Here is a 144,179-nt window from a genome sequence, read left to right as displayed (position 1 = left end):
GAATAGGAGTGGTGAGAGAGGGTATCCTTGTCTTGTGCTGGTTTTCAAAGGGAATGCTTCCAGTTTTTGCCCACTCAGTATGATATTGGCTGTGGGTTTGTCATAAATAACTCTTATTATTTTGAGATACATTCCATTGATACCTAGTTGATTGAGAGTTTTTAGCATGAAGGGGTGTCAAATTTTGTCAAAGGCCTTTTCTATGTCTATTGAGATAATCATGTGGTTTTTGTCATTGGTTCTGTTTATATGATGGATTGCGTTTATTGATTTGCATATGTTGAACCAGCCTTGCATCCCAGGAATGAAGCCAGCTTGATCATGGTGGATAAGCTTTTTGATGTGCTGCTGGATTCGGTTTGCCAGTATTTTATTGAGAATTTTTGCATCGATGTTCATCAGGGATATTGGGCTGAAAATGTCTTTTTCTGTTGTGTCTCTGCCAGGTTTTGGTATCAGAATAATGCTGGCCTCATAAAATGGGTTAGGGAGGATTCCCTCTTTTTGTATTGTTTGGAATAGTTTCAGAAGGAATGGTACCAGCTCCTCTTTGTACCCCTGGTAGAATTCGGCTGTGAATCCATCTGGTCCTGAGCTTTTCTTGGTTGGTAGGCTATTAATTAATGACTCGATTTCAGAATTTGTCATTGGTTTATTTAGGGATTTGACTTCTTTCTGGTTTAGACTTGGGAGGGTGTATGTGTCGAGGAATTTATCCATTTCTTCTAGATTTTCTAGTTTATTTGCATAGAGGAGTTTACAGTATTCTCTGATGGTAGTTTGTATTTCTGTGGGATCAGTGGTAATATCCCCTATATCATTTTTTATTGCATCTATTTGATTCATCTCTCTTTTCTTCTTTATTAGTGTGGATAGTTGTCTATCTATTTTGTTGATCTTTTCAAAAAACCAGCTCCTGGATTCATTGATTTTTTGAAGGGTTTTTCATGCCTCTAGCTCCTTCAGTTCTGCTCTGATCTTAGTTATTTCTTGTCTTTGGCTAGATTTTGAATGTGTTTGCTGTTGCTTCTCTAGTTCTTCTAATTTTGATGTTAGGGTGTCAATTTTAGATCTTTCCTGCTTTCTCTTGTGGGCATTTAGTGCTATAAATTTCCCTCTACACACTGGTTTAAACGTGTCCCAGAAATTCTGGTACATTTTATCTTCATTCTCATTGGTTTCAAAGAACTTATTTATGTCTGCCTTAATTTCGCTATTTACCCAGTAGTCATTCAGGAGCAGGTTGTTCAGTTTCCATGTAGTTGAGAGGTTTTGAGTGAGTTTCTTAATCCTGAGTTTTCATTTGATTGCACTGTGCTCTGAGAGACTGTTTGTTATGATTTCCATTAATCTTCATTTGCTGAGGAGTGTTTTACTTCCAATTATGTGGTCAATTTTAGAATAAGTGTGATGAGGTGCTGAGAAGAACTTGTATATTCTGTTGATTTGGCGTGGAGAGTTCTATAGATGTCTATTAGATCTGCTTGGTCCAGAGCTGAGTTCAAGTCCTGAATATCCTTGTGAATTTTCTGTCTCGTTGATCTAATATTGACAGCGGGGTGGTAAAGTCTCCCGCTATTATTGTGTGGGAGTCTAAGTCTCTTTGTAGTTCTCTAAGAACTTACTTTATGAATCTGGGTGCTCCTGTATTGGGTGCATATGTATTTAGGATAGTTAGCTCTTCTTGCTGTATTGATCTCTTTACCATTATGTAATGCCCTTCCTTGTCTAGTAAGGTACTTTTGCTGTACCTTTTATATGTTTAGATACAGAACTACCTACCATTGTGTTGCAATTACCTACAGTATTCAGTGCAGTATCACGTTGTACAGGTTTGTAGCCTAGGAGCAAGAGACTCTACCATACAGCCTAGGTTTGTAGTAGGCTATACCATCTAGGTTTGTATAAGCACACTCTATGTCTTTTGCACAGTGAGAAAATTGTCTGACAAAGTTAATGACAGGAACATATCCCTGTCTTTAAGTGATACATGAATGCATGTGTAGAATGATTCTTCAGACATCTTGAAGCACTTTATATGATTTAAAAATACTTTCACTTCAAATATGAGGCATGAAAATACTAATGATATTCTAAGTATTATTATCATCTCTATGAGAGAGTCTCAGAGACATGATGAGACTTGCAGAGCTGAAAGCAGAATCCAGCTATATAGACCCCTTTCTAGTGCAACACGAAATCAGAATGTTGGTTTTCAGTGTGAGGCTGACAGACATGAATAATACACATGCAATTAAGTCATGTCAAAACCCAATCAAAGGATTCAGGCAGTCACCTAGGTAATAAAGACAGAAACACAAGATTTGAGCTGAATTAGCCAGATTATCATCAAACTGATTCATTTTGACCTAAGATAATATACCAGCATGAGAACTTCTCTACAGACATTATTTATGATGTCTACATGGAAGCCCTGAAGCTATTGCAAAAATCTGCAGTAGCCACGTATAGATATCATTTCCTAGCTATATATAGGAGACTCTTCCTTCTATAATGCTCAAATAGGGGATGTCGCTATGTCTCAGAGATCAATGAAGCTTAGGGGAACACTTCTCAGTCTAGCGAGTGTACCCAGTTTGAGAGGATTAGGCATTTCCAAGTAATTTTCTGATCATAACTCTATTGTAGAAAAATAAGCTATTCTAATTTTATACTCCCAAATACTTACTAAATACTTACTACGTGTTGCAGTGTGTTATAAATGGTGCTTATATTGGAAGTCTGCAGTGGGCGGGGGGGGGTTGTTGGCATGGGGAGGATGATAAACAAAACACAATCTCTATACTCCAGGAGGTTACAAAGCAGTAGGGGGACTGAGAGTAATAGTGTGATTTGGATTTACACAGATATTAAGAGCGTACATGTTAGTCCTTTCATCTGGAACACTCTTCCCTCCCGTCTCTCCTAGCAATTATCACTTCTACTAATAAAACTTCTGTATCTGGATTTCTCCAGCAGACTTCTTGTCCTTCCACTGTGTGTGCTTACATGGTCCAGTCAGCATCCTTCTGCCACAATAGTATTAATATCACAATGTATAGTCTCCACCCTCAACAAAATATGAGTTTTAAAGAAAAGGGACTTTGTATTTCTGTATCCTCAGGGCCTAGCACAGTGCCCGGAACATGGAAAGTGCTCATTATATGATTGTTTAATTCCTAAATGAGTGAATGAAGGAATTCATAAATGTGCCCTGGAGAGCAAAGGAAAGAGAGATTGTTTCTGGCAGGGGTATATTAAACATTGCATCAAGGAGACAGCATACGCTGGGTCTTGAAGAGTGAATATGATTTGGACATGAGCAAAGGCACAGAGACCAGAAAGAGCCAGGTCAGAAATGTGCCTTAAAATTTTTTTAAAAGTAATGCTTTGAGAGGCTTTGGATTCTATCATGGTGGAGTACTTAGTACCAAACTTGTTGCCCTATTATACACATTTAGAAAACTGGACAAAATATGTGAAACAACTATTTTCAGGCACAGAATGTGATCCATCATGGAATATAACAGTTGAGGTGAGCCCTACTTCCTTGTCCATACTGCAAGAAGAGGAAACTTGAGCAGAGCACAGCAGACACTGAATTCAGGAGACAGAGACTAGAGTTTACAGAAGCTGAGGTGAGTGGAATTTCTTGACAAGAGCACAGGAGAGGAAGACGATATGCAGGAAAAGACCTTCAGAAATCTCTATAGGCATAACCCTGAGTTCTGCTTATGAATCATCCACATAAATACATATGGCGAAATGCCATGTTTCAAGACAAAGGCAACTACCAGGATGCTGTGAGCTGACAAATTTACAGAGTTTACACAAGAATAGGAGACATTTAAGTTCCAGCCAGACAAAGGAGAGAGAACTTGTTGAATACCCAGGGAATCAGGTAGAGGCTTATGAAGGAACATGTTTTTTTATTAGGGATAAGCAAGCAGTGGGTAAAGTATGCAATAGATCTGCTATAACAAAACTTCAAAATGAGACTCAAAAGTATCATAATGAACTGGCTACAGTAACATAACTGCCTACTAGGCAAAGTCCAACATTTTCTTAAGGAAGACAACCAAGTGCAGACACTCAGCAACATACTATTCTCAATTAAAAATTATTAGACACACAAGAAAAAGGAAAATGTTACCCACGACTAGGAGAGAAGTCAGTCAATAGAAATAAAACAAAAAAAATGAGAGAGCTGATGAAATTAGTAGACAATAACATTAAAATGGCTATTTTAAGAATGCTCAAAAAAATAAAGGAAAACTTATAAACATAATGAGGGAAGATATAAAAAAGAAACAAATGCAACTTCTAAACCTGAAAAATACAATATGTAATATGAAAAGCAATCATAAATTGAAGTGTGCTGTTGAAAGGTTTGTACTTTAATAGCAAATTAGACACTTCAGAAGAAAATACCAGTGCCTTGATGACATAGCAAGAGAATCTAACTACAATGAAACATAGAAAGAAAAAAAGTGCCAAACAGGAACAACTAAGAATAGAGATTTGTGGCACAATATTAAGCAATCTAATCTACGTGTAACTGAAGTCCCGAAAAGAAGCAACAGGAGAAGGTGGAAAATGTATTTGACAAAATAACAGCACATTTTTTCTAAATTTCATGAAAAGCATAAACCCACAGATCCAAGAATCCCAGTGAACTCATGAAGGATAAACACCAAGCAAACAACACAAAGACACATCATAATAAAATTGCCAAAAAGTCATGATTAAGGAAAATATCTCAATAGTAGCCAGAGGAAAAAAAGACACATAAGATACCAGAGAAAAAAGATAAGAATGACTACAGGCTTCTCAGCACAAACAATGCAAGCCAGATAGGAACTAATCTTTAAGTTTCAAATATACTTCAATAATATGTTCTTCAAGAATAAAAGCAAAACGAATACTATTTCTTTTTTTTTCTTTTTTTAAATTATACTTTAAGTTTTAGGGTACATGTGCACAATGTGCAGGTTAGTTACATATATATACATGTGCCATGTTGGTGTGCTGCACCCATTAACTCATCATTTAACATTAGGAGTATCTCCTAATGCTATCCCCCCTCCCCCCACTCCACAACAGGCCCCGGTGTGTCATGTTCCCCTTTCTGTGTCCATGTGTTCTCATTGTTCAATTCCCACCTATGAGTGAGAACATGCGGTGTTTGGTTTTTTGTCCTTGCGATAGTTTGCTGAGAATGATGGTTTCCAGCTTCATCCATGTCCCTACAAAGGACATGAGCTCATCATTTTTTATGGCTGCATAGTATTTCATGGTGTATATGTGCCACATTTTCTTAATCCAGTCTATCATTGTTGGACATTTGGGTTGGTTCCAAGTCTTTGCTATTGTGAATAGTGCCACAATAAACATACATGTGCATGTGTCTTTATAGCAGCATGGTTTATAATCCTTTGGGTATATACCCAGTAATGGGATGGCTGTGTCAAATGGTATTTCTAGTTCCAGATCCTTGAGGAATTGCCACACTGACTTCCACAATGGTTGAACTAGTTTACAGTCCCACCAACAGTGTAAAAGTGTTCTTATTTCTCCACATCCTCTCCAGCACCTGTTGCGTCCTGACTTTTTAATGATCGCCACTCTAATTGGTGTGAGATGGTATCTCATTGTGGTTTTGATTTGCATTTCTCTGATGGCCAGTGATTATGAACATTTTTTCATGTGTCTTTTGGCTGCATAAATGTCTTCTTTTCAGAAGTGTCTGTTCATATCCTTCATCCACTTTTTGATGGGGTTGTTTGTTTTTTTCTTGTAAATTTGTTTGAGTTCATTGTAGATTCTGGATATTAGTCCTCTGTCAGATGAGTAGATTGCAAAAATTTTCTCCCATTCTGTAGGCTGCCTTTTCACTCTGATGGTAGTTTCTTTTGCTGTGCAGAAGCTCTTTAGTTTAATTAGATCCCATTTGTCAATTTTGGCTTTTGTTGCCATTGCTTTTGGTGTTTTAGACATGAAGTCCTTGCCCATGCTTGTGTCCTGAATGGTATTGCCTAGGTTTTCTTCTAGGGTATTTATGGTTTTAGGTCTAACAATTAAATCTTTAATCCATCCTGAATTAATTTTAGTATAAGGTGTAAGAAAGGGATCCAGTTTCAGCTTTCTACATATGGCTAGCCGGTTTTCCCAGCACCATTTGTTAAATAGGGAATCCTTTCCCCATTTCTTGTTTTTGTCAGGTTTGTCAAAGACCAGATGGTTGTAGATACGTGGCATTATTTCTGAGGGCTCTGTTATGTTCCATTGGTCTATATCTCTGTTTTGGTACCAGTACCATGCTGTTTGGGTACCAGTACCATGCTGTTTTGGTTACTGTAGCCTTGTAGTATAGTTTGAAGTCAGGTAGCGTGATGCCTCCAGCTTTGTTCTTTTGGCTTAGGATTGACTTGCCAATGCGGGCTATTTTTTGGTTCCATATGAACTTCAAAGTAGTTTTTTCCAATTCTGTGAAGAAAGTCATTGTAGCTTGATGGGGATGGCATTGAATCTATAAATTACCTTGGGCAGTATGGCCATTTTCACGATATTGATTCTTCCTACCCATGAGCATGGAATGTTCTTCCATTTGTTTATATGCTCTTTTATTTCATTGAGCAATGGTTTGTAGTTCTTGAAGAGGTCCTTCACATCCCTTGTAAGTTGGATTCCTAGGTATTTTATTCTCTTTGAAGCAATTGTGAATGGGAGTTCACTCATGATTTGGCTCTCTGTTTATCTGTTATTGGTGTATAAGAATGCTTGTGATTTTTGTACATTGATTTTGTATCCTGAGACTTTGCTGAATTCGCTCATCAGCTTAAGGAGATTTTGGGCTGAGACGATGGGGTTTTCTAGATATACAATCATGTCATCTGCAAACAGGGACAATTTGACTTCTTCTTTTCCTAATTGAATACCCTTTATTTCCTTCTCCTGCCTGATTGTCCTGGCCAGAACTTCCAACACTATGTTGAATAGGAGTGGAGAGAGAGGGCATCCCTCTCTTGTGCCAGTTTTCAAAGGGAATGCTTCCAGTTTTTGCCTGTTCATTATGATATTGGCTGTGGGTTTGTCATAAATAGCTCTTATTATTTTCAGATATGTCCCATCAATATCTAATTTATTGAGAGTTTTTAGCCGGAAGGGCTGTTGAATTTTGTCAAATGCATTTTCTGCATCTATTGAGATACTCATGTGTTTTTTGTCGTTGGTTGTTTATATGCTGGATTACATTTATTATTTTCATATGTTGAACCAGCCTTGCATCCCAGGGATGAAGCCCACTTGATCATGGTGGATAAGCTTTTTGATGTGCTGCTAGATTCGGTTTGCCAGTATTTTACTGAGGATTTTTGCATTGATGTTCATCTAAGCTTCATAAGTGAAGGAGAAAGAAAATACTTTACAGACAAGCAAATGCTGAGAGATTTTGTCACCACCAGGCCTGCCCTACAAGAGCTCCTGAAGGAAGCACTAAACATGGAAAAGGAATAACCAGTACCAGCCGCTGCAAAAACATGCCAAATTGTAAAGACCATCGAGGCTAGGAAGAAACTGCATCAACTAACAAGCAAAATAACCAGCTAACATCATAATGACAGGATCAAATTCACACATAACAATATTAACCTTAAATGTAAATGGGGTAAATGCCCCAATTAAAAGACACAGACTGGCAAATTGGATAAAGAGTCAAGACCCATCAGTGTGCTGTATTCAGGAAACCCATCTCATGTGCAGAGACACACATAGGCTCAAAATAAAGGGATGCAGGAAGATCTACCAAGCAAATGGAAAACAAAAAAAGGCAGGGGTTGCAATCCTAGTCTCTGACAAAACAGACTTTAAACCAACAAAGATCAAAGGAGACAAAGAAGGCCATTACATAATGGTAAAGGGATCAATTCAACAAGAAGAGCTAACTATCCTAAATATATATGCATCCAACACAGGAGCACCCAGATTCATAAAGCAAGTCCTTAGAGACCTACAAAGAGACTTAGACTCCCACTCAATAATAATGGGAGACTTTAGCACCCCACTGTCAACATTAGACAGATCAACGAGACAGAATGTTAACAAGGATATCCAGGAATTGAACTTAGTCTGCACAAAGCAGACCTAATAGACATCTACAGAACTCTCCACCCCAAATCAACAGAATATACATTCTTTTCGGCACCACACCACACTTATTCCAAAATTGACCACATAGTTGGAAGTAAAGCACTCCTCAGCAAATGTAAAAGAACAGAAATTATAACAAACTGTCTCTCAGACCACAGTGCAATCAAACTAGAACTCAGGATTAAGAAACTCACTCAAAACCGCTCAACTACATGGAAACTGAACAACCTGCTCCTGAATGACTACTGGGTACATAACGAAATGAAGGCAGAAATAAAGATGTTCTTGGAAACCAACGAGAACAAAGACACAACATACCAGAATCTCTGGGACACATTCAAAGCAGTGTGTAGAGGGAAATTTATAGCACTAAATGCCCACAAGAGAAAGCAGGAAACATCTAAAATTGACACCCTAACATCACAATTAAAAGAACTAGGGAAGCAAGAGCAAACACATTCAAAAGCTAGCAGAAGGCAAGAAATAACAAAGATCAGAGCAGAACTGAAGGAGATAAGAGACACAAAAAACCCTCCAAAAAATCAACGAATCCAGGAGCTGGTTTTTTGAAAGGATCAACAAAATTGATAGATCGCTAGCAAGACTAATAAAGAAGAAAAGAGAGAAGAATCAAATAGACACAATAAAAAATGATGAAGGGGATATCACCACCGATCTCACAGAAATACAAACTACCATCAGAGAATACTATAAACACCTCTATGCAAATAAACTAGAATACTGGAAGAAATGGATAAATTCCTCGACACATACACCCTCCCTAGACTAAACCAGGAAGAAGTTGAATCTCTGAATAGACCAATAACAGGGTCTGAAATTAAGGCAATAATTAATAGCTTACCAACCAAAAAAAGCCCAGGAGCAGATGGATTCACAACCTAATTCTACCAGAGGTACAAGGAGGAGCTGGTACCATTCCTTCTGAAACTATTCCAATCAATACAAAAAGAGGGAATCCTCCCTAACTCATTTTATGAGGCCAGCATCATCCTGATACCAAAGCCTGGCAGAGACACAACAAAAAAAGAGAATTTTAGACCAATATCCCTGATGAATACTATTTCTTAACAAGCAAAAGCTAAGAGACCCCATGCCAACAGACCTGTAATACAGGGATATTAAAGGAAGTTCTTCAGCCTAAAGGTAAGTTATGCCAGATGGAAATTGGGACCTAAACAAAGGAATAAAGTGCTCCAGAATGGAAAATATGTGGGCAGACTTTTTTTAGCTAAGTTCAGGGGTACAAGTGTAGGTTTGTTACATAGGTAAACTTGTGCCATGGGTTTCTGTTGTACAGATGATTTCATCACCCAGATATTAAGCATAGTACTTATTAGTTATTTTTCCTGATCCTCTCCCTCCTCCCACCCTCTATCCTCTGAAAGGGGCCAATGTGTGTTGTTCCCGTCTATGTGGCCATGTGTTCTCATCATTTAGCACACACTTATAAACATGAACGTGTAGTATTTTCTTTTCCTGTGTTAGTTTGCTAAGGATAATGGATTAAACTAAAGAGCTTCTGTGGGCAGATATTTTTAAACTGTTTTCTCATTTTAAATTTCTCTAAAAGATAATTAACTTTAGTGGCTCATGCCTGTAATCCCAGAACTTTGGGAGGCCAAGGCAGGCGGATCACAAGGTCAGGCGTTGGAGACCAGCCTGGCCAACATGGTGAAACCTTGTGTCTACTAAAAATACAAAAATCAGCTGGGCGTGGTGGTGGGCACCTGTAATCCCACCTACTTGGGAGGCTGAGGCAGGATAATGGCTTGAAACTAGAAGGCAGAGGTTGCAGTGAGCTAAGATCATGCCACTTTACTCCAGCCTGGGGGAAAGAGTGAAATTCCATCTCAAAAAAAAAAAAAAAAAAAAAGTAACTAAAGCAAAAATAATAATAATGTGTATGGTGTAGCTCAGAAACATGTAGATGTAAAATTTATGTCAACAATATTGCAAAGGGCAGAGAAGTGGAAAATATATTGCTCTAAGGTTCTTTTATGTGAACTGATACAGCATTATTTGAAAAGAAAATCTAATAAGTTAAAGATGCAGATGGTAAATCTTACAGCAATCCCTAAAATAAAAACAAAGAGGTATATGAAACAGGCCCATAATGGAACTTATGAATAGAATCCTAGGAAACAATTAGTAAATGTCAGGGCTGAGAAATCATCATTCTTGTAGAATTATGGTAGATCCTTCCATTCAATGGCTCTTTAGAGGCCTCCTTGATGTCTTTTGGAGCCTTCAGCATGAATTACTCTTAAGACCTTTCTTCTTGCCAATACTGAGTTCTTAATAGCAAGTTATTGGCACATCATTACACTAAAAGCTCCATCTTCACTAGGAATGAGGGAGAAGAAATAGAGTTTAAAGAGATGAAAAACACCCTCCTATATTTATTTCCCCAGCCTGGATCTCCCCTCTGAATTCTTAGACTCATGTATACAATGACCTACCCAATATTTAAGGACCTACTTGTTCCTCAAACTTAACACGTCCCAAACCCAGTCCTTTATTTTAACAATTTTATTGTTAAACAAAATATACCATATACACAGTTTATTTCTGAAGTGATGAAAGTGTTCTAAAATTGATTGTGGTGATGGTTACCAAACTCTGTGAATATACTAAAAACCACTGAATTACACATTTTAAATGTGCGAATTGTATAGTATGTGCCTGGTTTCTTTCACTTAGTATGTTTTCAAGGTTTATTCATGTTGTAGCATCTATCAGTACTTTGTTCCTTTTTATAGCTGTATAATATTCCATTGTATAGATATACCACATTTTATCCATTCAATTGTTGATGGACATTTCAGTCATTTCCACCATTTGGCTATTATTAATAATGCTGATATGAATAGTACTTAAAATAAAATACAAACTTTATGCCCTGGACTTCAGGCCCAATCCTGGTTACTGCTTAATTATCCTACCTCTTCTCCTATGATCACAGTTGCTGACTGCCCTTCAGTCACATTGACTTTCTTTTTGTTCTCACCTCAGGACCTTTATATTTGTTGTTTACTCTGTCTGGAATGTTCTTCCCAAGACCTGCATATAGCTGGATCCTTTTTATGATTCAGACCTCTGCTCAAATGTTTCCTCATTGGGAAGGTCTTCAGTAAGCACCCTAGCTATAACATCCTCCCTTTTCAGTCACTGTCCTTTATAGTAGCAGGTCTCATTCTCTTCATATAATTTATTATGATTACTATTATTGGTTGTACCATGTACTTATTTATTATCTGTATTTCCCCATTAGAATATAAAATCCACAAGAGTAGTGACTTTATGTGTGTTATTTTTGCTGCACCCACATGGATTTGAACAGTATCTGGACTCATAGTAAGTCCTCAGTAAATAACTGGTAAATGAAGACTTCCAGTGGACAGTTAGTTACATAACTTCAGGAGAAGGGTCAGAGGTGCAGATAAAAGTTCAGGAATGTCAGCAGAAAGATGGTAGCATACTTCCTTGATATTAAGCAATTTCTAAAATAAAATGCAGTGAACTTTTATAAAGCTATTATTAAATTAATGTCTTAAAATACATGATTTCCTAAAATCATGGAAAGATGGTACTTGAAGTACAAAGCAGGAGAAGATATGGTGGCCAGAGGTAAAATCTTGGTGAACATATATTCAAGGATTAAGATGGAAGGTTACCTGGGGAATTGAGGCATGCTTCTTAAGACCCCAAACTTTTCTTTTTTAATTGAAATGAACCTAATGAGGATTTCTTAGATGAATTATACAGTTGTCTGTCTTCTTTAAACATCACTGAACTTTTTCTGGATGAGTGAAGGAACTAAAAATGAAAATTTGGAGAGAGGGTAGCAGGGCTAGAAGGCAGAAGTGGCTACTGACCACTGGACACTAAATTTCTTGACTTTCAGGCGTAGCTGTAGGCCTCCTCTGCTGGGGAATAGTATTGCTTTTCTTATCCTTCTTGAAGAAAAAGATAACAAAATGTCAATAAAATGGGGTGGGGTGGTGGGGGGAGGTTGTCCAGATGGTCCTGAAGGTTGAGGTTTGGATGGTGACAGGATTTTGTTTTGCTCTCAGAACTCCTCTGCCATTAACGACTTCCCTACAACAAGCCCCAGCCTCACTTTCATGTGTCTGTTCCCTCTGGACCTCCATTTTCAGAGCAGAAGGTGAGCCCACAATGTTACTTGGGAAGCAAGACAAGCCTGAATAACTTACTGTTTATCTCCTATTAAGTCTCTTCAGGCTGACTTAGAGGGAAGTTTGAGGCTGAGAGTTGGAAAAACAAGTCAGCAGTTAAATACTTGGTGAACTCAAGGAAAACATTTTGCACATCACCTGAAAGAGTTCTCCTCACTTCAGGGAAAACTTTACTTTACTCCAGGAAAAGCTTTACCTTTGGGTCTGAAAGCCATTCCCAGAGGCTTTTTTCAAGCCCTGGAAAATTAAAGAGAATTTTAAATAATATAAAACATAAAACAATTATTCAGTGTACTTTTTTATGTGGAGAGGGACAGAGTCTCGCTCTGTCACCCAGGCTAAAGTGCAGTGGTGCATTCTTGGCTCACTGCAACCTCTGCCTCCCAAGCTAAAGTGATTCTCATGCCTCAGCCCCCTGAGTAGCTGGGATTACAGGTGTGCGCTACCATGCCCGACTAATTTTTGTATTTTTAGTAGAGATGGGGTCTCACCATGTTGCCCAGGCTGGTCTCGAACTCCTGACCTCAAGTGATCTGTCTGCCTCAGCCTCCCAAAGTGCTGGGATTACAGGCCACCATGCCTGGCCGCAGTGTTCTTTTTCATCTTCTTCTCTCTCAAGCCAAAGTCCAGTTGTAGGAAGTGCTTCTGAGACCAGGGTCCATTGTTAGCTGTTGTTCTCATCCCCAGCAATGACTAGGTTTGGGAGAAACTGTTTTAGCCTCTGTGCCAGAGCTAGCAGTCACCCACACTGGGGAACTCCACATTTGGACCCCAGAGGGTAAAGATTAGAACCCTTTGGATGGGTAAGGTAACCAGGTTATCTCGGGATTTAAAATCCTCGTTGGAATTCAGGCAGGTATTAGAACACATCAAATCTCCTTAAACCTTAAGCTACCACCTAGTGCCCGCTTCCGAGGCTGGAAGAAGATCAGCTTCCAGAGTATCTAACTTCCAACTGAGGAGGAGCTACAAAGTAGTGAGCCAAAACCTGACTCCACATAAATCACTGGCATTCAAGTATCCTGGGGCACAATAAAAAAGGAGGCTATAATACAAAAAGGAATAGTGATTACTATGGCTCACAGGAGACACTGCTCTCTCTAAAAGTATTCAAATCCAAATCTTTAAAACTGTGCTGCCCAAGTAAGCTCTGTGGACAGACACTGGTTAGCCCCTGGGCCACTAGTTTGCAACCTCTGACTGAAATCTGCAATATTGCAATGAATGCCTTTTAAATGGGAAAATTAGAGGCATAATGATGAGCACTGGAAGAAGCATGCTTTACAGTGATGGTCTCCCTATTATTCCTCAATGCACACCATGTAGGTCATCACCTCCTCACAATGCTGATCCTCACATTAGGCACTCACCAGCTCCTGGTAGGCATCCTCTGGGACCTAGCTCCCAATGCAAATGTATTTCCTCCTTTGGAGAGAACTAGAATCTCTAACTCTTGAGAAGTGAAGGGTGCTCTTCTCAGCTGCTTTAATTATATTCACCGAATGGATTGCACACTTGTCTTGACAAGAAATCAAGCAAAAAAAATGCAACTGTTGGCAAATTGGACCCACCCCATGAGTTATGCCAGACACTCGAGCACATGCACCAGGAAGCAAGAGACAACTTTCTTCTCCCAAAATGCTTCATGATTTTCTTTGTCATAGGTAGTCAGCACCTGGTCTGGTTTCAGGAAATGTTGCATAGAATGTCAGGATTGGCAGGGCTATTAGTAACAATGTAATTCAGCCTCCCGTATTCTAGATAGAGAAACTTAGATACATAGAGGGCAAGTGATTTGTCTAAGGTCGGATACAAACACAGAGCCAAGGTGTATGCTCTCTTTTTACTTTTTGAATATCAGAACTTTCAAGATCCTTAGCAATGCAGCCTACCTTTCTTCTCATTTACTGAGGCCCAGGAATCGAAAGAGATTTGTCCAAGGTCACATAACTAAATAATGGCTCAACTAGGCCTCCTAAACCCCAGGAACTCATTCTTTCCTCTATATTTTGTTAAATTGTTTTGGAGACAAAGCCTTGTTCTGTCACCCAGGTTGGAGTGCAGTGGCGTGATCATAGCTCATTGCAGCCTTGACCTCCTGGGCCCAAGTGATCCTCCTACCTCAGCCTCATAACTAGTTGGGTCTACAGGCCAGCACCACCATGCCTGGCTAATTTTTTAAAAAATATTGTAGATACAGGGTCTTATTCTGTTGGCCAGGCTGGTTTTGAACTCCTGGCCTCAAATAATCCTCCTGCTTCAGCCTCCCAAAGTGCTGGGATTAAAGGCATGAGCCACTGTGCCTGGCCAATGATGTCTGTTTTAATGATGTAACTCAACTCTGTGTCCCTTATATTGACAAGCATACATCAGGAGATTCAGAATGGAAGGAGGAAGAGGCTTGGGGTATGTAGGGAGTGAGGGGAAGGTACCCGAGAGTCACTTGCTGCTCTCTGATTCTTTGGGTGATAGGCCCTACTTTTTCAAGTGGTGCAAGATTTTCATTTTGTGTACTTAAAGGAACAGATCTCAGAATAAAACTAGCTACGCAAGAACAGTGTGGCCACAACATGCACAAAATGAATACATGGCCATTTTATTACAACTTTTGAGCTACTCCCTACACTCCCTGCTATGTTTCCTCTGCCCATAGATAGCAGAGAGGCATTCAGGCATTGAACATATCAGGGAAGCCACCAGGAAGAGAAGGAGGAAAACAGAACCGCATATGTGGGACTAGATAAACATTAACATTCTAGGGAAGTCTGATGGGGATATCTGAATAGAGCTTATTCTGGAAGCATCAAAAGCAGCCCCCACTGATAGCGTCTAGCCCACTATTCTTGGCTGATACTGAACACTACTCCTGGCCATGTATCCATTTTGTGCATGTCACGGCCACATTGTTTCTGAGTAGCTGGTTTTATTTTCAGATCTGTTTCTTTAGGTACACAAAATGAAAATCTTGCACCACTTAAAAAGGCAGGGCCTATCACCCAAAGAATAAGATTTACTTCCAACAGAGCCAAAGCCTGAGCAGCAATCTCTCCCTTGTCTAGAATCTAACACAGAGCAATTCAGTTGCACTCCATTTTCATGTGCATTCTGCTTCATATTCAGGGAGTTCTGTGGAACAAAGACCAGATTAGCAGTATTAGTGAGATCCCTAAAAATGATTAAAAACAGAGCCTTTGCAAATGAGAATGAAGAGGTACATCTTCCATCTTACAGCCAGTCCCACCCCTCATCCCACCAACTCTTTAAGACTAAGGTGGCTTGCTCGCTCAAATAAACAATGTGGAAAGAAAGTAATGTTTAAGACAAATGTGTTAGACATCAATGATAACATTTCAGGTTCTAAGCTCTTTATGGAGAGATATTTAGGGGGTTGGAAATCATGCTTGATACTTCTCTGATCATACCAGTGTGGAACACCCATGTCACTTCGTCACTCTTATAACACAGTACATTTTGATTTAGGTAACACCACGATTATTTTGCAAAACACCTTGAAATGATATGCAAGAATAGCCCATTTCTAACCAGTAGTCCATCATAAACACACTCAGATTTCAGAGGGTAGTACAAAAGTGTTATTCACTTTACCTATTGGTTTTCCTTTCAGTCCAATCAAAACTCATGTCTGTTGACAGCCCCTAGTCTCCCTCCTCTCCCTTCTACCATGTTCCAGCCCCTTCCTGTAGGTTTTCCAAATGGTCTGGAATCTTGATTGTGACAAAGGCCGGAGATTCTCCATTCTGGCAGATGGGAGGTGATGATGATGGATCTTTCCATCCAATGGCTTCTTACAGTCTCTTTTAGCATAGAGAAACCATATGACCTTTCTTCTTGTTTATATTAAACATCATTAACAGTAAAACTTTGATGTCATTATGTGAAAAACATAATGGAAAACAAAGCAAGACCCTGTCTCAAAAAAACAAACAAAAAACAAACAAACAAAAAATCTTGACACCCCCCCACCCCCCTGCCCCAGAAATAAGGAGAAGAAATGAAAAGAGTTAAAGGAATGAAGAATCCTATCCTGCTATACTTATATTAAAGTTATTCGTCTTTCCTGCTGTATTAGGCCATTCATGCATTGCTATAAAGAAATACATGAGACTGGGCAATTTATAAAGAAAAAAGGTTTAACTGGCTTATGATTCTGCAGGCTTTACAGGAAGCATGGTCCTGTTATCTGCTCAGCTTTTGATGAGGCCTAAGGGAGTGTTCAATCATGGCAAAAGGTATAACAGGAGCAGGCATTTCACATGGTGAAAGCAGGAGCAAGAGAGAAAGAGAAAGCAGTAGGGTCAGGGGAGTAGGTGCCGCACACTTTTAAATGACCCCATGTCATGTGAACTCAGAGTGAGAGCTCACTTATCACCAAGGAGAAGGCCCAAGCCATTTGTGAGGGATCCGCCCCCATAATCCAAACACCTCCCACAAGGTCCCACCTCCAACATTGGAGATTATATTTCAACATGAGATTTGGATAGGAACAAATATCCAAACTATATTACCTACATACATAGGTTCCTAGAGGGCAAGGATCATGTATACAGTAGTGAGAGCATTAGTAGCTCAACAATATTTGGGCAGAGAACAAATAAGTAAATGAATGAATATTCCATGAGCCCCCTTCTTTGTTAAGGCTGCCTATAAGGAAATTCATTTGTGCAAATGGGTTGAGAAGATTTCCCTCAAACATAGAATGGAGTTAAGGTTTGCCCTCCATGAAATCTTTGGATATGGAAATCGTGGTTTTTCAGGGCCTGCATTTTAAGTCCATCCAAGCCCATATCTGACTTCTGAATGACTTTTTTTTTTTTTTTTTAAGACGGAGTCTCGATCTGTCGCCCAGGCTAGAGTGCAGTGGCACGATCTCGGCTCACTGCAAGCTCCACCTCCCGGGTTCACGCCATTCTCCTGCCTCAGCCTCCGGAGTAACTGGGACTCAATAGATGCAGAAAAGGCCTTTGACAAAATTCAACAACCCTTCATGCTAAAAACTCTCAATAAATTAGGTATTGATGGGACTTATCTCAAAATAATAAGAGCTATCTATGACAAACCCACAGCCAATATCATACTGAATGGGCAAAAACTGGAAGCATTCCCTTTGAAAACTGGCACAAGACAGGGATGCCCTCTCTCACCACTCCTATTCAACATAGTGTTGGAAGTTTTGGCCAGGACAATCAGGCAGGAGAAGGAAATAAAGGGTATTCAATTAGGAAAAGAAGAAGTCAAATTGTCCCTGTTTGCAGATGACATGATTGTATATCTAGAAAACCCCATCGTCTCAGCCCAAAATCTCCTTAAGCTGATAGGCAACTTCAACAAAGTCTCAGGATACAAAATCAATGTGCAAAAATCACAAGCATTCTTATACACCAATAACAGATAAACAGAGAGCCAAATCATGAGTGAACTCCGATTCACAATTGCTTCAAAGAGAATAAAATACCTAGGAATCCAACTTACAAGGGATGTGAAGGACCTCTTCAAGGAGAACTACAAACCATTGCTCAATGAAATAAAAGAGGACACAAACAAATGGAAGAACATTCCATGCTCATGGGTAGGAAGAATCAATATCGTGAAAATGGCCATACTGCCCAAGGTAATTTATAGATTCAATGCCATCCCCATCAAGCTACCAATGACTTTCTTCACAGAATTGGAAAAAACTACTTTGAAGTTCATATGGAACCAAAAAAGAGCCTGCAATGCCAAGTCAATCCTAAGCCAAAAAAATAAAGCTGGAGGCATCACGCTACCTGACTTCAAACTATACTACAAGGCTACAGTAACCAAAACAGCATGGTACTGGTACCAAAACAGAGATATAGACCAATGGAACAGAACAGAGCCCTCAGAAATAATGCCACATATCTACAACCATCTGATCTTTGACAAACCTGACAAAAACAAGAAATGGGGAAAGGATTCCCTATTTAATAAATGGTGCTGGGAAAACCGGCTAGCCATATGTAGAAAGCTGAAACTGGATTCCTTCCTTACACCTTATACAAAAATTAATTCAAGATGGATTAAAGACTTAAATGTTAGACCTAAAACCATAAAATCCCTAAAAGAAAACCTAGGCAATACCATTCAGGACACAAGCATGGGCAAGGACTTCATGTCTAAAACACCAAAAGCAATGGCAACAAAAGCCAAAATTGACAAATGGGATCTAATTAAACTAAAGAGCTTCTGCACAGCAAAAGAAACCACCATCAGAGTGAACAGGCAACCTACAGAATGGGAGAAAATTTTTGCAATCTACTCATCTGACAAAGGGCTAATATCCAGAATCTACAATGAACTCAAACAAATTTACAAGAAAAAAACAAACAACCCCATCAAAAAGTGGGTAAAGGATATGAACGGACACTTCTCAAAAGAAGACATTTATGCAGCCAAAAGACACATGAAAAAATGTTCATCATCACTGGCCATCAGAGAAATGCAAATCAAAACCATAATGAGATACCATCTCACACCAGTTAGAATGGCAATGATTAAAAAGTCAGGACGCAACAGGTGCTGGAGAGGATGTGGAGAAATAAGAACACTTTTACACTGTTGGTGGGACTGTAAACTAGCTCAACCATTGTGGGAGTCAGTGTGGCGATTCCTCAGGGATCTAGAACTAGAAATAGCATTTGACCCAGCCATCCCAGTACTGGGTATATACCCAAAGAATTATAAATCATGCTGCTATAAAGACACATGCACACGTATGTTTATTGCAGCACTATTCACAATAGCAAAGACTTGGAACCAACCCAGATGTCCAACAATGATAGACTAGATTAAGAAAATGTGGCACATATACACCATGGAATACTGTGCAGCCATAAAAAATGATGAGCTCATGTCCTTTGTAGGGACATGGATGAAGCTGGAAACCATCATTCTCAGCAAACTATCGCAAGGACAAAAATCCAAAGACCACATGTTCTCACTCATAGGTGGAAATTGAACAATGAGAACACATGGACACAGGAAGGGGAACATCACACACCGGGGCCTGTTGTGGGGTGGGGGGAGGGGGGAGGAATAGCATTAGGAGATATACGTAATGTTAAATGACGAGCTACTGGGTGCAGCACACCAACATGGCACATGTATATATATGTAACTAACCTGCATGTTGTGCACATGTACCCTAAAACTTAAAGTATAATAAACAAAAAAAAGAAATACCATTAAAGAACTCTTGTGATTATATTGTGCACCCCCTGACAATCCAAATTATCTCCCCATCTTAAGGTCATTAACTTAATCACATTTGCAAAGTCCCTTTTGCCTCCAAGGTAACATGTTCACTGATTCTAGGCATTAGGACATGGACATTTTTTTGGGGGGGGGCATTATTCTGCCTATCACACCAAATCAATATCACTGCCTTTCCTGATTGTCCCAAAGCTCCATAATCTCTTTATTTGAAAAAAATTATTGCATAAGAGTGGGTACCACTCCCTTTCGCACCTGTTATTCTTTAATTAGCTAATATCTGCATACTTACTCATCCATTCCTTCATTTTACTAGTATTTATTGCCTTGGATATCTTCTCTGTGCTAGTGATTGTGCTGGGTACTGGGAAAAAAGTCATGACATTTGTCTTACAGAAGCTCACTGTTTAGTGAGGAAGAGTAATATATAAACAGAGAAACACAAGAAGATGTTTAGTGAGCACTGACAGAAATATGTGCACGACATTGTCATGTTCAAAGGAGAGCATAGTTAGTTCCATTCAAATTATGGCCTCATACACAAAGTAGTCTAAGCTAGATGAGCAATTTTTGGCTAAGCAGAAAGGCAAACTGGAGAGAATATTCCAATTAAAGGGAACAGTGAGTTAGTACCTATTTATCTTTCCCATTAGCTGTTTGTATGCCCCTTAGGGTCAGAGGTTCTGTGTTATTTCTCTTCTGTATATCATCTGAGATTGAGTACACACTGGGAATATAGAAGACATTGAATAAAAATTTATGAGTCAATGAATTCTGAAGGTGACAGCAGTCCTTCTGACCATGACAGAGTAAATGGCAGCCAATTTGACCTTCTGCATAAATAACTATAAAAGTAGACAAAATATATAAAACAACTCTTGTCAAACATTGGGCAACAAAAAGTGGAGAAATTTGATCCCTTAGAGAGGGAAAATAAATAAGGTAGGTCTTGTGATTACCTCAGCCTTCTGACTGAATGTACTTCCCACACCATTTGCACAGGGAGGGTAAACACAAGCGGAACATGGCACTCTTGATGAGTTAAGAAGGCAAAAATTAGGGTTCATTGAGGCTGACAAAGCTGGAATTTGTGAGGCAGAGTACCTGAGGAAAGGGTGCTATGCAGAGACAAAGCCCAAGAAAACTTCTTGGGGTCCCCTTGAGTCCTTTGCTGAATATTAAGCTGCATATGCATATGGTGAAACTCCACAAGGCCAGGCAAGGAACAACTACTAGGGAACTGTAATTGGAATAATTCCTAAACTGACATTTACCAGGAGGCATGTGAATTCTGACGTGCCAAAGTGAAGAAGCCACAGTGAACACTGGAACATTCAGTAAATAACGGAAGGGTCATGCATTCATAGTGGGTTAAATCTGCGCGTATCCAGAGGTTATACTAGACCCACCTGAACGAAACTTAAAAATAAGACTTGAAAGAATCAAAGTGATCCACAAGTAACTTAGCTTCCTCTCAGAACAAACGTCAACCTTCTTTGCAGAAACATAGCAAAATCTAGACTCTGAACAATGTAATATTCATGATGTCTAGCACTCAATTACTAACATGAAGAAGGCAGGAAAATGTGATCCAGAGCCAGGAGAAAATTCAATCCATATAAACACACTCATAAATTACAGGAATGATAGAATTAGCAGACAAATACTTTTAGAAAGCTATTATAAATATAACTATTGAAATATTGGAAGGAAAAGATGAGCATAAAGAGAAGAGAAATGGAAGATATGAGGAAAAACATATAAAACAAAGAGTGATAACAGCAAGATGTCAGAATAGGAATCCCTGGACCCTTCTTCCCCTTACAGACACATTGATTCAGCAATAATTCACAGAAAATTACCTTTATGAAAAATCCAGAAATTTAATGACAGTATCTTGCAACCTGGGCAAATGTGAAACCAGACTCACAGAAGCCAGTAGAGAGATTCAGGACACCCTCTCATTGAAATCCCTACCTCTGGCACAGCAACACATGAGAGGGAAGAGACCTTCAAAATCCCAGCTTCTCCCAAGGGAGGTTAAAGAGTTGGTTTGCATGTCAAGTACCACAACTTTTCTGAGGGGGCTCACTAGAGAACTGTTTTCCTACTTGCCAGTCTTAGAGCTCTGACAGGCCCAGCCTAATCTGTCACCTGTGGGAGAACAGAGATGGTGGCTTGGGCTGGTAGATGCCATAGCTTCTTTCCCTCTATCAGCACAGAACAAGGGAATTTTAAAAAAACAGGTCTCAGCTTTCCCCTGAGAAGAAAAAGAGTTGAATGGACTGGAAAACAGAATTGAATGGAGCATCCAACAATCCAGCTTTCTGGGAGCTTTCCAAGGAACCAACTGCATTTACACTTGTTGCACTACACTGATAGGATTCAACATACCCTACATGCTTGGGGACTACAAAGCACAAAAAGCAGGTTGGACTAGCGCGAAGGTTTGAGGGACCCACAGAATCTCTGGCAATACTGATTGGTGGAGGTCTTCTTTTGTATAAGGCTAGTCTGTGAAGACTAAGAGCAGTGGCTGCTTTGCATAATGTGCAGACACAACACAGAGAGTCATGGAAAATAAAGAATTAGGCAAAGAAGTTCCAAACAAAGGAACAAGATAACTTTTCAGAAACTGCAGAGTTATATAATTTACCTGACCAAGAATTCAAAACATTATCATAAAGATGCTCTTGAGGCCAAAAGAACAATATATGAACAAAGTGAGAATTTCAACAAACAGATAGAAAATATTAGAGCTACCAAACCAAAATCATAGAGCTAAAGAACACAATAACTGAACTGAAAAATTCACTCATGAAGTTCAACAGCAGACTAGATCAAAGGAAAAGATCAGGGCCAGGCTGGGTGGCTCACGCCTGTATTCCCAGCAGTATGGGAGGCCGAGACAGGCAGATCACTTAAGGTCAGGAGTTCAAGACCAGCCTGGTCAACATGGTGAAACCTTGTCTTTACTACAAATACAAAAATTAGCGGGGCGTGGTGGCAAGTGCCTGTAAATCCTGGCTACTCAGGAGGCTGAAGCAGGCGAACTTTGGGGGGAAACTGGATATCCACATGCAAAATGATGAAATTAGACCCTTAACTTATACCATACAAAATAATCAATTCAAAATGGTTAAATACTTAAATGTAAGACCAAAAACTGTAAAACTCTTAGAAAAAAAACAGGAGAAGATCTTCATGACATAGATCTTTGCAGTGATTTCATGGATATGACACTAAAAGCACAGGTAACCAAAGCAAAAATAGACAAATAGTACTATAGCAAACCAAAAAGTTTCCAAACAGCAAGGGAAACAATCATTAGAGTGAAAAGCAACCTATGGAATGGGAGAAAATACTTGCAAACCATCCATCTGATAAGGGGTTAATCTCCAAAATATCCAAGAAACTCTTACAACTCAATAGCAAAAAAGAGAAAACAAACAAACAAAAAACTAATAACTTGACTTAAAAATGGGCAAAGCACCTGAATAGACATTTATCCAAAGGAGGCATACAAATGACCAACAGGTATATGAAAAAAAATGGTCATCATCACTAATCATCAGGGAAATGTAAATCAAAACCATATTACCTCACACCTGTTAGGATGGCTATTACCCAAAAAATACACCACTGATGGGAATGAAAATGGTGCATCCACTATGGAAAGTGGTATGGAAGTTCCTTAAAAAAATTAAAAATAGAACTACCATATGATCCAGCAATCCCACTTCTGGGTATTTATCTATTGAAATCAGGATCTCAGCACTCCTATGTTCATTGCAGCATTATTCACAATAACCAAGATGTGGAAACAATCTAAATGTCCGTTCATAAATGAATGAATAGAGAAAATGTGGTAAATATATGCATGCATACACACACACACACCCGTGAATATTATTTGGCCTTAAAAATCCCCTTTTAGAAGGAAATTATGATATGGAACAGAGTTGATAAAACTTGATGGCATTATGGTAAGTGAAATAAGTCAGTCACAGAAAGACAAATATTGCATGATTCCACATATATGTGGTAACTAAAATAGTTTAATAGAATCAAAGAACAGAATAATGGTTGTGAAGGGATGGGGAAGTGAAAAACTGGGAGTTACTAATCAATTGGCATAAAGCTTCAGTTGAGCAAGATGAACAAGCTCTAGAGATCGGCTATACCTTTAATGTTGTGCCTATAAGTCAACGAAAATGTTTCTACACTTCAAAATTTAAGAAAGTAGATCTCATGTTAAGTCTTATTGCCACAGTAAAATAAAAACAAATTTAAAAAATAAATCTAGAGGAGAAAAGAAACTCTATAACAAATATCTTTGGTTTATGTACATTTTACTTAATCTCAAGTAGAATGACATATCCAACTTTTGATCAGTTTGGAAGTCTAATACTGACTACATAAACTATTACAGGAGTATTTTGCTTGCTTTGCTGATTTTAAAGTAAATGGTAAAATACTGCAGATTTACAGTATAAAATATTGATTAAAAAAAGCATGTTGTATTTACTATGCTCAATAACTGATTTAAGGTTTGAAAACCAATAAGTTATCAACTCCTATCGTATAATAAATAATCAACACCTTCTGAAAGATAAAAAAAAGTCATTTTAAACTAAAAATAATTGAGTGTTTAGAGTTGCAAAGTACAATGCCTAAAGTGAAAATGTACTGAATAGGCTTAACATCAGACTAGAGGGTATAAAAGAAAAGGTCCGTGTACTTCAAGGTGACAGCAGCTAAGAATGGTATGGTCTCCGTTACCTTTTGGCCACCTGTGCTATGGTGGGAAGGCACACCTGGAATTCTGATTCTGGTCATTCCGTTCTCCCTCCTATAATTTAAATCAGTTCTAACTCTGTCCTTCTCAAGATGTGGAGGGAATCTTCTTAGATTCTTGGGTAAGTGTTAAACGCTGCCACCAGTGTCACCCTGATGTGATTCACAAAGCAACGCGTCACACTTCCAAGGTTTTCCATTCATCTGGAAACCACTTATCAATAATGCACAAAGTCCCAGACATAGTGCTAGACACTGAGGGTAGGAAAATACATAAGAATTGTCACTTTTTCATGGCAGAGATGGGGTACACAGATTGGTAAAATACAGAGTAGCAAATTTGTTCAACATATGTTCACTGAACTCTTACTCTGTGCCAGTCATTGCTAGTTGGAGATGAAACAACAGTTTCTGTCTTCAATTTGCATTGAGTTCAGGTTTTCTATAGATGTGGTTAAAAGCTTCAGTCAAAGAATAATAATGTTTACCTTTTACAGAGAGAGGGAGATTTGGCATATGTGGGGGTTTGTTTACATGAATGGACTAATTCTTGAATTAACATACTTATTAACTTGATGAGGGCGCCACACATCTATTGGTCCATGAAAATGAACTGTGGACATCCACTGATGTCCAAGAAAATTTGCTTGTTCCTGGTATGCTTCTACTGAGACACAGTTTCATCCTATTCTGTGAATCTTGATTGTATCCTTTGTTTATCACCCCTCTCCTGCTATTGCAACTAGTCTATCCTGTTCTTTAATTTTGTATTCACCCCAAGACTTTTAGTTTGAATTTATCCTACCAGTCCCTAAAGATCCAAGCTCTGTAGTTGTCCATCACATCCACTGTGAGGACTGGTGGGTAGGAACAAAAATTTTCATAGACATATATCATTGTCTGTTTGGAAATTGTCTAGGTCATCTCACATTTGTACATATTGCTTCTCAAAACTTTATAAAAGGCAGGTGACTTTATATCTCCTAGTAAGTTTGATGACATGTGTCACTATAATCTATACCCATTCAGTTTTGTCTCTTACTAAATGGCTTGTCTAGATACATTTGAGAAGTTGGTCAGAGTTTAGCCCATGTGGAAGCATGAAGGTTGAGCACGAACTGGTGCTAGTGTTTACACTAGCATACTATGTGAAGAATGAGCCAGGATGAGATAATTGAGATAATGGGAAAGTTATGCATTTTGGAAAGCAGGACGTTGAGTGACCAAAACCAATTATTAAGACAAAGTTCGAAACTAGAGATTGGTTGCTCAGCTGGGAGTTATGAAAGAGACAGAGATGGACTCAAAAAGGAAGATTCTAGCATATGGAGTAAGGTAGAACATCAAAATGGTACATGCACCGGGGTAGATTTACCACATAGCTAATTAACCTTAAAGCTTCTGGGCCCTTTTCAAGCAACCTTTCCAAGGCCCTGGGAATTACTATAGCACTAGTCATGTTTTCTTAAAATTTGCAAAAGTAAAATAGTTTAACTTGAATTAGTTAAGACTACAGTTTTCCATTTCAACTTCCCCTTCCATCATACTTCCCCTAGTGTTGGGTGGTGATGGAATAGCCATGGGAAATCTTAGGATCCTTATGACCTACTTAGATCCAGTGAAACCCCCTGGTAATTTTCTAAGGATGTCCTGTTAAAAGGAAGGAAATTAGGGAAATCTAGGGGAAAATGTCAAACTCTGAACTACTATGATGAAGTTCTTTGGGGAGAAGACACCAAACTATACTCTGGGGAAGCTGTCAAGGGCCTCCAGTCAAGTGAGACATGAGTTTGCCAATATGAAGGGACAAAGACAGTGGCCATTAGGGAGAAGACTAAGAGGGAAAACAGATCCTGGATAGAGACAGAGAATACCCCTGTTCTGTATGTGTCCTTGCTGGAGCCCATGGATGCAGAGGGTTTGCAGCTAAATGAACTATATGGGACAAACTCGAGAGGAAGCATAATGAAGAAGCTGAGATGTTGTTAGAAGAGCTTTCCTGAAGATGGACCTCTGCTTCTGATTAAGATGAGTATCAGGGACCAGATTTCATTTCCCACTTGAAATAACCAAAAAGTTAGAAAAAATATATGATACAACACTTTTCATGAGTGTATATCAGGCAATGAAGAGCACTAATCCCCGGGGTATGAAAAACGAATGCGGTAAACCTAGGAAGGGGAAACCCAGGTAGAATCTGACAGACTTCTTAAGCTGAAGAGATGGAGCTGATAATCTGGGGTGACTAAGGAGGCTGGAGTTCTCAGAACAGAATACCAGTAGAGGGCTGCGTAGAGAGGGAACTTGAGAAATCTACAGAGGGTTCCTTGCAAGCATTCAGCTGAGTACTAAACTGCACATGTGAGAAAACTACCTGATATTGAGGGAAGAACCACCCAAAAGGATCAGAAGTAACTGCGCTTAGCATTCATACAAGGCTAGGAATAGTGCCTGTTCCCAACCAGCCAGATTGGAAAACCTCATAATTCTAGGGCGTTGGATAGAGTACTCAGGAAGGCCTTGCCTCAGTTATAAAGACTATTTAGCCATAGACTGAACATTCTTTCAGACCTGCCTGCCTAATAGATTATAAAAGCTAGCCTTGAAAGGATCAAAATGTTTTTGAATAACTTAACTGCATCCCAGAACGAAGGTCTATAATATTTATTAGAAATACAAAAACATCTAGCATACAATGAGGTAAAAGTCACAATGTCTGGCATCCAATAAAAGATTATCAGTATGCAAAGAAGAAGGAAAGAATGATCCATAATGAGGAGAACAACTATATTAGAATTAGCAGAGAAAAGGACATTGCAATAGTTACTGTAATTGTATTTCATATATTCAAAAAGTTGAGTGAAGATATGAGTGGTATAAAAAAGACCAAATTGATTATAAACCAGGGGTTGTGTGTTTTTACAATTTTAAAAAATAAAATAGGCCAGGTGCAGTGGTTCACACCTGTAATCCCAGCACTTTAGGAGGCCGAGGCAGGCAGATCACTTGAGGTCAGGAGTTTGAGACCAGCCTGGCCAACATGGTGAAACGCTGTCTCTACTAAAAATACAAAAATAAGCCAGGTGTGTTGGTGCACACCTGTAATCCCAGCTACTCAGGAGGCTGAGGCAGGAGAACAGCTTGAACCCCGGAGGCAGAGGTTGCAGTGAGCCAAGATTGTGCCACTGCACTCCAGCCTGGGTGACAGAGTAAGACTCTGTCTCTAAATATATAAATAAATAAATTTTTAAAAGACCAAATTGAACTTCTAGAGATGAAAAATACAATGTCTAATATGAAAAATACACTGGATAGAATGGCAGACTACACATTGCAGAAGAGATTAGTGAACATGAAGATATATTAATAGAAACTATCCCAAGTGAAACAGAAAGAAAAAAACTAAATAAATAGAACATCAATGAGCTTAGGAAAACAACAAGTGGCTTAATACACGTGTAATCAGATCCCCTGAGGTGGGGGAAGGAGGGGCAGAAAAAATATTTTAAGTAATAATAGCTGAGAATTTTCCAAATTTGATGAAAACTATAAGCCCACAGATCCAAGAAGCTCAATTAATCCCAAGCCCAGGAAATATGAAGAATAGTAGAATCGGGCACATCATAGTCAAGTTGTCCAAAACCAGTGACAAAGAAAAACTCTTTAAAGTAGCCAGATAAAAAGATATGTTATGTTCAGAAGAACATATATATATAGGTGAAAGCAGATTGGAAGCTATGCAAATAGTAAGACAGTGGAATAACACCTTGCTAGAGGTTTGGAAATAAATCTATCAAAAATTCAGGGGGCTTCTACCTCAGTGAAGTGTTTAGGGGCTAAGCGGAGTAGGGCATGTGGAGGAATCCCTGCGAAGGTGAAAAACAGATTGTTGCATCTTTCTCCTCCAAAAAGGAGGCACATCGCCTGGTGGGCCTCTTTGGATTTCAACATATTCCTTATTTGAGTGTATTACTCCAGCCCATTTACTGAGTGACCCAAAAAGCTGCTAGTTTTGAGTAGGGCCCAGAACAAGGTCCAGGCTGGTATGTAAGCTGCTCTGCCAATTGGGCTACATGATCCAGCAGATCCAATGGTGGCTGAAGGGTCAGTGGCAGATAGGAATGTAGTTTGGAACCCGTGTCAGGCCCCATAGGTGAACTGCTACACAAGGCTCTTAGGATTTTGGAGCAAAATCTTACCACCCTCAGCAAATAACCACTCTTTGGAGAAAGAGCTGTTTGTCTGCTACTGGGCCTTAGTAAAGACTGAATGCTTAACCACAGGCCACCACATTACCATGTGACCTGAACTGACCATTATCTGACCCACCAAGCCATAAAATTGGGCATGCACCAAAATACTTCGTAATTAAATGAAAGTGATATTATTCTTGATTGGTCTGAGCAGGACCTGAGAGCACAAATAAGTTACACGAAGAAGTGGCCTAAATGCCCATGATCCTCATTCCTGCTACACTATCTTCTGTCTGTAAGCTTGCAGCTATGGCCTCATGGGAGAGTTTCCTATGATCAGGTCATGGAGGAAGAGAGGACCCAGACCTGCTTTATAGATGATTCTGCATGATATACAGGCACTACCCAAAAGTGGACAGCTGCAGGACTACAGCCCCTCTCTGAAACATCCCTAAAGGACATTGATGAAAGGAAATATTCCCAGTAGGCAGAACCTGAAAAAGTGCACTTGTCATTCACTTTGTTTGGAAGAAAAAATGGCTAGACATTATTATATACTAATTCATGGTCTGTGGCCAATAGTTTAGCTAGATGGTCAGAGACTTGAAGGGAACATAATTGGAACATTGATGAGAAAGAAATTTGGGGAAGAGGTATGGGATAGATCTCTATGAATGGGTAAAAAAAATGAAGATATTTGTGAATGCTCATCAAAAGGTGACTTCAGCAGAGGATTTTAATAATCAAGTGGATAGAATCACCCATTTATGGAATACTAGTCTCTTTCCCAGCCACCTCTGTCATTGCTCAATGGGCTAATAAACAAAGTGACCATGGTGGCAGGAATGGAGGTTATGCATGGAATCAGCAACATGAACTTCTACTCAATAAGGCCAACTTGGCTATGGCCGTGGCGGGCTGTCCAATCTGCCAGCAGCAGAGACCAACACTGAATCCCTGATACAGTGGCAGGCTGATTACATTGGGCCACTTCCATCGTAGAAGTTTTGTCCGTACTGGAATAGACACTTACTACGGATAAGGATTTGCCTTCCCTGAACACAATTATTCTTTCAAAACTACCCTCTGTGGACTTACAGAATGCCCTATTTACCATTATAGTATTCCACACAGCATTGCTTCTGATAAAGGAACTCACTTCACTGCAAACTGGCTTTTTTAAAACTCTGTTACAGCATCAGCAAGCTGGAAATACCTTGTAGGGCAAGGGGAAAGTTCTCCAGAAGGCTGTATATGCTCTGAATCAGCATCTTCAGATGGGGCTGTTTCTCCCATAGCCAGGATTCATAGGTCCAGCAATTAAGGGGTGGCAATGGGAGTGGTACCACTCACCGTCACCCCTAGTGATCCACTAGCAAAATTTCTACTGCCTCTTTTCATGAATTTATGGTCTAATGGCCAAGAAGTCTTAGTTCCAAAGGGAGGAATGCTTCTGCCAGAAGACACGACAACGATTCCATTGAATTGAAAGTTAAGGCTGCTGCCTGGCCACTTTGGGCTCCTCATGCCTCTGAATCAACAGGAGGCAAGGAAGGGAGTTACTGTGATGGCTGAGTTGATTGATCCTGAATACCAAGGAGAAATTGAACTATAACTCCACAATGTAGGTAAGAAAGAATATGTCTGGAATACAGAGGATCCCTTAAGATGCATCTTAGTATTTCCACGCCCTGTGATTAAGGTAAATGGAAAAGACAACAAACCAATCCAGGCAAGACTACTAATGGCCCAGACCCTTCAGGAATGAAGGTTTGGGTCATGCCTCCAGGTAAAGAACCACAACCAGCTGAGGTGTTTGCTGAAGACAAAGAAGATGCAGAATGGGTAGTAGAAGAAGGTAGTTATAAATTTCAACTACAACCATGTGACCAGTTGCAGAAATGAAGACTGTAATTGTCAGAGTATTTCCTTATTTCCCAATGACCCCTACCCCCAGTGGCCCATTAGGTGGCTCCATAATATTCAGGCCTAGATAATCTCTAAGTTCCTTGTGAAGGACAAGAACACCGTGTATTGAGTACCTACTGTGTCAGGTTGTATACTAAGCAGAGGCTAAGAGGAAAGATATAGCATCCTGTGGGGACGAGAAGACAGCAAATGGCGGGAAGAAAGCCATATGGAAGGTGCTGAGGCAGAGGTATCCACTGTATCCTGGTAGAAAGACCTCAAGCCATTTGGGAGTATAAAGGGAGAGTTGAGAAGGGGAGAGGGTGGCATTGCTTGGCTTTGAAATGTGGCTGGCCAAGATGCTTGGGCACTGATGTGCTCTTGACAATCTAAAGGGCTCTTGGATTGTTCCTACGTTCAGACTGCTTTTAAAGAGCTGTTTTGTATGGAGGCCTCTTTCGTTTGCAAGAAGTCATGCTCACCTCCTATAGGTGTTTCTCAGCTGTCAAGAGCTCTCCAAACTTTCTGGAAGGCCCTTGTGACAAAGGAAGTTGTGGGATGCAGAGGCCAGGTGCTCAGACTCCCATGAGTGGGTGGAGAATGGAAATAAAGTGAACGAAACGGGTTTAGGATTGGAGAATGTTCAGGTCATTCTTTGTTGAATCACTAGGGAAAAGCTGTAGTGGAAATAAGCCCCAGACTGATTTTTCAGCTCTACTTCATCTCCCTTCTGCGGGGTCGGCAAGGTGAGACTAATGGGGAAAAGCACGGCAGAGCAAAGAGGCTACTTCTTGGGGAATCAAACATAGCGGAAAGTTACCACCGTAAATAGAAAATAGATTGAAAGCATTTGAAAGTTTCTGTTCAGCATTACCAGGAATTAGCCTGGCATTTAAGAGCCTGTACAGTACAGTCCCAGCCTATCACTGAGTCTTATCTTTTACTTCTTATTGACCCCTACCCTCTACTTGTCAGGCCTACTTATTAGGCCTTGATCCCTGAATAATAATAATCCTTGAATTTCTCATCTCCTAGCTTCGCCTCCACCTCCACCCCTCCACCCCCACCCACTGCCTTGTTTTCCCTTAGAGCTGTTGTTCCTCTGAATCCCTGTACCACTTGCCTACATTAGCATTTTTTCTTAGACTACCTTATCACACAATGCATTTATTCTTTTTCATTGTGTAAAAGCCTATATTCCCACCTAGATTCTAAGTACCTTGAGAACAGGCACCATGTCCTATACCTCCTGTCTCCCTCCCCTTCCTCTGTTGTGCTAGATCCACAATTAAAGGATCAAAAATAATCTTCTGGCTGTTTTGTTGATTATTACAAGTATGTCATGAGATTATCTCATAGGATTCTGCCTTGAATTTTTATATGGCCTTGAACAAGTTTCTGCGCCTGTCTTTGCCTCAGTTTCCCTATCTGTAAATGATTGGGTTGGACTCAACAACATCTAAGAGTTCTTCAAGCTTTGATAGCAGATGATTCTATAAGCCCATCCTCAAAAAGAGGAAAGAGAATCGATCCAACTTACTAACAAATCTGGGAAAGGAGGAAATACATTTGCATAAAAAATGAAACCAAACAACAAACAACAGCTGAAGGGGGAACAAAAGGGAATCTAACGAATCTAAGGGCTAGGAACTTGTGTGAGAATTGAGGTAGAGGGAAAGGCTAACCCTCTTAAAGAACAGGCTTTTCCAGCCCTGGGTGTTTTACAAACATGAATTTTGTTCTATCATGGAGAAAGAGATCCAGCTAAGTCTAGCGCTTGTGTTAGCAACTGGTTGCAACAGCCTAAAAGCAGAATAATCAAATGAAACTCCCTACCACTCAGCAGTCAGGCACTCATTAATACCTAGACCGAGTTAACAAAGTTCCCAGACACTGCCATCTAGTGGCCGTTCAGAAACATATTTGTGGCAACTCATTCTTGCATTCTCTGATGGAGCTGTCAGCATTTTGAAGAAACATGAACCAACTCAAGGATGAAATATTGGGCTGGTGAAGAATGAAAAAGTCCCCCGAGGGAAAGCTCGATAAGGAAACTAGGAGAGACAAAGACAGAGAAAGACAAAGACAAGGCTAAAGCAAGTGAGACAGAGCAAGACACAGATATTCATGAAGCTAGGTGAAACTTTCACTGAAAATGGGGTAGGGAGGGGGAATTAACACAATCACTCACCCTGGCCCAGCATCTCAATCATAGCTTTAGAGAGATGGTGGTGGGAGCAGCTTTTGATATGTTTTATTTGCTTTTCTCCTGTCTTGTTCTCAATTTCTCCCCCATCCCACATTCTTTCACCTTGTCCATATGTTCCTTCCCACATGATCTCTCCATACCCAACTCCCTAAAAACAAAAACAAAAATAAAACAACAATAATGAAAGACCTTCTTGGGGTTGTAGATAAGTATTAGAGACTATGGATGATCACACGTTTGTTTTTAAAAAGAGTAATACCAAAGATGTCTACAGGTCTCTGGATACATCTCTATCTAAATACAAATGTGAAACATCTTTTGTCCCATTACGTTTGCAGGGTTTTCTTGCTCCTGAGCTCCAGACCTACATTTCCAATTGCTTATGGGGCATGTTCATTTGGATATCCCCTGACGTTTCAACATTAAAATTTTCCCAAAACTGTCCCCCTCCTCACTTCTCCCCACACCCTGTCTCCATCCTTTGCTCCTCATTTCTTTGTCTGGTCCTTCACTCTCCCTAATGATTGAGACCACAAATCAGTCTCCCTCACCCTCAATATGCTCTAATTCTCCCTGGCATTAAGTCTTTGAGACTTCCTTCAAAGTTATATCTCTAAGATATCTCTTATTTTCTGTTTCTACATACACTGTGCTGGATCTGACCTCGTAACCTCTCAACTGGAAAAGTGAAATGGTCTGTGGTTTCAGCATTTGTTATAGATGCCCAATTCATCCACTTTTCTTCATCTGCATTAGCAACAACCCAGTCACAGCCTCCATCATCTCTCTCACCTGTGCTACGTCAATCATCTTTTGATGGGTCTCTCCACCTTCAAACTTGTCCAACAAAGGATGTCCTCCATAAATAAGCATACCTTGAAGATACTGTGTATTTGCTTTCAGACCACTGCCATAAAGCAAATATTGCAATAAAGTGAGCAACATAATGTTTTTGGTTGCTGAGTGCATATAAAAGTTACATTTTGAAGTTCTAGCCACAGCAATCAGGCAAGAGAAAGAAATAAAGGGCATCCCAATTGGAAAAGAGGAAATCGAACTATCTCTGTTTTCTGATTATATGATCTTATATCTAGAATACCCTAAAGACTCCTCCAAAAGACTTTTAGATCTGATAAATGAACTCAGTAAAGTCCCAGGCTACAACATCAATATAGACAAGTGAGTAGTACTGCTATGTACCAACAATGACCAAACTGAATGCCAAATCAAGACTCAATTCCTTTTACAGTAGCTGCAAAAAATAAAATACCCAGGAATATACCTAACCAAGGAGGTGAAACATCTCTCTAAGGAGTATTACAAAACACAGTTGCAAGAAATTGTAGATGACACAAACAAATGGAAATACATCCCACGCTCATGTAGTGGAAGAATCAATATGATGAAAATGACCATACTGCTCAAAGCAACCTACAGATTCAATGCAATTCCTATCAAAATACCAACATCATTTTTTCACAGAATTAGAAAAAAGCCCCTAAAATTCATATGGAGCCAGAAAAGAGTCCAAATAGCCAAAGCAATCCTAAGCAGAAAAACAAATCTTGAGGCATCACATTACCTGACTTCAAATTATACTACAAGGCTATAGTAACCAAAACAGCATGGTACTGGTAAAAAGGTAGACATGTAACTGATGGAACAGAATAGAGGTCTCAGGAATAAAGCCACATCTTACAACCAACTGATCTTTGACAAAGCATACAAAAGCATAAATTGGGGAAAAGATATCCTATTCAACAAATGGTGCTGGGAAAATTGGATAGCTACATGTACAAGAATAAAACTGGATCCCTATCTCTTACCATGTACGAAATTTAACTCAACATGGATCTAAGAACTGATACCATTAAAAATCTAGACGAAAACCTAGGAAAAACTCTTCTGAACATTGGCCTAGGCAAACAATTTGTGACTAAGACCCCAAAAGCAAATGCAACAAAAACAAAAATGAATAAATGGGACCTAATTAAACTAAAAAGCTTCTGCACAGCAAAAGAAACAATTATCAGATAGAAGCGGTTCCAAGATGGCCGAATAGGAATAGCTCCAGTCTACAGCTCCCAGCGTGAGTGATGCAGAAGACGGATGATTTCTGCATTTCCAACTGAGGTACTGGGTTCATCTCACTGGGGACTTTTGGACAGTGGGTGCAGGACAGTGGGTGCAGTACACCAAGCATGAGCTGAAGCAGGGCGAGGCATCGCCTCACCCGGAAAAGGCAAGGGGTCAGGGAATTCCCTTTCCTAGCCAAAGAAAGGGGTGACAGACAGCACCTGGAAAATAAGGTCATTCCCACCCTAATACTGCGCTTTTCCGACGGTCTTAGCAAATGGCACACCAGGAGATTATATCCCACGCCTGGCTCAGAGGGTCCTACGCCCACAGAGCCTGGCTCATTGCAAGCACAGCAGTCTGAGATCAAACTGCAAGGCGACAGCGAGGCTGGGGGAGGGGCGCCCACCATTGCCCAGGCTTGAGTAGGTAAACAAAGCGGCCGGCAAGTTCAGACTGGGTGGAGCCCCCCACAGCTCAAGGAGGCCTGCCTGCCTCTGTAGGCTCCACCTTTGGGGGCAGGGCATAGCCAAACAAAAGGCAGCAGAAACCTCTGCAGACTTAAATGTCCCTGTCTGACAGATTGGAAGACAGTAGTGGTTCTCCCATCACGCAGCTTGAGATCTGAGAATGGACAGACTGCCTCCTCAAGTGGGTCCCTGACCCCCGAGTAGCCTAACTGGGAGGCACGCCCCAGTAGGGGCAGACTGATACCTCACATGGCCGGGTACTCCTCTGAGACAAAACTTCCAGAGGAACGATCAGGCAGCAACATTTGCAGTTCAGCAATATTCGCTGTTCTGCAGCCTCTACTGCTGATACCCAGGCAAACAGGGTCTGGAGTAGACCTCCGACAAACACCAACAGACCTGCAGCTGAGGGTCCTGACTGTTAGAAGGAAAACTAACAAACAGAAAGGACATCCACACCAAACCCCATCTGTACATCACCATTATCAAAGACCAAAGGTAGACAAAACTACAAAGATGGGGAAAAAAACAGAGCAGAAAAATTGAAAATTCTAAAAATCAGAGCACCTCTCCTCCTCCAAAGGAACGCAGCTCCTCATCAGCAACGGAACAAGGCTGGATGGAGAATGACTTTGACGAGCTGAGAGAAGAAGGCTTCAGATGATCAAACTTCTCTGAGCTAAAGGAGGAAGTTCGAACTCATGGCAAAGAAGTTAAAAAGCTTGAAAAAAGATTAGACGAATGGTTAACTAGAATAACCAATGCAGAGAAGTCCTTAAAGGACCTGATGGAGCTGAAAACCATGGCACAAGAACTATGTGACGAATGCACAAGCCTCAGTAGCCAATTCAATCAACTGGAAGAAAGGGTATCAGTGATGGAAGATCAAATGAAAGAAATGAAGTGAAAAGAGAAGCTTAGAGAAAAAAGAATAAAACGAAATGAAAAAAGCCTCCAAGAAATATGGGACTATGTGAAAACACCAAATCTACATCTGACTGGTGTACCTGAAAGTGATGGGGGGGAATGGAACCAAGCTGAAAAACACTCTGCAGGATATTATCCAGGAGAACTTCCCCAATCTAGCAAGGCAGGCCAACATTCAAATTCAGGAAATACAGAGAATGCCACAAAGATATTCCTGAAGAGGAATTCCAAGACACATAACTGTCAGATTCACCAAAGTTGAAATGAAGGAAAAAATGTTAAGGGCAGCCAGAGAGAAAGGTCGGGTTAACCACAAAGGGAAGCCCATCAGACTAACAGCGGATCTCTCAGCAGAAACTCTACAAGCCAGAAGAGAGTGGGGACAATATTCAACATTCTTAAGGAAAAGAATTTTCAACCCAGAATTTCATATCCAGCCAAACTAAGCTTCATAAGTGAAGGAGAAATAAAATACTTTACAGACGAGCAAATCCTGAGAGATTTTGTCACCACCAGGCCTGCCCTAAAAGAGCTCCTGAAGGAAGCACTAAACATGGAAAGGAACAACTGGTACCAGCTGCTGCAAAAACATGCCAAATTGTAAAGACCATCGAGGCTAGGAAGAAACTGCATCAACTAATGAACAAAATAACCAGCTAACATCATAATGACAGGATCAAATTCACACATAACAATATTAACCTTAAATGTAAATGGGCTAAATGCCCCAATTAAAAGACACAGACTGGCAAATTGGATAAAGAGTCAAGACCCATCAGTGTGCTGTATTCAGGAGACCCATCTCACATGTGGAGACACACATAGGCTCAAAATAAAGGGATGGAGGAAGATCTACCAAGCAAACGGAAAACAAAAAAAGGCAGGGGTTGCAATCCTAGTCTCTGACAAAACAGACTTTAAACCAACAAAGATCAAAAGAGACAAAGAAGGCCATTACATAATAGGAAAGGGATCAATTCAACAAGAAGAGCTAACTATCCTAAATACATATGCACCCAATACAGGACCACCCAGATTCATAAAGCAAGTCCCTAGAGACCTATAAGGAGACTTAGACTCCCACACAATAATAATGGAAGACTTTAACACCCCACTGTCAACATTAGACAGATCAACGAGACAGAATGTTAACAAGGATATCCAGGAATTGAACTCAGCTCTGCACCAAACAGACCTAATAGACATCTACAGAACTCTCCACCCCAAATCAACAGAATATACATTCTTCTCAGCACCACACCGCACTTATTCCAAAATAGAACACACAGTTGGAAGTAAAGCACTCCTCAGCAAATGTAAAAGAACAGAAATTATAACAAACTGTCTCTCAGACCACAGTGCAATCAAACTAGAACTCAGGATTAAGAAACTCACTCAAAACCGCTCAACTACATGGAAACTGAACAACCTGCTCATGAGTGACTACTGGGTACATAATGAAATGAAGGCAAAAATAAAGATGTTCCTTGAAACCAACGAGAACAAAGACACAACATACCAGGATCTCTGGGACACATTTAAAGCAGTGTGTAGAGGGAAATTTATAGCACTGAATGCCCACAAGAGAAAGCAGGAAAGATCTAAAATTGACACCCTAACATCACAATTAAAAGAACTAGGGAAGCAAGAGCAAACACATTCAAAAGCTGGCAGAAGGCAAGAAATAACTAAGATCAGAGCAGAACTGAAGGAGATAAGAGACACAAAAAACCCTTCAAAAAATCAGTGAATCGAGGAGCTGGTTTTTTGAAAAGATTAACAAAATTGATAGACCGCTAGCAAGACTAATAAAGAATAAAAGAGAGAAGAATCAAATAGACACAATGAAAAATGAAAAAGGGGATATCACTGCCAATCCCACAGAAATACAAACAACCATCAGAGAATACTATAAACACCTCTATGCAAATAAACTAGAAAATCTAGAAGAAATGGATAAATTCCTCAACACATACACCGTCCTAAGACTAAACCAGGAAGAAGTTGAATCTCTGAATAGACCAATAACAGGCTCTGAAATTGAGGCAATAATTAATAGCTTACCAACCGAAAAAAGTCCAGGACCAGACGGATTCACAGCCGAATTCTACCAGAGGTACAAGGAGGAGCTGGTACCATTCCTTCTGAAACTATTCCAATCAATACAAAAAGAGGGAATCCTCCCTAACTCATTTTATGAGGCCAGCATCATCCTGATACCAAAGCCTGGCAGAGACACAACAAAAAAAGAGAGTTTTAGACCAATATCCCTGATGAACATTGATGCAAAAATCCTCAATAAAATACTGGCAAACTGAATCCAGCAGCACATCAAAAAGCTTATCCACCATGATCAAGTGGGCTTCATCCTTGGGATGCAAGGCTGGTTCAACATACAAAAATCAATAAATGTAATCCAGCATATAAACAGAACCAACAACAAAAACCACATGATTATCTCAATACATGCAGAAAAGGCCTTTGACAAAATTCAACAACCCTTCATGCTAAAAACTCTCAATAAATTAGGTATTGATGGGACATATCTCAAAATAATAAGAGCTATCTATGACAAACCCACAGCCAATATCATACTGAATGGGCAAAAACTGGAAGCATTCCCTTTGAAAACTGGCACAAGACAGGGATGCCCTCTCTCACCACTTCTATTCAACATAGTGTTGGAAGTTCTGGCCAGGACAATCAGGCAGGAGAAGGAAATAAAGGGTATTCAATTAGGAAAAGAGGAAGTCAAATTGTCCCTGTTTGCAGATGACATGATTGTATATCTAGAAAACCCCATCGTCTCAGCCCAAAATCGCCTTAAGCTGATAGGCAACTTCAGCAAAGTCTCAGGATACAAAATCAATGTGCGAAAATCACAAGCATTCTTATATACCAATAACAGACAAACAGAGAGCCAAATCATGAGTGAACTCCGATTCACAATTGCTTCAAAGAGAATAAAATACCTAGGAATCCAACTTACAAGGGATGTGAAGGACCTCTTCAAGGAGAACTACAAACCACTGCTCAATGAAATAAAAGAGGACACAAACGGAAGAAGATTCCATGCTCATGGGTAGAAAGAATCAATATTCTGAAAATGGCCATACTGCCCTCGGTAATTTGTAGATTCAATGCCATCCCCATCAAGCTACCAATGACTTTCTTCACAGAATTGGAAAAAACTACTTTAAAGTTCATATGGAACCAAAAAAGAGCCTGCATTGCCAAGTCAATCCTAAGCCAAAAGAACAAAGCTGGAGGCATCACGCTACCTGACTTCAAACTATACTACAAGGCTACAGTAGCCAAAACAGCATGGTACTGGTACCAAAACAGAGACATAGATCAATGGAACAGAACAGAGCCCTCAGAAATGATACCACACATCTACAACTATCTGATCTTTGACAAACCTGACAAAAACAAGAAATGTGGAAATGATTCCCTATTTAATAAATGGTGTTGGGAAAACTGGCTAGCCATATGTAGAAAGCTGAAACTGGATCTCTTCCTTATGCCTTATACAAAAATTAATTCAAGATGGATTAATGACTTAAAGGTAAGATCTAAAACCATAAAAACCCTAGAAGAAAACCTAGGCAATACCAGTCAGGCCATAGGCATGGGCAAGGACTTCATGTCTAAAACATCTAAAGCAATGGCAACAAAAGCCAAAATTGACAAATGGGATTTAATTAAACTAAAGAGCTTCAGCTCGGCCAAAGAAACTTCCATCAGAGTGAACAGGCAACCTACAGAATGGGAGAAAATTTTTGCAATCTACTCATCTGACAAAGGGCTAATATCCAGAATCTACAAGGAACTTAAACAAATTTACAAGAAAAAAAGAAACAACCCCATCAAAAACTGGGAAAAGGATATGAACAGGCACTTCTCAGAAGAAGACATCTATGCAGCCAACAGACACATGAAAAAATGCTCATCATCACTGGTCATCAGAGAAATGCAAATCAAAACCACAATGAGATACCATCTCACACCAGTTAGAATGGCAATCATTACAAAGTCAGGAAACAACGGATGCTGGAGAGGATGTGGAGAAATAGGAACACTTTTACACTGTTGGTGGGAGTGTAAATTAGTTCAACCATTGTGGAAGTCAGTGTGGCAATTCCTCAAGGATCTAGAACTAGAAATACCATTTGACCCAGCAATCCCATTATTGGGTATATACCCAAAGGATTATAAATCATGCTACTATAAAGACACATGCACATGTATGTTTATTGTGGCACTATTCACAATAGCAAAGACTTGGAACCAACCCAAATGTCCAACAATGATAGACTGGATTAAGAAAATGTGGCATATATACACCATGGAATACTATGCAGCCATAAAAAAGGATGAGTTCATGTCCTTTGCAGGGACTTGGATGAAGCTGGAAACCATCATTCTCAGCAAACTATCGCAAGGACAAATAACCAAACACCACATCTTCTCACTCATAGATGGGAATTGAACAATGAGAACACTTGGACACAGGAAAGGGAACATCACACACTGGGGACTGTTGTGGGGTGGGGGAGGGAGGAGGGATAGCATTAGGAGATATACCTAATGTAAATGACGAGTTAATGGGTGCAGCACATCAACACGGCACATGTATACATATGTAACAAACCTGCACCTTGTGCACATGTACTCTAAAACTTAAAGTATAATAAAAATAAATAAATAAATAAAAATTATCAGATAACCCACAGAGTGGGAGAAAATATTTGCAAACTATGCATCCAACAAAGAATTAATATCCAGAAATTACAAAAAAGAAAACCTCAAAAAAAAAAGTCCCATTAAAAAGTCAGCAAAGGACATGAATAGACATTTCTCAAAAGAAAAATATACAAATGGCCAACAAACATACGAAAACAATGCCGAACATCACTAATCTTCAGGGAAATGAAATTAAAACCACAATGAGAGACCACCTTACTCCAGCCAGAACGGCCATTATTAAAAAGTTAAAAAAAAAAAAAAAAAAGTTTGGTGTGGATGTGGTAAAAAAGGATCACTTATACACTGCTAATCAGAATGTAAGTTAGTACAACCTCTATGGATAACAGTATGGAGATTTCTCAAAGAACTAAAAGTAGATCTACCATTCAATCCAGCAATCCCACTACTGGGTATTTACCCAAAGGAAAAGAAGTCACTATATCAAAAAGACACCAGCACACATGTGTTTATTGTAGCACAATTCACAATTGCAAAGATATGGAATCAACCTAAGTCCCCATCAACCAATGAGTTGATAAAGAAAATGCTGTATATATACACCATGGAATAATACTCAGCCATTTGAAAAGCACAAAATAATGCCCTTTGCAGCAACTTGAATAGAACTGGAGGCCATTATTCTAACTCAGGAATTGAAAATCAAATACCACATGTTCTCATTTAAAAATGGGAGCTAAGCAACGTGTAAGCAAAGGCATACAGAGTGGTATACTGGACATTGGTGTCTCAGAAGGGGGAAGGGTGAGAGTGGAGTGAGGGAGAAAAAACTACCTATTGAGTACAATGTATACTATTCAAATACTCAGATGACAGGTACACTAAAATTCTAGACTTCACCACTATATAATTCATCCATGTAACCAAAACTCATGTGTATTCCTAAAGCTATTGAAATAAAAAAATTAAAAACAAAATCTTCAAAATTCAGCTGGACTTCCAAATTGGACCTTACTATACTTGCCAAGTACCATCTACTAATTTCCTTCCTTAACTGTTGTTCCTTTGAATGCTTTCCTTTTACTAAGTACAGGAAGTACATGCAAGTACAGTTCCCTGGGCTCAAGATGGATTACCAGGAAAATCAAACAAAATAGAAGCAGAGGAATCATACACAATGTATTTATCTTTACAATTATGTACAAATACTGAAATAGTGCAAGTATTTAAGAATTATTGAGTTGTCTCCTGTCCGTGTGGCACTCTTGAAATAAATGGCAATTGGATCCCAGATTATCCTTAAAAATAAAAGTTATGTTAACACCACACTGTAGTCTATTAAGTATGCAATAGCATTATGTCTACAAAAAAATGTACATACCTTGATTTAAAAATACTTTATTGCCCAAAATGGTAGTGATCATCTGAGCCTTCAGCAAGCAGTCATCTTTTTGCTGGAGGAAGATCTGGCCTCAATGTCGATGGCTGCTGACTGATTAGGGAGGTGGTTTTTGAAGGCTGGGTGGCTGTGGCAATTTCTTCAGAGAAGACAACAATGGAAGTTTGCGGCATTGATGGACGCTTCCTTTCATGAAAGATTTCTCTGTAGCATGCAAAGCTATTTGATAGCATTTTACTCAGAGTAGAACTTCTTTCAAAATTGGAGTCAGTCTTTTCAAACCCTGCTACTGCTTTATCAACTAAGTTTATGGAATATTCTAAAACCTTTGTTGTCATTTCAACAGTGTTTACAGCATCTTCACTAGGAATAGGTACCATCTCAAGAAACAACTTTCTTTGCTCATTCATAAGAAGCAACTCCTATTTGTTGCATTTTTATCATGAGATTGCAGCAATGCAGTCACATGTTCAGGCTCCACGTCTAATTCTAGTTCTCTTGCTATTTCTACCACATCTATAGTTACTTCCTCTACTGAAATCTTGAGCTCCTTAAAATCATCCCTGAAGGTTGGACTCAACTTCTTCCAAAATCTTGTTAATGTTAATTTCGACCTCCTCACATGAATCACAAATGTTCTTAATGGCATCTAGAATGGTGAATCCTTTCCAGAGGTTGTTGATTTACTTTGCCCAGATCCGTCAGATGAATAAGTATCTATGGCAGCTATAGCCTTATGAAATGTATTTTTTAAATAATAAGACTTGAAAGTTGCTATTACTCTTTGATCCATGTGCTGCCGAGTGGATGTTATAATAGCAGTCATGAAAACAACATTAACCTCCCTGTATATCTCCATCAGGGCTCTTAGGTGAAAAGGTACATTGTGAATGAGTAGCAATATTTTGAAGTAATCTTTTTTCTGAGCAACAAGTCTCAAACAGTGGGCTTAAAATAGTCAGTAATCCATGCTGTAAACAGATGTGCTTTCATCCAAGCTTTGTTGTTTCATTTATAGAGCACAGGTAGATTTAGGTGATTTTTAAGGGCCACAGGATTTTTAGAATGTTAAATGAGTACTGGCTTCAAATTTAAGTCATCAGCTGCATTAGCCCCTAATAAGAGAGTCAGCCTGTTCTTTGAAGCTTTGAAGCCATGCATTGACTTCTCCACTCTAGTTATGAAACTCCTAGATGGTATCTTCTTCCAATAGAAAGCTGTTTCATCTACACTGATATTCTGTTGTTTAGTATAGCCACCCTCATCAATTATCTTAGGTAGATCTTCTGGATAACTTGCTGCAACTTCCATCAGAACTTGCTGCTTCACCTTGCACTTTTATGTTATGGAAATGACTTCTCTCCTTAAACCTCATGAATCAGCCTCTGCTAGCTTCCAACTTTTCTTGTGCAGCTTCCTTACCTCTCACAGCCTTCATGGAACTGAATTTAGTTAGGGCCTTACCCTGGACTGGGTTTTGGCTGAAGATAATGTTGTGGCTATATTGATCTATCCAGATCACTAAAACTTTCTCCATATCAACAATAAGACTGTTTCTTGTTTTTCATGTATTCACTGGAATAGCACTTCTAATGTCCTTCAAGAACATTTAATTGGAAGTTCTTGCTAGCGTAGTAAGTATGTAAATAAGTAAAATGCATCCAGATTGAAAAGAAAAAAGTAAAAATGTGTTTATTTGCAGATTGCATGACCCTGTATGTAGAAAATTCCAAGGAATCCATAAAAAAAGAACAAATAAGTAGTTTAGAAAAGTCAAAGGATGCTGCATAGTATTCCATGGTGTATATGTGCCACAATTTCTTAATCCAGTCTATCATTGTTGGACATTTGGCTTGGTTCCAAGTCCTTGCTATTGTGAATAGTGCTGCAATAAACCTGCACGTTGTGCACATGTACCCTAAAACTTAAAGTATAACAAAAAAAGTCAAAGGGTGCAAGACCAGTATACAAAATTCAATTGTGTCTATTTACTAGCGACAAACACTCAGAAATTAAAGTTTTGAAATGCCATTTACAATACCATCAAAAATGTGAAATACTTAGGGATAAATCTAACAAAAGATATGTACACTGAAAATTATAATCATTACTGAGAGAAAATAAAGATCTAAATAAAGGAGACAGAATCCATGATCATGGATTGGAAGTCTCAATATTGTCAGGATGGCAATTATCCAAAAATGATGTATAATGTCAATTCAAGTCCTGTCAAAGCCACAGTAAGCTTTTGTGTAGAAATTGACAAGCTGATCCCAAAATTTACGTAGAAATACAAAGGATATAGAATAGCCAAAACAACTTTGAAAAGGCAAAACTTCTTGGTTTTCAAACTTAGAAATCAGGACAGTTTAGTACTGTCACAAAGACAAAGAGATCAATGGGATAGAATTGAGAGTCCATTTATGGTCAATTGACTTTTGACAAACATGGTAACACAAGTCAGTGCAGAAAGAATAGTCTTTTCAACAAATGGTCTAGGAGAATTGGATATCCACATGCAAAAAGAGGAATTTAGATTCTTAATGCACACCATATGAAAAAATTAACTCAAAATGGATTATAGACCTAAATGTATGGGTTAAAGCTATGAAACTTTTAGGAGATAATATAGAAAAAAAATCTGTGACTTCAGATTGGGCAGAGTTCTTGGATGCAATGCCCAAAGCACTATCCATAAAATTAAAAATTGATAAATTATACTTCATCTAAATATAAACTTTTGTGCTTCAAAGAACGCCATCAAGAAACTGAAAAGACAAATCACAGAGTGGGAGAGAAATTTGCAAATCATATATCTCATAAGAGCTTGCATCAAGAATACATAAAGAACTCATAACTCAATAAGTAAAAGACAAATAATCCAATTAAAAGTTGGACAAAGTATCTGAATAGACATTTCTCCAAAAAGATATATAAATGGCTAATAAGTACATGAAAAGATGCTCAACATCAAATTCATCAGGAAAATGCAAATCAAAGGGACAACATGCCACATCACACCCACTAGAATAGGATGGCTTTAATCAAGAAGAAAGATAATAAGTATTGGCAAGGATATGGAGAAATTGGAACTCTCCTACACTGCTGGTGGGAATGTAAAAGGGTATAGCCACTTTGCAAAATAGTTTGGTACTTACTCAAAGACATAGACTTAGCATATTACCCAGAAAAACCACCCCTAGGTATGTATGCAAAAGAAATGAAAACACGTCGACTCAAAAGTTTGTAAAAATGGGCAGAGGGCAGAGCAAGGTGGCAGAATAGAAAACTCCACCAATTGTCTCCCTTGCAAAGACACCAAGTTAACAACTATCTACACAGAAAAAAAACACCTTCATAAGAACCAAAAATCTGGCAAGCACTCATAGTACCTGGTTTTAACCTCATATCGATGAAAGAGGCACTGAAGAGATAGAAAAAACAATCCTGAATAGCCGATGCCACCCCTCCCCCACCCCAGCAGCAGCAGCAGCGTGGTGCGGAGAACAACTCTGGGCACTGAGGAGGAGAGAGCATAGCAATTGTGAATCATTGAATTCAGTGCTGTCCTGTTAGAACAGAAAGGAAAACCAAACCAAACTCAGCTGGTGCCCACCCATGGAAGGAGTACTTAACCCAGCCCTAGCCAGAGAGGAATCACTGATTCCAGGTGGGTCTGAACTTGAGTGCCTACAAACTTCACCACCCAGGGCTACAGCACTGTGTGTACAAGTAAACTTGAAAGACAGTCTAGGCCATAAGGACTGCAACTCTTAGGCAAGTCCTAGTGCTGAATTAGGCCCAGAGGCAGTGGACTGGGGGGCACATGACCTACTGAGACACCAGCTGGAGCAGCCAAGGGAGTGATAGCATCATCCCTCCCCTAACCCCAAGCTGCACAGGTCATTGATCCAAAAGAGACCCCTTCCTTCTGCTTGAGAAGGGAGGAAAGAGTGGGGAGGACTTTGTCTTACATCTAAGATACCAGCTCAGCCACAGCAGGATTGGGCACTGGCCAGTGTCACGAAGCGCACCCCCCCTCACCCCGTTCCAGGCCCTAGCCCCCCAGGCAACATTTGTAGACACACCCTGGGCCAGGAGGGAACCTGCTGCCTTGAAGGAAAGGACCCAATCCCAGCAGCATTCATCACTGGCTAACTGGAGAGCCCTTGGGCCCTGAACAACCAGCAGCAACACCCAGGTACTACATCAAGGGCCTTGGCTGAGCCTCTGAGACTTGCTGTCTTCAGGTGAGACTGTGCACCTAACGAACTGTGGTGGTTATGGGGCAAAACTCCTTCTGCTTGAGAAAAGCAGAGGGAAAAGTAATGGGGACTTTGTCTTACACCTTAGGTACCAGCATGGCCACAAGGGGGTGGATCACCAACTGGGCTCCTGGGGTCCCCAATTCCAGGACTGACTTTTGAACAGCATTTCTGGACTTGCCCTTGGCCAGAGGGGAACCCACTGCCCTGAAGGGTGAGTCCCAGGCCAGGCAGCATTTACTACAAGCTGACTTTAGAGACCTGGGGCCTTAAAGGAACATCAGCACTACTCTGGCAGTACTCCTCATGGCCTGGGGTGATGCTGGCTACAGGGTGGGGCTCCTCTGCCTTTGGAAAGGAAAGGAAAGAGTAGGTAGGACTGGGTCTTGTGGTTTGAGGGTCAACTCAGCTGCAATACAATAGAACACCAGGTAGATATCTAAGGTTTTTGACTCTAGTCCATAACTCCTGGATGGCACTTCTGGACTCACCTGGGGCTCGGGGGACTGTGTTGCCCTGAAGAGAAGGACACAAGCTTGGCTGACTTTGCCACCTGCTGATTGTAGAGCCCCAGGGCCTTGAGCAAACATAGGCAGTAGCCAGGGAGTGGTTACAGCAGGCCTTGGGTAAGATCCAGTGCTGCGTTGGCTTCAAGTCTGACCCAGTGCAGTCATAGTGTCAGTAACCACAGGGGTGCTTGTGTGACTCCAGCCCCAGCTTTAGATGGCTAGAACAGAGAGCGAGAGAGTCTGTATGTTTTGGAGAAAGTAAGGGAAAAGAACAAGAGTCTCCGCCTGGTAATCCAGAGAATTCTCCCAGATCTCGTCCAAGACCATCAAGGTAGTACCTCCATGAGTCTGCAAGAACCACAGCATTATTGGGCTTGGGGTGTCCCCTAAAGCAGATACAGCTTAGATCACAACACCCATGTCTTTCAACTATATGGAAAGCCTTCCCAAGAAGGATGCTACAAATAAGCCCAGACAGTGAAGACTACAATAAGTACCTAACCCTCAAAGCCCAGACACTGATGAACATCTACTAGCATCAACACCATCCAGGAAAACATGACCTCACCAAAGAGCGGTAGAATATGCATTTTTTTCCTCAGCATAGGAATCATTTTCAAGGATAGACCACACGTTAGATCACACAAAACAAGTCTTGAAACATTAAAAAAAATGAAATAATATCAAGCATCCTTTCTGACCACAATGGAATAAAACTAGAAATTAAAAATGAGGAATTTTGGAAACTATACAAATACATGCAAATTAAACAATATGCTTCTGAATGACCAGTGGGTCAATGAAGAAAGTAAGAAGGAAATTGAAATATTTCTTGAAACAAATGATAATGAAAACACAGCATACCCAAACCTATGGGATACAGCAAAAGCAATACTCAGAGGGAAATGTATAGCTGTAAGTGCCTACATTAAAAAAGAGGAAAAACTTCAAAAAAACAATTTAACAATGCATCTTAAAGAACTAGAAAAGCAAGAGCAAACCAAACCCAAAACTAGTAGAAGAAAATAAATAATAAAGATCAGAGCAAAAATAAATAAAATTGAAATGAAAAAAATACAAAACGTCAATGAAACAAAAAGTTGGTTTTTTGAAAAATTAAACAAAATAGACAAACCTTCAGCCAGACTAAGAAAAATAAGAGAGAAAATCCAAATAAAATCAGAAATGAAAAGGGAGACATTACAACTGACACTGCAGAAATTCAAAAGATGGTTAGTGGCTACTATGAGCAACTATATGCCAGTACATTGGAAAATCTAGAAGAAATTGACAAATTCCTAGATACATACAACCTACCAAGATTGAACCAGGAGGATCTCCAAAAAGTGAATAGACCAATAACAAGTAGTGAGATCAAAGTGCTAGTAAAAAGTCTCCCAGTAAAGAAAAGCCTGAGACCCAATGGCTTCACTGCTGAATTCTGCCAAATATTTAAAGAAGAACTAACACCAATTCTACTGAAACTATTCCAAAGAATAGAGAAGGGAATACTTCTATGCTCATTCTACAATGCTAGTATTACCCTGATACTAAAACCAAAGACACATCAAAAATAGAAAACTAAAGGCCAACATCTCTGATGAATATCGATGCAAAAATCCTCAACAAAACAGTAGCAAACTGAACTCAGCGATACATTATAAAGATCATTCATCATGATCAAGTAGAATTTATCCCTGGGATGCAAGGATGTTTCAACATACACAAATCAATCAATGTGATACATCATAGCAACAGAATGAAGGATAAAAACCATATGATAATTTCAATTGATGCTGAAAAAACATTTGATATAATTCAACATCCCTTCATGATAAAAACCCTAAAAAAACTGGGGATAGAAGGAACATACCTCAACATAATAAAAGCCATATATGACAGACCCACAGCTAGTATTATACTGAACGGGGAAAAACTGAAAGCCTTTCTACTGAGATCTGGAACATAAGGATGCCTGCTTTCACCACTGTTATTCAGCATAGTACTGGGATTCCTAGCTAGAGCAATCAGACAAGAGAAAGACATAAAGAGCACCCAAATTGGAAAGGAAAAAGTCAAATTATCCTTGTTTGCTGATAATATGATCTTATATTTGCAAAAACCTAAAGACTTTAAAGAGAACTGTTAGAACTGTTAAACAAAATCAATAAAGTTGCAGGATAGAAAATCAACACACACAAATCAGTAGCCTTTCTATATGACAACAGTGAACAATGTGACAATAACATTTTTTAAAAAGTAATCTCATTTACTATAGTCACACATAAAATTAAATACCCAGGACTTAACCAAAGAAGTAAAAGATCTCTATAATGTAAACTATAAAACACTGATGAAGGACCTTGAAGAGGACACCAAAAATGGAAAAATATTCCATGTTCATGGATTGGAAAAATCAATATTGTTAAAATGTCCATACTACCAATCTACAGATTCAATGCAATCCATATCAAAATACCAATAATACTCTTCATAGACATAGAAAAAACAACTGTAAAATGTATATAAAACCACAAAAGATCCAGAATAGCCAAAGGTAGCCTAAGCAAAAAGGACAAAATTGAAGGACTCACATTACCTGACTTCAAATTATGCTACGGAGCTATAGTAACCAAAACAACATGGTACCGGCACATAGACCAATGTAACAGAATAGAGAACACAGAAACAAATCCACACACATACAGTGAATTCATTTTTGACAAAGGTGTCAAGAACAGACACTGGGGAGAAGACGGTCTCTTCAATAAATGGTGCTGGGAAAACTGGATATCCATATGTAAAAGAATGAAACTAGACCCCTATCTTTCACCATATACAAAAATCAAATCAAAATGGATTAAAGGCTTATCTCTAAGACCTCAAACTATGAAATTACTACAAGAAAACATTGGGGAACATTGGTCTGGGCAAAGACTTCTTGAGGAAGCCCACACGCACAGACAAGTAAACGTGGACAAATGTGATCACATCAAGTTAAAAACCTTCTGCACAGCAAAGGATACAGTCAACAAGGTGAATAGACAACCTACAGAATGGGAGAAAATACTTGCAAACTACCCATCTGACAAGGGATTAATAACCGAAATATATAAGGGACTCAACTCTCCAGGAAAAAAATCTAATAATCTGGTCAAAAACTAGGCAAAATATTTTAATAGAAATTTTTCAAAAGAAGATATACAAATGGGAAACAGGCATATGAAAAGGCGTTCTATTGCTCAACATCACTGATCATCAGAGAAATGCAAATCAAAACTATACTGAGATATCATCTCACCACAGTTAAAATGGCTTTTATCCAAAAGACAGGCAATAACAAATGCTGACAAGGATGTGGAGAAAAGGGAACCCTTGTACACTGTTGGTGGGAATGCAAATTAGTAAAACCAGTATGGAGAACAGTTTAGAGGTTCCTCATAAAACTAAAAATTGAGCGACCATACAATCTGGCAATCTCACTGCTTTTGGGTATATACCCAAAAGAAAGGAAATCAGTATATCAAAGAGATATCTGCACTCCTCTGTTGCTGCACTCTTTACGATAGCTAAGATTCAGAAGCAACCTAAGTGTCCTTCAACACATGAATGGATAAAGAAAATGTGGTACATATGCACAATAAAGTATCATTTAGCCATAAAAAAGAATGAGATCCAATAGTTTGCAACAACATGGATGAAACTGAAGATCATTAAGTTAAGTGAAATTAGCCAGGCACAGGAAGACAAACATTGCATGTTCTCATTTATTTGTGGGATCTAAAAATCAAAACAATGGAACTCATGTACATCAAGCGTAGGATGGTTACCAGAGGCTGGAAAGCGTAGTGGGGGACTGGGGGCAAGGTGGGGATAGTTAATGCATACAAAATAAATAGAAAGAATGCATAAGACTTAATATTGATAGCACGATACGGTGACTATAGTCAATAATAACTTAATTATATCTTTTAAAGTAACTTAAAGAATGTAATTGGATTGTTTGTAACTCAAAGGATAAATGCTTGAGGGAATGGATTAAAAAATTGTAAAAATGTTTATAACAACATTATTCATAAGAGCCAAAAAGTATAAACAATCCAAATTTCCATCAGCTGATAAAATGGATAAATTAAATGTTGTACATCCATACAATGGAATATCATTTGGGCATGAAAAGGAATAGAGTACTGATACATACTACAACATGGATGAACCTTGAAAACATGCAAATGAAAGAAGCCAGTCACAAAAGATCACACATTTTTTGATGCCATTCATATGAAATGTCCATAATTGGCAAATATATAAATGTATAAATAGATTAGTAGTTGCCAGTGGCTGCAAGGTAATGGGTATGGGGGTGGATGATAATTAGTATAGATAGTTTCCAACTTATGATGGTTTGACTTATTATTTTTCAACTTCACAATAGTGCAATAGAGATTCACATTCAATAGACACCATTCTCTGAGCACCAATACAACCACTCTGTTTTTTACTTTCAGTACAGTGTTCAATAAATTACATGCAATATTCAACACTTTATTATAACATAGGGATGGTATTAGATAATTTTGCCCAACTGTAGGCTAATGTGAGTATTCTGAACATGTTTAAGGTTGGCTAGGCTAAGCTATAATGTTCAGTAGGTTAGGTATATTAAATGCATTTTCAACTTATGAAATTTTCAACTTATAGTGGGTTGAGGATGTAACCCTATCGTAAGTCGAAGAGTGACTGTATAAGGCTTATGTTTGGAGTGATGACAATGTTCTGTAATTAGATAGTGGTGATAATGGCAGAACTTTGTGAGTATACTTAAAACCATGAATTGTATACTTTATGTGAATTGTATGGAATGTGGATTATATTTCAATAAAGCTATTAGTACAAAAGAAGAAGAAAAGAAAAAACTTCCATAGCTTTCTGTTGCCCTTAGCATTAAGTACAAGGTTAGTTGCCTGGAACACCAGAGCTTTACTCCTACATCAATGTCCAATCCCTGGCATGCACCATGTCATATGTAGCCACACTACACTGACTTGTCTCCATTATTCCAATAAGCTGTGTATGAGTACATAACTGTGCCTCTGCTCCTGCTGTTACCTCACTCTGGCATGTTTCATTTGCCTTGTTTACTTGGTGAACTACTACTTACTTCTCAGGAAGCAGCTGAAATCCTCTCCACTCGCCCAGGCCATGAAGGGTTACTCACTTTTTCTCTCTGCTACAACTGTTCCCAAAACATATCTCTACCATTATTCTTCTTACACTGTATGGCAATTGTTTGTGTTCAACTGCTTGTCTGTCTCCTTAACTAGATGATGAGTCCATTGTGGGCAAGAACTATGTCAGATTTACTTATTTCTTCCCAGCCTCTAGCACAGGGCCTGATACACTAAAGTATATATTTGTTGATTGAATAAATAAATATAAGTAGATTATCAGTTATTCATACCATGTTGCCTCTCCACTTTGTCAAAGAAATATCCAGTGCTCCATGAGCTGGCAACAAGGTTTGAACACACGGAAGGGTAGAACAACCTTATTTGGGAGCAGGGAGAGGGTAAGCCTGTCCAGGACACTGCAATGCAGAATGCTGGATGACCAGAAGGCCAACAAAGGCATGTGGCCAGGAGAGAGGATGTAGGGTCACTGTGCTTCAGACAAGCAGCAGGCATTGAAGAAAAGACCAGTAAGTACTCTTCTAATTCAGAGGGGATGGCCAGTCAGGATAGGGCAGTACAGAACAGGGAGGGCCAAACTGTCTTGGCTTAAAAAGCAAAGTAAGACCTTAGAGTAGTTCTTGAGTCACTGCCTATCATGGACGTCTCCTGAAGGATGTGATATTTGAGAGTTTGGCTCTCTTGACAGGGCCACAGAGACTCCTCTGTGCAAGTTAGAGTGGTCAAATACCTCTGTCTTTTAAACCTTCCTGGCTTCCTAATTTCACAGGGAGCCCCACCATGTTTCCTTATGGTCCAGACCAACAATTTTGAACCTGCATAGCCTTCAGTCAGTAAGACCAGTTGACCCTAGCCCAGTCTAGTAGTTTGACCGGTTGCATGAAACTTTGAATAAAATGTGGCCCATACGAAATGAAATTGAAATGCCAGAATTGTCTTGGTATACTGTAGAAGAAGAAATTCTGCCTCAAGTCTATAACATAGAAATCTTGCCTGAGTCTCTAGCCTGCTGGCCTGCCCTAGAATTTCTAACTCAAAATCGTGATTTCAACTCTTGCCTGAGTTTGCAGCTCCTGGTCTTCCCTACAAATTTTGAATTTGCCAATTCCCAAAATCATATGAGCCAACTCTTTAACTCAATCTCTCTCCTTCTCTTTCTCTCTTCCCTCCCCCACTTTATATATATCCTATTGATTCTGTTTCTCTACAGAACCCTAACTGATAAACCCAGCAAATGGAGAGACAGTTTAAGAGAAAACGTGAAATGCGTCTATTTCACAATCTCGTCTAGGGACAACTTTCTCAGGGGAAGAATAGCTTCCATCAGTGGCCTGTTCATCATCTTTCAGTTTCTAACTCAAAACAGTTATTTCTTTGGCCAGCAAAGCTCAATTCAACAATAGTCATTTCTGATTAAATGCAGTCAGAGGCTTGTGACACAGAGGTTGCCAGCAAGCCCTTATTTTTCTGTTACTTCAGTGGCAGAAAGACAGTTTTATCTTTCTTTCCCAGTGTCAGACAGAAGCTAGTCTGAAACCACTCCCGTCTCAGTCTGGGTGTGGTTCTGATTAGAAGCCAAGGAGCTCAAATGAGAGGAGTTTTTAGGAGCAGTGATTTATCAGCAAATATATGCCTGAGGCAAAAGCAGCAGGTTCTGCCACTTCTAGTTTTAGCTGCTTTGCCTGAACTTGAGGGTTTTTCCAATTATCGAGTTTCTCTGCAGTGTACTGCAAAGAAGCGAGATAATATGTTTTACAGGACCTATCAGCATCTACAGACAAGGTGGGCGCTGAACACCATGCACAGCTGTGTTAATAATTAAGGGAGCCCTAGGGAAGAAGAGAAGGTTATTCTTGTTCGAATGATGTGAGGAAAGAGAAAGGGCAGAGGCAAAAAAGTCATTTCAATGGGATCTTTACCTCTCTTCTAAAACCTAGGAAGCATTGCTTAGTTGTTTGCCTATTTAGATCAAAACATAAACACATTTTGTACAAGACACTTAAAACTGTGATTAATTCAAATTGCTCAATTGTTCCCTTCCTCTATATTCATAGTCATGATCCTCTGCCAGCACCAGATGTTTCTAGGAGTGGTTAGCTCAAAAGCTCACTTGACATCATTCCGTGGCATTCTTGCACTGATGTTTAACAGAGGACACAAGGCTTGACTCACACCTTGGCCAGAGACTACATCAATTATGGCAAGCTGTAAGGAATCATAATCTCTCTTTCTGATTGAGGCCAGCTTTGTGCATCCACAGCTTTCTGATAAGAGAAAGGGTTCCCTTGACCAAGACAGGGCTCCTTCCATGTTTTCGAGGAAGGGGAAGGTTCCAAACTAAGAGCAGGAAGGAAATTGGGCTGGTGATTCAAAAGCAGAGAAACACACACTGTGCAGCTGATATGAAAGCTGATACCATGTCTGAGAGCATAGAATTACAAGATGTGGTGTTTATCCTCTTTTAAGGATGCTCTTACCTTGTGTAATAAAACAGTGCACTGCTTCTTAAATTTTAACGTGCATGTGGATCACCTGGGGATCTTGTTAAAATGCAGATTCTGATTTGCTAAATCTGGTAGGCTCAAGATTGTAAATTACTACCAAGCCCCTAGGTGATATCTAAGCAGCTGGTCCTTAGAAAACACTTTGTGTACAAAGTTATAAAACTTATGGTAGGCCTCCAAACAGGTCCCTAACCTCTAGTGTTGGCCAAGTCCTATGAGTCATACAGAAATGACCAAGCTCTTCTCCCTTGTGGTTTGCAGTCTAGTAGAGAATGAGCCTTGCGTGCACATAATAGGATCGATGCCGCAGGGAGGTAAAAAGGGCTGGGATGTTCAGAGGGAGCAGGGGGTCATTTTCAGCTGCCAGGGGGAATTGCAAAAGCTTCAGAGAGGACATTGCTTTTAAGGAGGATCATGAAGGAGAGATGGAACTTAGGCAGAAATGCAGTGAGGGCTTGCCAGGAGGATGGATCACCAGAAGCAAAGGCACAAAGGCGAGAAAACGTGAAGCACTGGCAGGAAATAACATGCAATTCTATTTGACTAGAATCTGGAGTTTCTTCTAAGCAGAAAACAAGATGGACAAATAAGGTTGGTCAGGTAGTTTAGGACCAGATTACAGAACACCTTAATGTCATGTCATACAAAAGCCTTCAGACTTCATTCAGTAGGTGAGGGCAAGAACTGATTTTTCTTTAATCTCCAAAGTGATTTGATTGGGGCTGTACCTTAGATTCTAGGCCTAGAGATCGCTCTGCTGAGAGTGGATAAAATAGGTTGGGAGGGAAGACCCTGAAGGAAGGCAGACCAAATTAGGAGGTCATTGTTTAGTCGGCCATTTAGAAAATATTTATTTATTTATTTTTGAGAAAGAGTCTCACTCTGTGGCCCAGGCTGGAGTGCAGTGGTGTGATCTTGGCTCACTGCAACCTCTCCCTTCTGGGTTCAAATGATTCTCCAGCCTTGGCCTCCCCAGTAGCTGGGATTACAGGGGCCCACCACCACATCCAGCTAAATTTTGTATTTTTAGTAGAGACGGGGTTTCACTGTGTTGGCCAGGCTAGTCTTGAACTCCTGACCTCAGGTGATCCACCCACCTCAGCCCCCCAAAGTGCTGGTATTACAGGCATGAGCCACTGCGCCTGGCCTAGAAAATATTTCTTGATCTCCTATTCCGCAGTGCTAACAACTTGAGCAGGGAATTAATATATGCCTGTCCTGTCCCCTTGTGGTACTTACAGTCTGAGGAGTGCTACAAAGAAGTCTGGGGTACTAGAAGAGCATGAAACAGAGACCTAAAAGTCTGGGGGGTGGTCAGAGAAAATTATTCTGAGCTGGTGACACTTTTATCCAGATCTGAAGAATGAGGAGGATTTAGCCAGATGAAGAGGAAAGTGAAAGGAAACTGTAGAGGGAAAACTCCCCACAAAGGCCCAGAGACTAGAGTGCCTGGCATGTCCTAAGACAGAAAAAAGTAGAGCATGGTTGAGGTGGGGAGAAGCAAGGGAGGAAAGTGGGGAGACCCAAGTGAAAAGAGACATAACTGTTGGCAGGGGTCACATTTGAGCAGGACTTTTGTAGGCTAGGTAACAGTTTTGCACTTTACCTTAAGGGCAATGAGAAGACATTCGGGATTTTAAGCACAGGAGTGACTTGAGATATAGGTATCAGAACGACCCTTTGTCTTTGCTCTGTGGAGGATAGATGGGGGCAGGGAGCAAGATTTGATGCAAGAAAGCAAGTTATGAAGTGTCTGAGTGAGGCCAGGTGCGGTGGCTCACGCCTGTAATCCCAGCAATTTGGGAGTCTGAGGTGGGCAGATAGCTTGAGGCCAGGAGTTCGAGACCAGCCTGGCCAACATGGTAAAACCCCACTCTCTACTAAAAATACAAAAATTAGCTGGGCATGGTGATGTACACCTGTAGCCCTAGCTACTCGGGAGGCTGAGACACAAGAATTGCTTGAACCTGGGAGGCAGAGGTTGCAATGAGCTGAGATCATGCCACTGCACTCCAGCCTGGGCTACAAAAAAAAAAAAAATGTTTTAGTGGAACAGACAAGAGGTGATAGGTGTTTGGTCTGAGTGGAAGTGAGGATGGAAACAGGTAAGCAGACACAAGAGAAAATAAGGGGGTAAAATCAGCAAGAACTGAAGAATGTGAGGAAGAATGGAGATGGAGAAGGCAAGAATGATTCCTGAATTCATAGTTTGAGGACTGGATGGATAATGGTACCAGCCACTGATGTAATGAACATAGGAGGAGATGGAGATTCTGAAAGGAGTAAGGAAGAGGAGTTCAGCTGAAGGTCCTGTGGAACATTCTGGGGGAGATAAGTAGGAAAATGTATACACCACTTGAGTTCAGGAGGGAGGTCTGGGTCAGGGATATGAATTTGGGAGTCAAAGATACAGATGGTGGCTGAAGCCCTGAAGTCTCATTCTGATCCCAGTGCATTCCTCCCAGCCCCCAAAGTCCTTCAGGGACAGATGTTGCAATGAACAGGCTGATACAGAAGCCCAGATTCTCCCATGACTGAGGAAAAGGAGGTAAATCACAAATAGAAATTTTGAGAATGTCCGAAAAATTATGGCATCTTTGGAGTTGGTATGCAGCCCATCAAGGTGAGGAACAGTTCTCATTTAATGTGTGAAATCTGACAGGTAAGTTACAAAAACAAAAAATCAAGACTTTGCAGGCAAATTGTACATCAAACAGCTTGAGTCTTGGGTCTGTCCTCCCTGCTCAGTTACCCAACATGTTTTTTATATATCATATTATATATATATATATATATATATATATATATATATATATATACACACACACACACTCAGAGTGTGTCAGCTAATTCCAGTATTAGCCTAAACAAAACCATAATTAGGAACACCTGCTGCTGCTGGAAAAATAAACTATAATACATTCGCAAAACAAATACAAATGACCTTTGCCCCAACGTTTTAGATTATTTGCACCACTTTGCCCTTTCGGTAACCTAGATAATTGAGTTGGCTGTATTTATAAAAATAAAGATGTGCATTCTAAATAAAACAATGCAAGGAAGGTCACTATATAAAAGTGGTCTTCTTGGATAATATGCCTATCAGCTATCTCCAAAATATTATTTAAAATTATTATAGTCATAAATTAATGTTTTCACAGGACCTGTTGAAGCAGAACTCTTGTCAAGGAAGCAAAAATAAGTAAATAAAGCCAGCAGCAATACATTTTCTAACTTTGCAGCAGAATGATGCTTGTGGAAAAATATGCAATCTGAACTCAATCTGATGCAAACCTCAGGATGACATCATGTATTCATATGTGAGAATTTTTTAGTGAAACCAAGACTTCTAAGGGTTTATGGTGGTGGTGGGTGGATATGGTTCCCTAGAAAGGCAATACCATTGAGCAGTTATCTGCCTCTGGACAGGCAGGCATGTAGAGGGAGGAGGCCACCTATTTGGATGATTGATTATGAGTCATCCAAAGAGTATTCACACCTGCTTTTTGATACCAAAAATGTCAAGGTCTGGGACTGAAGCTTTCCATGCACAACTCAAGAGACTTAGAATACTGTCTTTTAGGAAGATGTACTGAGGCTTGCTTCACACAGAAGTGTGGATGATTCAGGAGTTATGTCTTTTCCATGGAGAGATGAACAGGTTTCTGACAAGTAAAGCTGGCCTGTGGGTTCAGGAAAGTTTGGAAATCAGATTTCTGTTACCCTATCTCATAGTGTAGGGTATGAGGCAGTTATGAAAAAGTGTTTCTATGATCTATTGTCACCTAGCAAACTACTCCAAAATTTAATGGCTAAACATAAATCAGTTTTCTTTCACTATTCTGTGGATTGACTGGGCTCGGCCAGAAATTTCTTCTGCTGATCTCACTCAGGCAGTGTAGTTAGATGGCAGTTGGAGTCATCCACAGGCTCAACTGGGAATCTGAGATGGCTGGCCCTCTCTTTATTTACATATAGTCTCAGGACCTCTCCACTTGACATAGTCTCTCCAGCAGGGGAGCCAGAATTCTTTCAGGGCTTCCCAAAGCAAGTGTTCTAAAACAAGGGTTCCCAACCCCTGAGCTGCTGATCCATACCAGTCCATGGCCTTTTAGAAACCGGGCAGCACAGCAGGACATGAGCAGCAGGCCAGTGAGCATTGAAGCCTGAGCTCTGCCTCCTGTCAGATCAGTAGCAGCATTAGATTCTCACAAGAGCACCAGTCCTATTGTGAACTATTGTGAACTGCGCATGTGAGGGATCTAGGTTGCTTGCTGCTTATGAGAATCTAATACCTGATGATCTGAGGTGGAACAGTTTTATCCTGAAACCATCCCCACCCTCACTCCACCCTGTCCATTGAAAAATTGTCTAAGTGTCTTCCACAAAACCAGGGTCCCTGGTGCCAAGAAAGGAACAGTAGTCCCTAACCTTTTTGGCACCAGGGACCCGTTTTGTGGAAGACAATTTTTCCACGGCATGGGATAGGGGGAGGGGGGATTGGGGGGAATGGTTTTGGGATGAAACTGTTTCACCTGAGATCATCAGGCATTAGTTAGATTCTCATAAAGGGCATACAACCAGCTGGGCATTGTGGCTCATGCCTGTAATCCCAGCACTTTGGGAGGCTGAGGCAGATGGATCATGAGGTCAGGAGTTCGAGACCAGCCTGGCCAATATGGTGAAACCCCATCTCTACTAAAAATACAAAAATTAGCCGGGTGTGGTGGCGCACGCCTATAGTCCCAGCTCCTAGGGAGGGTGAGGCAGAAGAATCACTTGAACCCAGGAGGCAGAGGTTTCAATGAGCTGAGATTATGCCACTGTACTCCAGCCTGGGTGACAGAGCAAGACTCCATCTCAAAAAAAAAAAAAAAGCACACAACCTACTAGATCCCTCACATGTGCAGTTCACAATAGGGTTCGAGCTCGTATGAGAATCTAATGCTGCCCACTGATCTGACAGAATGCAAAGCTCAGGTGGCAATGCTTGCCTGCCCATGGCTCACCCTGAGTCCACGGCCTGGGGTTGGGGACCCCTGTCGTAAAAGACAGGGAGTGAAAACTGTCAATCCTCTTAAATAATGGGATTAGAACTCTCACAACTTCATTTCTGTTGCATTATATTGGGTATTGACAGCCGCAGGCCACCCTAGAGTCAATGTGGAGAGAGACAACACTAGGTTGCAAAGAGCAGGAAGAGTGGCTTATTGAGGGCCATCTGTGGAGACTAGGTATTGGAAAGAGCAACCTGATATTCTACTTGCTCTAACATTCTACTGCCTGGCGCACTTCCTCAAGGAACCACATTATCTTTCCTATTGTAGTTTTGGCTGAAGAAATTCAGGTTTGGAGTACCGGCAAAGGTTTATTTAACTTTTTCCTGATCCTGTATTTTATAATCACTTCTTATGTCTTTGCATCTCTGACACATATATGAGCTTTGGAAGCTGACCCCAACCAACTGTCCAAATTTAGCAGGAAAACTATGGTCACAATATTTGGAGTTTGCAGTCATGTATGTACAACTGGAAGGGAGAGTAATGAGTCTGCATGGTATTGGGCACCAAGTGATAATTCAACTCAAGAGCTCTTCATGACTTAGGATTTAAAAAAAAATAAATTTAAATTCTCTGTGCGCCTGTAACAGAACCAGGATGGGAGCATGTTCTACCTAACCACCTGAAGAAACTAGGGCAAGCTCCATGGAGGCTTGTGACACAAGGGGAAAGTAATAAGGTAAAATCACCACCTATCCCAGACATACCTCATGCTGTTCCAAATATCCCTCCAACTACAAATTTACCCTTATTCTAATTATCAGACAAATGTGGCTTAAAACTCAGTGCTTTCCACCACCACAATCCTGAAAAGCCATGTATCACTCATTCAGCAATTACTGAGTGCCCACTCTGTACCAAGTATCATTCTGGGCATGACCCATGGCCTCAAGGAGCTTCCAGTCTAATAAGGAAGATTGGCATTGTGATAAAGATGAAAATAGGAGATTGTGGGAGGACAGAGAGACATCTGACTAAATCTTGAAGCATAGAGGAAGGCATTCTGAGTGAAAGTTCTCATTTAAGCTGAATTCCAAGAACAAGTTGGAGTTAGCCAAGTGATGGTACGTGGAAGTAGGGTATGGAAAGAAAATTCCAGGCAGAGAGCAAAGACACCGGGAATCCTAGGGAGTTCAGCAATGATAGGCTATAGAGTCTGAAAGAAGATGTGGTGAGAGATAAGACAGAAGAGGCAGGAAGGAACCAAACCCAGAAGGATTATATACCATGCCAAGGAGTATGAAAAGCTATATACGATGGTGAATACGTTTAAAAAAAAATAGTATTTTGAATAAGACGGGCCTGACCTTGAATCCCGTCTCTGCCATGTGATCCTTGGACAAGTCACTTGAGTCTCCGAGCCTCAGTTTTCTAATCTTAATGCGGAAATGGTAGAGGATAAATTTCATAGGATGGTTGTGAGGATTCTATTCTTTATCTTCCGTAATTGCTGTTAAATCAAGTGTCATTCTTGTCATTATTGTATTAGTTTCCTGTGGTTGCTGTATCAAATTACCACAACTTGGGGGCCTAAAACAACAGAAATTTATTCTCTCACAGTTTTGTATGCCAGAAGTCTGTATAAATGATGTTGGCAACTTTATGCTCCCTCTGGAAACTCTAAAGGAGAATCCGTTCTTTGTCTCTTCTATCTTCCGCTGACTGCCAGAATGTCTTGGAGTTCTTTTGCTTGCAGCTACATCACTCCACTCACTGCCTCTGTCATCACATCACCTTCTCGTGTGTGTGTGTGTGTGTGTGTGTGTTGTTGTTGTTGTTGTTGTGTGTATGAGAAATCTCCTTCTGCCTGCCTTTTATAAGGACACTTGTGATTGGATTTGGGACCCACCTAGATAATTCAGAACAATTTCTCCATTTTTCAGATCCTTAACATAATCATATCTGCAAAAACTCTTTTACCTTATAAGGTAACACTCACATGTTCCAGGATTAGGATCTGATATTATTGGATGGCCATTATTCAGCCAACTACAATGTTTCTTTTCTCCTGGATGCTTTTACGATTTTTCTCCTTTTCTTTGTTTACAAAAGTCTTATTATGATGGGCCTAGGTATATTTTCTTTGCACTTATCCTTCTTGGGGTTGACAGACCTTCTTGAATCTGTGAGTTGATGCCTTTCATCAGATTTGGAAAATTCACGGTGTCTTCATATATTGTCACTGCTCATTTTTCCTTCCTCCCCTTTTATTCTGGAACTCCAATTAAAACTATGTTAAACCTTTTATTTATATCTCACCTGTCTATTATACTCTTAATTTTCTATTAGTTAATTCTCTATGTGCTTCAGTTTAAATACTTTAATGTGTCTTCTAGTTTACTAATCCTCTATTCTGTTGTGTACAATCATCCATTAAACACATCTATTGAGATTTTAGGGCTTTTTTCTAACTTTAGAATTTCTATTGGATTACTTATAGATTCCAATTATTGGATTAAATTTTCCTTTTTTATATTTCTTTTCACCATCTTTCCTCTATTATCTGAATATATAGTTGTTAGAAATGCATTGTTTGCTAACTTATATATTCGGATCACCCATGGATTTTTTCCTATTGTCTGTTTTTTTCCTTCTAGGTTTTCAGTCATATGGCCTCATCTCTCTCTTTTTTTTTTTTTTTTTTTTTTTTTTTTGAGACAGAGTCTTGCTCTGTCACCCAGGCTGGAGTGCAGTGGCGCAATCTCGGCTCACTGCAAGCTCCGCCTCCCGGGTTCACGCCATTCTCCTGCCTCAGCCTCTCCGAGTAGCTGGGACTACAGGCGCCCGCCACCACGCCAGGCTAATTTTTTTTGTATTTTTAGTAGAGACGGGGTTTCACCGTGGTCTCGATCTCCTGACCTCGTGATCCGCCCGCCTCGGCCTCCCAAAGTGCTGGGATTACAAGCTTGAGCCACCACGCCCGGCCGGCCTCATCTCTTATATTTCCTAGAAAGTTTTAAATGAATGCCATCCAATTGTGTATAAATAATTTAAAAGGCTCCAGATGATGCTATCTTCCCTCAGAGAGAATGTACTGTTTTCTCTGTTAGGCAGATCAAGTAGGGGCAGATCACCTTTACCAAATCAGTGACTAAGCTGAATCAAGGTCAGGTTCAATGTTGGTAAAGCCCCTGGCCCCTGCTCCTAAAGCATTACCTTTCAGAGCTATCATCTGATAATCTTGTGTGTTCAATGGGGCTCTTATTCCTGGCAGATCTTGAAATCAAATCCTTACATTACTCAGCATAGTGAGACTGCCCAAAATGCTACTGTTTCTCGAGGCTTCCTGCTTAGCTTCTTAGTCTCATCAAAAAACACTCCACATGAGTCATATTCTTTTTTTTTTTCCTTTCCCTTTCACTGGGGTCTTGGCCTCTCAACCCAGCCCTCAATAACCATCAAAAGTTCTGTTTTTCCTGTATTCCCCAGCAGTGGCCCTCTGTCTGGCCAAAGCCCAGATTCTCAATCTCTAACTATACACCCCAAATTTGCCAAAGCCCACAGGGAAAATGTAGCTCTCCTTTCAGTGGTTCAACCTTCTTTGAAATCTTGGCCTCTCTAATGCTGATTGCTTCAGCAGCTTTCTATGCCTTTACAGAGACTTTTAAAAATTTTAAACAACCATTTACTAGTTATTCTTAGTAGGACTGAAAGCAGAAGCCCATTGAGGGAGCTTTAGGGGGAGCTTTCTTATAGCTTTAAGTTTCTTTTTTCAGCTTTATTTTCTTTTTTTTTATTATTTTTAAGGGATAGGGTCGCACTATGTTGACCAGGTTGGTCTCAAACTCCTGGCCTCAAGTGATCCTCCCATCTCAGACTCCTAAAGTGCTGGGATTACAGGCAAGAGCCACTGTACCAGGCTGATTGAGTTATTTTTGGTATATGTACATCTTGTGAAATGATTACCACAATGAAGATAATTAACACATTCATCACCTCATAGAGTTAATTATTTTATTGTATGTCTTTTTTTTTTTTTTTTGAGGCAGGGTCTTGCTTGCTCTGTCACCCAGGCTGGAGTGTAGTGGTGCTATTATGGCTCACTGCAGCCTCGACCTCCTGGGCTCAAGCAATCCTCCCGCCTCATTTTTTATTTTTTATGGAGATGGGGTTTCACCATGTTGCCTAGGCTGGTCTCGAACTCCTGGGCTTCAGTGATCCTCCTGCCTCAGCTTCCCAAAGTGCTGGGATTACAGGCATGAGCCACAGCATGTATGTCTTTTTTGCGGTGAGAACATTTACAATATACTCACTTAGCATATTGAAGTATACAATACAGTATTATTAACTGTACTCACCAATACATAATTAGATCTGCAGAACTTATTCAGTCTGCATAACTGACACTTTGTATTGTTTGACCAATATCTCTAACCCCCAGCCCCTGACAACCATCATTCTACTCTCTGCTTCTATGAGTTTGACTTTTTTCAATTTCCCATGTAAGCAAGATCATGTAGTTTGTTTTTCTGTGCCTAGCTAATTTAATTTAACACAATGACTTCCAGGCTCATCTATGTTGTTGCAAATTCCCTGCTTTAAAGGCTGAATAGTATTCCAGTGTGTGTGTGTGTGTGTGTGTGTGTGTACACCACATTTTCTTTATTCATTCATTCTTCGATCAGCACTTAGGTTCATTCTATATCTTGACCATTATGAATACTGTTGCAATGAACATGGGAGTGCAGGTATCTCTTCAACATACTGATTTTATTTCCTTTGGATATATACCCAGTAGTGTGATTGCTGGATCACACTGTAGTTCTACTTTTAATTTTTTGAGGACCTTCTATACTGTTTTACATAATGGGTGTACCAATTGACATCTCCAACAACAGTGCACAACAATTCCCTTTTCTCTACATCCTCTCCAACACTTTATCTTTTCAGTAATAGCCATTCTAACAGGTATGAGGTAATATTTTATTTGTGGTTTTGATTAGCATTTCCTTGATGGTTAGCAATGTTGACATACTTTTTCATATGCCTATTAGCTATTTGTATGTCTTCTTTTGAGAAATATTTGTTCAGGTCTGTTCCCCATTTTTAATTGGGTTATTTGTTTTCTTGCTCTTGAATTGTTTGAGCTCCTTATTTATTTTGGATATTAACCTCTTATCAGGTGGATAGTTTGCAAATATTTTCTCCCATTGTGTGGGTTGTCGTTTGACTCTGTTGATTGTTTCCTTTGCTGTGCAGGAGCTTTTTAGTTTGATGGAATCCCATTTGTCCCATTTGTCTCAGTTTTAACCAGAGGAGTGACATGATCAACTTTGTAATTAATGAGTCATTTTGTAGACAGTGTAAAGGATGATGTGTTAATTTTCTTGAGCTTCCATAACAAAGTACCCCAAAATCAAGTGAGTGGTTTAAATAACAGAAATTTATTTTCTCACAATTATGGAGCCTGGAAGTTTGAGACCAAGGTATTGGTGCTCTTTTCTTCTGAGGCCTCCCTTCTTGGCTTGTAGGTGGCCATCTTCAACCAGTGCTTTCACATGGTCTTCCCTATGTATCTGCCTGTATCTAAATTTTCTCTTATAAGGACACCATCATATTGGATTTGGGCCCATCCTAATGACATTATTTTAACTTAGTTACCTCTCTAAAGACTCTATCTTTAAATAGTCACATTCTGAGCTATCATGAGTTAGGACTTCAACACATGAATTTTGGGGAAGGTGGCACAATTTAGCACATGACAGATGGGTTGGAGGGCAGCAAGAGTGGAGTCAGGCAGGCCAGTGAGAAAGTTGTTGCAGTAATCCAGGAGAGTAGGGCTGGAAAATTTGGAAAATTGGACAAAGTAATGGTAGAAGGACTGGAGGTAACTGAATTGCTTCAAGAGAAAATTAGAAGATAGAATAGATAGCATTTGGTACTTATAAATAGGATATGCTAAGACGATGAGGAACGAGTCTAGGATGATACTCAATTTTCTAATTTGAGCACAGAGTAGAGGACAATGGAAGTAACATGGTTTGGGAAGAGTTGTCTTCTGAGATAGAAGCATACCCTCTTTCTTTCCTGCATTCTGAGATAAAGCTTAAGCCCTGGGATTACTGCTCCTTGAGTCACCTTCCCTTCTTCCTTACCTGAATATCATAGCTCATAATTCTCTGCACCTGCTCTGGTCCCCACCCTGACTCCTTGTTCCCTGTAGTCCAGGAGGTCTCAGACCTCTTCCAGTGCTTGGGGGCTTGAAGCCCTATCTCTGAGCCCCACCCCTCAGTAGCTTAGACTCTTCTCCCTGTGGACAGAATGTGGCCAGCTTATGGGACTCCTCTATTCCATGGCACCAAACTATACTTCCATCCTGGGATAGGTGCTAATTTGTTTTTAAAATAATGTCATTAGGATGGGCCCAAATCCAATATGATGCTGTCCTTATAAGAGAAAATTTAGATACAGGCAAATACATGGGGAAGACCGTGTGAAAGCACTGGTTGAAGATGGCCACCTACAAGCCAAGAAGTGCTGATCACTTGCTTGAAGCTATGCCTGCCCCTGCTTTATACCTCATCTCAGTGGACTGATCCTGTTCAAGCCTCTGCTTCTATCTGGTTGTGAGTGTACAGCAATGCCTTTTTACTGATGCTGAGGACTTGGCATGCCAACCTCAGAGAATGACAGCAATGATCTGGACCAGTTCAGAAATATTTAGATAGCCCTGTCAGACTTCTCTATCTGGTGAAGATGTTCTTCCTAAAGAACAGGCAGAGAGACTAGCCTGACATCTTCGTGTCAGGCAAAGTAGAACTGAGTAAAGAGGCCTGAGCGACACAGCTTAAAGATAGCAGTAACTCTATCTGGGACACTCCTATCAAGGATTGTATCTTTTTGTCCTGGCCTGCTAAGTTTTGGGAGAGTTGCCAATCCAGAATGTTTGGACATACTCTTAGCTTGTCCATTACCCAAACCAGCAACCTTGAGACACGGCAACTCTTTAACTGTCCATGGCTAAGACCCTCTGCCGTCTATCATTTAACTATTTCCTCTCTAAAACTGCCTTTCCCTGTACATGGGGAAACAAATTAGCATGTGTTAGATACTGTTACTTCCCCCCACCACCCACTGTCCATTCCTTCTATTTATTTCTTTTAGTAACATAAATCCCTAAGACTTAGCAAGGAACCTGGCTAGAATAGAGACTACTTTTCCCAACCTCCCTTGCAGATATGTGTGGTCATGTCACTGCGTTCGTATATGAAAGTGATGCCTGCAACCTCTGAGTTGCTTCCTTAAAAGGAAATGTTTTGTCCTGCACTTCTTTTTTTCCCCTTTCCCCCTAGAGGCTAAAACACTAACATAGTGGTAATGAACTAGTTTTGACTGTGCAGACTAGGACAATATTCAAGGTGATGATGGCACTACAAAAGGTAGTAAAATATCTCTGGAAGATCATTTGGAGCAAAGCAGCCTACCTGTCTCCCTCTATTTGTTGCATGAGACAAAGAGAAATTTCTATCCTGTTTGAATCTCTATTAACAGAAATTTAGTCTGAACCCTAATACACAGTATGGTATCCTTCACTCATAACACAGAGGATAGTTTTCTGTATACTCAGGCCCATAGTCTGTCTTCAGCCTTCTATCAAGTCACCTTGGTCAGTGCTCATGAAGACCAAACTCGGGTGTAATCACCATTGTAAAGGTGACCCTGGCCACCCCATTCCCTGCCCCTATTCCAATAGTAATTCCTTTTCTGTGTTCCCAAAGATCCCTGAGTTTACCTTTCTGCCAGCCCTTAGCATAGAGTATTTTTATTTATCTATCCTCCTAACTGGAGAGTGAGTTTCTTTACAGTTATACCCTGTCTGAATTGTTCATTGTTCTTGTCCCATCACTTTTAGGACTTGATTTGGACACCAGCTACTCTGAAAAACCTTCTATGACATCTTCTTCAGATAGGATGAGGTGCCCCTCCTCCATGCACTTACAAAATCTCAACTACTCTGATTTATCACCTTATCCAACAATAATCACACTGCATTTTAATCATCCTTTCTATATTTTCTCCTCCATTAGACTATGAACTCCTCCAAGGTCTCTGAATTCCCTGTATCTTTTTTTAAAATTTATTTGTATTTTTATGAGACAGTCTTGCTCTGTAGCCCAGGCTGGAGTGCAGTGACACAATCTCAGCTCACTGCAACTTCTGCCTCCCGGGTTCAAGTGATTCTTGTGCCTCAGCCTCCCAAGTAGCTGGGATCACAGGCGTCTGCCACCACGCCCGGCTAATTTTTGTATTTTTAGTAGAAACAGGGTTTTGTCATGTTGGCCAGGCTGGTCTCACACTCCTAGCCTCAAGTGATCCACCCAACCTCGGCCTCCTAAAGTGCTCGGATTACAGGCATGAGACTCCATGCCCAGCCAATTCCCCGTATCTGATACTACACATGCACTTACTAATTTACTTAATGAATGAACTTCCTGATAGTTTACATAGAAGACAGAAAAGTATACAGTGCTATCAAGCCCTGCCTTATGAATGAACTGGTCTCCAAGAGTTTGTTTCTACATAGAAGACAGAAAAGTATACATTGCTACCAAACCCTGTCTTATGAATGAACTGGTCTCCAACAGTTTGTTTCTAAGGAATTTTTTTTGAACTATGAGTTAAAGATGGTGTGGTTAAGTGCAAAGAATCTTGGCCTGCTAGCAAGGGAATTTGGTTCTCTGCCACTAACTCCTTAAGGATGATGAGCAAATCCCTTCAGCTATCTGGACCTCAGTTTCCCCTTCTGTAAAATGAAGATGCAGACAGGTGATTTCCAGTGGTTCTGCTAGCTCTCAATTTCTATATGTTTGAGGGCAGCCATAGGCTGTCATTGTCTCGAGTTCTGGGTAAAGATTTGCTCTCTCATGCCTCTGTTAAAATGCAAGGCTTCTGAGATTCTTCTTAACGCTTCAATGTATTTGTTTCCGTTGATCCCTTTGTTTTCTCAAGATGGAGGGAGGGAGTAATCTGGGATCCATGGCCTCCTCCATTGGTCACAAAGTGAAACACGGGGAAGGATAAGCTACTGGAGAAAAGAAGAAATGCAGCAGAGGCATCCCTACTGTTCAGGCTTCAGGCACCATCAGTCTCTGCCCTAGCTTGACAGGAAGGCCTGCTTGTGAAAATGCAACCACTAGTGGGGCAAAGATTAACACACTCAGATTCCCAAGGCTGACCAAAACAGTGGGTCTCTGGGCATTCCCAGGGGCCACCCCTTAAAGAACTTTGGAGCAAAGTTCTCATCACTCATCTCTTTTCACCTCTCAAGCTCAGTTTCTCCCAATATTCCCAGAGTGGGGAAACTTCCCAGGCTCCAGGCTAGGATTGGCAGGTTTTCTTGAGATGCTGATTGGGACATTGTTCAGGATGACCTCCAAACTTGCCAGGTGTGTGGTTGAAGGCAATCAGAGAATCCCTGATGAGGCAGACTCTGCATGGAATTTTTAGTTTCTTGCTGGGAAGGCTGATACACTCTGTGAGAAAACCACTACATTTGCACTTTGGTTGGTTTGCTATCAAGGGGCAATGATTATGCCTTTCCTTGTGTGTTTCTGTCAGTACACATGATCCTCAATGCCTATCTCCTTCTGCCTCGAGTGTTAGCAGTGAAAAGGATTCAGGTCTGTGAATCTGATGAGATGAGCGTTGAGTGTACACAGGTGCCATGTTTGTGATTCCAGTCACCAAGCAGAAAGGGACCTGGGGATTACTTTACTTTCTCTGCTTCTCCACCTAACCTCATCTGTTTGCCTTCCTTTTTCTGATGTCCCTGACTTTCCTTTGCTTACTTTTGTTTAGGGCTTAGAAAGAAAAGAGGCAGTGAGCAGGGCAGGTTGGTGGAGGGATGCTGGGAGGAGCTGGGGCATGTGCATCACTAGTTTGCTGGCCGAGTGATTCTTCTAAGGGCAGTGAGGGCACTTCAATGAAGTGGTACAGAGGCTGGGATCCCTGGCAGCTGGTCTGGGATCCTAGTGCTGCTCCATCTTTTTTCATGCATTAGCTGGATGACCTTGGCCTTACGGGACTCAGATAAGATGACCTAGGTGAAAGTACTTTATAAATGCAATACAAATGTTTGGTTTTATTACATGGCTCTATTTGAGAACAAAGTGAAAGCTTCCCTGCTAGAAAGTATGTCACCTGTGGCTGGACGCAGTGGCTCATGCCTGTAATCCCAGCACTTTGGGAGGACGAGGCAGGCAGATCACGAGGTCAGGAGATGGAGATCATCCTGGCTAACACGGTGAAACCCTGTCTCTACTAAAAATACAAAAAAAAAAAAAAAATTAGCCAGCGTGGTGGTCGGCACCTGTAGTCCCAGCTACTCGGGAGGCTGACGCAGGGTAATGGCGTGAACCTGGGAGGAGGAGCTTGCAGTGAGCTGAGATCGCGCCACTGCACTCCAGCCTGGGTGACAGAACGAGACTCTGTCTCAAAAAAAAAAAAAAAGAAAGTATGTCACCTGCCCACCCATTGCAACCAAACCCCATTTTGTTCAGAACATGTACAAATGCCTGTGTATCCATATTCAGAAATTATTTCTTGCTTAGCATTGACCTGCTCCAAACTCCTTTTAAAAAAAAATGTAGATTTTACCTCCAGTACCCTCTTCCTGAAGGGATAGACCCTTAAGTGCCTAGGGTCATGGGTTCAAATAAACTATGCAAAGGAAAAAATGAATCTGGTAAATCATTTACTTTTATTTTATTTTATTTCATAAATATTTTTTACTTTTAGAAACATAGTCTCACTCTGTTACCCAGGCTGGAGTGTAGTAGACTAAGATCTCAGTGTGAGCTTTTCAGGCTCTTTCCTCTCCAATTATGGCCAGGAGGAAACCACAGGATGCATGGGAGCAGACAGTTCAGAAAATGGGGGTGAAAATAACCTCTACCTTATGTTTAACCACCATTGACTCTTTTTCAAACTGATCATGATTTTTAACTAAATAATATATACTGAATTACAATGTTATATTACTCTGGTATAAAAGGTTTATGCTACAACAAAAAGCAAGACTCCTGTCTCCTTGTTCTCCCTCTGCCCTCACACTTGCCCCATCTTACTTTCAATTTTTTAAATGTTTCTTCTGACATTTACTTTCATATTATTAAATAACAGGCAGGCATTGTTGTCTTTTGATCCATTATAATTAATCTATTGCCATCTTATAACGGTAGATGAGGAGTCAATTTGCTTACAAATCCCCTCCCCTTCTCTGTTCTACCAATAGAGTTATATATCACAATTTAAAGTTTGCATCATCATGACTATGCTAATATTGTTCACTACTGAACCAAGAAGTATACTGTGATAACATTTTTTGTACCATTTCTGTTTTTAAAAAAGATAATGACTGGCTGGGCACAGTGGCTCATGCCCATAATCCCAGCACTTTGGAAGGCAGAAGCAGAAGGATCACTTGAGACCAGGAGCTTGAGACCAGCCTGGGCAGCATAGCGGGACCCTGTCTCCACACACACAAAATTTTTTTTTTTTTTTTTTTTTTTAATTAGCCAGTGTGGTGGGGCATGCCTGTACTCCCAGCTACTAGGGAAGCTGAGGTGGAAGGATAACTTGAGCCCAGGAATACAAGGTTACAGTGAGCTATAATCGTACCACTACACTCCAGCCTGAGTGATAGAGTGAGACTCTGTTTCTAAAAGTAAAATAAAATAAAAGTAAATAATTTACCCGATTTATTTTTTCCTTTGCATAGTTTATTTGAACCTGTGACCAAATCTTCCTATACTTGCCAACAGTCTTATCAAATGCCTCAGCACAATGTTCACATGGTCACATAAGCAAAGCTTTCAGATTCTCTCAGTTTGGCTATTGATTTGTTTGTTTGGGTTTAGGGGGATTTCCCCTAGAAATGTCCCTCTTGGGGCCCTCTGGTCTGCTCCAGTCTGAACTGTTTGCTTTCTGAGCTTGCTGCACAGCTGTCGTCTTGTACATTCCTGTCCCCAGTCTCCTGGATAGCACCCTGTTTTGTGAATCTCTCCCATGGTTTCCATCACTGTTTTGGTTGAACACCACCTCCTGAATAAGGATGCATGGTAGGTAAGATTTTTGAGACTTTGCATATCTGAAAATGTTTTTATTTACCCTCTGATTTGATTGATAACTTAGCTGAGGATAAAATTCATGGGTGAAAATAATCACTTTCTCAGAACTTTTTCCTTTTATTTTTAGAGATGAGGTCTCACTCTGTTGTCCAAGTTGGAGGGCAGTGGCACTATCATGTATCACTGCAGTCTTGACTGGCTGGGTTCAGGCAATCCTCCCACTTCAGCCTCCTGGGACTACAGGCACGCACCACCATGCCTGGCTAAGTTTTAATTTTTTGTAGAGATAGGGTCTCCCTATGTTGCCCAGACTGGTCTCAAACTCCTGGGCTCACGTGATCCTCCTGCCTCAGCCTCCCAAAGTGCGGGATTACAGGCTTTCTTCTTCTTTTGCTTTAGGTTCTGGAGGGTACATTTGCCTATTTGTTAAATGGGTAAATTGCATGTTACTGAGGCTTGGTGTACAAATGATCTCATTACCCAGGTACTGAGCATAGTACCCAATAGGTGGCTTTGCATCTCATACTCCCCTCCTCCTCTCCCCCACCAAACAGTCCCCAGTGTCTATTGTTCCCATCTTTGTGTCCATGTGTATTCAGTGTTTAGTTCCCACTTTTAAGTAAGAACTCATGGTATTTGGTTTTCTATTCCTGCATTAATTCGCTTAGGATAATGGCCTCCATCTGCATCCATGTTGCTGCAAAAGACATGATTTCATTCTTTTTATGGCTGCATAGTATTCCATGGTGTATATGTACCACATTTTCTTCTTTTTTTCTTTTAACTTCTATTTTAGGTTGAGGGTTACATGTGCAGGTTTGTTATATAGGTAAACTTGTGTGTTACAGGAGTTTGGTTTACAGATTATTTCATCACTCAGGTTCTAAGCCACATACTCAACAGGTATTTTTTTCTGATCCTCTCCCTCTTCCCACCCTCCATCCTCAAGTAGGCTGCAGTGTCTTTTGTTCCCCTCTTCATGTCCATATGTTCTCATTATTGGGCTCCCCTTTACAAGCGAGAACATATAGTATTTGGTTTCCTGTTCTTGCATTAGTTTGCTAAGGATAATGGTCTCCAGCTCCATCTATGTTGCTGTAAAGGCATGATCTCATTCTTTTTATGGCTCTGTAGTATTCCATGGTGTATATGTACCACATTTTCTCTATCCAATCTGCCGTTTATTGGCATTTAAGTTGATTCCATGTCGTTGTTATTGTAAATAATATTGCAATGAACATACATGTGCATGTGTATTTATGGGTAGAGAGATTTATATTCCTTTGGGTATATGCCCAATAAAGGGATTGCTGGTTTGAATGGCAGTTCTGTTTTTATCTCTTTGAGGAATCACCACATTGCCTTCCACAATGGCTGAATTAATTTACACTCCTGCCAAGAGTGTATAAGTGTTTCCTTTTCTCTGTAACTCGCCAGCATGTTATTTATTTTTTAATAATAACCATTTGACTGATGTGAGATGGTATCTTACTGTGCTTTTGATTTGCATTTCTCTAATGATTAGTGATGTTGAGCATTTTGTCATATGCTTGTTGGCCATATGTATGTCTTCTTTTGAAAAGTGTCTGTTCATGTCCTTTGCCTACTTTTTAGTGGGGTTGTTTGTTTTTTGCTTGCAAATTTGTTTAAATTCCTTTCAGATTCTGGATATTATACCTTTGTTAGATGGACAGTTTGCAAATATTTTCTCCTATTCTGTAGATTGTCTGTTTATTCTATTGATAGTTTCTTTTGCTGTGCAGAAGCTGTTTAATAAGATTCCATTTGTCAATTTTTGCTTTTATTGCAATTGCTCTTGGCATTTTCGTCATGAAATCTTTGCCAGTTCCTATGTCCGGAATGGTACTTTCTAGATGGTCTTCCAGGATTTTTATATTTTTAGGTTTTACATGTAAGTCTTTAATCCATTTCAAGTTGATTGTTGTATATGGTGTAAGGAAGAGGGTCCAGTTTCAATTATCTGCATATAGCTAGTCAGTTACCCCAGCACCATTTATTGAATAGGGAGTTCTTTCCCCATTGCCTCATTGCTATCAGATTGTTGTAGGTGTGTGGCATATTTTCAGGGCTCTCCATCCTGTTCCATTGGTCTATGTGTCTATTATTTATGTGACACATTTTCTTTATCCAATCCACTGTTGATGGACACCTAGGATGATTCCATGTCTTTGCTATGGTGAGTAGTATTGTAGTGAACATACATGTATATGTGTATTTTTGGTAGAATGATTTATTTTCCTTTGGCTATACACACAGTAATGGAACTTCTGGGTTGAATGACAGTTTTGTTTTAAACAGAAATCTCCACACTTCTTTGAGAAATCTCCATGCTGCTTTCCACAGTGGCTGAACTAATTTACATTCACACTACCAGTGTATAAGTGTTCCCTATTCTCTGCAACTTTGCCAGCATCTGTTGTTTTTTTGACTTTTTAATAGCCATTCTGACTGATAAAAGATGCTATCTCATTGGGGTTCTGATTTGCATTTATGTAATGATTAGTGATGATGAGTTTTCTTCACATATTTGTTGGCCACACCTAACATTGTTTATATTTGTTTTGTTTCTTCATCTTTGTTTTGGTCTCTCTTTTTCAAATTGGAGTTTTCCTTCAAATAACTGGTGATCTTTGGCTATCCATTCCTGCTTAAGAGTGAACTAGACAGTGCATTGGAAGTTATATTCCATTAATGGGGCAGAACTTAATGCCTGCAATTTCTGACCTTCTCCAAAGTCCTCTAGGATGAATCAGCTTGTCTATTATTGATATTTCCTTCTAACCCTTCAGTCTCCTTTTAGTATTTATTTGCATCTCCAGTGGCAACAGCCACCACACTGCTCCTAAGCCCTACTGAACAATAATTATCGGCTGCCATGATTAAGAAAGACTTCCCAGAAGCATGACGTTGGAGCTGAGTGTTAAAGGATGATGCATTCATTTTCAATGACTGCCATAACAATTTCCACAAATTTTGTGCCTTAAAATAACATCCATTTATTATCTCACAGTTCTGTAGGTTAAAAGTCTGGCTACAGTATGCTTTGGATGGTTCCTATGCTATGAGCCTCACAAGGTCAAAACCAAGTTGTCCAGCAGCTGCATTCTTTTCTAGAGTTGTGGGAAGAATCTACAGGAGAACTTCACCAATCTAGCAAGGCAGGCCAACATTCAGATTCAGGAAATACAGAGAACACCACAAACATACTCCTCGAGAAGAGCAACTCCAAGACACATAATTGTCAGAGTCACCAAAGTTGAAATGAAGGAAAAAATGTTAAGGGCAGCCAGAGAGAAAGGTCGGCTTACCCACAAAGGGAAGCCCAGCAGACTAACAGCGGATCTCTCAGCAGAAACTCTACAAGACAGAAGAGAGTGGGGGCCAATATTCAACATTCTGAAAGAAAAGAATTTTCAGCCTAGAATTTCATATCCAGCCAAACTAAGCTTCATAAGTGAAGGAGAAATAAAATACTTTACAGATAAGCAAATGCTGAGAGATTTTGTCACCACCAGGCCTGCCCTAGAAGAGCTCCTGAAGGAAGCCCTAAACATGGAAAGGAACAACTGGTACCAGCCACTACAAAAACATGCCAAATTGTAAAGACGATCGAGGCTAGGAAGAAACTGCATCAACTAATGAGCAAAATAACCAGCTAACATCATAATGACAGGATCAAATTCACACATGACAATATTAACCTTAAATGTAAATGGGGTAAATGCTCCAATTAAAAGACACAGACTGGCAAATTGGATAAAGAGTCAAGACCCATCAGTGTGCTGTATTCAGGAAACCCATCTCACGTGCAGAGACACACACAGGCTCAAAATAAAGGGATAGAGTAAGATCTACCAAGCAAATGGAGAACAAAAAAAGGCAGGGGATGCAATCCTAGTCTCTGATAAAACAGACTTTAAACCAACAAAGATCAAAAGAGACAAAGAAGGCAATTACATAATGGTAAAGGGATCAATTCAACAAGAAGAACTATCCTAAATTTATATGCACCCAATACAGGAGCACCTAGATTCATAAAGCAAGTCCTCAGAGACCTACAAAGAGACTTAGACTCCCACGCAATAATAATGAGAGACTTTAACACCCCACTGTCAACATTAGACACATCAACGAGACAGAAAGTTAACAAGGATATCCAGAAATTTAACTCAGCTCTGCACAAAGCAGACCTAATAGACATCTAAAGAACTCTCCACCCCAAATCACATTCTTTTCAGCACCATACCGAGTCCAAAATTGACCACATAGTTGGAAGTAAAGCACTCCTCAGCAAATGTAAAAGAACAGAAATTATAACAAACTGTCTCTCAGACCACAGTGCAATCAAACTAGAACTCAGGATTAAGAAACTCACTCAAAACCGCTCAACTACCTGGAAACTGAACAACCGGCTCCGGAATGACTACTGGGTACATAATGAAATGAAGGCAGAAATAAAGATGTTCTTTGAAACCAACGAGAACAAAGACACAACATACCAGAATCTCTGGGACACATTTAAAGCAGTGTGTAGAGGGAAATTTATAGCACTGAATGCCCACAAGAGAAAGCAGGAAATATGTAAAATTGACACCCTAACATCACAATTAAAAGAACTAGGGAAGCAAGAGCAAACACATTCAAAAGCTAGCAGAAGGCAAGAAATAACTAAGATCAGAGCAGAACTGAAGGAAATAGAGACACAAAAAACCCTTCAAAAAATCAGTGAATTGAGGAGCTGGTTTTTTGAAAGGATCAACAAAATTGATAGATCGCTAGCAAGACTAATAAAAAGAAAAGAGAGAAGAATCAAATAGACACAATAAAAAATGATAAAGGGGATATCACCACCAATCCCACAGAAATACAAACTACCATCAGAGAATACTATAATCACCTCTACGCAAATAAACTAGAAAATCTAGAAGAAATGGATAAATTCCTTGACACATATACCCTCCCAAGACTAAACCAGGAAGAAGTTAAATCTCTGAATAGACCAATAACAGGCTCTGAAATTGAGGCAATAATTAATAGCTTACCAACCAAAAAAAGTCCAGGACCAGATGGATTCACAACCTAATTCTACCAGAGGTACAAGGAGGAGCTGGTACCATTCCTTCTGAAACTATTCCAATCAATACAAAAAGAGGGAATCCTCCCTAACCCATTTTATGAGGCCAGCATCATCCTGATACCAAAGCCTGGCAGAGACACAACAGAAAAAACAGAATTTTAGACCAATATCCTTGATGAACATTGATGCAAAAATCCTCAATAAAATACTGGCAAACCGAATCCAGCAGCACATCAAAAAGCTTATCCACCATGATCAAGTTGGCTTCATCCCTGGATGCAAGGCTGGCTCAACCTATGCAAATCAATAAATGTAATCCAGCATATAAACAGAACCGAAGACAAAAACCACATGATTATCTCAATAGATGCAGAAAAGGCCTTTGACAAAATTCAACAACCCTTCATGCTAAAAACTCTCAATAAATTAGGTATTGATGGGACATATCTCAAAATAATAAGAGCTATCTATGACAAACCCACAGCCAATATCATACTGAATGGGCAAAAACTGGAAGCATTCCCTTTGAAAACTGGCACAAGTCAGGGATGCCCTCTCTCACCACTCCTATTCAACATCGTGTTGGAAATTCTGGCCAGGACAATCAGGCAGGAGAAGGAAATAAAGGGCATTCAGTTAAGAAAAGAGGAAGTCAAATTGTCCCTGTTTGCAGATGACATGATTGTATATCTAGAAAACCCCATCGTCTCAGCCCAAAATCGCCTTAAGCTGATAAGCAACTTCAGCAAAGTCTCAGGATACAAAATCAATGTGCAAAAATCACAAGCATTCTTATACACCAATAACAGACAAACAGAGAGCCAAATCATGAGTGAACTCCCATTCACAATTGCTACAAAGAGAATAAAATACCTAGGAATCCAACTTACAAGGGATGTGAAGGACCTCTTCAAGGAGAACTACAGACCACTGCTCAATGAAATAAAAGAGCATATAAACAAATGGAAGAACATTCCATGCTCATGGGTAGGAAGAATCAATGTCGTGAAAATGGCCATACTGCCCAAGGTAATTTGTAGATTCAATGCCATCCCCATCAAGCTACCAATGACTTTCTTCACAGAATTGGAAAAAACTACTTTAAAGTTCATATGGAACCAAAAAGGAGCCCACATTGCCAAGTCAATCCTAAGCCAAAAGAACAAAGCTGGAGGCATCACACTACCTGACTTCAAGGCTACAGTAACCAAAACAGCATGGTACTGGTACCAAAACAGAGATATAGACCAATGGAACATAACAGAGCCCTCAGAAATAATGCCACATATCTACAACCATCTGGTCTTTGACAAACCTTACAAAAACAAGAAATGGGGAAAGGATTCCCTATTTAACAAATGGTGCTGGGAAAACTGGCTAGCCATATGTAGAAAGCTGAAACTGGATCCCTTCCTTACACCTTATACTAAAATTAGTCCAAGATGGATTAAAGATTTAAATGTTAGACCTAAAACCATAAAAACCCTAGAAGAAAACCTAGGCAATACCATTCAGGACACAGGCATGGGCAAGGACTTCATGTCTTAAACACCAAAAGCAATGGCAACAAAAGCCAAAATTGACAAATGGGATCTAATTAAACTAAAGAGCTTCTGCACAGCAAAAGAAACCACCATCAGAGTGAACAGGTAACCTACAGAATGGGAGAAAAATTTTGCAACCTACTCATCTGACAAAGGGCTAATATCCAGAATCTACAATGAACTCAAACAAATTTACAAGAAAAAAACAAACAAACCATCAAAAAGCGGGCAAAGGATATGAACAGACACTTCTCAAAAGAAGACATTTATGCAGCCAAAAAACACATGAAAAAATGCTCATCGTCACTGGTCATCAGAGAAATGCAAATGAAAACCACAATGAGATACCATCTCACACCAGTTAGAAGGGCGATCATTAAAAAATCAGGAAACAACAGGTGCTGGAGAGGATTTGGAGAAATAGGAACACTTTTACACTGTTGGTGGGACTGTAAACTAGTTCAACCATTGTGGAAGTCAGTGTGGCGATTCCTCAGGGATCTAGAACTAGAAATACCATTTGATCCAGCCATCCCAGTACTGGGTATATACCGAAAGAATTATAAATCATGCTGCTATAAAGACACATGCACACGTATGTTTATTGCGGCACTATTCACAATAGCAATGACTTGGAACCAACCCAAATGTCCAACAATGATAGACTAGATTAAGAAAATGTGGCACATATACACCATGGAATACTATGCAGCCATAAAAAATGATGAGCTCATGTCCTTTGTAGGGACATGGATGAAACTGGAAACCATCATTCTCAGCAAACTATCGCAAGGACAAAAAACCAAACACCTCATGTTCTCACTCATAGGTGGGAATTGAACAATGAGAACACATGGACACAGGAAGGGGAACATCACACTCCGGGGACTGTTGTGGGGTGGGGGGAGGGGAGAGGGATAGCATTAGGAGATATACCTAATGCTAAATGACGAGTTAATGGGTGCAGCACACCAACATGGCACATGTATACATATGTAACAAATTTGCACATTGTGCATATGTACCCTAAAAGTATAATAATAAAATAAAATAAAATAAAATAAAATAAAATAAAATAAAAAGAAAATTAAGTTGGAGTCAGAGGCAGGGGCCAGATAATAATGGAACTTCACTATTCCAGCTCTCTAATTCTCCTTAGTTTCTTTTATCCTCTTAGTTTCTTTTGGGTACTCTATATTAGAATATTTCATCTCACCTCTCTCATATGCCAGTGGGAACTATCTGTACCCTCCATCTGAATTCATTCTGTTTTATCTGAGCCTCCATCATAGCCTGATTTCATGCCAGCCTTCGGCCTCTTTCCCTTCACATTCATTGTACCGGCAAGTAAGAATCTTTGCAACTGGTGTGTTTGCCATCTGGATGGCCATATGTAATCCCATAAATCCTGGTCTAATTTTCCCACAACACTGCATTCATCGTGTCACTATGTTGCTCAATGGATCCTGATGGCTCTGGAACTCAAACTAACTTCTAAAGCCTGCATTGCCACGTCTGAGTCTACCCGGCCATGCCAGCCTTCTCACATAGTCTACCCTAGGTAGCCTGGCCCCTTCTTTGCCTTCTGCCCACCAATTTCATTCTATTTCTCATGCTTTTGCTCTTTTTCTTCTCATTTCTGAATGAGAATCAGAATCTCATTCTCTCTCCCTTCTGTGCACCCAAACTGTGCCTAGCCTCCGAGTCAACAGAAATCACACATCCATCATGAAGCTTTTCCTAAGACTTGAGCTCCTCATTAATCCTTTGATTCTTTTCCTGAATTTCCACAGCTTTTGATGCGTGTCTGTATCATGCAGGTTTACACTAAGTTATATGCATTTCATTCATCATTGCAAGCTTTCTTTGACTTTAATGATGCCAAGTGTGGAAGTCTTATCTTTTCACCTATGTTATAAGCTACTTGAGAACAGGTTTCATGTCCCATTAGATTTTTGATAGATTTTTTTCAGCTTTTATCCAAGTGTCAAACATTTTGTAAACAAATTCCAAACCAAATCCATATGTATTTCTTTTCCACCTTCAAATAGTGAACTAAACTGAAACTCAAGGGGAGTTTTCCCATAATATCAATTTTTGGACAGGATTAAGAATGCCTTATCTCTGGCATCTGAAATTTTTACCATGTTTCTTTTTATACTGATTTATTTTTATGCCAATTATTGTATGTACTTATCCTAGCTTTCACTAGCTTTCCCCATAGTCCAGTATTTTGTTATTTGGCCAAACACCTGGATGATTTATTGGCAGTGGTGTTGTTTAATCTAATTTCTGCATAGTCTTCACCAGGCAATGATGGGAGGAATGAACTACTCTTTGAAGAAGCTGCCAAACTTTACCCCAAGACATTTTCCAAATAAGACACTAGATTTACTGCAAAACTCATTCCAATGGGCAAAAATGTATAGTAAATTCAGTTCCAAATCATGAGGTCCATAAGGTCCTAACTAGAGGGCTTTGGGAACTCAAAACCCCAAATCTTTCTTTGATTCTAAGCAGAAAACTATTACTGGAAGTGCTGACAGTTGATAAGTTTAAGACATATGGTCCTATTCTTGTTCTCCAAAATGAGAATGGCGGTTTTAGCAGTAAATTGATAGTGTAAGTAAACCCTAGCACTTGAAGGAATTTAATTAAATTTCCCCCATCTTCAGTGTAAACAGACAGAATCCATCCTCCTGGTAAGGAGAGGTAATGGAATTCCCCTATGGCAAATGACTATTGCGCTAGACTAGCTCCTGTTCAAAAGGCAGGAATGATACTCATGCAAGATAGCCTGTAGTCAACAGCAGATACAGGCAGGCACTCCAATTTTGATTGGGGAGTATATCACAAAAGATTATGAACATGGCTTCTTAGGGGCACCAAGCATTTATTCCGGTAAGCTCTAACACACAACAGCTGGCCCACAGTAAAAGGGAAAGGATCCATTCTCACCAAACTTGAAAGCAATATAGCAAGTGAAGCCACAGAGTGAGGGAAAAAAGGAATGGAAATACAGAAAATGCAGACTTTAGTTGAAAAATATTTTAGAATAATACTAATATTTAGTGAGCTAACAACTGTTTCAGAGCTCTAGAAACCTGAATGGTTAATTAAAAATTTTCAGACTCCTTTTTTCCTAGAAGAAGTTCACACAGAAAGTCTTTAACGAGCTTGGATTAATATGCAGTAGAGAGTAATGCACTACCCCAAGTCCAGTTGTGCCGTTCAGCACCATGTTCACATGGAAAATACTTGTAATACATTTTGGAAACAAAACTTTTTTTGTTTTTTTTTTGTTGTTGTTGTTTGTTTTTCAAATGCAGGTGTTTTCAACTGTGTGTGGGTGAGTGTATAAGTCTGTTCTCACACTGCTGTAAAGAAATACCCAAGATTGGGTAATTTATAAAGGAAAGAGTTTCAATTGACTCACAGTTCTGCATGGCTGAGGAGGCCTCAGGAAACTTACAATCATAGCGGAAGGGGAAGCAGGCACATCTTACATGCTGGCAGAGAGAAAGCGTGAGTGAGTACAGGAAAACTACCATTTATAAAACCATCAGACCTCGTGAGAACTCACTCACTATCACGAGAACAGCAGGGGGGAAATTGCCCCCATAATCCAATCACTTCCCTCCCTCAACACGTGGAGATAACAATTCGAGATGAGATTTGGGTTGGCACACAGAACCAAACCATATCATTCAGACTTGAAGCTATTACATAAAACAAAAGAATTCAGATTGAAGGATGATTATAGGCCTGAATCTGGGCAAAAGTGTGAAGAAATCAACAGGTGTCTCATATTTTCCGTGGCTCGTCTCTTCCCTCAGCCTACTTCAATAGTGCCACCGGAAACCACTTACAGTTGCCATCACTCCCAGGCTCTTTGGACTTTTGTGTTTGTATTCATGCCCTTCGCTCTGCCAGAGATATCCGTGGCTCCTTGCCTCTTGCCTGCTTCAGGGAGTCCTCCCTCTCCTTCAAGACTGAACACAACCTTCTCCATGAAGTTTCCCAGATCCTTGCTCACTCCACCATCAGCTAGAACTAACCACTGCTTACCTTACGCTATCCCCCACTGCACCTGTAAATTTTTATCATTATTGTGCATGTTTGTTTCTCCTTACTAAACCATAAGTTCATTGAGAGCAAGGACATGCATTTTTAACTTTATCTCCAGCTCCTAGGACAGGGACCAGCTCATAGTAGTTGCTCAATAAATGTTTGTCAAGTGAAAATGATTTAATTAAGTACTGGGAATAAAGCAAATGTGATGCTAAAGCTGTGTGCCTAAAAAGATCATTTTTATAGTTGTAATCATTTTATTGATCAACTCCAGTAACCACCTACTTATTTTTGGAAATGTAGTAACTGCAATATTTTCAGAAATGTTACCTCTATTTTGGCACTTAGGATTTTCTACCTCACATTTCTCATTTTTATACATTTTATTCTTTCTCTAGCAGGCTACTAGTTTCTTGAAGGCAGATGAATGTTTCCCTTTGTGCATTATACACAGTAGGCACTCAATAAACATTTGTTAAGTCTTTACTTGTGTGTAGATCTCTACAACTGGCAAAGCTCTTCACAGTATCCCAATGGAGTAAGTAAAGCAAGTATCATTCTCTCTGTCCCTCGTCTTGTTTTAGTCAAAGAAACTGATTATCGTAATGTGAAAGAGCCTGGCTCACCTTCAAACTGTGGGCAAGAATCACGGCTGAAAGCCTGATTTATTTTATAAAAATAAATTTTCGTTGATTTAATAAATAGATGAACAATAACACTTTCACATTTGTCAGTTATCTACAAAGGGTTCCCCTCTTTTGTTACGTGGTTGGTTTGTTTTGTTGAGCTTCAAGTGTGTTTGACCTATATTGTATATTCGTCTTAGCTCCTGAAAAAAATTATTTTAAGTAGTTTCTAGGCTTCTAAATCTTTTTTACAACCAAGAAAATAATAACTATCTAATATCTATATAATAATAAAATAATAACTATCTAACCCTAGGTAATTTATATAATCATTCTGAACCTGTGTTCTTGTCTTTCACATGGGGATAGAAATGTCTACCTTACTGCCCTTCAGATAATTGGTAGATGGTCTGAATGCAATACTGTATTTGAATGAACATAGAAGAAGTAAAATGTGTGGTACAAAAATGCACAGTATCGTTTTTTTTCACATTGATTATGTGATTGACTAACCAGTAAGTCAATGTCTATGTATTCTGATGTAATTTGATCTACATTCTGGGATGGTTCCAGAGAAAGATTACTTTCTCCTGATAGCTATAGAAAACAGAAAGAAGCCATATATTACAAAAGTCCAGGCTCTGAAAAATTTCCTTTTGACAAGCAAGCACAGCAGCTGTTACTACTTACCGTCTAAGATATTCAATGAAGTGGTTCATATCAATGGACTGAATGAGGACATTGCTCCAAAAAGGCACCCTTGCACAGAGAAGCTCATCAGTCTAAACAAAGATAACAACGGGAAGGAGTAAAATATTGCACTCCAGCCTGGGCAACAAGAGCGAAACTCCGTCAGAAAAAAAAAAAAAAAACCTTCAGAGCCAATTATGAGGACCTCAAGAAAATCAATCTCATTTCTTAATTATCATACTTCATTTTTAACTCAAAATTTATGGACCAGGTCTATCACTCTTTTTTTTTTTTTTTTCTGAGACAGAGTCTCACTTTGTCACCCAGACTGGAATGCAGTGGCACAGTCTCGGCTCACTGCAACCTCTACCTCTCAGGTTCAAATGATTCTCCTGCCTCAGCCTCCCGATTAGCTGGGACTACAGGTGCGTACCACCACATCTGGCTAATGTTTGTATTTTTTGTAGAGATGGGGTTTTGCCATTTTGGCCAGGCTGGTCTAAAACTCCTGGCCTCAAGCAATCCATCTGCCTCAGCCTCCCAAAGTGCTGGGATTACAGGTGTGAGCCAGTGCACCCAGTGTATCACTCATCATATTCACTTCATTTGGCTCTAAGTGATGTTTGGCTATTCCCACACACCTTTTCTATTCTCCAATGACCAAAATTTATCCCAACCGAGTAAATTTGAATATATGCCACAGGTTATGTAGGCAGTTTCCAAGTGTCTTTGAATAATTGTTCAATTACTTCAAAGAGATGATACACATGCTTAAGTTCTGGTATATTGGTTTTAAACCAATGTTCTATGGTTTGAATGTTTTTGTTCCTTCCAAAATGCATGTTGAAACTTAATCCCTAATGCAACACTGCTGGGAGGTGTGGCCTAATGGGAGGTGTTTAGTGCTGCTATAAAAAGGGTTTGTGGAGTGGGTTTGCTCTTTTTTTTGCTCTTCTGCTATGTGAGGAAGCATGATAGGCCCTCACCAGACACGAGATGTTAGCACCTGATCTTGAACTTCCCAGCCTCCAGAAGTGTGAGAAATACATTTCTGTTTGTTATAAATTACCCAGTCTGTGGCATTTTGTTATAGCAGCACAAAACAGATAAGAGACAATGTTATCACTAATTTTCAGCTGTGTATAGATAGATCTTTGCAGCAAAATAAATGGAATCGAAGCTAAGACAAACATTGCACCCTTGCTTCATTGTTAGAATTGTGTACTGTCCACTTATGTGCTCTGTCTCTGCCTCAGTTCTTGGGGCCTTCTTGAGTCTTGGGAGCAAATATTTGTAGAATATCTATGGAATATTCAACTCCAATTGATTTTTAAGAACTGGAGGCCAGGGCCAGGCACAGTGGCTCACGCCTGTAATCTCAGCACTTTGGGAGGCCGAGCCAGGTGGATCATTTGAGGTCAGGAGTTCAAGACCAGCCTGGTTAACATGGTGAAAACCCACCTCTACGAAAATACAAATATTAGCTGGGCGAGGTGGTACACACCTGTAATCCCAGCTACTCGGGAGGCTGAGGTAGAATTGCTTGAAACCGGGAGGCAGAGGTTGCAGTGAGCCAAGATCTCGCCACTGCACTCCACCCTGGCAACAGAGCGAGACAAAAAAAAAAAAAAAAAAAGACAGAACTTGTGGCTAGGCACAGTGGCTCACACCTGTAATCTCAACAATTTGGGAGGCAAAGGTCGGAAGATCACTTGAGCCCAGGAGCTCAAGACCAGCCTGGGCAACATGGCAAAACCCTGTCTCTACAAAAAATACAAAGATTAGCCAGTTCTGCTGGTGTGCACCTGTAGTCCCAGCTACTCAGGAGGCTGAGGCAGGAGGATTGGTTGAGCCCAAGAGGTTGAGGCTGCAGTGAGCCATGATTGTGCTACTGCACTCCAGCCTGGGTGACACAGTGACAGAGTGTGACACAATGACAGATACATTTTTAATATTTCTACTAACAATATACAGCCTCCAGAAAAAGAACTTTAAGAGTGTCTTACATAATTTTGGCTCTCACAAAGCATCTAATGCCTCGCACCTAGTACAATCATAGGATTCATAGGCTGCTAAATCTAGAAAGAGGCTTGGGAGGGGAAAACTCGGAAAGAGGAAGTGATGAGTCTCGATTACACAGGGAGTTGGTGTTGTAGGAGAAGGCTTCCAAACTCAGACCTTCATACTTCTCATCCACTGCTGTTGTCAGCATACCACATTTGAATAAATAAAGATCTCTCAATTGCTTATTTGCGTAGACATTCGGTGTGAGTTGGCAGTCTTGTTTTTGTAACTCCCCGGCCTCTGGTTTACTGCTGCAAATACATTACAATTGGTATAATGTTCCCAGTCCAAGCCTCTGCCACTCATTTCCTGGCATGATACTGCATACATACTTTTCTTGATATGTAGGCAAAAGCCAGCAGAATCTCCTATTGTAATCCCCAGGAGTCAGTCTCAAATACTTAAAATAAATAAATAAATAAATACATTCACCGTATTAGTCATAATAACACACCCTTAATTTCACTTCATTCAAACAATAATGTTAGCAGAAATTAATGACATCTTTTGGATCAACATAAGCAGAGATAAGCCCAAACAAATAATGTAGTTAGTTTACCTCTAACCCATAGGGAGTAGTAAGTAAACATTGTCCAATTGGCAGTAACACTCAAAATATGACATTGTGTTCAACCAGTGTTGGTTTAAATTATAATATATTGTAATTATCTTAGGTAAAAGTCCACCCAGAAGAACCAAATTTTAATATTTAATAAAATGCTACCACAAAGTACAAATTAGCTAGTTATTTGGGGTCACTTTTCAATTCATAAAAAATACTGTGAGTTCTAGTTGACATTTCTTTTTTTTTTTTTTGAGAAGCAGTCTCGCTCTGTCGCCCAGGCTGGAGTGCAGTGGCGTGATCTCGGCTCACTGCAAGCTCTGCCTCCTGGGTTCACGCCATTCTCCTGCCTCAGCCTCCCTAGTAGCTGGGACTACAGGCACCCGCCACCACGCCCGGCTACTTTGTTTGTATTTTTTTTTTTTTTTTTAGTAGAGACAGGGTTTCACCTTGTTAGCCAGGATGGTCTTGATCTCCTGACCTCGTGATCCACCCGCCTCGGCCTCCCAAAGTGCTGGGATTACAGGCATGAGCCACTGCACCCGGCCCCCTAGTTGACATTTCTAAATGACGCAAATATCTATTGCCACAAACGTTTCCCATCCCTTGTGTCCTAATTCGTGGAAATATACTGTGGTTTAGCAAAACATAGCCTTTGGAGACTGTCAGTTCCAATAGTATCTCAGGTAGTGACTCTGAATTGGATTATCTCCCTTTAGATATAAATCCAAAAGTCTTGTTTTTCTGAATTCTCTACATAGCATATCCTCTATATTTATCTCTCTTACCTCCTCACTTATCACTGATCCTAAAAGGAATTCAAAATATTCAAAATAGCTCACAAAACCCAGCCCGACCTACAGCCTCAAAGAGAAATGTCAGAGTCTAGGATGCAAACTCTACAATCAGACCCCCTTCTATAATGTAAACAAATGACACTGTCTTGCACATGATAGGAAGTAGATTCAGAGAATCCATCATTTGAGGAAAGACATGGAGACATAAATCTCCTCTGAAATCATTAACATTTTAAAATGAACTTGTAGATATTAATATGTTGCTGTTAATGACACAAAAGGGTTTCACGCCAGGTATTTAAGTGAAAGCAGAGTACAAAATAGTATGTACTTTGTAATTATATGTAATTATATATACATACACATATAATTACAATGTACATATACACACATATATGTAATGTACACACATACACACACACATATGTAATACCCTTGATATGGTGTGATGGGAATGGCATTTTACTGATGAAAATTGGACTTTACTTCTATAGTCTTTCTCCTCCAACTCCATAACTTCTGTCAAATTACGAAAAAACATCAGACAAATCCAAATGAGAAACAGTCTACAAATATCTAACCAATACTGTCAATGTCATCAAAAACAAGGAAAGTCAAAGAAAGTGTCACAGCCAAGAAGAACCTAAGGAGGTATGACGACTGTGGTATCCGGGATGGGATCTTTGAACAGAGAAAAGGCATTAGGTAAAAACTAAGGAAATTCAAACACAGTATGGACTCCAGTTAATAATAATGAATCAATATTGATTCACTAATTAAAACAAATGTACCATGCTAATGTAAGATGTTAATAATAGGAGAAACTAGGTGTGCATTATATGGGAACTCTATACTATCTTCACAATTTTTCTGTAAATCTAAATCATTTCTATCAAAAAATATACAACTATGGTTACTTCTGGGTGGTAGAATTTGAGGTGAACTTTATGTTCTTCCTCTTGCCAGTCTATAGTTTTTGACAATTAGCATGTACTGCTTTTGCAAAAAGAAAAAATTCAAATTTATTTGTAAACATATGTGAATTTATATTTTATTCTTCATAATAACATCAATATAAATTTAAAGCATTGCACCTATATACCAGATCTATTTATTGTGTACAGACAATTCAATGTAGGGATTTACAAGCCTCTAAGAGATCCACAGCCCCACTTTTAGAAATTTCGACCTTAACTTTAGATGAATCTGGAATCCTGTTCATAGTTCAGTCTTTTCTGATCACACTGAAAGGAGGCTGAACTTTCTAGGTTGTCTGAAAACTTATTGAAATCCCCTTTTGTACTCTCTACTATCGTTTCCTAAATTACATGCATTCTCATTTGATGTCATTAACTAATGAGGATTAGGAGGAGCATAGGGCAAGAGATAGGGAAAAAGATTTATAATCTATCTGTAAATTAGGTATAGTCGAAGCTAATTCACACTCTTTCCTTATCTTAATATGAAACACTTATCTTTTCTGATTCACAAATGTGTCCAGAAATAACTTACTTTTCAAGCAAAATGTATTTTATTTGTACATACTTCATTTTAGCTTGCAAAGTCACATAAAAGATGGAGAGGGAGGAAATCAATAGCTTATTTCCTGTAATGTGCCTGGTCCACTGTAGTTGCTTGATGGTTACAAGTTTCTTTCCTTCCCTTCCTCTTTGCTACTAACTCCATAGCTCTTATATTTTTTATACCACTTACTTGCCCTTGGATGTGATCTTAAGTATCCCTCAAAATCATGGTTAACAGAGAAATATGTGACTGGAGGGGAAAATATGAAAAGAGAATAAACCTTGTTTAAATCCTTGTTTAAATCCATTAAAATATTTATTGAGTACCTCCTAGGTGCCAGGGATACAGGGCCTGACACATAGTAATGTTCAGTAAAGATTTGTTGAGTTAACGAACAAGGTTCCTGCCATCAGGGAGTTTACATACTAGTGGAGGAGACAGATAAACAGATATTTAAAATATGGTGTGGAAGTACAGGGTGCTATGGGAGTCCAGAGGTACCTTACCTAGTCTGAAGCATCCAGGAAGGCTTCCTGAAAGAGAAGAAGTCATCTAAGCTAAAATCTAAGGGATAAGTAGGAGTTAGCTGGGAAGGGTGGTGAGTATGAGGTTAGAGGAGTTGAGAAGCGAAAGATACATGGGCAAAAGTTCTCACGGTATAATTTAAGGATTAATCTGGATACATAGTTGAGGATTCATAAAAGAAAAAATGTTTTAAAGTCACTTTGAAGCTAAATTAAGAAAATCCTTGAATCCCAATTGAAAAATATGTGCTTCATCTTGGAGGCAGATGAGGCATTTATCACTTATTTTTGAGTAGGGCACTGACTGATGTGGACAAAGTAGTTTTTTAGAACAGTATTCTAGGAATCTTAGGTTGAACTAGAAGGGACAATGTTAGAAGTAGAGTGGGGAATTAGGATGTTCTTGTAGTGTGAGGTGATGAGGACCTGAACTAAGATGGTGAGGCTGAGAATGGGAAGATGCAGTGGTGCAGGAGATATTCCAGAGGAAGAGTCAACAGGACTCAGTGGCCTGACCCAGTGTAAGAGGGAAAGGGAGATGATCTGCACAATAGGTGTTCATTAAGTACATATGCTTCATCAGGTGATTTGACTTTGAAGTGCTTATCAAACTTGATCTTGCATTAGAATCACTTGGAGGGCTTATGATTAAACACAGACTGCTGGGCCCAACCCCTGAGTTTCTGATTTAGTAGGTCTGCAGTGAGACCTGAGACTGTATTTCTAACAAGTTTCCCAGGTAATGCCAATGCTACAGCTCTGGAGAACACACATTGAGAACCATCGGACTATTAGTGAAATAGGTCATATCTTTTGCAGCAGACAGGCCATGAGGATCATGTTTTAGTCTCATTTGGTTACAAACTAATACGTCATGACTTTGAATTCCCTAATCACACAGACTCAAGGCTCAAGATGGACAAGCATATATTGATATTGTCAAAAATTCAAATGGCAGAACAAAAGAGACAGTAAAGTCTCTCAGATGTCCACTACATCTCCTTAGAGGCAACCAAAGATTTTAGCTGATTTATCATTCTGAAAATATCTCATGCACATATAGGCTAATATGTGTGTGTACCTTTTCTCCACCTTTGCTCAAATGGCAGCATACTCTATACAAGTTCTGCAGTTCGCTTTTTTAAAAAATTCAATGATACATCTTAAAGATTATTGCCAAATCATTAAAGAGTTCCTCACTCTTCTATGGCTGCATAATTTTCCACTACATGGCCATGATTTACCAGTCCAATACTGAAGAACAATTAGATTGTTTTCAATATTTTGATGTTTTAGACAGTGCTATAATAAATGTTTTGATGTCATTTAAAATGCATATATAAATTTCTAGAACTAGGATTGCTGGATCAAAGAATATGTAGATTCCTCATGGTGATAGAAATTGTCAAATTGCCCTCCATAGAAGTTAACAGTTTACAGTCCCACTATCAGTTTCTGAGTGTTAGTTTTCCCACACTCTTGCCAACAAAGTGTATTATCAAACATTTTGTCTTTTGCCAATCTGATAGGTGAAAAACAGTATTTCAGTGTGGCTTTAATTTGCACCTTTCTTATTACGGAGTGAGACTGAGTATCTTTTCATGAGTTTAGGGCTCTTTGTTTTTTTTTTTTTCATCCAGAGATTTTACAACAAACCATGGATGATTTAGAAGGGTGGAATATGGATAACTGAGATTTAGCTTTTTAAGGAAGTTCTTGGCAACTTGTGGATGAGGGAGAGAGGCCATCATATTATACAAGTGTGGAGAAAGGCAAAGGGAGAGATCAGTAATAAGAATAAGAGGGGACACTGATAAGAAAATAGGAATATTTACTCTGAGTAGCAAATGTGGTTCAATAGTGGATAGAGATGCATCAGGCTAAGGGAGCTTGATAACAGTCACTAATTTCAGTTAATTCCCCAAAACATTCATTAAGCATCTTGTGTCACTAAGATGTTTTTTTATACATTTTAGAAAAAGTATAAAATATTTAGGAAGAAATTTAACAAGAGATGCAAATATTACACTCTGAAAACTAACAAATATTGTTCAATAAATTTTAGAATATCTAAATAAATTGAAAAATATCCCATGCTTGTGGATGAGAAGACTTAATATTGTTAAGGTGGCAATACTCTTTGAATTGATCTATAGATTCAATGCAATTCCTACCATAATCTCAGGTGGATTCCTTTTAGAAATTGACCAGCTGATTCTAATACTCACTTGGAATTGCAAATGACCCAGAATAGCCAAAATAATCATGAAAAAGAAGAACAAACCTGGAAGATTCACACTTCTGATTTCAAAATGTACTAAAAAGCAGTAGTAATCAAGACAATGTGTTACTGCCATAAGGATAGACATAAAACAATAGAATAGAATTGAGAGTACAGAAATAAACCCATACACCTATGGTCAATTGATTTTTGCCAAGACCATTCAACAGGGAAGAATAGTTGTTTTAACAAACTGCTGGAACAACTAGTTAGCCACATGTGAAAGAGTTAAATTGTATCCTTACTCACCCTATATACAAAAATTAACTCAAAATTAATCAAAGATGTCAATGTAAGAGCTAAACTTGTAAAACTCTTAGAAGAAATTATAAGGTAAATATTCATGACCTCAAAATTGGCAAAGTATCCTTAGATACGACACCAAAAACACAAGCAACCAAAGAAAAAAATAGATAAATTAAACTTCATCATACTTAAAAAATGTTGTGCTCCAAAAGATACCATCAACCCAAAGACAACCTAGAGAATGAGAGATAGTATTTGCAAATCATATATGTCTAATAAGGGACTTGAATATGGTTTGGATTTGTGTCCTTACACAAATCTCATGTTGAATTAGAGGAGGGACTTGGTGGGAGGTGATTGGATCATGGGGAGGATTTCTCCCTTGCTGTTCTCCTGATAGTGAGTCAGTTCTTATGAGATCTGATGGTTTAAAAGTATGTGGCACTTCCCTTTTTGCTCTCTCTCTCTCCTGTCACCATGTGAAGAAGGTGCTTGCTTCCTCTTCACCTTCTGCCATTATCGTAAGTTTCCTGAGGCCACCCAGTCATGCTTTCTGTTAAGCCTGTGGAACCGTGAGCCAATTAAACCTCTTTTCTTCATAAATTACCCAGCATCAGATAGTTCTTTATAGCAGTGTGAGAACAGATTAATACAGACTTATATCCAGGATATATAAAGAACTCTTACAACTCAATGATAAAAAGAAAAAGAACCCAATTTGAAAATAGGCATTTCTCCAGAAAAGATATACAAATAACCAATCAGCACATGAAAAGATGCTCAACATCATTAGTCAGTGGGGAAATGCAAATCAAAACTACAATGTGTTACCATGTCACACCCATGAGGATGATTAGAATCAAAGAGTGAGATAACGACAAATGTTGGAGAGGATGAGGAGAAATTTCAACCCTCATACACTACTGGTGGGAGTGTGAAATGGTGTATTCACTTTGGAAAATGGTCTGGCAGTTTTTCAAATGGCTAAACCTAGAATTGTCATATGACTCAGCAATTCTCAACTCAAAAGAAATGAGGCTGGGCATGGTGGCCTGTAATCCCAGCACTTTGGGAGGCCAAGGCAGGGAGATTACTTGAGGTCAGGAGTTTGTGACCAGCTTGGCCAACATGGTGAAACCCTGTCTCTACTAAAAATTCAAAAATTAGCCAGGCGTGGGTTGGGGGAGGGAGAACATCAGGAAGAATAGCTAATGGATGCTGGGCTTAATACCTAGGGGATGGGATGATTTGTGCACGCCTATAATCTCAGCTACTCTGGAGGCTGAGGCAGGATAATTGCTTGAACCCGGGAGGCGGAGGTTGCAGTGAGCTGAGATCATGCCACTGCACTCCAGCCTGGGCAGCAGAGTGAGACTCCGTCTCAAAAGAACAAAAAAAAAGAGAGAGAGAGAGAGAGAAATGAAAACACATTTTAAATTTGTCCACATTTTAAAATTGTATACAAGTGTTTATAGGAGTCTTATTCATAATAGTCAAAAGGTGGAAACAACCCAATTGCACATCAACTGACAAACGGATAAACAAAATGTGGTATATCAATATGAAATAATATAATATAATATAATATTATTTGGCCATGAAAAGGAATGAAGTACTGATATATGCTATCACATGGATGAAGCTTAGAAACATTATGCTAAGTGAAACAAGCTAGTCACAAAAGACCACATATTATATGATTCCACTTATATGAAATGTCCAGAAGAGGCAAATCTAGAGGGACAGAAAGTAGATTAGTGGTTGGTTAGGGCTGCAGCAATGGGGATAGAGAGACAATAGCTAGAGTATCTGGCTTCTTTTTGAAGTGATAAAAATGTTCTAAAATTGTGGTGATGCACACAATGGGGCCTGTCAGAGGGAAAGGTGGGGGTAGGGAGAGCATCAGGAAGAATAGCTAATTGATGCGGGGCTTAATACCTAGGTGATGGGATGATCTGTGCAGCAAACCACCATGGCACACATTTACCTACGTAACAAACCTGCACATGCTGCACATGTACCCCAGAACTTAAAATAGAATTTGAAGAAAAAAAAATGTGGTGATGGTTGCGTAACTCTGTAATACAATACTATCCTTGAATTGTACCCCTTAAGTGGATGAATCATGTGGTGTGTAAATTATATTTCAATAAAGCTGATTTTTTTTAAGAAAAAAGAATGCTGCCAATCCATAGGGGGGAAAAATGAAGATGGGGAAAGCCATCTGGGCAGAGGTAATATATAAGGCATATGCAAATAAAATATGTACAGAACAGTGTAAACAGTTTAATAACGTCATCACTATTTAACACCTACTATGTTGCAGGCACTTTTCTAGACCATGGGATATGCAGTGAACAAAATTTACAAAAGTACCCATCCTTGTGGAGTTTACACTGTAATAGGGGAAACATATTAAAATCCCTAAAGAACATAGTACATTAGAAAAGTGTAAGTGCTAATGAGAAAAAAATAAATAAGACTTGAAGGTATTGCATGAGGAGGGGGTGCAATGTTATACAGAGTAGGAGCTCTTGAGTAAAACAGCTGAAGAAAGGAAGGAAACTGAATCTGGGGGAAGAACATTCTAGATGGCGCAGCAAGTACAGAGGCTAGTGTAAGAGTATATCTATCATTTATGAAGAGCCAGATTATGTAGTGCTTTTTAGATTATTGTAAGGACTTTGACTTTGCTCTGAGTGAGAGGGGAAATTACTGTAGGATTTTGTGGCTATAATGGGATCAGTTTGGCTACTGCGTTGAGAATAGATTGAAGGGGGCTAAGTTCGCAAACAGCAAGAGCAATTAGAAGAATACAATAATCATCCAGAAAAGTGAAAATGGTGGTTTGGACCAGATTCTTAGCAGTGGGTGTGGTAAGAAATTGTCACATTTTGGACATATTATGAAGGTAAGAACTTCAGTATCTCCAGATGGGTTGGATTGTATGGCATAAGGGGAAAAGAAGACTCTAGGATGACTGGAAGAGTGTAGTCTGTGCAACTGGAAGCTGGAGTTGCCATTTACTGAGATTTTTAAGACTGCAGAAGGGAGGCTGGGCATGGTGGCTCATGCCTGTAATCCCAACACTTCGGAAGGTGCAAGCGGGAGGACTGGTTGAGCCCAGGAGTACGAGACCAGTCTGGGCAACAAAATGAGACCTCATCTCTACAAAACATATACAAATTAGCCGGGTATGGTGACGCTTGCCTGTAGTCCCAGCTATTCAGGAGACTGAGGTGGGAGGATTGCTTGAGCCCGGGAGGTTGAGGCTACAGTAAGCCATGATTGCACCATTATACTCCTGCCTGGGCAACAGAGCAATATCTTGTCTGAGAGAGAGAGAGAGAGAGAAAGAGAGAGAGAGAGGAAGGAAGGGAGGGAGGGAGGGAGGGAGGAAGGAAGGAAGGAAGGAAGGAAGGAAGGAAGGAAGGAAAGAAAGAAAGAAAGAAAGAAAGAAAGAAAGAAAGAAAGAAAGAAAGAAGAAAGAAAGAAAGAAAGAAAGAGAAAGAAAGAAAGAAAGAATGACTGCAGGAAAGGCATGTGTTCATTTTTGAGGAGAGGTGGTTATCGAGATTCAGCGTTGGACATGTTAAATCTGAGATTTCTGAGTAATACAAATGGAACTATAGAATAAGTATGAATCTAGAGTAGCAGTCCCCAACCTTTTTGGCACCAGGGACTGGTTTTGTGGAAGACAATTTTTCCATAGAGGGTGGAGAGGTGGGAGGTGACAGCGGGGGATGGTTTCAGCATGAAACTGTTCCACGTCAAATCATCAGGCATTAGTTAGATTCTCATAAGGGGCATACAACCTAGATCCTTCGCATGCGCTGTTCACAATAGGGTTCATGCTCCTATGAGAATCTAATGCCGCTGCTGATCTGATAGGAGGCAGAGCTCAGGCGGTAATGCTTCCTCACCCACCGGTCACCTCCTGCTGTGTGGCCCTGTTCCTAACAGGCCACAGACTGGTACCGGCCCATGGCCCAGAGGTTGTGGACCCCTGATCTAAAACCATGGGAGCAGTCTGAACTGGAGATGTAAATTTGGGAGTCTGCAGTATGTAAGATGGTATTTAAAGCCATAAGACTGGGTGCAAATTCACTAAAACCATGATGATTTTATTTGTACTAGAACATAAAAGATGTGAAGGTGGGAGATGTGCTTGGAAGGTAGGCAGGAATAAGAATATAGAAGACCTTATATTGCGTGCGTATAAACTTGGGCTTTTTCTGATATAGAGTTGTTGAAATCAGCAGAAATATGTAGTTAGACTTGTTTCAAACAGACTTGTTTCATAACAGTGGTAAAAGTATGCAGAAAACACCAGAGACATACAAACGATTTAGGAGGCTATTACAGCATTCAGGAAAGAGTTGTCACACAAATGTTTCTCCAGTCCCTCTACACACTAGAGCAGACATAGGGTATGACGGATGTAAGAAAGACTAAGGAGGTAGACTTGGCAGGACTTAATGGTTGTTTGGTTATAGGAAATGAGGATAAACGAAAAGTTAAGAGTGATATTTTATATGGTTTGGATCTGTGTCCCCACCAAATTTCATGTGGAAACGTAATCCCCAGTGTTGGAAGTGGGGCCTGGTGGAAGGTGTTTGGATCATGGGGGCAGATCTTTCATGGCTTGGTGCTGTCCTTGCTATAGTGAGTCAGTTGTTACAAGATCTGGTTGTGTAAGAGTGTGTGGCACCTCCTGCCCTTTTCCTCTTGCTCCTGCTTTTCCCGTGTGACCTGCCTGCTCCTGCTTGACCTTCCACCATATGTAAAAGCTCCCCAAGGCCTCCCTAGAAGCCAGCAGATGCACGTGCCATGTGTCCTGTACAGCCTGCAGAACCTTGACCCAGTTAAACCTCTTCTTTATAAATTACCCAGCCTTAGGTATTTCTTTCTAGCAACACAAGAATGACCTAACACAATACCCTAAGTTCTACTTTCAATGACTGCTGGATGGTAGCACCATTTACTGTGACAGGAAACACAAGAAGGGGGGAAAGCTCTGGATATTAAAAGGAAAAAAAAAACCCTATGATAAGCTAAAATTAACATAGTAAGTTTGAGAAACCCTTAGGATCAGCCTGGGTTCTCAAAGCTAGCCTCTAAGTTAATTTTGTTAATCTTGTCCATGTGGGAAAAGCATCCACTGAATTTGTCTGCACAAGCACTGTGGTTGGCTTGAACACTACATTTCTATGTAAAATAATTTAATATTTAGACTTTTAGGATCTGGTTTACAGGAGTGTACCTCACCGCCCCATCCAACCCTCCAAAATTCTCATTCCCCAGCTTTCTAGCTGACACAAAATTGAGTCCCCAGCCATTCAATGCTAAAGGCCAAACAGTCTCACATTGAATTCTTTGAGCCATGAGGATCTCTGTAAGGTGCCTACTTGAGCAGCAGCAACCCAGCCTCTCTCATGCTGACATTGTCATGGCAACAAGGAAGTGTGTTGTCTCTTCTTTTTAAAATCCAGACTATGTATTTTATTTTTATTTTTATAAAGTTTGAAATATATGGAAGATTAGGCCAGGTACGGTGGCTCATGACTGTAATCCCAGCACTTTGGGAGGCCAAGGCAGGAGGATTGCTTGAGCCAAGGAGTTTGAGACCAGCCCAGGCAACATAGCAATACCCCATTCCTACAAAAAAAAAATACAAAAAATTAGCTGGGCATGGTGGCACATGGCTGTAGTCCCAGCTACTCCGGAGGCTGAGTTGGGAAGATCACCTGAGCCCAGGGAGTTCGAGGCTGCAGTAAGCTATGATCATGCCACCGCACTAAAGCCTGGGTGACAGAGTGAGACCCTGTCTCAAATATATATATGTAGAAAGAAAAAAGAAAAAAAACCCAAAGTGGGTGTTTTTAATTTAATCTTTTGCTGACACCTAGTGCCAGAACTCTGCATATTCGGCTACCTCCTCCAAATAAGAAAAAAATAAATAGAATTCACAGGATTTTAAAATTGCCATGAATTTGACAAAAAAAGATGATTTATTTTAGCAAACAATATTTATCTTATCTTCACATCATTTCCCACATTTAAATAACAGCCTTTTAAAGTATTCAGACTCCAAGCCTTCTAAATGTCTAAGAATTCAATGTTGAGGCAATTTCTTTCTGTTCTCACTTTTGGTTCCCTGCTGGGGAAATTGCTAAGAGTGCATACAGGCCCAAGTAGTTCAGAATTTAACTCTTTTTAAGTTTTAAAGTACTTAGAATAAATTCCCCTTGGAAATTGTATGGGATGAGTCTGGAGTCCACGATATTTTCATAACCATGCTTTTCAACCATTCTCAATTTCACATTATGGGTTTACACTAAACAGCAAAAATTTGGCCTTGCATGTAATTATTGTAAGTGCTCATTTCTAAAGAGGAATGAATTTGTAAATAAAGGGAGGGAAGAGTGACTCTTTATGGTATGAAATAATTTTGAAGAGAAACACGATTTGTATATACATCATTAAAAATAGGGCTTAAACTATTTGTGGTAAATAAAACCTGTGGGCAGTAAAAGAATTCAGGAGGATTACATCTCTGTTTGAAGGTGTTATAGGTACAGAGGCAAAGGAAGAAATGAAAATGCAAGGTTTGTAAAAATGAATGAACCAGTTTTCTGCTTGAATCTGCATCTACCAGCTGTGTGAACTTAGTTGTGTGAGCCTCAGTTTCCTCATCTCTAAACTAGAGATGATGATGACGATGTGCTTGCCTTATAGGGTTGCTGTAAGGATTGAAGTGTTCTACAGAATTTCTGACATGTGGCAAGTGCTCAATAAACAATAGCAGTAATAGCAGCATTAAAAATAACTAAGCTTACCCCAATGCCTCCTCTTACGGAGTCTAATATTGTCCTAGTGTCAAAACAAGGGGGCTCCTTGTTGTAAATGTTCCAGAGCACTTTGGAAAGTAACTATGACCACCTCAGCTTCAGTACCAGGTGCCACAGATCCAAGGTCAAGTGGCCCCTGGGAGGTTATAGAGGCATGTTTCCAGAGGGCACTTGAAATCAGTATGAACAGTCAGTCTTACTCAAGGGCAGAGAAACAGGGTAATAAAGTCTAGATTCTTTAACCTTGCCTCACTGCCCATTCACTGCTTTGTCCTTCAAAGAAACAAAACTGCTTTCTGTGGAACAAGGTGGCTAATATAAGATAGGCTTAGACTAACTTAGGTTTGAATTCAAACTCTACCACTACCCAACTGTTTGACTATGTACAAGCTAACTTCTTTGAGCCTTAATTCCTTCGTTTGTAAAATTGGGAATAATAATACCTAACTCTTAAGGTTATTGCTAGGATTAAATGAAATGATGTGTGTAAATCACTTTGCACAGTGCCTGGCAAATAATCTGTAATTAAGAAATTATTATCAGGCTGGGCATGGTGGCTCAAGCCTGTAATCCTAGCACTTTGGGAGGCTGAAGCAAGTAGATTGCCTGAGCGCAGGAGTTCGAGGCCAGCCTGGGCAATATGGTGAAACGCCATCTCTACTAAAAAATACAACAACAACAAAAAATTACCAGGGATTCTCGCACGCACCTGTAGCCCCAGCTACTGGGGAAGCTGAGGCAGGGGAATCGCTTGAACCCAGAAGGCAGAGGTTGCAGTGAGCTGAGATCGCACCACTGCACTCCAGCCTGGGTGACAGAGCAACTCTGTCTCCAAAAAAAACAAAACAAAACAAAAGACAAGATAAACTATTATCATTACATGATTAAATCATCCGACTTGCCACCACATCAAATATGGCCTTGATATTGAGACTAGCTTGGCAATTTCAAATGGATTTTAATAACCTGAGAAGCATGTCTTACATGTCATTTCTTTCTATGGTTTAAATCTGATCATAATCACCATTTGTTAAACACCTACCATATGATGGGTACTTAGGCACTTTTTCTTACTTAATCTTCACAATATCTGAATAAGGTAGATCTATTAATATTTTCCCTTCACACATGATGAAAGAGAAGCTCAGAGAAGGTAAGAAGTAACTTGCCTCAGGCTACATATGCAGCACAGCCAATGGTTGAACCTGGTGTGGATGTCCCTAGCCCCTCATTTTGTATATTGCAGTTCAGACCTTTGTAAAAACACATTCCATGGCTTCCTACAGCCTCCAGGGGAAAAGTCAAACCCCTTAGCTTACTACTCAAGGCTTTCCCCTATGGTTCTAGCCCCTACCAATTCCTCTGGCCTCCTTGCCTACTGCCCAATCACCTTCTCTAGGAAGTCTTCCCTGATACCCTTCCTAAGTCTCCCATAACACCCTGGCCGGTATCTGTATCATAGGATGTGCCACGCTATACTGTAATGTTGATTGTATTGTCTATATTCCTCAAAAATGCTAGTAAAGTGCTTGGCACAGAGTAGGAATTCAATAACTGTGTGATAAATGAATAAGTGGATACATTAATGAGTATCAAGCAAGAAAGCCCCAAATAATGTCATACCGCTTTACAGAACAGTGGTGCTTAAAATGTGGCCCCTGGGCCAGCAGCAACAGTGTCATCTGGGAACTGAGATATACAAATTATAGATCCTGACCCAGACCTACTGAATAAAAAACTCTGGGGTTGAGACCTGGCCGTCTGTGGTTTCACATCACCTCCAGGTGATTCTGATGTACATATATTAGGAGTATAGGAGTATAGTTATTATTAGTACTAATTCTTTCAATTTATTTGGGACTTGATAGATTACAAAATAATTTTCTAATTACTATCTTTCAAATCAAGGATGAAGTGGAGAGGGAAAAATTTTTAAGGAATTCAGATCTATTTTAAACACATCCCTATTTAGTACACCTCTCAGTTCTGAGAAACTAACTTTGTCAGCAGTCACACAAATTTGTGTCTTTGTAGGAGTGTCTGCCTGGCCAGGTTGGGGTAGTGTCCTCTGTGATCGGCAACACCTCTAGTGAAATCTCATTGGTTGGACGAAGGATTCCAGGTGAGCAAAATTGAATGTGATTAAATTCTCATTGATGCTGTAGGAAAGCTAAAGCTACAGGAAAAAAGGCTTATTCATGTAGGGGATGAGGGACACGAGTATTTTTTAGTGCTTTATGCAGACATGATGTTTCAGTAAGTGAAAGAAGCCATTCACAAATTTATATGAACCCATTGTTAGTTTACAAAAAAAAAAAAAATGTTCCTTAACTCTCCAGAAAAAATTTGTGAAAGACACTAAAATGTTAATATCAATTTTCTCCAGGTAGTGGGATTATACTTTTATTTCATAATTTTTTGCAAATAACATTATTTTTATGAGAAAAAAGATAATAATAAAGGTATAAAATTGGTTTTGTGTACTGGGGGAGCCTGACATGCAGAACTAATGATTAATTAATGATTGGTGTAGCTGGAGGCAGGATTTGAAAGAGAAGATCGGAATCTTAGAGGGTAGGAGCTAGAAAGAATCCAGGATGATTTAGCTGATATCAATGGGGTCCCTAAAGCATTGAAATAAGATTTCTGTAGGCAAAGACTGAGGGCACTACTGGCTCAAGCTTTCTGGTAATTCAAGAGCAACTTCTAGAAAAAGAGAAGGGAAGAGCCTGGATGGAAAATAGATAGCCATGTATAGAAAATAGATGGATAGCCATGGGTTTTTTCCCAGGACCTAGAAGGCAAGATGGCTCATTTGGAGAGTGGAAGTTAGGGTAAAATATCCCAGGCAGTTGGTGGCTCCAAGGATTGCAACTGAAGGAGGTAACAACTTGAAAAGAAGAAAGGGATAAGTAAGCAACTGGTGCCTGTAGCAAACATCCATCACTTTAAACTTGTGCCAAACTAATTTCAAAAAATGAGATTATGGCCCTATTACTTATATTATCTGCATATAGTGCATACACTGTGGTTTCTTCACACTATGGTAAAAATGGGTTGTGTTCTTTAAAATAATGCCTGAGCAATACTTTGGAAAGGAGGTTGATGCAGAATTAAAGCAAAAGTTGTGAATCTCAAGGGCATGATCTCTAGAGAAGTCCTCCCATTCCCCTCTTCCCATATTCAAGCCTTTGGAGTGGAAAATTATTACTTGAGCAGTTTCTATTTATTGAGCAATTAGTATTTGGAAGGCTAAATGCTTTGAATGGATTTCTCATTTATTCTTCTACGAGTTAGATACTGCTATTATGCCCAACTTTACAAATGAAGGAATGGAGGTGTAGCTTGCAAAAGGGCAGTGTTAGGACTGTCTGGCTCTGAAGCCCAAATTCCTTCTAAAACACTGCCCTGCATTTGTTAGTCCTGAAAATACCCTAAAGCAAGTAACAATCACTATAAAATGCTAAAATTAGTAATACCTACTGTGAAGTTATAAAGTGATATGGTCATACTGCATTGGTGGGAATGTGAATTGGTGTGACCTTTCTGAAGGACAATTTGGCAATACTTACCAGAAGAATTTTAAGTGCAAGTGCCTTTTGTTTCAATTATTAAATTACTAGAAATTCACCCTAAACATTAACTGACAATGATATATGTCCAAGGCGTTTAGTGCAAAAACCTAGAAGCAATCAGTGTCCTTCAAAGGGGAGCTGGCTAATTAGCTTATGATACAGCCATGAAATAAAAATTAAGAAGGCCAGACATGGTGGCTCATGCCTTTAATCCCAGCACTTTGGGAGGCCAAGTCGGGAGGATCCCTTGAGCTCAGGAGTTGAAGACCACCATGGGCAACATAGTAAGACTCCATCTCTACCAAAAAAATTAAATTAAATTAAATTAGCTGTGTGTGGTGGCATGCACCTGTAGTCCTAGCTACTCGGGAGGCTGAGGTGGGAGGATCCCTTGAGTCCAGGAGGTTGAGGCTGCAGTGAGCTATGATCATGCTACTGCCCTCCAGCTTGGGTAACAGAGGGAGACACTGTCTTAAAAAAATTAATTAATTAAAGTTTAAAAAGCAAGGTAAAAAATAGTGTGTATAGTTGGTTACTTTTGTAGTACAGTAATTTTTAAAAAATATATATAGAAGGTAGATTGATAGATACACTGACATATGAATAATGTTCCCTCCCAAAAAACGTAAGAAGCTTTTAACAACAAATATATTTGTGAAGAGTAACTGAATTATTATTTTTGTGCCATTTGCAGATATTAGAGCTTTTAAAATTTTGTTCCCATGTTTGCTATTTTTAAAAAATTAACACTTCATTAAATCTTTTAAATAAAAACCAAATAGCATTTATTGAGGCTTTATAATGTGCAAGGGACTGTGCTAAGCACTTTACCTGTAATACCTCATTACATTTTCACATTAACTTCTTATCTCCTTTTTACAAGTGAGGAGTTAGAGGCTCAGACAAGTGAAATCACTTGCTTGGGGACACAGAGCTAGAATGTGGCGGAGCTGCAATTTTAATGTACCTCTGTCTCATTTCAGAGCGTTAGCTCTCAACTGCCAGGCCACACTCTTCTACTTGCTCTTTATACTCTCATTGCTTAATGAGAGTACACTGGCAAACAACTGGAGTCTAATGAGATAATGTATGTGAAAATACTTTTCTAAGTATAGAGATGTTTGGGGAGGGCAGGCAAGGGTAGGGAATTTGTTTAAATTGGGCAGACCTGTCCACTGACCCCTAGACAGTCAGGATTATTTTTTTTTTTTTTTACAAAACCAAGATCAACAACTTTCCTTTGTTCCTCCTTTAAAAATATTATAAAGTTATATTTACTTCCTTTTTCCCCTGATTATTGTTTACAAATTAAAATATGGAGAAATAAAAGCCATTTCATAATAGTCCTCACCCATAATTACTTTGTTTCAGATTTGAATGGCTATGTAACTATTACACACCCGCGTTTTACATAAACAGTAGCAACTAGACATTTGTTCAGTATCTTGCTTTTTCAGCCCTACAATATGTCTTGGCCATCTTTTTATATAAACACTTAAAAATCTACTTTTCTCTTTTAAAGTAGCTGCATAATATCCTATTCTGCGAATATAGATAGGTAGGTAGGTTGGTAGATAGATACATAGATGATAGATAACAGATATAGAGAGCTATGAAACTTTTAAAAATCACCTACTGAAGGACATTTAAGCTTCTTCCAATTGTTTGATTTCCTAATCAATGCCGTAATGAATACCCTTCCTAAGAAAGTTTACAAGGATCTTTAGACTGAGTGTGATATTTGTCCACTGTAGTTGACGAGAGTGACCCCAAAGGACGCTGTACTGAGGGGAGGAGTATGTTTCACTGCGTGGAGAAACAAAGAACTCTCTCCTAAGCATGACCAACACATTCAGAGATATTAGGATTGCCAACAGGTGGGATGACCTGAAAAAGAACTCCTTGTTTTGACAGTTTAGTAATAGAGCAAAGACTTGCCACGATTGCTCAACACTGGCTGGATCAGAAGAGGAATTTCCAGACTCAGTTACAAGCACGGCTGGTGGAGGGCTGTGAATCCCACCAGACAGTCTGGAGACAGCTAGACAGGGAGATGAGCAGCAGAGCTCCAAATCAGGCAACAGCACGTGTGAAAGGAGCAGTGACCTGTGGGGAAACTCATAACTCACAGACCAAACCTCTTCCAGCAGAGGGCAGTGCCTCTGATACGAGACAGGGCCCACGCCAGCTGGAGCCAGAGCTGGGGACTTCGCTGGAGAGATAGCACCCGCCTGAGGTCAAGGAGAAATTGAACTAAACTCTCCTTTGAAGACTGTAAGTGACATTGGGGAATACTCAGGGAGGGACAGTGGGACCTCACACTACTATGATTCGCCTGTGTTCTAATGTCCAACAATTTAGGCTGAGTAATAAATCTCTTTATAGAGTTTGGCCATTTAGGGCTTGCAAGTAAGGGAATTTGGAGTCATTTTTGCTAGGCTGGCCACTGAGTCTCGCAGGTTTCTGGGTACATGCTTGAATTGAAAAGAAAGTGACACACCTAAAATACAGCCTAGACTCCTGGCCCTAGGGCTCTGTGGATCCGACACAAAGTTTACAAATAGAAAGCTAGCAAAGGGAAAGATAGTCGGAAGTAACAATTTTATCTAAAAATAGAAACTTAGAATCTAACACCAGAGTTACTACTTGCTTTTGAATTTCAAAGACTACATAGAACGACCTTTAAAACAAAACTTCAGCATGTAAGAGCCAGCCAAGCAAATTGTTATACATAAAGATAATCAACGATTAAAATAAATTAGTCTTTAGGCCTAAACCGTTTCCAATCAAATCTTTCCTGAATATTGGTTACCTTTTCTGCCGTGTAGTGGTTGGAATCAAATGAGAACATAGCTGAGCAGAGTACCACAAAGTCTACTTCTAATGCTGCTGTTTTCGAGCCTTGTGATTTTTTTTTAAAGTGACTTTAGTATTCGCTAGTAAAGTCAAGGCGGATCTACCAGACGGTAAAAGTACCGTGTGTGTTTGTCAGGCACGGCTAAGTAAAACGCACTGCATCTGAAGTCTAAGGGTAGTTTGCATGCATCTCTCAGCAAAATAGCAAGTGGAAGAAATACCAGCAAGGAGAATAAACTTTCTGGGCTGTTTGATTTCCCCTGCAACTTCTAGTCCAGGGATGTTTGGCGTTCTCCCGGTCGCTAGATTATTAGTCCGCAGGTTCCGCACCGGCCAGGGAGCGGCTCAAGTCCTGGGGCCGGGCGGCTGGAGGTTGCGGGTCGGAGGGGCTTCTACGGGTTTGGGGGTGGGACGGTCCGCGGCAGCCGCGGGCGGGTAAGGACTGACGCCGCAGGTTTCCAGAGGCCCGTTCCCGAGGCCGGAGTCCCGAACCGAAACCGTTCCCGGCCGGCTCGCTCGCTCAGCAGGGCGCGGCTCCAGCGCCACCCGGCTAGCCCCGAAGAGGTGGGACTTTCCCCACCGGAAGTGATCCCGTCCAGTCTCGGGGAACTGGGGCACCTCAGCCAGTGTGTCAGGGAAACCCTTCCGGGTGTGTGCTGGGGCGGGGGGGTGGGGGGTGGGTGAGAAAAAAAAAGAGGTGGGTTCTCCTGGAGTCCCTGCGGCCGCCGCCGGACGGCCCCCGCCCCTTTCCCCGCCGCGAGCAGCAGCGCTGGGGCAGCAGAGAGACAGAGGAGCCAGCGGGTGGCCATGGCCTTGGCGTGACAGAGCCTCCCCGGCGGCCGGGCGGGTGCTGACGGCGGGGTAAGCGGCGGTAGCTTGATTCGGGTGGGAGCCGGGGGAGGCGGCGGCCGGCGCCGCAGGTTCGGGGCGGGGGTCAGCCGGGTAATGTGCGTCCTTCTCCCCTTCACAGGCTGGACGACCCCCGCGGGAGCCGGGGCCCAGAAACCCGCCCGGGCAGCGGTAACTGGAACGGAGCCCTCAGGCCTGAGCCGGCTGGGCTGCGCGAGCAGGAAGCGGGGTCCCTGGGCCCCTTTGTGTGAAGGGCGGGGGAGGGGTGCCGGGCAGCCCCGGGCTGCGGGCTCCTCCGACGTCCGCCTCGCCGCGGGGTCCCCTCGCCGCGGCCCCCACCCTTTCCCTCCCGGGGGCACGCGCCTCTTCGCCACCCTCGCGGGGCTTTTCCCAGGCTCGCCCTCCTCCCCACGCCCCCTGCTCGGGCTGCAGTTCCTACAGGAAGGGCATTACCATCCCTTCCCCACCCTCCCCGACTCTACGCTCTTTCCCCTCCCCCTCCTGTAACTTCCTCTTCTTCCCCGGTTGGGCCCTCTGTTCGTCTGCACTCTCCTCCCCAGTTCGCAGATTTCCGCCCACCTTCCGCCTCGTCTAGCCGCGCCGCAGCTAGCGGGGTGATCTTTCCCCCACTCTGGTAGGAGTTGGTGAAGGTGAGACTCATGAGGGAATACAAGGTAGTGGTGTTAGGGAGTGGAGGGGTTGGCAAATCTGCCCTTACTGTGCAGTTTGTCACTGGGACTTTCATTGAGAAATATGACCCCACCATTGAAGATTTCTACCGCAAAGAGATCGAAGTGGACTCTTCCCCCTCCGTGCTGGAAATTCTGGACACCGCAGGAACTGAGCAGTTTGCCTCCATGAGAGATCTCTACATCAAAAACGGCCAAGGTTTCATCCTGGTTTATAGCCTGGTTAATCAACAGTCTTTTCAGGTAACCAAACCAAATCTAAGGGGGTGTGGTAATCCGACATCGACTTCTGGGTTGCTTGAACCGTGCATTAATGACTGTGCTTTGCTTTTAAAAGTTAGACATGACGCATTTTTGAGGTTACTCCTGCCATGGAAGACTATCGGGTTGTTTCTATAGAGCGTAGTAAAGTAACAAGCGTCAACAAATATTTTAAAGCTATTTTTAAGTGAAAGAAAAGTGAAAAAGAAACGTCAGTCTGTGTATATTTCGCCTGGAATATATCCTTCTAAAGTTGCTTGCTCAATTCAACAAGTATTGATTAACTTACACAACAAAACATCTAACAAATAATATCGGGTAAATAGAGCACTTTGAAAAAATTATTTGGAGCCGATTATCTGTTGCACAGATAAGTCGTCTATGTCTGTCCCACCCACACCTTCCCCTCCCACCCCCCAACACCCCCTCCCGCCGCCCTCCCCTTCTCTCTCAAGTTTCTCAACTAGATTCATAAATCTTAGTGTTGCAAGACGAAGAACTCAAGACCTGCCTTCTAGGCATTTTACTTAATTACTTGGGGCGTGTAGTAGGAAGGAAAGTTACTAATAGAAAAGACTAGTACCTAGAATTAATAACCAACAAAAATCAGGAATGACTTTTTCTGCAGTTGAACCAAATTGTTTCTGGTAACATTGCCTGTATTTACAGAAAATACGTGGGTCTGGGAACACTGAACAAGTGCAGATTTCTTACTCCGGCTGGGTGGCCAAACTGGATGTGGTCCAATCTCTTAGAAAATCTGTCCTGTCCTTCACTGGGAAACAGACTGAAGGTTTAACTTTATTTTAGGAGATGCAATGTGTGTTTCTATTTATTCCTTGAAAATGAATAACCTCATATTGACCCATTATATTGACCTCCATTGATTTAGGAAATGGATATATTTTTTCTGCATTTAAAGGTATGCACTTAATGTAGCTTACTTAAGAGACCTTAAGTGCTTTAGCCAATACAATGTGCTAATTCCACTTTCTTTAGTATTTTAAATTAAAGTACTATAGTGAACTTTCCCAGTAACCTGATAGAACAACTTCCGGGATTTTTTTTTTTTTAAGATGATAAATTCTGGGGAAATAAATCAAAGCTATTGAGACCAAACTAAATTCATTTTATGTAGGCATAAATTCCCAAACAATAGTATCATAAAAACATTTTCCTCCAGAAAGTACCAAAGTACTGAAGGTGCTGTTTGACAGGCATTTTTTCCCTAAAGGATCCTCAGGAGATTTGTTATTCTATCAGCTTACTCTCTGGAGGCTGAGAGTCTTTTGAAGGGTGTTTCATAAGATTTCTGTTATATCCATTTCTGTTATAGACATGAATTGGGAGTGAAAAACTGTGCCATTATTTCAGTGGAGATGTAAACTCTTTTGAGCCCAAATGCCCTAAGTTTGGATTTTCAGCTGAACTTATGTTTCCATAAAGACAATGGGAAATAAGCGTAACCTAGAAATCTGAGTTGATACATGATCAAACCAAATTGATACAGATATCAAATAACTATATTTTTATAGATTTTCACAGTCCCTTGCTTTTCCGTAGGCCCACATGTGAATATTCTGTACTTACTATGACTTCCAATTAAGCATACATTTTCTATTTAAGGCAAACTTTTAAAATTATGAAATATTACCAAAATTGGTGATTTTTATAATTAAATCTATAATATTGTATTAAATCAATACTTGCCCCCACCTCCCAAAATTGATGCTACTAGAGAATTGCTAACGCTCTTATCTTTTGTAATTCGTTGTAACTACTTGGAAAAAGTAATATGCATGGGGAAACAAGTAGTAAAAACAAACACAGGCAAAAAAAAAAAATGATTTATTCCCACCCAGACTCCCCTTGCACTGTCCTTCCCAGGAGTTGCTCACTGTTACAGTAGTTTCTAGTGAATTTAAGTGTATTTTAAGGTGTTTGATTTTACTGGAATAAATGCATACCATTCAATTTAAAATAAAACATTTAAGTGTATCCATCTGGTTGTAACTCTTTTATTCTAGGCATTACAAAGTGGTTTTTGTTCCCACTTAAAACACTTTCACTCAAGCCCTCTTGCTACATGGCTAGGAATGCATAGATGCTGCAATCCTGTGCTAGGATAACAGGTGTTACAAGGAGTGATGACAAGCAGGCAGGTTTAGGGAGATGGCCAAACATCCTTATGTACGAATGGATTAATCATTTGGAAACTTGCTTTTTTAATCAATATAGACTGGGGGTGGGTAAAAGTGATTATATGAGTCAAGGTTAATGTGCAACCCATGTTTTATATTCTTGACAAACCCAGCAGGTAGGGTCTCTGGAAATTATCTAGTTCTTACTTCAGTGGACAAAATGATGACGTTTTCTCTGTTTAGATGTGATTTCATTTTGGATTCAGCTTTGTATACTCACTGAGGTATGACTTTTTGTAATACTGTAATATTTCTGTTATGGTTATACAAACAGCATAATGTTTTTCTTTCTCTTTGTGATTGCTTGAATAGGATATCAAGCCAATGAGAGATCAAATTGTCAGAGTGAAGAGATATGAAAAAGTCCCACTAATCCTAGTAGGAAATAAAGTGGATCTGGAACCAGAAAGAGAGGTTATGTCTTCAGAAGGCAGAGCTCTGGCTCAAGAGTGGGGCTGTCCTTTCATGGAGACGTCGGCAAAAAGTAAATCAATGGTGGATGAACTTTTTGCTGAGATCGTCAGGCAAATGAACTATTCATCCCTGCCAGAGAAGCAAGATCAGTGTTGTACAACTTGCGTCGTCCAGTAAAAAAGATAACCTCAATCATGGCCATACCGAGCAGGTTAGTTTTTGATGGAAATGTATGAATCAGGTAGTGTTTTGTTTTTTGATCAAGTATAACAAAAAGCTGGTTAGTGTTAATATACCTGGCACTGCCTTGAATTTCTTTATTTTTAAGATAACATTTTCCATCACACAAAACAGTCAACATTCAATGAAGAAAATTTTTTTAAATGCAGATAAGCAAAGCAGAGGTAAGAAATTGCTTATATTTCCATCACCAGGATTTTAAGTGAGTTATTTTTCTTCCTTCTCTGCTTTATTGGTAACATTTCTTTGGGTTGAGTTAAACCATAATACACTTTTTCCCTGTTCTTCTGATTTAGCATCCAAAATGCACAGGAGAGCACTCAGTAATAATTTCAGAAGTTTTGTGGTATTTTCTGTACTTTTATGTTTTTATGTCCTGAGCCAGCAAATTGCTGCAATTAAAATCACCAGTTTACTAATCACCAAGTGCTTGATTAACAATACAATTATTTAATCAAATTCATCTGTACCTAACACTTGAGGGACTTAAGTGACCTCTGATAATAACAAATTATAGTGCCACAATGTACCCTGACTTCATTATAAATATACGGTCCAGAAGATAATCTGGTTGAATTATCTGTGATGTGTTAGAAGGAACAGTTTCATGCATAAAAAAAAATTATTCAGTTTAATAAATTATGAGATTAATAGGAACAGTAACAAACCTTCAGGCCTTTCACTGAGTTAAATGATAACTTACAAGTTTTTTTTAATGAATGAGTTTTTTTAAAAACTCATACTTTTTTAAAAGTAAGGTTATGTAAAACGAAGCATTTAAAACAAGATTATTTATGCCATGATCTTTTAGTCTAGATTGTAATTGAGCAAATAGTCTCACTTAGACAGTAACACTTAGATAATAAGGTAAAACAACCAACATTGTGAATGACTGAGAAACCGCAGCAAATGCCATACTAGCCTGACAGTATCAGGAATGAAATTGATCTTCCTGAGCCAAGGCTGACCTCGAGTCTAGGAGGCAGTGTTGCAAATGGCAACAGGCATTTCAGATTGGAGCAATGATTCCTAATCAAGGGTTTGGCTTTGTGTATGCTCCCCGGAGAAAAGACTAACAGTCCCTAATTTATCTTTTCAGACAAGGTCTCCTGTCAGATAGTGTCATCTTTGAAAATGAAGGATGACAACAATGCTTTATTTAAAATGCTTTCACTCATCAGCCTTTAGCATACCAGAATATGATGAATACTCATTTATTTTCTTACGTCTAGCTACATCTATTATTTTATAAAGTCACTTTTCAGACCCTAGTCCAGCTTATGTTTGGTTGATAGCATCGCACTTGCAGTATAGTCTTTTGAGGAGGGGAGAGGCTTATGGATCAAGTCCCATATTCTTGCTGCTGTAATCTCTCTCCTTAAATTGTAAGCCAGCTTCACATTTGAACAAGTTCTGTGTGGTGATTGCGTCTTTACTGTTTTGCTCTATTTTTCTATCTGACACTTACTGGGCAGATAACGTAAGTGTCTATACACATTTTGTGTTAGTTTTATCATCTTTTAAAAAATTAACCAACTCCCATGAAATGTTCCCAGTTTTCTTTCCATCATTAGTGTAGACAGCTATAGGAGGTTAACTGAATAAAATTGGTCTCATGCATGTAGAGAGCCAGCTGTCTCAGCCAAATTGGCAGGTGAATAATTTCTAAAGCTATTTTTGAACCTCTTTTCTTCTGAATCATTTCTGAGTTTATTTCATTTGGTAACTTTTTGTGATCTAAATTATTTTTAACCTATTTAGTTACCTACAGGAATGAGTACATAGTTTTTTTTAGTATCTCAAGCCAACTATGTTTATAATTTTTGTTAATTAACATACTAAAAAATGGAAATTATTATTAATACCTATAATCATTTTTATAGTAGTGGATCAAGTTCTCTGTGTAGGTTTTTGTTTGTTTTTGTAAGCAGAATATATAAATGAAGATGTTAGCCTTGAAATAAAATATCCAATAAGCTGAATTTCTAAAAATATTAAGGGGAACTCCCTGACCAAGATCTTTTAGAACAAAGTGCACTATATGCAGGGTTTTTTTTTCTGACATCAAATAAAATTGAACTGATTCCCATATATGGGAACCTCTAATCTGAGGCTAGTAAAATTTGTGGTTGTCCTTGTTCACCATTTACCTAAGAAGAAAAGAAAATAGATGGTGGATTTTGAATCCTATAGCTTGAGTCATGGAGCTTTGAAATCTGTCAGACCCAGATCTAAATTGAATATCAGACTTTGACAGGTAAAGTTGATTTGAGAAATGTTTGTCACTAATATTTAGAAGAATACCTTGTCCAAGTTAGAAATAATAGGATGTAAATCAGAAACACTGTTATTGTTGTTATTTGGTTGTTTTTAACTGAGAGGGAAAATTTATTAATGCTCTAAGAATTGCTTCTGGTAATTCCTCACATTTATGTCTTAACATCTTTCAATTTGGGTCACTGGTCTCGTGCCTAACACCTGTTTATCTGCATGGCTCCCAGGATTGTTTCCTCACCTTTTACCCTCCCATTGGCAGTAACTTTAGTGTAAGTTTGGAAGCATAACCAGATTCCTTATACACTGCCATCATCCTGATTTATTTACTGATCTGAGGAGCATATGATCAAGTGCTTTGAAGGGACTTCTTTTGCTGTATAGCAGCAGTATAATGGAAACCCGGGTCAGCATTGTCGCCCTGTTCTGGTTTCATTCACTATATCATAGCTCTTCTGTGCTGGTATAAATTATTGGCAGTTCACTGTTTTGGTATATTTTTGTTGAGAAGGATTGATGTTTGTTAATAATCTCATAATACTATAAAAGAAGTAAATCACTGTCCTGTGGGAGTTCAGGGAAAGGAGAGACCACGACCAATTAGAACAGAGTTTCTTAACATTCTGGGATCTTTGCTGTTTGGGGCTGTCCTGTGCATTGTCAGATGTTTAACAGCATCCCTAGCTTTTACCCATTAGATGACAGTAGCATCTTCCTCATCCCCCATTACGACAAGAATATCTCCAGAAATTGCCAAATGCCCCCTGGGGACAAAAATTGCCCTTGGTTAAGCGCCACTGAGTTAGAGATATTGGGAGCAATAGCATTTGAATCAGGCTTTGAAGATGGGTAGGACTTGAGGGGATTGGTGGTAGGGGTGGGGGGTGTCAGTGTCGACTTTCAAACAGAAAGAATGCCAAGAAGGAGCATAATCATATCCTAAAATATTCTGTCGATTCCCTAATAGGAAGGGGGAAGTGCAGTAAAGGTGTCTCTTAAATATGACAGTTTGATATATTCTTTTGGCAAATAGAATATTTTAAAGATGATTTTTCAAGGATTCCTTTATGTCAGTCCAGTATTGATGAAAGTGATAAAGAAAGAAAATGGGGGAAAGGGTGTTATTCACTGTGGTTTGAAGGTCTCCTGTAAGATTTTATACCATTTTTCTCAGTGTACTATGGAACAGGTTCTCCCAACTAGAGTAAATGGTGCATAAGAGTACCAAACACTGGGAAGCAAACTGAAAGGACAAAGATCATTATTTATGTCAGCCCAGTTCATTATATATTTCAGCCTGAAAAAAAAGAGAGATTCTTGGTTCAAGACTAGCACGTCATTTTACATGGCAGCAGAATGCCTGGGATGCTAACAAAGGCTACTGAAAGGCTAAACCCTATTTGAACGTCATTTTAGTCTAGCTAGACTTACTATTCCTAAATACAGTGGAATTGATGAACATTTTCAGGGTTTTTTTAAATAAAAAAATATAGAATCAGAATGGTTTTTAATTTTTTTAACTTTTAATTTTAGTTTTTAATTTTTATGGTATGCTGGGGGTTTAGCAAATGTGAGGAGAAAAATCCTCAAATCACATCCCATAAAATTTCCTATACAAGGTAAATATCAATAATATCAGTAAAACGCTGGGGTGGAATTCTGTTGTAGAAGTTATAGTTTTGTTAGATACTTCTTTTTTTCCCACTGCTCTATTTGCATATCACTTTGAATGGGGAAAATGGCTTATTTAAAATGCTCATCTGTCATCCAGTTCACATGGTGAGTCAAAGTGGAGCAGAGGAGTTGGAGGAAGAAGCTTGCTTTGGGGGTGGTATGTACCATAAAGGCCCTCAGCGAATCTTGGGTAAAAGGGAAAAACAAAACCACCTTGCCCTTTCTACTACCCCTAATTCTCCCAGACCTTCACTGAATTCATAGGGTTGGTTCATGGTTTGAGACTTGAGAGTGGACAGGTGCCTAGTTAGACCTGCTCTGGATGTGGAGGTGTCTGGTGATTAGAAAGACTCTTTGTATATCTGTTCCCTCTTTAATTGCTTCCTTTTAACCTCAAGATTAGGCTTTTATTACAGAATAAAATACATATGAGCCATTCAGTTTTACTCCATTACCTCTCTGGCTTAGAATGAACCATCAGTAGAATTAACAAAAATTGCATCATAGAGTTGGAGAATTGCCACCAAGGAAGTGTTCTAGCCATACTACAGAAAAGATTCTCCCCGTGGGATTACTTCTCAGTAGAATTCTACAATTCAGAAGATAATATCAGTAAGAAAAACTTAAGTCCTGTCAGCTGTTAGAAAAACATATCCAATCAAAAACATACTCCCAAGTAGTTTTAATTAGGCAATCTTAGGAATATCAAATTCAGAAAAAGCAATTTAGAGTTGAGGGGAGTACTAACTTACCTGGTCTAATTCAAAGCTAGCAGCTGGAATTGGATCACTGGGCTCACACTGCTGTTTATTATCACTGGACTTGGTTATAATATGTGAGATCTCAGAATTGAACTCATCATATTAATTTAAACATTCAGAGATTTTAGGTCTAGTGCATAAGCAATATAGCTAATCCCATCCCTTCTACCCTGGGTTCACTATAAACATTTAGTGAGCTTGCTTTCCTTCATGTGTGATTCTACCTCCATTCAAGGATTCTATGCCATAGGTTCCGCTTTTGCTCTCTGTGTTTAATGGGTGACAGTGAACAAGTTTAAAGATCTAGTCCTCCCACTCCAACCCTAGTAAGTTTCATGAGTGTTATGCACATTAGCATAGAGAAACAAAAAAGATATTTAACAAAAACATAACCCGTATCAGAGGAATTCCAGCCTGAGGCCAGATGCAGTGGCTCATACCTATCATCCCAGCACTTTGGGAAGCCGAGGTGGAAGGATTACTTGAGGCCAGGAGTTCAAGACCAGCCTGGGCTATGTAATGAGACCCCCCCGATTCTACAAAAAATAAAAATAAAAAACTTAGCTGGGTATGGTGGTGTGTGCCTGTAGTCCTAGCTGTTCAAGAGGCTGGGGTAGGAGGATCCCCTGAGCCCAGGAATTCCAGGTTGCAGTAAGCTACGATTGCACTACTGCACTCCAGCCTGGATGACAGAGCAAGATCCTGTCTCTGAAATTAAAATTATTATTAAAATAATAATTTTAATAGTTTATTAAAATTATTAAAATAATAATTTTAATAGTTTATTAAAATTAAAATAATCTAATGTTTTATTAAAATTATTAAAATAATTTAACATTTTATTAAAATTATTAAAATAATTTAACATTTTATTAAAATTATTAAAATAATTTAACATTTTATTAAAATTATTAAAATAATTTAATGTATTAAAATAGCACTTTTGATGATTTATTAACATTATTATTAAAATAATGATTTATTAAATTATAATTCCAGCCTGATGTTTTGCTAATACAACTAACTTTTAACTTGTGTATAAAATGCTAATTAAATATGAAAGGAAATTCATTTTCAAAAAGGTATTTTGGTTAAATCCCAAGAATATCATATCCCTAAAACTAGAAAAAAATTAAAAGTGATTATGATTACACGCTAATATTTGTGAGAGAGAGAGAGAGAGAGAGAGACAATGCTAGTAAATACCATTGTATTTAGATAAGGTAAGTCCAGTTAAGCTAAAAAGACATTCATAAACTGCTAAGCCTTTCAGGAGCCTTTGTTAACATACCAGGCATTCTGCTGCCGTGTGAAATGATGTGCTAGTCTTGAATCAAGAATCCCCTTTTTTTCTTCAGGCTGACATAAATAATCATCTTTGTTCCTTTTGTTCTGTGTTTGGTACTCTCGTATACCAATTTACCCCACTTGGGAGACCCTATTTATTTCATAATTTCCTGAGCAAAAGGTTTTGATTAGTGTGTGTTTTTTGTGCTTTTTTGTACTTTCCTATAATATTGCATTAGTAAAAAGCTAAAAAGTAAAACCAAACAATTAAGTAAGAGTTTGAATAGAAGCTTCCAGAGTTAAGATTTGTTGAGTGTCTTGCCGGAAACTTGAGAGTGAGGTCGAGGATAACTTGTGTTCTATCTTGAAAGCTGCAAGTTATACATTTGCAACGTGCTTGAATGTGATATCCTGCAAGTTAAAAAGTGCTGATTTGACCAGCTGCCTTTAAACCTTCAGCAATTTATATTTACGTAAATGAAAGTGTTAGTATATTGAAAATTTTGCTGTCACTGTTGAGCAAGAGCATTTACACTTGAAATTCTAATCTGAAAGAGACTGTTGTTTTTGTTTAATGCCAGCATTTTACTTCAGGATTTATTACTGCAGATAATTATAATTTATTACTCTTGAAAAGTAGCTAGGATTAATACTTTGTTTGCTTAAAGGTATGCCTAATGTTAATATTGTAGAGCCTAACTCAGGATTTATCTATATCTCTTGATTTCACAGGAGTATTGTCATCCTGTGGATGTGGATAGACCAGATGTTACCCGGGTTTTTAGAGGGTGGGAGGTGATTAATATATCGCGTTTTATTCAATATAGATTATGGTTAGTAAAATGATTTGATTATTAATATTTATTTTGGCTAGAAATAAATAATAACTACTTTCTCAATTTGATTTTAGAGAATGCTTGAAGAGGTCTTCAATATTTAAGAGAAATAATCATTTTTGAAAATCCCAACCTCTTTATAATTGTTTGATTTAAAAAAGGAAATGAAAATTTATAGCAAATTCATTAATTCAAACTAATTGAAGGAAGTCTTGTCTAAATTACTAAAAAGTATTCATAATGAATAATTTTTATTCATAATACTGCATATATAATGAAATACTGTTGTATTCAAGTAGGTATAGAAATTCCAGCTAGGCTAAAAAATATAAAGCTCCTTAGTCTGGATATCAAAATTACAATCCTGGTAGTCTAGAAATTTATAACATTGTTGGAAAAGGAAAACAAATTTACAACAACCCTGTGAAGAAAGTATTTTTATCCCTTTTTCGATGATGAGGAAACCGGACTTGCCCAAGCTTAAATAACTGGTGTCCTAATTAACAATTTAATGCAGTGTCTTTTAATTGGAAGAATGTTTCTATAATAATTTCTACAGAGGCAGACTTTTGTTCTATTTTTTCCTAATGTGTTTAGGTAGCACAATTTCAATAATGAGCAGAGTGATGTTCTTTAATAGTAATCATTTTTATGATATAGCTGCTAATAAAGCATTATCTCAGGCTCTTTGAACACTAATAGAAGTGTAGCTGTCAAGTGAAATTAAAATTATGCATTTATAAACATTGGTAGAGCCCTTAAATGATTATAAACTGGTTTCCCTTGGCATTCTTTCATAGTTGCTGTTCTACTTTTGTTTCTGGCTTTATGATAACATTTTTTATCTCATGCATTCAAAAACAAACATAACTCTACTCACCTAGAAGCTATTTGGTGATTCAGCACAGTTGAAGGACGCTCTATCTGTCTGAACGATAGATTTTTTTTCCCTAGTATTAGCTGGAAGGGCAGAAATCTGTGAGCTATAAGAGCAGGGAATGAGGAATCCCAGTAATAAAAGAAGATCCTGTGGTTGGGAGGATGTCCCCAAAAAAGGGCAGACCCAAGTGGAAAATGTGAACTGCTGCTATCACCTAGCATCTGACCTAACCTAGGCGCCTAGTAGGTGCTCAGTATCTAGACCTTGATTGAATTTCCTTCCTTCCTCCCTTCCTCCCTTCCTCCCTCCCTCCCTCCCTCCCTCTTTCTTTTCTTTTCTTTTCTTTTTTCTTTTCCTTTCTTTTCTTTTTTCTTTCTGTAGTCCTCCCACCTTGGCCTCCCAGAGTGCTGGGATTACAGACATGAACCACTGTGCCCGGCCTGAATGACGTTTTCTTATTTTAATCTCTCAAAAAACTAAATTTAGGAAAAGTCTAACATACTGCCAATTAACTCATAATTAACATGCATTTGATAACAATACCCTTTCCAGTTAAAATGTGAAGAGATCAAGTTCAATGTAGAAGCAGCATTTGCAACAACTTTTATACTGTAAGATCATTTAAACCAGTAAGGACATTTTTAATATTGCATAAGTATAATACAAGTATAAGGCATAATAATATTATAAAAGTAAGCTAGAATAGCTACACACATGCACACACAAAGTGCATTATATCCAATGCATCACTTCTGTGTTTCTATTTTTTTTAATGACTTATCAGGATGAGGGAAAATTAACTTTCTACTTTAACTGAAGTTTGTTATTCTTGTTACCACTTCTCTGTGTATATAGCTCTGTTGTCAGTGTTCTCTTTTTAAACTATATATTTCTACATTTTTATGACATGTTTATCTTAATTGCAGATAAAACTCAGAGGAAATTTGCACAGATGCTGCTTTGGAGAACTTTACAACCTGGGTTGCAGAACTGAGCCTTGGTAAACCTGTCTCTATTACAGCATGTTGCCATACATCTATTTAAGTGCGTAAGGTCTTTGGCCTTCAAGATCCATCGACCTTAAACAGGAATGCTTAGCACGTTTACCATACGTTTAAAATCTATTCTTTATCAATCAGTCCTTTTATAGCTTTCTAAGTTCTTATTGATGGCTAATATGCAAGGGTTAATTTTTAATATTTTAATTGATTTCTTTAATCAGTTTCTCGACTTGTATTTATTAAATACTCAAACTCAGTATTACCTACTCAATGCCTTTTAAAAGAAAGTTATAATGGAGAAAAAATTGAGCCTTAAACAAGTGGTTACTTCTGTATATTACCTCGTACCAGTGCTTCATCCTATTTGTAAAATCTTTCTCCTTTAAAATTATTGGTTAATACTTTGAGACTTTGTTTACGTGTGGCAGTGTTGTAAAAAGAAACTAAAGATCACATTTTACCTGTATGGATGGAATATCCCTTTTCTTCAAGTGCAGTTTGTGATGTGTGGTTTTTTTTTTTTGTAATTAACATGTTCTGAAAGTTACAATTGATATTTGAAATTGACTGTAGAGCATTTATTTGAAGAGTTAAGCATTCAATTCCATTAGGTTTTCACATGTGTTAATCTCATTTACAGCATTGAATTGCGGCAGTAACATTTTCCTTTCTGTGAAGTTCTAAATTTAGTTATGACCTATTTAGCAATGCCTTTGAAAAGGGATATTGTATCCATGGTAAATTAATTGTATACCTAAACAGAGATAGCTCATCTTTGCCTATCAGGCTTCTAATTGACATCTAGTAGACTTCTGCACATGTAAAATTGAATTCAAATAAAATCATACACACTTTCTAGTTCTTAATATTTGTCTTTCTGAATAATAGTTTAAAGCAATATTTGTTAAAGTTTTCTTGCACTATCACAATTGCTTTTTAGTTATTTCTCAAGAAGCATGTTCGTAGTAGAGACAAAATCTGTGTAACAGGAGGGAGAATAGCGCCAAGTCTCTGGGCTATTTTTTATTTTTGCAAATGTGCTTTCTAATAGCCATTGCCTTCCATGTTGTTTACCTAATCAGCACATTTTGTCTGAATACTTGAACATTTTAACAGTAACGCAGGTATAGAATCAGAAAGGAAACTTATGCAGAGTAATATTTTGGTTCAGTTTTAACATCGTGACAATGAGGGCTTTTTCTAGCAATGATTTTTAAATTGTATAAGTTTGGCAGTATTTTATTGTTGAGTTTTTATTTGGTTTTAGTTGTGTGCTTTTCATTTGCAGAAGTTAGTAACTGCAGCTCACCTACTGCACCAAAGTTCTCGATTTTAGGAGCCCAGCTTTAGTCATTTGAACATGCTTCTAAATAAAGTAAAACAAAACCAAAACTATACTTTTGATCTATAATAATAGCTCAATAACTTTGTCAAGGAAAGCTCTAGTATATGCAGTGATGGTTTATGAAAGGGTGTGGCAATTTTAAATTTATATTGTGTGTGATGTTCAACTAATGTGGTATCTACATTCATGTGAGTTATGGGTCAGCATGACCATTAATTATTGAGTAGAAATTGATTAAACTTTGATTTCCTTTTTTTAAATCGTGTTGCATTTGATTCCTGAGCAAATTCCCTCAAAGTGAACTCTTGTTCTTAAATTTTGAATTTTACCGTGAGATTGTAAAGATAGAGGCAATTGAAACATTTTTCCTTATTTATGAACTGCTTGAAATGAATACTTAATTTAAGTTTGCACTTTAATACCAAACTTAAAACCAAACACTCATTTAAAAGTAGGTTAAGTGATCATGGATCATTGTTATTAGCTTTGTGGCTTTGTGAAATTCTAAAGGAATCAATAATTCATCATGATTTAAATTTTCTAGAGATTTTGATTTTTTTTATAACGTTTCTTTCCTGTAGATTGTGTTCTTGTTTCTCTCTCTCTCTCTCTCAGAATTACAGTGTTCATTGTCATTGACCTCAGCAGCAAATTTGACTTGAATTCACTTAGGATCGCAGGAATCAGGGGAAAGTGATTTTAAAGGTGGTTTCTCCAGCACATTTTAAGAAAAGGGACCAAAAGTTATTTTAGCTTCCTCAATAGATTGCATGTTGCTTATTAGGATAATAAATTAATATTAAATGCAATATATGTCTTGTCTTTACTATGGCATCTATTTAGGAGTTGTTCAAATCACTGCAGTAGGGCTCTGCAAATAAAATAATGTAACCTATTATCACGGATCTAATGTACTGTAACTTTATCAGTGAAAGGTAAAATCTCAACAAGTACAAACATTGAACAATTACCTATAAAGATTTGTAAAAGTAAAATTTTTCCAATAGATTTCATTCTTGTCATTTTGTAAGACGACCCTGCAGTCCACCTGTTTGTAACTTTTTTAATAAAATAGACATCTGTATTACTGAGGTTGGTTTCTTTAATTATTTGGTGTATTGCTTCATGTTCTGGATTTGCTAACTTATAAATCTTTCTCAAAACTGAAAATCATTACTTTTTATCAAAATGATCATGTGTGTTGCAGTACATGTTTAAACAAAGTTAAACATTCATTCGCTTGTTTCCTTAGTTAGCATTCTGGAATATTTTGGGGGAAAACTGAGAATGATATGCCCTAAAATATAGTATGTAATCAATTTGAATAATTTGTAAATAAGTCAGAGATTATAGACAATGGCTGAAAATGAATGATGTGTATAACTTGATCTACATGCAGAAAGTGGCCAAACAACAAATTTGTTCACTGGGAATTGTCCATGTATACAATATTTCAGACAATATATTTTTTTGGAGGCAATCTTGCTCTGTCAGGCTGGAGTGCAGTGGCACAATCATAGCTCACTTCAACCTCGAACTTCTTAGGATCAAGTGATCCTCTTGCCCCAGCCTCTTGAGAAACTGGGACTACAGGGGCTTGCCACCATGCCCAGCTAATTTTTCCATTTTTTTGTAGAGATTGGGGGGGCGGGGTCTCACTATGTTGCCCAGGCTGGCCTCAAACTCCCGGGGTTAAACAACCCTCCTGCCTTGGCCTCCCAAAGTGCTCGGATTACAGGGGCAAGCCACCATGCCCAGATTTCAGACAATATTAAGCAATACAATTAAATTTTGAAATATTAAATTAAGGAAATATGACACAATTATTTTGTCTTATCCAGTGAAACATTTTGACAATCACTTTAATTTGCTGCCCAATTCAATATTTTTTTAAATTGTTGAATAGATTTTTTAACTTCAATTTTTAAAAATCATTATCAAGCTTTTCTTTGAAGTTGGGCAGTTCTGTCTATCTAAATGTACACAGACTGCATTTTAAAAATATTTGTAAATGAATGGGTAGTTTTATATACCTGTATCATATAGAAAATATCTTGTTTATTACCATCAATTATTGGCCTTCAATTGGGCTCCAGACATTCCATATATGCTGCCTTAGATGCTGTCCTTGCAGTCAATACATAACTTTTTTCTACAATGAAGGCACTCAGGATTTCAGGGCCTTCCACCTTTTTTCCACTAAAGGAGTGGTATCCCTTCATCCAGCAAGATCAACGTGTTTAACCAAGTGAGTAGCTGTGAGAGGACAGAGGAAGATAAGAGCTAAGGGAAACTAGCCTGACGAGCCAAATCAGCATTGAATATCAGTAAGGGACTCTGTCACAGCCGGACTACCTTTACTTCCTCCCCATTGTCTTCTTCATGCCATTCTTATCCTGGGAAAAGATTCACCTAGTCTTAACACTTTTCCAGGTTATAGCATCTTGGGGTCAAGCTTCCAGGCTGTAAGATTTCTCATTTAGATTTAAAGCAGAGACAATTTTTTGGTTAAACTTCAGCTTGTACACATATTAATCTCATTTGAACTTTACCGCTAGCTGGTGTTTTGGAGTTTATCGTTCCCATTTTATAATTGATGAAACCAAGGCTCAGGAAAGTTGTGCCTTAAGTTCATAAAGGTAAGGTCAAATGATTAAAATGTTGAGAAAGTTTCTTGGAGAAGTTTTCAAATAAATGTATCATTGGGTAGAGTCAGATGGGTACTATTAAAATTATAAAGCTTATGGAAACAAGATAAAAGCAAGAAATAACTATTTTAAGTCAGTGTGATGGTCCATATGTAACAAAATACTAGCGTCCTTTTTAAAGGTAATGTGTGTGTTATATTACTAAAGTTTATGTAAGTCATAAGCTATTTTCATTATAGCTATTTTTCTTTGGAAAGGCAATGTCTGAAATCTAGGATTTGGCAGCCTTTGACCACCAGGCAGAATCCAGCCCGGTTAGCAGTGCCAAAAGAACTGTAGTTAGATTTAGCAGCTGTATTCTGAATCAATCGCAAAGCTCAGCTGCACCACTTTTCTACCTACACTTACAGTTTGAATGGAGAACCAGAAGTGCAGCTGATCTTCAACTCGTCTTTTGTCAGCACAGAGCCATATCCCTGTGCTTAAAAGCATTGTTCTCAATGGGTGAGGTCATCCCACTCCCGAGCTCAATGGTCGTGGTATGGTGTTATAATTTATGAGCGTTCTCCCATAGATTGTGAATTCCTTGAAGGTAAGGACTTTGCCTAAGTCACCTCTTCATCCTTAGTGCTTATCTGTGGTACTTTATAGTGTTCAATAAATATTTGATGAAGTTATAGTAACAGAATGAGTAAAGCAGTTGGGTGTTTGCTGTTCAGAAAATCCTAATCTTGCCATTTTCTGCTCATCTTTTTAAATTTATAACATTTAGGTAGTGTGGGCAGTGCATTTTCTCTTCCCCATCTGCAGTGCTAAATTGTTACTTGCTTGTTTGTTTTGCTTCCTGTTTTTGTTTATAATAGTTGTTTCTAAACTCACTTCCAGGGAAAATGTATACTACAGAGAGATGGTCCATACAGGCACACTGTGAATATGGACTAGAGGGCCTTGAGTCTAAAACTAAATCCTCCAAGACTCTAGGGACAAGAATACAATCAAGAAAGGGTATTTGCGGCCGGGCGCGGTGGCTCACGCTTGTAATCCCAGCACTTTGGGAGGCCGAGGCGAGCGGATCACAAGGTCAGGAGATCGAGACCACGATGAAACCCCGTCTCTACTAAAAACACAAAAAATTAGCCGGGCTTGGTGGCGGGCGCCTGTAGTCCCAGCTACTCGGAGAGGCTGAGGCAGGAGAATGGCGTGAACCCGGGAGGCGGAGCTTGCAGTGAGCCGAGATTGCGCCACTGCACTCGCTGCAGCCTGGGTGACAGAGCGAGACTCCGTCTCAAAAAAAAAAAAAAAAAACAAGGGTATTTGCTATCCATGCCTGGGTTTCCTCTCCAGTAGATCCTGAAGCTTACTCAGACCTGTTCCTACTTCATTCTTAGGCAAATCAGAGAAATGTTTATAGTGGATTCCTAAAACATCTTAAGTATTTCCCCTTAATGAGGCATTAATTTCTGTTCTTCAAACTTCTCCCTTCCAAAATTTCGGGTGATCCCCCACCTATCTCCCTGCAGTCAATTCCTCTGCTTTTCCTTTGTCTCTGTCCCATTCCCTCATTGTACCTACAAACTAATGTGTACCCTCATGTAACTAAACTCCTACCCTGTCCCTTCCATTTTTTCTACATGAATCATGAATAGTTTTATGAGCACTAAAGCTATTGGAAGTAAAATTTTCTTACTCTGCTTCCCACAAGCTCCAAGACTCAGTCTCCAACTTTTTTTTTTTTTTAGACAGAATCTTGCTCTGTCGTCCAGGCTGGAAGTTCAGTGGAGCAATCTCGGCTCACTGGACCCTCCGCCTCACGGATTCAAGCGATTTCCCTCCCTCAGCCTCCCAAGTAGCTGGGATTACAGTCACTTGCCACTACGCTCGGCTAATTTTTGTATTTTTAGTAGGGACAGTGTTTCGCTGTTGGCCAGGCTGGTCTCGAACTCCTGACCACAGGTGATCACCTGCCTCAGCCTCCCAAAGTCAGTCTTCAACACTTTTGACAACAATAATTAGAGACATTTTCAGGCTGCCCTTAAAGCAACCTAAGGTTATCCCCCAAAATGTTAGCCCTACATGTTTGCTTCAATATGAGTGGCCCGTGCAGTCTGCCAAGTAACCAGAGACTCCTGCGTGCCCCAGAAAGCCCCTCCAGGAATTGGCTCCTGAGGCACTAGATACTTTCTTACTCATGCTGTAAGCTCCAGGGAGTGCCCTGGGCTTAATAGCTTGAAGTTCCTACAAGCTGCTGTAAGCATTAAAAGTTGAGGAAATGGCGGGGGGACGGAGGGCGGTTGTTAGAGCCCATGCTGAACTTTTCTTGGAGTTTGAAAGTGGGTGAATGTTAAATCCACAATTGAGAAATAGAAGGATTTCTGACGGCTCTGACCCTTCAACTAACCCCAGTTTGGGGGTTTGTTGTTCCTCCATTTAAGAGGGAGCCATAGGAAGCCTGGATACTAGCAGACATAGTTTTCTCTGTTTTTTTTGTAGTCCCTCTTTGGGACATACGTGTGGCTATCCTTAGAAAAATCTCAGCTGAAGTGTAGACATTATGCCATGCCCCAAGATAGCTCTGACAATGTTCTTGGTCCTTTGCTTAGGCCCCAAAATACACAGAGGTGAATGGAAGGGGCAGACATTTAAAAGACAGACACAGGCTTTATCATGTTGCTTGGCTGCAAACTGAGACTGTGTTGGGTGCTTGAGTCCCTCTGGAAGCTATGGCATGGAGAATAAAGCCCGTGCTCTCTAACTCAAAAAAATGTCTCAGCTACAGGCCTTTTGCTGTCTGACTGGTTAAAGAGAATAATTGCAGTGACCTAGCAATGGAAACCTAGCCCAAAAAAGAGTGACTTCTCTTGGACAGTAAGTAGTTGCTTAGTGAGAAAGATTCTAGATTCCAGACAAAAATGGGACAAGAAGATCAGTGTCTTTATTTAACATTTGCCAAGCTTCTAAGTATGTGTCAGGCACGGTGCTATGAGCTGAGTTTATAGGAGGAATGTGATATGGCCTCATCCTCTGGTGGAACTTATATTCTCACCTAAGAGACAGACTTTTAAGCAATAAATATGAGGCAATGTGATGTATGCACTAATATCAGCATGTGCCATATGCCAGAGAGCTCAGAGAAGGAAAGGGATTTATTTTTCCTGTAGGAGTCAAGGCAAGATCAGAGGAACTTGCCTTGTGGGCTGATTCTTGAAGATTAAGGAGCAATTTGCAGTTAAGAACATATCCAGATAGACTTTGAGAGAGGATACTCAGGAAAGGCGTAGAGTCCTGAGTCTGCCTGGCAGGCTTGGGAGACCTGGAGTTAGCAGGGATGTCAAGAGGGGCTGGCTAGAATAAGAGTGAGAAAGAGTGATGGGAGATGAGGGTAGAAAGCAGCACAGGCTGGAATGTAAGGGTCTTGCATGCCATACTGAGCCTTTGGGGATTTCTCCTGGCAACGATGGGGAGTCACTGGCCTGCTGCAGCAGAGTGGTAGGAGCAGATTGGGGTTTTAGAAAGACACAAAAGTGAAGGATAGTTTGGAGGGGTTTACCTGGGGCAGGGAGATCTGTAAGGAGACCACTGCAATCATATAAATAAGAAAGAGCAAGAGCTTTAATAGGGCACAATTAGGGAGAATGAAGAGATGGTGATAAATTATAGTGGCCTAAGATATGGATTCAAGTCCCAAATCTGATCAATCACATTCTTCAGCTTAAAAATCTCTCATGACTCTCCAGGATTCACCTCATCAGACAAGGGCTTTCACATTCCAACTTGGCCTATCTCTCCAACCTCACCTTTTATGCTAACTCTCATAATCTAAGCTCCAGTTTCAGTGACTCCAAACTTCTTGCTGGTTCCTAAACCAAGCCCTACTCAATCATGTTTCCATGCCTCTGCATGAGCTATTCCCATCACATGCAATACCCTCTTCTCAACTTCCTCCCCTTAGGGAATTCTTACTCATCTTTATAACTCATACCTCATTTCCATGGATCCCTTATTTCTCTCTCATTCTCTGCACAGAGAATCTCTCTCTCACCCCTCCCCTCCCCCCCACCCCCTCAATCTTTCTTTACACTTCCAGCTTGGAGAGCACCCAGTAAATACATATTACATCATTTCAAAATTACCTGTTTACGTGTTTTCCACTCCCACAAGGCAATCAGCCTCTCTTAGGAGAAAAATGAATTATTTTTCACCTATCATGGCATTGGATGCATAGAAGAGTTCAAGAAACGCTGAGTGATTAAATGAATTTTGGCAGTAGAACTGGGAGAACTTGATGTGATTATTGGTTATGATGAAAAGGGGGAAGTATAAAGTAAGCAATTTCTAGTTTGGGTAACTGGACAGGCCTAAATAATCTAGATTCTAAATAAGTATTTTTGCTTTCACTCTTGATCCAGTCTAGTCTTTTCTTTACAAAACAACCACAGTGATCTTTTACAAATGTCGACATAATCCTGACTCTCCCCAGTCAAAAGCTCCCCAGTGTCCCATTATCACTATCAGGCTTGGTCCAGACTTCTTAGAATGACCTGGCCCCTGACTACTTGTTCGTCTTTGTTTTCCACTGCTTCTATCCTCACACTTTCCCTTTGACTATCACATGAGTTCATAGCTTCTTGCATACACTCTCAAGATTTTGCTTAGTGTCTTTCCTCCATATGAAACTTCCTTCCTGTTCTTTGCCTATCTCCTATCCTACTCATACACTGAAATTCCTTGTCTGTCTCCTTTTCTATATGGTAAGCTCTAAAAGAGAAAAGTTTATGTGTAATTTACTCGTTATCTCAGTATCCAGCACAAAATAGATGATCAATAAAGATTTTTGAACTGAACTCAGCTGGGTAGATGATAATACTATCAGTAGACCTTTCGTACTGCAAGAGGAAGTTAATGGGGTAGTTGGGAGTGAAGGGAGTGTGTAATTTCAGCTTGGGGCATGGCAAACTGCATGTGACAGGTGGGGAGGTGCAGTGGGTAGTTTCCCTAATTATCTCAAGGACAAGCCTCTGTCTTCTGCCCATTCATGGAGAGGCACTCTTAATGCAGACTCAAACACCGTTTCTATTTAAGCAGGGTGGATGTCAGCCTCCCAATGTACATCAACATGAAATCCACAGCCAATGCAGAAAAGTCAGCCACACCAAATTTCTAGTCCTCTCTGCCTCCGGCTCTGTGCCTGAAGATGGGGGTTGGAATAGAATGATAAAGACTTGTTTTCTTCCATCAGCCTCAAGTGGGGCTGTAGCCAAATTCAAGTGAAGCTAATATCAGGCTTTCTCATTTCTGCAAACCTTGCAAATTTATGGGTAAATTCCAGTCCCGCTTTTCCTTTCTTCCAGCAAGTCAAGATGCTTCTTAGTCTGTTACTGAGTATTTTTCCATATTTTATTTGGATGTGCTGAAGTATCTTTCATTGATATAAACAAAGTTAAGAGCTTCAGCCTCCTATTAAGGTTTCCATGGGAGCATTAGAAACTAACATATGCATTGCCTTTGGCACATAATTCCGGCTCTGATATGTTTATTTGCTGTTAGAAAATAATATATAGCAGTGTTATAAAATTGAGTGTAGAGATCACCCACCTTGTAGAGGATAGTCATTCTATAGTATGCATCTACATTGTCTAGCATAGGATTTCATCCTATTCTGCATTGTTCTCTAAATGTGTCTCATTAGGAAACCCCGTGATGGACATTACACAAATATACCATAAAGAAGACAAGGCTACTCCTAAAAGACCTTCTTTGACTCAAGAAACAGGACCTCTCTACACGGGCAGTTCTGCACTTAGCTACCTCAGGGCCTTCCTCCACCTAAGATCAGAATCATGTACAGTGTACTAGCTTCACAACAGCACATTTGTTTCTTTTAGAGTTTATTATGATCCTAAAAGTTAGCATGAGGAAGGAAAAACCATTTCTGTCTCCCCCAAGTCTCATGTTCTTCTGGGTATCCGAAGACAGGTAAATTACATACAATGTTTTATTCTGGTTCTGTCACACTCTGTGAAGGCATATTAATTACCTTGTATTATATCAACTTGATGATCTATTAACATTGAATTACATGGCCTCAAAGTCATATTGTGTCCGGAATTGGTGGGTTCTTGGTCTCACTGACTTCAAGAATGAAGCCGTGGACCCTCGCAGTGAGTGTTACAGTTCTTAAAGGTGGCGTGTCCGGAGTTTGTTCCTTCTGACGTTCTGATGTGTTCGGAGTTTCTTCCTTCTGGTCCGTTCCTGGTCTCGCTGGCTCAGGAGTGAAACCACAAACCTTCGCGGTGAATGTTAACAGCTCATAAATGCAGTGCGGACCCAAAGACTGAGCAGCAGCAAGAGTTCTTGCAAAGAGCAAAAGAACAAACCTTCCACACGGGGTAAGAGGACCTTGGCGCAGGTTGCCACTGCTGGCTTGGGCAGCCTGCTTTTATTCCCTTATCTGGCCCCACCCACATCCTGCTGATTGGTCCATTTTACAGAGAGCTGATTGGTCTGTTTCACAGAGAGCTGATTGGTCCGTTTTGACAGGGTGCTGATTGGTGTGTTTACAATCCCTGAGCTAGACACAAGAGTTCTCCAAGTCCCCACAAAGCACTGATTGGTGCATTTACAAACCTTGAGCTAGACACAGGGTGCTGATTGATGTGTTTACAAACCTTGAGCTAGACACAGAGTGCTGATTGGTGTATTTACAATCCCTTAGCTAGACATAAAGGTTCTCCAAGTCCCCACCAGATTAGCTAGATAGAGTGCTGATTGGTGCATTTACAAACCTTGAGCTAGATACAGAGTGCTGACTGGCGTATTTACAATCCCTTAGCTAGACATAAAGGTTCTCCAAGTCCCCACTAGACTCAGGAGCCCAGCTGGCTTTACTTAGTGGATCCTGCACAGGGTCCGCAGGTGGAGCTGCCTGCCAGTCCTGTGCCTTGCGCCTGCACTCCTCAGCCCTTGGGCAGTCAATGGGACTGGGAGCTGCAGAGCAGGGGGCGGCACTCGTCGGGGAGGCTTGGGCCAGCACAGGAGCCCACGGCGCAGGGGAGTCTCAGGCACGGAGGGCTGCAGGTCCCGAGCCCTGCCCCGCGGGGAGGCAGCTGAGGCCTGGTGAGAATTCCAGCAGAGTGCTGGCAGGCCAGCACTGCTGGGGGACCCGGCACACCCTCCACAGCTGCTGGCCCGGGTGTTAAGCCCCTCACTGCCTGGGGCCAGCGGTGCCGGCCAGCTGCTCCAAGTGTGGGGCCTGCCAAGCTGACACCCACCCGGGTCTTGCACTGGCCCATGAGCGTGCGTGCAGCCCAGGTTCCTGCCCACGCCTCTTCCTCCACACCTCCCTGCAAGCAGAGGGAGCCGGTTCCGACCTTGGCCAGCCCAGAGAGGGGCTCCCATAGTGCAGCAGCGGGCCGAAGGGCTCCTCAAGCATGGCCAGAGTAGGCACTGAGGCTGAGGGGGCGCCAAGAGCGAGCGAGGGCTGCCAGCACGCTGTCACCTCTCAATATCAATCAATATACTTCTGAAAACCAATTTACTGTTCATCTTAATTTTTTGAATTATTTGAAAAACTAAGAGTAATGGTAAGCACAAGCCTTGGCCTTAGCATTCATGAAAATATACTACAAAGCTATAGTAATTAAAACAGGTTGACACAACTGTAAGAATGAACAGACAGATCAGTGAAACACAAAGATCACCCCCCCAAAGATTTTTTGTTCATATAATGTAACACATTATAAGAAGGTATTAACATATGTGGGGAAGTATGAAATTATACTACAAATAGTGCTTGGATAATTAGATAACTATTGTTGACTAAAGAAAAAAGTCAAGCTTTTAAATGCAGTTAGTCTTATTTAGTCTTATGGAGGACTATAGACCAAGGCCTAAATACTGTGCTCCTGCACAGTATTTCAGCCTATTGCTTATATACAGGTGGTAGGGGTTTGGTACATGCAAAATCACATTAAACTTGCTCAGAAGTTACATTCCAATCATATAACTGGGTATAAGAGTACATCTGGGGCTGGGCACGGCTCATGCCTGTAATCCCAGCACTTTGGGAGGCCGAGGCAGGCAGATCATTTGAAGTCAGGAGTTCGAGACCAGCCTGGCCAACATGGTGAAACCCTGTCTCTACTAAAAATACAAACAATTAGCCAGGTGTGGTGGTGTGCACCTGTAGTCCCAGCTACTTGGGAGGCTGAGGCAGAAGAATGGTTTGAACCCAGGAGGCAGAGGTTGCAGTGAGCCGAGATCACACCACTGCACTCCAGCCTGGGTGACAGAGCTAGACTCCATCTCAAAAAAAAAAAATAAAGTACATATGGTTATCAATACAGAGACATAATCACTAACCCAGTCAGATGTTATCTTCTGTGCTGAAAAGGCAAGGACTAGGATCATTCGTCTTTTAAGGAATATACGTCTCAGGCAAGAGAAGTGGGGGCCCATGTGCTCTATCCTCTTTTGTCTTCAAAGCATCTTTCCAGAGAGGTGCACATTATCACAGAGTCAGGGTCTTTGTGAAATTATGCTTGCAAGCAAAAACGAGCAAACACAGCTTCTTTAGAGCTTCATCTCACAACATGTATTAATATAGAATCCAGAAGGATCTAAAAAAGGGAATGTGAAAAACTAAACAAAAACAATAGAAAAACCCAAAAAGACTGTTCATCAGATCTGCTAATAATGAAAACCTTTTTAAGTTTAAAAGCAATGGATGGCATAACAAAAGATTTTTAGATTGTACTAGATTTTTTAAACTTTGAAGAATATTGTAACAAATATGATAAATGAGGGATTGATAGCTTTAATCTATCTTTTAAAACTCATACAAATTGAGAAGAAAAACTTAAAAATTCAAGAGAAAATTAGACAAAAAATATTTCATAGAAAAGATATATATGGCTACATACAAAAATTGTTCAAGCTTACTGGTAACAAAAATATGCAAATAATACAACAGTGAAATATTATTTCATTGTTGTTTACTTAACTTCTCTTATTTTGAAGAAACTCCACAAGATACTATTTGTCATTTTCTTTGTTTATCAACCTTTCTTGGTATTCAGATGTTCTATCAAAAATCATATTCCTTCTGCCTGTAGTATACATCCTTTATCATTTCTTATATTGTATGTCTGCTGGTGGCAAAGTCCCTGAATGTTTGAAAATTGTATTTTATTCTCAAGATTCAAAGATATTTTCATAGATGTGGTACACATATGGAATACTATGCAGCCATAAAAAAGGAAGTCAAGTCCTTTGCAACAACATGAATGCAGCTGGAGGCCATTATCCTAAGTGAATTAATACAGGAACAGAAAACCAAATAACACATGTTCTCACTTGTAATGTAAATTTGGGGCAATAAACCCACACAAGAGCTAAATTGTGGTTATAATTAACCAGGAATGGTTATTCGCCTTCTCCCACCAACTAGCTGTGATAGGCAACAAAGAAACTTTCCTTACATTTTCCTGAGGATATGTATTTATTTCTGGTTCACCTTTACACTAACAGCATAACCCTTTAGGATACTAGATTTATGGTAGTAGGGATTCCTAATTAGTTTCCCCATCTTGGTAGAGCCCTGAGATTTATGTTCTGTCCCCATATCTGGATAAATCACATAGACACAAAAGAGCAAAGTTCAAATTAGGCTGTTTTGGCAAATGTCCTTAGGTAAAAATTTCAGGGCTTGGCTTATTTCTTTGGGTTGCTGCCTTCATTTAGATCCGTGCCTGGTAATTTCCATCTCATTAGCTTTTTGACACTTTTAACAAGATTCTCTCTCTTTCTCCACACATATCATATATACACTATATATGTATACATATAATATATATACACTGTACATAGCATAATATGCATATACTTTATCCAGCAGTTTTAGCTGTTTTCTGCCTGCAGAAATCTGTCCAAATACCTAGACAGCCATACTATCTGAAACTAAAACATACATTTTATTATGAGTGAAATTAATAAAGATATTTATAAAAAGATAATCCTCATTATTAACAGACATGGGGTAAAAAGAGCACTCATACACTACTGCTAAGACTGTACATTGAGTGTAAATTAGCTTAACCTTAAATAGAGGACACTTTAGTGGTATGTATCTGGAATCTTTTAAATGTTCATCAACTCGACTGAATAATTCCACTTCCAATAATATATAATAGTAACTAAGCAAAGATGCTCATAAACATGTATATTTGAGGATGTTTATTGAAATGTCATTTATAATAGGAAAAGAAAATGTGTATGGCATATTGATAAAATGAAATACTATGCAGCCATTTATTAAATATATTTTATAGAATATACAATATGACATGGGGAAATGTTCTCAATAAAAGGTTAAGTGAAAATCAGAATACAAAATTGTATATAGCAGCAGAATCCTAATGTGTGTGTGTGTGTGTGTGTGTGTATGCATGGAAAAACATCACAATATTAATGGATACACACACACACACACACACCCCAGTATCTGTAAGGAATTGCTTTCAGTACCCCCGTGGATACCAAAATCTGTGATGGTCAAATCCCTGATATAAAATGGTATAGTATTTGCATATAACCTATACATATCCTCCCATATAGTTTAAGTTGCCTCTAGATTACTTATCATACCTAACACAATGCAAATGCTATGTAAATAGTTGTTATACTATAGTTTTTATTTGTATTATTTTATTTTATTTTTTTGGAACAGTTTTGATCAGCGGTTGGTTGATTCTGCAGATGCAGAACCCATGGATATGGAACCCATGGATATGGAGGGCTGATTGTGTATATATATATATATATATATATATGTATCTATATATATGTATCTATATATATCTATATATGTATCTATATATATGTATCTATATATATCTATATATATCTATATATATCTATATATGTATCTATATATATATACATACATGTATGTGTATATATATATGGTTAAGTGAAAATCAGAACGCAAAATTTTATATAGCAGCATAATCTGTGGATATGGATTGTATATGTATATATACAGTCAGCCCTCTATAACCATGGATTCCATATTCATGGGTTCTGCATCTGTGGAATCAACCAACTGCTGATCAAAACTATTCATATATATATTCAGATATATATATCAATAAAATAATGAAAATAAAAAATATAGTATAACAACTATTTACATAGTGTGTGTGTGTGTGTGTGTGTGTGTGTGTAGACGGTGGGACTATGGCTAATTTTTGTTTCCTTTATAAATTTTACATACTCTTCAGGCTAGCGTATATTGCTTTTAAAATCAGAAAAGAGTCTGTTAATAAAAAGCAACACACTGGGAAAAACTGTGAATATTTAACAGCAGTTCTTTAAATGGTTGATATTCTTAATATACAAAGAACTCACGTAAATCTAAACAAAGCCTTAAGATTCTAGATATAAATATCCTAATATTGCTATCAATAGTACTTTGAGTACTGTGGATCTAAATTCAATCGCTCAACCAATATTGAAGAAAACTCTTTCTGCATAGCTGAACAAATGGATTTTATTTTACACAAGGGAAAACTACCCCTCTTCTTGGAGAGGCTGGAAAGCTATAGCTACATATTTTGGCTCTATCCTTTATGTGAAATGCAAAGAGAAGCCCCTGGGCTGCCTGTGCATACACACATTTGCACACATGCATGTGCTCTCTCGCTCTCACTCTCTCTCTCACACACACACACACACACACACACTTTTCTAGTTCTTGCCTTCTCCTTTATCCCCCTGAAGGGTTTGTACCACAATAAATTTTTTCTGGGTGTTTTTAGGGGGGTTCTCACACATGATCATGAATGAGTAGTGTCAAAATAAGTACATGGCTTTGTGTTTTCTTTCTCCCATTATTCTGCTCCAGCTTATATCCTCTAAGTGCTCTCATGTGATCTAAGCATTGCTATATTTTCTAGGCAGAGCTGACACTTATGCTGTGTAATGCTGCATTTGGAAGGCACAGTACCACATCAACTAGATATCAGCTGCCTCTGCTGCCTTCTGCAATTCACAGTAGAAACTGCTGTTACTTCTATGGAGTAATAATAGTTTCCCTTAGTAGTAGCTTTTCTAAGATACCACCAAAATTAGTGCTGGGCATCACTATCATGTGCCCAGAGCAACTGTTGACACCTTGGAGACTTGCAGCCATGGTCACCATGGACTGTTGTGCAGATTGCACACTGCACAAGAGATGCCTCTCTGAGAGGACAAGGAGTTGTCAAATTCATCCCGTGTTCCCCTGTCATGCAGTATGCCTGTGGAGTTGAATCTGTCCTAGAGGAGAAGATGGATACCTATTTCTAATTCACCTGCTCAGAGAGTGCATTGTTCCCTCACCAAGATTTGGGGCTGCCTAGAGCAGGTGCCATTTTCTAATTTGTACAGATACAGTATAGACTAGCTGCAGCTCTGCCTATAGATGTCCAAGTATATGATATTTGGGAGGATGTGGCAGAAAATGCCTCTCTTTTGGGGGCTACCCTCAAATGTAAGCTCTGTCACTTTGTTTGCTGCTTCATCCCCAACATTTAGCACAGTATCTGGTACAGAGCAGGTGTCAGATAAATATATTTGTTGACTGAAAAAAATGAATGAATTAGTACAGTCCCAAAGCAGTCATGCATGTGCATAATGAAAAAATATTTTTGTAAAACAGCTCTTTTTGTTTTTATTGACTACAACTTCTTACATACCCATAAGGCTCAGACATTGAATCTATGGTGCTAAGTTTGGAGACAAACTCCAGTGACAGCCACTGTGCTCTACTCAGAAATGTCCCTCCCCTCTAGTGACTAAAGCTTTCTTACTGGGCCAAGTTTGCATACCTCTTTCTTTTTCCAGGATAAATTATCTCCCAGGAGGATTCTTAGTCCTTCAATACAAACATATTTCTGACGGGCCTGCCCCACCAGTTTCTCAGCCATGCCCAGGCATGTGTGAATGTCAACAATTGACAGAGCTTAGGCTCAAGCTAAGACCCTCCCTACTCGGCAACTATACACACATATAAAACCACATTTGAAATATTCATAACCATACCCAGATACATACATGTCTGTTCATGCAGAGCCATGCATTCACACACTTAAACTCATGCATATATGTAATCACTCATATCTATAAAAAAGTATGCATGTGCACATTTATGTATACATATGCACATTCAGCAGTACACGCCAAGCACATCTTTCTAACACGTTTCTAGTTAGATCTAGTTCCTTGCCAAGGATCTTGATTTTATTTTTTCAACTCTACAACAACTTCTCTCATTTTGATTTAACTCCCCCCGATCTAAATTCACACATTGGACCACCTAGCAGGGATGATTCTAATCTATTTTAGTATTCCAAGGAGTTTATATATTTAAGCTTGTTTCCCCTCACACTTGCATAGCCACATCCCCCCAATCAATACCTTCAGGTATTGCCCAGATTCTCTGTTTTTTTTTTTTTTTTTTCTGTTTAAGACTCAGTTATTTGTGGCTCAAACAAAATTTGTGGTTAAACCTCAACAATCTTAGATTTGAGGCAGAGAGATCCATACTAGACATGATGACAAACTAAATGAGAAAGTGATGAGACAAAGATAATGCAAAATGAGATGTCTGAAAGCCAGGAAGAACTGTTCCTCGGGGGAGTTGGGGGAGAGTTCCTGAATACAGTATTATTTGAACTAGGCCTTGAAGGATGTAGTGGACTTGGACGTGCAAGGACAGAGGCAGGAAATTCCAGAAAGCAAGAATGTTTGCAAAGGTCCGTGGATAGGAAGAAGTAATGTGTACGAAAAACTGAGTAAGTAAGCATGAAGGGGGATAAGTCAGCAGGGTCAAATCATGGAAGGTCTTATAGCCCTGATAAGAAGCTTGATCTTTGTTTTTAGGCAAATTGGGAGGCATAAAAAGGATTTAAGCAAAGGAATCACACTGGCTGCTCTGTGGAAGGTGGATTCAAAGGGGGCATGGCTAAAGCTAGGAAAAACTGTTTGCAAGCTGCTGAAGAGTCCTGATTGAGTATGATGGCAGATTGGACTCACGGTGTAGAGCAACAAAGGAATGGTCAATTTCAAAAGATATTTAGGAGACAGAGAGTAGTAAGAGATAAGGCCGGAGGGTTAGACAGAAGTTGGACTTTTAGAGCTATAGGGGATCATTGAAAGATTTTAAGCCATTTGAAGTTCTTCAAATGAGAGATTTGATCAAATTGGCATTTTACAAAAATCACTCTGGCTGCAGTGCGGAGAAGGATTTGGAGGGGAAAAAGGGTAGAGGCAGTTAAAGAAGATCAGAATTATTAGGTAAGAGATACTAGAGGCCTGGTCTAGGGTAGTGGCAGTGGAAATGGATACAAGTGGCTGGATTTGAGAGGCATATTATAGCAATAGATTTGATAGAATTTGATGACAAATATATTATGAAAGGCAAGGGTATACCACTAAGATCCCACTGTGGACCTGTGTTTGGTCTTCATAAGTTTTAATGGCAAAAATAAACAAAAGCAATTATGTTTCCTTAGTGAACAATGACGCTGCAGTCTTACTCATGGGAAGAATGTGGGCTTTGTGATGGGGCCAAAAAAATTGTTATGAGCACAGAGGACATTTATTGAGTCTGCATTCAGATAATGCATTTGGCCTGGTCCCCTCCACTCCAGATCACCTTCTCCCCGGTCAGTGCAGTGAAGACGAATATTTCTAATGCTGGCCCTGTGAGCCTTCAGGCAGAAAAGTAAAACAATGATGGCAATGGCTTCCTTTAATAGAGTGCCGGCTTGCTAAGTGTCAGACTCTACACATACTTTCATTTGTTTTCCACACCAAATCCTCTTTCTAAAGCCTATGAGACAGTAATTATTATCCTCATTCTCCAGATGAGGAAAATGAGGCTCAGAAAGCCACAGCTGGGTCACCTAATGACACAGTCATTTTGTTCCAATCTGTCTAACTTCAAGTGCATGCTCTTTCAACTACATCAGTGGTTCTCAAACTCAGCTGCACATTAAAATCATCTGGGGAGTATTTTTTTCTCTCTTTAAATCAACTCTACTGGGATATAATCCACACCGTACAATTTGGGAGTACAATTCAATGGCTTTAATATATTCACAGTTAGGTGCATTCCTCACTGCAGTTAATTTTAGAATGTTTCATTTCCTCAAAAAGGAATATCATACTCACTAGCTATCACCCTGATATCCGCCATCCTCCACAGCCAGCCCTAAGCAAACACTAATCTCCTGGCTGTCCCTATAGATTTCCCTATTCTGGGCTTTCATATGAATGGAATCATATAATATCCGGACTTTTTGTGACTGGCTTCTTTTATTTAGCATAATGTCTTCAAGGTTCATCCAAGTTGCAGTACGTATCAGTATTTCATTCCTTTTTATTGCCAAATAATACTCCTTTGTATGTATGTACATATTTTGCTTATCCATTCAGCCATTAATAGATTTTGGGCTGCTTTCATCTTTTGGTTGCTTTGAATAACATTGCTATAAACCACTTGTGTACAATATTGTGTGTGAACATATGTTTTCACTTCTCTTGGGCATATGCCTAGGACTGGCATTGCCAGGTCATATGATAACTCTATATTTAGTAGTTTGAGGAACTGCTAGACTGTTTTACCTGGGCAGCTTTTAGAATCTACTAATGCACTGCCCAGCTCACTTATCCCCCAACCCTGACCAAATGAATCATACTTGCTGGGGTTTGGTGTCACTTGATTCCAATAATTTACCCTCCAAGTAGACTCCATTGTGCACCCTGCATTGAGCACCACTGCAATACACCATAATCTCAATGACATTTGATACATGGCACTACCTAATATTAGCTATTTTTGAATAATTGTCAACTGCAAGGACTCAACAAGAAGCCAGTGGTGCTTCAGTATTTATTCATTAGCTAAGCCAACTAACTTGGTGACATAGTTCTGAGAAGAGAATGTTTGACTAGGACTTTCCAGACTTGTAGCTCTCTTTTCTGTCACCAAGACTCATCGTTGAAGCAGGAAAGAAAGACAGCAAATATCAGGCTGAATTTTCAATGTGCTGAGAAAGCCCGACTTCCACATACTGCTTGTCACATTACCTAGAATAACACCATGAAAAATTCCTTCATTTGGGCCTAGAAAGATTATAGGTCTTCAAAAGTTTCTTAAGAAACTGCAAAGTTCCCTGGCAGAAAGGAAGTTGACAGAGAGAGAGAACCAGGTAAAAACATGACTTCTTTGGGGCAAGAGGTGAAGGGAGGGGAAATTGGCAGGAATGATTGCTTGCCTTCTCTCTGCCTCTTTCTGCCCTCAGGCTGTTCCACGTTCCCACATTTCTGGAGGGTGAGATATATTCTGATTCTGTCAGTAGGGGACACTGAGGGCAGGGATGGAGTGTGGGGGTGGGGAGGGCATGAGAGGGTCAAAAAGACACATCCTGGATTTCATCATTCTACCCAAGGAGAACCCCTCCCTGTTTGGCCCAGCTTAGTGCCTAGAGATTTACAGCTAAAGATCAAAAATATTTCCAGGAGTGTGTTTACACCAAAACACATTGAATAAATTGCTAGTTATGAATTTTCAGTCCACTTTCTATTGCCTCCAGGCCTTCACTCTGGTGACCCTTCTTCTCAACCTGTTGTAAAAGGGGAAATTTTGATTTTGATGAGTGAGGTGGGCAGTGCATTAGCAGATTCTAAAAACTGCCCAGGTAACACAGTCTAGCAGTTCCTCAAACCATACCATCGAAAATTAAGACATTTCTCATTTTCAGCATATGGTTTGAAGTTTAGACATGCACAAAATGCTTTCATAAATATTGGTTACAATTTTGACCTTTAAGTACCTTGTGAGGTATTATTATCTCTATTTGCAGATGAGGAAAGTGAGGCTTAGAGGTAGTTAGATGACTTGCCCAAACACACACCCTGAGTTTTAGGCAGATATGGAACTAGAATTTGGATCAGTTGATTCCATTCTTTTTCTGCTCTACCCTGTCTAGCTGAATATTCAGCATACCTTGAGAAACATCTATAAGTCAAAGAATCAACCTCAATATAATTGTGTGGGTGGCACAGTGGTTCATGCCTCTAACTCTAGCGCTTTGGGAGGCCAAGGTGGGAGGACTGCTTGTGCCCACGAGGCAGAGGTTGCACTGCGACATCATTGTGCTACTGCACTCCAGCCTGGGTGACAGAGTGAGACACTGTTTCAAAAAAACCTATATTTTTATCCTCAAATATCTCCAACACCTGAACTTTTAACAGAAGTAAATAGTAAAAAAAAAAAAAAAAAAAAAATCACTAAATAACATTAAGAAACCAGCTAAGCTTGAATAACATGAATTTACAATGAGACTAATTATTGTTCTGGCTTGTTTTTAATATTTGTCAGTGCTGTTGAATGCAATTGTTCTCAAACCCTTTTTTACATCCTGGATTTTTTGCAAATGTGATAACTATGATGAATTGTCTATCCATATAATTGTACATACATGCATATATAGAAAATTCTTACACAAATTCAGAGGATTCTTACACAAAATTCTTACACAAATTCAGAGGGTTCTTACACAAAATTCTTACACAAATTCAGAGGGTTCATGAACCCTGTAAAGGGAACAGATTTTAAAAAAGAGACATAACTGTATTTGTCCAGGATTGAGCATTAGCAAGGCAGGTATGACAGAAATTTTAAAATGGAGTAAATTTCAAAGATCTATATCCAGTTGCCTACTTAACATTCTTAATTTGGATATCTGATTGATAGAACTCAAAATTCATCCTTACTAAAATAGAATTCTAGATTTCCCCCTTCCACCCCAACCTGTCTCCCTCCCAATCTTCCCTGTCTCAGTTACTGGCACTACCCAGTTGCTAAAGCCAAGACCTGTCATTCTTGATTCTTCTCTTTCCCTCTCACACACAATCCATCAACTAGTCCTGTTAGTTTTACCTCCATCGTGTATTCTATATCCATCAGCTTCTCTTCATCTTTCTTGCCTCCAGTGTAGTCCATGCCATGTGGATGGATTGAGAAGAAAATGCTTCATAAAGAGATGACATTTAAAAGGACCCTTTTAAAAGGTGGAGCTTTTTGAAGTAACTCAGGTAATCCTGGTGAGAGGTGTGGTGGCCTCAGATACTAAAGGCAGCAGAGTGGTTGGAGCCTGTTAAATGGGTAGAATTCTACTTGTTCCTCTTCCTTTCCTTTTCCTTCTCTTCCTGAACAATTCAGTCCCCAGGCCATCATGAGGTCTGGAGCAAGGTATATGGAAAGGCAGTTTGGAGGAAGGAGTCAGAGATTGAGCACAGTGAGAATGGTGTCCCTGCAGATCCCCAGCATGGTGTGCAGAGTCAGATGCTGATATGTTTTGGTTGTGTCCCCACCCAAATCTCATTGTAGTTCCCATAATCCCCATGTGTCATGGGAGGGACCCGGTGAGAGGTAATTGAATCATGGGGGTGGTTATCCTCATGCTATTCTCATGATAGTGAGTGCTCACAAGATCTGATGGTTTTATAAGGGGCTTCCTCCTTCGCTTGGCTCTCATTCTTCTCTCTCCTGCTGCCATGTGAAGAACGATGTGTTTGCTTCCCCTTCCAGCATGATTGTAAGTTTCCTGAGGCCTCCCCAGCCAACCTGAACTGTGAGTCAATTAAACCTCTTTCCTTTATAAATTGCCCCGTCTCGGGTATGTCTTTATTAGAAGTGTGAGAATGAACTAATACAGATGCCAAGCAGGTACGGGGGGTCAGAGTCTGAGCAGGGTGGTCAGACTGTCCACACATGGGAGTAGCTCAGCATGGTGTGGGGCCAGAGCTTGAACAGGGTAAAGAGTTTCTCCATTCCTGAGTGAGAATGGTGTCCATGGAGGGGCAGCCTTGTGTGGGGCGTTGGAATCTAAGCAGGGTGAGGAAGGAGTCCTTAAAATATTTAATAAAATAAAGGGAAAAAGAATAGCTTCACGCCTGTAATCCCAGCACTTTGGGAGGCTGAGGCAGGTGGAACACTTGAGGTCAGGAGTTCGAGACCAGCCTGGCCAACATGGTGAAACACGGTCTTTACTAAAAATACAAACCATTAGCTGGGCATGGTGGCAGGTGCCTTTAATGTCAGCTACTCGGGAGGCTGAGGCAGGAGAATCGCTTGAACCCATGAGGTGGAGTTTGCAGTGAGCTGAGATCGTGCCGTTGAACTCCAGCCTGGGCAATAAGAGTGAAACTCCATCTCAAAAAAAAAATAGCTTTAATATGTTAAAAATCATACAAATAGAGGAGAAAAACTTAAAAGGTCAAGAAAAACCATTACTTTGTGCTCATTTGAGGAATGTCATTTCTTCCACAAATCAGGCAGTAAAGACCCAGTTCTTTCATAGAACCTTGCCTTTTTCCTTTATTGCACTTTTTCCTTCTTGACTGTCATTAATTAAATATTTGTAGGTCTTTCTATTTAATGTCTGTCTCCCATACTGGACTGTAGGCTGAAAGAAGGCAGTGGTTTTTTTGCCTGTTTTGTACATTGCTATGTCCTCAGTATTTAGTAGAATGCCTACTGTATAGGTGTTAGTCAATAAATACTGGTTGATTGAATAAATGCTGAGAGAGAGGAGAGAGAGAAGTTATCCTATAAGTTATTTAGAGAAACAACGGCACTTTTGCAGGTGGAGTACTGTGCCTAGGAGCCAATAGGGATGAGAATGGTCCCATCCACCCATCTGTTTTGAATCAGGCCCTAAGACAAGGGAAGGTCTAGCTGTCTGTGGAACTATGGGGAACTGCAACCCCCCAGCAGAAGCCTTCACAATGCTGGCACCCAGGGCATGGAGAAACTGTCAGCCTGCCAGCAGGAGATCCAGCCTGAGAACTTGGCAGCCTTGCAGCCTCACCCGGAACTGACACACATCCAGAAGAGTTCACCACAGAAGTTGTCTTTGCCCTGCAGCTCCTGGAAGGGATCCAGGGTTACCACGCCATAGGGCTCCAGAGCCCAGATGTAAAAGGTACAATTTACCAACAGCGTGTCTGCTGGAACTTCCCCCAAGAGTAAGTAAGCTCTCGCATAGGTGCATAGGTTCACCTCTCTTACCTCATCTTCAAACAGAAGATCTGGCCCTTAGCCTTTTCCTAAGTAATTGTGAGTTGAGAAGGAGGATATTCCAGACAGAGAGAAAAGTTTAAGTAAAGGCATGCAACCATTATGCATATTGGGGTCCTATAAGTAGTCTGATATGACTGAAGCTCTGGGGAAGTGGTGGAACAAACCAAAATATGAGGTTAAAAGTCCAAAAGACCATCTCTTGAATGCTTTGCTAAGGAAACTGAACTTTACCCTGTAGGCAGTGGAGAGCCGGTGAAACAGCCAGTTTCGTGCTATGACATTTTCACTCTGGGTGCCGGGTGGAGAATGGTTTGGTGTGGGAGGCAAATCACACAGGAGGCTATTAAAATGTTCCAGACAAAGTATAATGAAGACTCAGACAAGGGTAAAGGTGGTGAGTACAAAGAGAAATGGTCAGTTAAGAGAGGCAGAACTTGTAGACTAGATGTGAGCGGAAACAAAGGAAGACAAATCTAGACTGATGGGGTTTTCATTGACATAAGCAATAGAGGCAATCAGTGAGATTTGTTTGGACATCTTGAGTTTGAGGAGCCCATAGATTACCCCAGCAGGATTGCCCAGTTAGTAACTGGATAAACAGGTCTGGAGCTCAGAAAAGAAGCCGAGGCTGGAGATGCAGATTTGGAAATCAGTAACATATAACTGAAGCCATGGTAGTAAGTGGGATCACCCACAGAGACTGTGTAGCATGAGGACCAAAAGCCAAGGAGAGAGCCTGAGAAATTCCTAATGCTTAAAGGATGGCCAGAAGAAGAGAGATCAGAGGAGACTGTGAAGAAGTGGTTTATTGAAGTTGGAGAAGGTAGCAGATGTTATTTCTCAAAGTCAAGAGAGGGCAGATTTTTGAGAAATGAAGAGTGGTCAATAGTGTTGAACGGCATTGAGAAGTCAAGTAGGATGAGGCCTGAAAAACAAAACTTATTTAACACAGTGATTAGGAGGCTATTGGGGATCTTTCCTAGGGTTGTTCCAGGGAAGCTGTGAAGGCAGAAGCTTGACACTGCTAAGATCCTACAACCGAAGACATTCCTTCATAAATACATGAAACCTTCAGAATTCCATGAGCAAATAAACCATTCTTTCTTTTTTTGATTAATTTTAATTTTTAAGTTCTCGGGTACATGTGCAGGATGTGCAGGTTTGTTACATAGGTAAATGTGTGCCATGGTGGTTTGCTGCACTTAAGAGCCTATCACCTAGGTATTAAGCCCAGCATCCATTAGCTATTTTTCCTAATGCTCTCCCTCCCCCCACCCAACCCTCTGACAGGCCCCAGTGTGTGTTGTTCCCCTCCCTGTGTCCATGTGTTCTCATTGTTCAGCTCCCACTTATAAATGAGAACATGCAGTGTTTGGTTTTCCATTCCTGCATTAGTTTGCTGAGAATAATGGCTTCCAGCTCCATCCATGTCCCTGCAAAGGACATGATCTTGTTGCTTTTTTTGGCTGCATAGTATTCCATGGT

General features: G+C 39.7%; 1 protein-coding gene across 7 annotated transcripts; it reads left to right on the top strand.

The window, feature by feature from the left end:
- Nucleotides 1–71,735: 71,735 nt before the first annotated feature.
- Nucleotides 71,736–121,009, top strand: RAP2C (RAP2C, member of RAS oncogene family). Of its 7 annotated transcripts, none has more exons than XM_055267020.2 (6): nt 71,736–71,888; nt 100,810–100,897; nt 104,498–104,624; nt 106,177–106,987; nt 109,519–109,831; nt 118,499–121,009. In XM_055267020.2, the coding sequence occupies exons 4-5, from the start codon at nt 106,715–106,717 to the stop codon at nt 109,795–109,797; spliced, it is 552 nt and encodes a 183-aa protein (XP_055122995.1). In that variant the 5' UTR covers nt 71,736–71,888; nt 100,810–100,897; nt 104,498–104,624; nt 106,177–106,714; the 3' UTR covers nt 109,798–109,831; nt 118,499–121,009. The 7 variants fall into 7 exon arrangements, with proteins under 7 accessions (XP_055122995.1, XP_063491422.1, XP_063491423.1 ...); XM_063635352.1 differs by having other exon boundaries at nt 71,741–71,888; nt 104,501–104,624; XM_063635353.1 differs by having other exon boundaries at nt 71,751–71,892.
- The last annotated feature ends 23,170 nt before the right edge of the window (nt 121,010–144,179 follow it).

Source organism: Symphalangus syndactylus, chromosome X (assembly GCF_028878055.3).
Source record: "Symphalangus syndactylus isolate Jambi chromosome X, NHGRI_mSymSyn1-v2.1_pri, whole genome shotgun sequence".
NCBI classification, from domain to species: domain Eukaryota; kingdom Metazoa; phylum Chordata; class Mammalia; order Primates; family Hylobatidae; genus Symphalangus; species Symphalangus syndactylus.
The sequence above is the reverse complement of the archived record's forward strand: the minus strand, read 5'-3'. Positions and strand labels throughout refer to the sequence as shown.

What these genes read in the sequence shown, in the direction of transcription:
- RAP2C (XM_055267020.2), top strand. Translation starts at nt 106,715, where the DNA reads ATGAGGGAATACAAGGTAGTGGTGTTAGGGAGTGGAGGGGTTGGCAAA. An exon ending in TTAATCAACAGTCTTTTCAG is followed by an intron (nt 106,988 to 109,518) that starts GTAACCAAACCA and finishes TTGCTTGAATAG; the next exon opens with GATATCAAGCCAATGAGAGA.